Source organism: Nesoenas mayeri (genome assembly GCF_963082525.1).
Source record: "Nesoenas mayeri genome assembly, chromosome: 7".
Taxonomy (NCBI): domain Eukaryota; kingdom Metazoa; phylum Chordata; class Aves; order Columbiformes; family Columbidae; genus Nesoenas; species Nesoenas mayeri.
In genome coordinates this window covers 36,894,006-37,015,901 of record NC_137551.1, presented here as the reverse complement: position 1 = coordinate 37,015,901, position 121,896 = coordinate 36,894,006, and the positions used below count along the sequence as shown (strand labels likewise).

Below are 121,896 nucleotides of genomic sequence, written 5' to 3'. Positions count from 1 at the left end.
GTGCAGCACTCCAAGGGAAGAAGAAAGAGATCCTGCTAAACAGCAGAGCCAAAGTCAAGAACAACTGCAGCGGTACCACAGGAGACACTATCAATAGATGGGTCAAAAGGTGGAGTAACAGCAACCAGGACAGACTAACACCAATGAGGTCAAAATCAAGCACTAAAAGATGCAAAGAAGATAAACCAGTACTCCAGAAGAAAATGGCAGAGCCATAGCAATGAGGCCCATGGAGTAGCAAAGAGCTTAATTTGCAAAGGCAACGTTCACTCCGCTCAAAGCGCTCGGGTACCGGGCTGAAGATCAGGATAAAGCTTTGACACAGCCTGTTTTAGCAAAGATAAATAATGTAAAGTAGTTAACAACCCGTCCTGGTAAAACATCCATTATCAGGAAAGGAATACTAGCTTAATAACATTTGGTTTTCAAATAGTAAATGTTCTTCTTGATTTGATAACTTATTTAAATTTGCTTTCTTCCATTATAGGCACCCAAAGGAAAAACAAAGAAATTGCTGCAGTATGACCATTCGAATTTGTTCAATCAACCAGAAAATACTGCTGTCCAGTTCTTATGTTTTGAAGAAACAAGCCTACACTGCAACTGAGGAAAGCAGAGAGCACGTACTGCGGGTGCTGCTAAGCACGTGAAAAACAAACAAAATGCAGCATAGCAGCAATTCACCTGTTTGTTTCACGTCATTTTAAGCTGGATTTCACAAAAACCAATGTCTGTAGGATAGCGCTGTCAGTCCTCTCATATGCTTGAGTGACTTCAACCACATCCGAGAGAGGCAGGGATTCCAATAGCAGTGAGTTTGCAACAATAAATACGAACGATGCAACAGAAAATTAGATAAAACAGTAGACACCAAGGGATCCACTAAGGTCACAGGAAAATCGACTTTCAAGTTCAGCTGAATGTGACATAATTCAGTGTCATCTTCACAGAAGTCATGACATGTCACCCTATCATCTTCATAGATATCAAGTACATCTCACTCACGGTTAGTCCAAAGCCTATTTTGCAGTACTGTAACACCAGAGAGCAGACAGATAAACAGATAAACCCTTTTGCCTTTCAGAGATGCTCTTCCAGAAGATCATATTTGGTTTTGGCCCTCAATGCGGGCAGTTTGTCGGTCTTTGCTGCCAGCCGCTCTAAGTGCCGATAATCAGCCTGTTCTGTGAGCAGCGTCTAATTAGACCGATCTCATTTGGACTGAGATATTCAGACTGCTGAACAAAAGATTTTCTCCTGCTTCTCCTTGCTGGTTTTCTATGCTGCTGTCATCAGAGAATGCATTAATCACATTGTAACCAATAGCTATGAGACGAGGAAAATTTGTAAGAAAAAGCAATAACTTATTATATTAGTACAGAAAAAGCTTAATACAGAAAAGGCACACAAGCATTGTGCTCATAGTTTGTTCATCAAGGCATTATCAGTACTATTGTTCAACAGAAGACTTGCCTCTGGAACTACAACAAAAAAATGTTACCTAATATTTATGTTTCAGCACAGATCAGACAAGATTAGGAGACTATTTTGCTACTTTTGAGTCCTAAGACTTGGAGTTACTTTACGTCAGTAATTTGTTCTTCCCTCATGTTTCAAGGCCACTTCTGTTGCCCTTGAAGGATCAGAAATGGCATCTGCTCTTTTTAATATATTCAGGATATTTTAGGTTGTTAATTGCAGCAAAAGCCATTAAAACCATTAATACACAGAGTAGGTAAAAAGGCACTTTACTGCCTTGACTTTCTAAAGCATGACAAAGAACGCACAATAAAAACACTGGCCCTTCCCATCTGACACTTTGGGGCAGCAGTTCCCCCCGTTAACCACTCGCCCGCAGCCCCCGCGCTGGTTTTACTGCACCTAGGGGCCGAGCCCGTTGTGTCGGGATTAGCAGCCTCATGACCGTCCCTGCAATCACAGCAACCGCCCCGTCGCTCCTATTCACAGCCGCCGGAGCCAGAAAGCTCAGGCTCAGCGTGTTCTTTCCCAATTATCCTCCAGCCCAGCCGAGCAGCAGCAAAGAGCCCGAGCAAACACACCGGCTGGTGCCCACGGTCTGACTTTAACACGCGACTAAAACCTAAAAGCTACTCAGCTTCTGTTTAACATCTTGTGCTTCAATCGCTGCTATTTTGAAGTGTTTGGATCATTTTTTAGACATCTTTTCTCACGGCTCACACTTGAAGTGTGGCAAAGAGACCACAAAGAAGGCAGCTGGAGCCCAGGACTGAACTTCTAAACCAAACTGCTGGGAAATACTAATCCTGACGCAAGCAGAAATGGATTTCCCCAGGTTCAGGGGGCCTGAGTGATTGATCAGTACCAAGAACTCCTTCCATTACTCATGTGCTTTTGCTGGGAATAATATATGTAAGAAAAATGGAATTTCTAACCTCTTCTCCAGAGATCCACCACTTCTCAGAATTACTTGACTGCAGCGATGGTGACGAAGAGGAAATATTAATATGTGGAGATTTAGAGCTTAATCCTTTTGATGGCTTGCCTTACTCTTCTCGTTATTATAAACTTATGAAAGAAAGAGAAGAACTTCCAGTATGGAACGAGAAATGCACTTTTATGGAAAGTCTCCTTCATAACCAAATTGTGATTTTGTCAGGAGATGCAAAGACTGGCAAGAGCTCCCAGGTCAGTGCAACATAGTTGGTTGGGGGTTTTTATTATTTTTAGAACATTTAATATTGTACACTTTTCAGAGTTATTATTACTATTTTACTAAACTTTTTGCCATCGATTTACTATTCACTGCTCTTGCCCCTTATTTATATTAAGCACATCAATTTCCAAATGTAGATTATACTTGTAGCTGACTGCAGTTACCAGTGGGCTGTTTCTATGCTGAGTGCTGTATAGTATTGCAATAACATAACTGCAGTTCAGAGCTGCGGTGAGTTTAGCAGTTCTCATTGCAGAAACAGATGTGCAGCATCTGTTGCAATCTGAGTTATTAGAGAGGGAAAGTGACATAAAAAATATTAATGCAGTCAAATATAGATTTAAAATATATAAGTATGCATTGAAATACCTTTCTTCAAATATTCACAAATACTTGATGCTTACTTTACATTTGTCCATGACAAGCCATTTTTATGTAGTTGATGATGCCTTTTGGGTTTCAGGGTAAACTGAGTACTGGAGAATAACGCTCAGAATGCGACTGTCTGACACAGTGTCATAAACAACTAATAAAAACCTCAAACTACAACTTTTTACATATTAAAGGCTAATTTTAAAAATATCAGGCCCTTTCTGAAGACTGAATGAAGAGGATATGCATTAACTACAGCAGTTTAAAATTCAGAAACAAAACCACATATAACCTTAGAAAAATTCAGTATAAAATACTCTTCTATCTATCAGTATAACTGTATTTTTTTCCTTGTATACCAAAACATCACACTTCAACCTGAAAACCTGTCAACCATATACTTTCAAATCTATTCAGCAGACTATTTCAGCTAAAATCCTTCCCTACTGAAATTACAGGTGTATTTCCACTGTCTTCAGAGAGGTCAGCCCTTAGTAAAATACTTATTTCAAGGACTTATTTCAAGTCGATTTAGTATTTTATCAATAATTATTCCATCTGCATTTGGCTGGTCACTATTTTATTCCTATTGAGAATTTTATTGCCTCCTTCCCAATATTAACAGAGCTTGTCATTTTATCCTCTTTCTGTCCGTCACCACATGGAACACCCAGCGGAAATGGTAAACTCCGCAATGCCTATGTTGGATTGAATGCATATTCTTTCTTGGAAAGTGTATTTCAGTTCTTATTAGTGCTATATTGGGAAAGAAATACAGTGGGTTTGCAGGCAGGTCATAAGAGAAGGTGGAAAAAGTTCTCAGGGAATGCGGGATTGAAATCAGGAGTGCTGTGTCTCAGGGAGAAGTAATGGTCCTTCTTTCCCTTCAGCCAAAAATACACCATTACTTTACAGAGCTCATGTTAAAAGACTTCACTGAAGCCAACATCTCAGTTGATTCTAAATACATAAACACCCTCCAGGACTACCAAATTCTGTCGTAATAATATATAACAACCTAAGTCTGTTACCACAGGAAGCAGAGAAGGATTTTCCAGCCGAAACACAATTGTTTATGACAGATCAGGAGAAAACTTTCCTGCAGGTAAAGCTGTAGGATAATTACTGTTGCACGGCATCTCGTACCTGCCAGAGACTTTATGCTGGACACTGCTAGAGATCATATGTTGAACTAGAGACATCATATTTCTAACTGAAAATTCCTGTGTTCCTATAAATGGATACACACTCACCTGGTGCCTGGAATATATTTTTGGAGTGCAAAGTCTTCACCTGTTTTTATGACTGTAATTTATACAAAACAAATTTGGTATAATAATAAACTACTTGCTAAGAAATGTTAGCTTTTTGAATTGTTCTCAAACAAGTTTAATAAGATGTAACACACTCCTGGCTGTTTTTCAAACATGTTTAGAAACATAAGTAAATGTACAGAAATAATGACATGTGGCTGATGCACCTTGTTTGTAAATGTTGATTAAGAATCTGATACCTAATACTTTCAGTAAAATAATATTTATAATGTAATTTTACTTTCTAAGTACAGTAACACATTATTTTCTAGTGTTGATTTTCTAGTGTAAAAGTATAAATTAGAGAGCTACTGCACAAGTTTCTGGAGCAGTTCATTTTCACTTCGCTTTGTTTAGAGTAATTAATTTGAAAATTACATCTATTTAACTCTGGCATTTGTCAGTTTGAAATTCTCTTCTTCCTAGGACATGTTTCTCATGTCAAGCACTTGAATGTGATATAGCACGGGCAGCTTTACCCCTGAGTCAGCTGAGGAGCCCCTGCCAAAAACTGCACTAACATTGCTGGATCAATCAGCAGGTGCTTAAAAATGATTCTGTCAGTGTCACCTGCTCCCCAGAGGCCAATTCTGTCCCTTCTGCAATATATTTAGACTAATCTGAGTCCAGTTGAGAAGTTGCCAGGTAAACCTTCTAGCCTGTGTCACTCCAGCTCCTGACTGTTTGAGAGATTCAGGGTTTTGACATTTATTGAGGCAGATAATGTCTGTGTCAGGTGCAGCTCATCCAGCAGAAGCCAAGCAAACAGTGAGCAATAGTGCTCAGGCTGATTTAGCTCTTCCCCACCGCCTACTTCTTTGCATTACAGCCTCTGCTAAATGTGTTAAATACCAAAGATATCCGCTATGTTATTTACTTACAGATTCCTCAGTGGTGTGCGGAGTATTGCCTTGCTGACCACTATCGACACGGCGTAGTCGTCTGCACGCAGGTACACAAGCAGACAGCGGTGTGGCTGGCGTTGCGCGTCGCTGATGAAATGGATGTCAACATCGGCCACGAAGTGGGGTATTTTGTCCCATTTGAAAGCTGCTGTACAACAGAAACCATCCTGAGGTTTGTGTGCTTGGGTTTTAATGCCTTCAAACTAAGATGTAGCTTAAAGTTCTTCGCAACTGCAAAAGTTTAACACTCCAGTCCTCAGGCTCTTCATTGCACCGCTCCAGGACGGATAACCTGACAACTGTGGGGGAACAGTGCTATAGTTGCAAAAGATTTTTGCATACAGTGGCAGGAACAAACTATAAAATCCAGAGCATAAGCCCCTTCCCAGCCATGTGGGGTCCCACTGACTCCCAGTAGAGAAGAGAACACTCACCACTTCTGAAAACCATGTTCAACTGCTCTTCCTTGTGCATGTGCTTTCTCTTCCATGGAGAACTACATAACACTCATCCTGCAGCACATCTTCCTGCAGCTGCTCCTGACGTGAAAGGGACATTAATCCTATCTCATCACACATCAAAACCCGGTTCAAGAGGATTCAAAGTCCTGCTGAGCAACACAGAAAAAAATAATATCCTTTTAAAAACCCTTCAGTAGCAGGAATAATATGGATAAAAGTGAGGAGGGTGTTACAATATGAATTAATATCTCATTTTGGCTCTGGCACTGCCTCAAGTGTGTGTGTGTACCTTCTTTTCCTCATCTGAAAGCATTAGTTCCTCAAGACTTGGTTATGGCATGCAATATGCTTAGATAGTTTGGAAGATGAAAAGCAATCAATATAAGTTATGATTTGAGGGCAGAACTATTTCTTTTTTGCCTAGAGTATCCTTTCAACCATAGTGCCATTTAGTGTCACTGAATTACATTGAGTTTCTAGCTACTTAAAGATTTAAATACGTAGCTGAGACTGTGATACCGTCTACAAAATAGACTCTCTGTTCTTATCCAGTCTTTCTTGTTAGAACAGAAAGATCCAAGCTGTCCCCAAGACCCTGAATTAATTTCTTACGATCAAATCCGAATATTCCAAGAACATTCTGATTGTATTTTGCAGATACTGCACAGATGATATGCTCCAAAGGGAAATGATGTCTGCTCCTCTTCTGAACTCTTACGGCGTTATCATCTTGGATGATGTGCATGAAAGAACGGTTGCAACAGATGCGTTACTTGGCCTTCTTAAAAACGTCTTGGTATCAAGACCAGAACTGAGGCTGGTCATACTCACTGCGCCTCACATGTCCAGCAAACTGCAGAATTACTACGGCAGCGTCCCCCTCCTCAGGGTGGAAAACAAACACCGCACAGAGGTCGTGTACTCTTGTGGCATTCACAAAGACCACTTTTCGTCTGCACTGAGACTGCTCTTTGAGATCCACCACACTAAAGAGAAAGGTGACATTGTGATCTTTCTGGCATGTGAACAAGTAAGTTATTAACCGATTCCAGTATTTCTGATTTTAATCAGGAAACAATTTGCATCTGTGTTTTCATATGGCCTATAAATATCTTGTTGCCTGTATCAAAGACACTGGACATTGCCAACAGGTTTTATCAATTCAGGCTTTTCCTACAAATAAGTTATGGTATACACAATGCTGCATTGTGTATATATTGCATAAACTAACACAAGGAACTATCAGATTTTGTGTATGCTTAAAGAGAAGCACCAGGTAGACCACACTTTGTGTTATGCCTGTGTTGCAGGAATGGACATGTCCAGTTTGTACAGATGTTCAACTTCACCTGAATGTTTCTATCTTAAGCCTGCTTACAAGGTTTTTCCACTTGCATTCTCCTTTGTGGCTGCAAACTCCCCAACCATTTGTGCACACAACAGCAGGAGGCGAATATCACTCTGGAGATGCTGCAGAGAATCCAGGAATCTATATGGGCTTGGCTGTTGGAAATAGAGGCACTTTTGAACTCCCAAAGACAGCAGAGATGCCCTAAATTCACTGCTGCCAGGACTGCACCATCATGTACTTCTCAGAAAAAAAATGACAGTACTTTATAGCTGCCAAAGCAGTCTCCCATAAAATAAACATTTTAAGACTTCAATGTTTTATAAATCATTATTATTATTATTAATTTCCTGAGAGTGATCTTCAACCATCCACTTTGTATCATTAAATCTGCTTTAGAACAATAAACTCACCTTCATAGCTCCAGGAGATAAAGACTTTTCACATGCAAAGATAAATCACCATAAAGCACCCACGTACTAATGCTTTTCACTGTAAAGATGATTAAGAAACACTTCATAATGCTAATAATGTGTTGTAAACTTTATAGACACAGAATTTTTTTTAATTGGCGAGTCCTACACAATACTAAAATAATAATTTCTTTCTTGCCGAGAAGATAGTACTTAGTTCTCTCCCTGATGATGAACAAAACACTCATTACGAACTGTTACCACATAGTTCCCATCCCATGCACTCTTGTTTAAAGTTTCCTGTTACTAACTCAATGTTCCCCAACGCCCAACTGTCTTTTAAACTGAAGTATGAATAAACTAAGGACATTAAGATGTATGTGTTGTCTTGGCGCCAGCCTTGCTATTAGATGCCACTGTCATATCTTTATAAGAATTTTTACTGAATACATTCAACCTAGCAGCACTAGGAATGTAGTGGCACTCTCCAATAGAAACTCAATCCAGTTTTTCAATTTTGAAAAATGTCTGCGAATAAAAACACTTTAAAACCCCAACAAAATCCCTTTCAAACTGAACAAGTCTACAGCTGATTTTGGTATACCTTTAAATCAATTGTTCACAACATAAACGATTTTATATGTTTAAAAAAGACTAAAACAACAACAACAAATACCTTTTATAATTTATAGTTGACCTCTGAATTTCTGGGCTGTTTTCAAGGTGATATTCCATTAGCACAGCTTAGGAACATTTCTTGGACTTTATGACTTTATTAAGTCTTTGCAGAGTTTATTAATCACTAGGAAAAAAAACACAAAGAAACAAACACCCAAACCTTTATAATATTTATATCTTCTTAAACATAATAATTAAGGTAAAGTAGGGAACGTCACTCGGGCACCCCACGTGAATAACTTTGAATCCAGCAGAGGAGAAACCACTCTGGGCACACCAGTGGGGTACCCGAGTAGCCACTACAGCATCGTCAGCCCTACACACACCGTAAATTTGCACCAAACTCTTGAGCACTAAATCACTGATATAGATGCATCCTACATGTCCTATATTTATAAAGTTTAGTAACCTCTTCCTCATTTCTCAGCCTTGCTATTCCTACACTATATTTTTGCACATCTGTCTTCCCCTGGAGGCTGGTTTGGATATGATTAAAGTCAGAGAAGATTATTTTGAAAACTGCAGAAGAGAAAAAGATATTTCAAAAAACAGCTCGGTGTTCCCCTGGTCTATATTTTGCGGATGCATTCAGTAAATTCTCACACATAGTTCCGTTTCCTTTTTTCCCATTTAATTATTAATCACGTAAAATTTAAATGTTGTTATAGTTTGATACATAGTTAACATTAATTTTAGAATTTAAAACTTGTTTTAAAATTAAATATTGATACTTGTGTTTCATACTCATGAGGAAAAAACCCCAATCTTTCTTCTGATTACAGGAAATTGAACAAGCTTACCAAATGATCAGACAGGAACAGTCTAACTTAAATCCTGACCTTGGAGAACTCATCCCTGTTCCTTTATACCCCACAAAACAAGACCTAATTCCTAAGCCAAACCAAGACAAACAGAAATGCTGCAAAAAATACAGAAGAAAAGTGCTACTCACCACAAGCTTTGGAGAACCTTTGATTTGGATTAAAAACGTAACCTTTGTCATTGATGGTGGTGTTGAAAGCAGAAAGGTTAGTGAAGTTAACCACAATCAGAATGCCAAAATGAATTATGCATAAGTCTTTTTTACAGGGTGGGGGAAAGGGAAATGTACAGCTAATAGACTGATGAAAATGGTTTCTAGAGGATCAAATACTTTTCTGTTCTTTCATCAGCCAGACTCTAAATAACTTTCATGGATATCTCATGTAAAAACCAAGCAAAAATCCCACAATTGCTTCTTAAATTCAGTCCGAAAACATATTTAAAGTTTCTAAAGCCAGATTAATACTCCAGCTGAAACCACCTTTCATTTGGGCACCAAACTAATGACATTTAATTTTAAACTATAACCCACCTTAGTTTTGGCCTATTAGTCGTAATTATGTCTTAAGTATCTTGTAGACAGTGCAAAACACAGTCAGTTCTTGGCTACCTCTTGGCAGACAAATTGGTTTAGTAGATTAATCTCATCCCTTGTTTAATAATTAAGTAATAAGCGTAGTGCCACAGATCATACAACGGCCAGAGACGCTCACACTGGGAAGCACCTCAAAATGCTGCCATTTATCAAATTAACCTTTGAACTTCTACGGTTCATTCGATGTATGGCCTCAAGTCTTGTTTTCTACACCATTCTGGGAAGGACTAGTGCAGCTGCAAAAAATACCTCCTCTTTCTTTCATTTATACAAAATAGATGTCCTACAGAGTCACTGACTATGTAGGAACAAGACATAACATGAATTGGAAAGCTGCACTACTACAGGCTTTGTAACTGTCCTGTGTGTTTGACTACTCAAAATAAATATTCCAGTAGTAGGCAAAAGAAACAATATAATTGAGTTTCTTTATATAATCCAGAATGGAATCAGCAAAATTGAAGTGTTCCTAAAAGTCTGAATTGGGGAACATTAATCCTTGGGAGCTACTACCTCTCATTTTCATTGCAAAAAACTGTCTAACACTGTCATTTTTAAAGGTTCTAAAGGTTTTAAAGGTTTCTAAAAGGTTTTAAAGGTTTTACTGGTCAAGAAAAAAAAAATGCACTTTTGTGTGAAACAAACAAAAGCCTAAAAGCAGTTTTCAATTAGACCATGTGTCATTTATTTCTGAAACTCCAGTTATCCTGTGTGATGGAAATGAATCTCACTTCCACTTAATCTGAAGCCCAAAGTAAAATTCAGCACTTCCAGACCTCTGTGAATCAGAAAGATGAAGCAATGGGCACAAACCAGTTTCAGCCAACCACCAAGTCACCTCTATTGGTTATATAAATTTTACCCTTTAATTCAATTATTTTTTCCTAACAGCTGAAGTTTAATCCTCTAATATTAATTTCTCAGCAGTCCAAAATCACCTTCCATCCCTATGGCTGAAAGTCAGCTGAGCATACAGGGAAGAGGCAAAGTTTTGTGCAAGAACAAAATCCTGTGCAACTTTTGTAGTTGGGATATATCATAAAGTTACCCAGGGAAAAATAAATTTGTCCCCTGCACTGAAGCACATTTTATCTTTTTTTATTAAAACCCTGCATAAAGTAGACAAAATCGATGCAGATGACATGACCAGAAAGTTGCCTTACCCAGATATTATATCTCTTGCCATATATTTTACTACAGAAGCTTATGGACGTCATCTGGTAGTCAGAACAGTGAATGAATCAGCTCCTCAGTTCCATCAAAAAAGTACAATTAAGAAAAAAGAAAGCAAGGTGTGTTCCATCTTTGATATAGTCCTTGTCTCCTGTACTGAACTGACAGATTTCAGTATTATGACAAAAATCTGGAGTTATGGAAAAAAAAGTTATTAGACAATGTTGGTATTCTGCCATTGCAAGAGAGAAATAATCTTTTTGATGCTTTTCTTGATGATACCATAGACATACATTTTGTGCTTTAGTGAGGTACATTTCTTCAGAAAAAGACACTTATCTTAGAGTATACTTACAGAGTTATTGCAAAACCTGTCTGTCAATTTATCAAAGTGCTGACTGCTCTCATTTCCAAGCCGGTGAAATATGTGGTATAAAAAGAAATGAAACTGCTACTGTACTTTCTGCAAAATGACCTAGACAAGAATTGAATACAGATCATTAATATTTTTGTAGTCTTCACTTATCTGATGCTTAATATCTCTTTCATTTAAAGGTGTACAATCCTAGAATCAGAGCAGACTCTGTTATAACGCAGCCTATCAGCCAAAGTCAAGCAGAGATGCATAAACAAATTCTGGGCATGTCTTCAACAGGTAGAATTATTAGCTCAAAATTTAAATCCATTAGCACAAATTATTAATAGAATCAATGTGGCAATGCAAACAAAAACAAAGAAAAAGGTGAAAGAAAAAAAGTAATTTTCTTGAAATCTCTTGCAGGAAAACTTTTCTGCTTGTATCCTGAAGAATTTACACAGAAAGAAATGAAACCACATCTACCAGCCAAAATACAGGAATCAAACCTCACCAGCACGGTTCTGTTCCTCAAGAGGATGGATATAGCAGGCTTAGGACACTGTGACTTCATAAGCACGCCAGGTAATGATGACGCACCAATTTCCCATATTGTTATTATTATTTTGGCAGTTATTTAAAGATTAATTTTGACCTGTTATTCACAGCACCATTTTTTATTGAAGTACTTGTAAGAGTATTGCTGCTGCTTTTACCACTTGCCTGCAAGGAAATTTCACAATGCAACAGTTGCGCTTAGAAAAATGGTACCACGTATGAACTGTTTGCTTTGAAAGGGGCCATAGAGTATCTGAATGGAATTGGAATGAAAAAAAGTAAAAAGAATACTAATAATAATAATAAAAAAATCAATATTCCAAATATCTTCTCATCTAGGTTCCATATTATTTTCCCAGAACCCACAAAGAAAATTTGTGCCCCTTTGTACAAAGCATTGTGCTGATATCTAACAAAATACATTCCTTTAATCAAAAGTTTACAACCCAAATAAACTACTGCTGTTACCTAGGCAATATATTTGGAGGAAATCAGCTTTCTTCATATCCTCCAGCATCTCCCACTTCAAATTTACAATAAGCTGTTTCTTAAGAACAATATTGTTTATGAAATAAACAAGAATAAACTTTCATTACTCACAGGGAATACTCTGAATTTGGAGGTAAGAGTGTGAAGACAGTGGCTGCTGGGTTTTTTTAACCATTTCTCTGACTCCTTATTTTAGGGCTTTTTCTAAAGAATGATTTTCTCCTGTGTATTGAGCTGCCACAAACCCCAAATACCACTGCAAATTCTGCTGTTGACTTGGTGCCAGTTAAAGTGAGGGAAATAGCACTGATTTCACTGGTTCGGCTATCATGTGAACTATCATTAGTTTCATTTGTGATAATTTTCCGGTGCAAATAGGAATAATTCTTATATCATCCTCCTTTTCCCCATGCACCAACACAAAATCAGAACAATTGCTTGTCTTCTATGTGTTGCGCACCATAATTGATTAGTAACAAAGAGTTTAATTCCCACTGTTGGATGTTGTGATAGATTGTAAGTGGAATTTTAAGCTGTAGGTGGAAATTTTACGTAGAATTTATTCTGCTTTTCCCTTGTCCGCCGGTTCAGCAGAAACATGACTGAAGAAATCTGAAAAACCTTCACTAGTCTGAATGTAACTAATTCAAGAGTGATAAGAATCGGAGTATTTTGGCCTTGTGAGTGTTACTCCTGTGTTGCATCTAAGAAGCCTTCATGGAAAATGGATATGGGAACCAGTTGGCTTCCACTTAGATTTATAAAGTATTTAAAAAAAAAAAGAATTAGTCTGTAATGTCTTAGTGCTTTTATGGGATATGAAGCAAGTTGCTCTTGAATTGTAGAATGAATTAGTAAAGTTACATTCGGAAAAGCATTCAGTATTTTTGGATTTAAAGGCACAATGGAGACATTTGGTATTCAGAGAGAATTAAATGCTAGAGGCACTTAAGGATTTCACAGATGTAAGAATTCTAAGATTTGTCTGGATTTTTGAGATAATGCAGCTGAAAAGAGCATCTGGTTCATGTGTACAAAATTGTAAAGGCATTTGATGAATGCATCAGCCCTGCTTGGACGGGCATCAAATATGAAAAAGTTTTTCCTAAAGAGATCAAAAGTCCGAGGTCTGTGTATTGAAAGGTTTGAGGAATTACTGAAACAGTGTGAGGAATGTTAGACAAACTGTTTGAACAACACAAAAAATCCCACTAACACTGTAGGGGGTCCACTGAAAGGAGATGAGAAAGTCTGCACCATTTCCTGGTCTCCTTCCCATATTAAGGCCCCACGTAATTAAACATTTGAAATATTGCTTTAATTGTCTAGTAAAACTCCTCCTTTATCCTCAGATAGATCACACGTCAGCTTTCTTTGCCTTGGGGCTTCCGTTTTGCCACTTCTGAGCAGGCAACAAACCTCTCTCCTACTAAAATGTCATCTCCCTACCGCAGTTCTCCAGAGACGACTATGAAGCTCACACAGACAATACAGAGAGTGTGAAATACCTGGTGTGAAATACATTTGCCTGAAAGACACAGGACTACTGAAGTCAGCAAATGTGGAAGAGGAGTGAGTTATTCTATTAGACCAACTGACAGAACTCAAAACAGATGTCAAGCTTTCAAGCACATAAAACTTCTGGGCCTTTCATCCTCCTGAGATCTTTGGGTCAATGATTTTGGCCTGTGAAAGCCCAAGTTTTCTCATTCTGTGCACGCTCTTAATATCTTGAATTAATCTGTATTTGGCAAGCATATAGAATCGTAGAATCACACTCTGCTGCAGAGCTCTCCAGCTGCATGACATCTTCCAGCAGCAGCAGAGAAGCCCTTGGAGTCCTTGATGGAAGGTACCCAGATAAAGGGGGGCCCTGAAGCTTTTGACTACTGGTTGTAAGACCAAATAGATGTTACACCTTTCTGGATGACGGACTGCAGAGCAGCACTGCGAAGGAGGCAAAGAGAAGAGCCATCAGAGATGGAAAACATCCTCTCTTAAGCAAGAGATTTTAGCTTTCCAAAAGGGCTTCACTGTCTCTGCTGCAGTCATTCAGCTGCATAAATCTTCTGTAACCTGAAATGATGAAGGTGGCTGAGGAAGAGGAGGAGGGGTCTCTGAGATGAGATTCACAACCCAAGTGATAAAGATGAGCAACAAAACTCACAAAACAAGCAGTGTGGCTTTTCGAACCCTAAGGAAACTCCTGGGCATAACGGAATCATAGAATCATTTAGGTTGGAAGAGACCTTGAAGATCACAGGGTCCAACTGTTACCCACCCCTGGCACTAACCCATGTGCCTGAGATCCTCATCTCCACGTCTGTTAAGCCCTCCCAGGGATGGTGATTATTCTCATCTACTAACAACGTACACAAAACAATTTGCCCACCCTCAACCAAACGTGGCAAAATATCAGCTGGATCCCAAAACACCCACAAAGGAGCAAACAGAAAGACACAGCAGTAATTCCACATGCTCCATGTGACCTGGCCAAATGAAGTGCTGTTCAGAGCACACAGACAATAAACCCCAAAGAGCCTTTCTGTTTCTGCCCAGCACAGGTTGGCCTGGATTTGGCTGTTCTGTGTCTCTTCATCTCCTTGGACTCATTTTCCCTTTGATTAAGGGGAATAAACACACGGCAGCATCTCCCACGTGTCACATGTGCCACAGGCTTTCCTACGTGCCCTTCCTGTTCAGCTCACATTTGCAAGTTTTCTTTGCAATTGAAACAGATGGAGGCTTTGGGTTTTGTGTTTTTTTCAACCCAAGGCAAATTTCTCCTCAACAAAATAATGAGAGATGACAGAGCAATGTATGGACATGAACTGGTGAACAAACAGATCAAAAGCCCACTGAAATTCATAGCAAGAATTCACAGACAAGTACTTCACAGTCTGTTCCCTGTACATATAGTAGAGAACTTAGAGCAGATAAGTAAAAAAAACAAAAATTACGTCAGTAAAACATTTTATTTCTGCTCAACAATGTGCACAAGTTGTTGGGTTTTTTTCTGCTGCTCTTTGAGGAAACATAAAAACGTGGATTAACTCTGACTCATTACTGCATTATGAAAGCAACAAACATGTCAGGCTTACAGCTGCTGCATTTAATTCACGCGATAATCAAGATGAGCAAACGCAGCAGACTTGTTAGCCTTTTTAGAATTCACGACCCATATGAAAATGTATTTGGCACTGCAGTTCTGAAGTGCATGATTTGAAATCCTGTGCCACTATAGTAGGGATGTCTTTACATTTTTATCAGCTAATCAGCTAGATCTTTACTGTGTTACATAATTGAACAAAAGAACTTCTTTCCCTTGGACTGCAGCAACAGTATGTATTTTTGTCAATCACTGGAAAATCCTTATTTAAACTATGTAAATCAGTATAAAGATGAAGCCATGTGAATTTTCTGTAAGAAATCAAGGTGGAAGCAGTTTATAGGTTCTGCATTCACACAGAATTACCGTAAACAATTTTCAGATTAAAATATTTGTTGATGGTCATTAGTACCATGACATTGGAGAGCTACGGCATTATAACCCCACTGACAATATATTGCCACAATATCCATAATAACAAGAGGTGTTTCAGAAAGAAAATCTGTGCATTTTTTCATTACAGACTGTCAAAGACAGAAACCCAATGTGCCACATAGAACAGGGTATCACAAAGAGCATCCTAACAACGGGAAGGCGTAGCCCTGTACTGTGAAAACTGAATTACTCTCATTTCACTAACTAAAGAATAACAAAGGAAACCAAAGTGATTAAAATCACCAAAGTGATTTTGCCAACACAAAACCACAGTCTGGTCCATTACCAGCCAGCCTGGGGGGGTGAGGAAGCCGCATAAGGGGAAATGGAAGGACTGCAAAGTATGAGTTTGGAGAAATAATTTTAAATGATCAATTATAACTATCGTTTCAGAATAATAGTTATAGAATTGGTAGCGTTGGAGCATGGCAAACTCAAAAAAAAATCAGAAACTATAGGGGAAAAAATGAGAATCCAGATAAAACCTGCCCACAGAAGCTTGCAGAAGGAAAATCTTTGTGTAATTGGCACTAGATTTCTCGTTATATTCAGTTTGCTATTCATGGAAAAACCTTAAAAAACAATAACAGAAAACTCCGTTCCCCAGAACTGTTCTCCCCGCAGTAATGACTTCGGCAGTTCTTCATGCCGTTCATCCTAACAGAAGCTGGCAAAACTTGTGATTTGCCAGGCAGTGCATCAGCTCCTTAAAGACAACGTGCCTTCCCCGACATTCATTTCAGCTCTAACTTTATGACAGTTATTCCTATGGAATGAAAAGTTCTGTCAAAAAGCAGGTATTTTACCTAGTCAAAATTTTCATTCACAGAGCGGGAGACCAGAACACAAGCCTTGTGATAAGCACGATATGGCAGTTAAATGGATGATTTAATAATAATGAAATTTACGTTTCGTTCCTAATATTCACTTATCACAAAACTTTTGGCAAATCGCTAAATCGTTTGCTTCCTTATGCAACAAGAACAATACTTTTGCATTTATTTTGCATAATTTACTCTGTTCGCCTCAGTCACAAAAAGCAAATAATTTAATCTTAAATCAACTTGAAACCCTCGGATAAATCATTTCAGTGCTACCAGTAACATTTAGCTATATATTTGCTTTAATAAGCCTAAGAATGATCAAGAGTGGGGTCTTATTTATATAAAACTGGTCAGACAAGTCCAGAGCAACCCAGTCTTAAGCAGCCAAAGAACAGGCAAGAGAAAGAAGATATCACATAAGGAAATACCTTTTGAACTTCCAGGGATGTGACATTTTCTTGTTGAAAGCGCAGGACACATCTTGAGAGCTTCTTTTTAACTTTGCTCCTGTGCAAGCAGCAGCTGAGTCACAAAGCCTTGCGGTTTGCCTCGATGACACCAGTCAGCAGGGTTGCCAAGCAGCCCTAAAAATAATGATGCTTGCTTGAAATCATTATAAGACAATGGAGATTTCCGTTCTTTAAAGAAAATATCTAAACATTTACACTACTTTTGTTTTACCATAGTTTTTATTTAAATCTGAACCATACCATGAAGAACTCTCAAGTGAGCATTTGATGTTTTTTATTGATTTTGTACCTCAAAATGCAAACCTATATCTGAAAGCCCTTTTATTTTTTTTACTGTTCCTTCACATGCTTAATCTACATTTACTGTCTTGTCCTTTCTAACACAATAAAACTCCAGAAGTCTTTCTTCTTTTTTTTTTTTTTTTCAGGCTCATAGCAAAATAGAGAAGTAATTTGTGCTTATAAATCTCAAGGCAACTAACTCTAGGGCATAAAAATGCAGATTACTGATGCTACCAGGGGATTGAAATTGGCTGCCGTATAACCATAAATTTTCTAAGTTCTAGCACAAACTACTTTGTTGATTTCTGGAAATTAGCTTTCCATGATATCCTAGTAAGTACTATATGTCTGAAAGAGCACTTTACTCTCCCAGTATTTTCAATCACTGATACTTATTTCCTGTCACTGACTCTTATTCTTCATCCGCTGTTACTTTTAATTCTTTAAACATCCTAAGTATTTTCTTCTCAGACACTTCAGCTTTTGTAAAAGCTCATCTTTTACCCCATTAAACCTCCTATATCTGACAATGAATGTTCTCTCGAGACAGAAAGCATTCACGTTGTACAGGCAAAGATATGAACTACTACTGAAATGAAACAAGTCCACAGTTTTGACTGGAATTCATAGGCGCCTGAGAGAATTTCTCTGAAAACCAATAGCGTTTTGAAATTAAGGGGAAGCACAACACTACCAGATTTACATGGTGGAGAAGTTCTGTAAAAGCTCATGTAAAGGGAATTAATAAACTATTTTTCCCTTCAGACATTAGTAACAGAAAATGAGTTAAAAACAAGTGTTTGGTTGCTTCCCATTTTACTTTATTCTTTACTTCATTATAACTAGTTAATTACAGAGTGATGCTAATAAAGTAACAGTTCACTGCCAATGAAGTAAAAACCCAAACTCTTGCAGGAAGGCAGGGCGCCTCAAGTGGGGTGTTATGGCTAAACGTGACATACCAGTTCCTTCAGGCTTTCCTGGCTTTTAGTCTTCATGATGCAGAAGTAGCCTGTCAAAGATAAGTTTCTGTTCATAATGAATTCAAGAAACTAATTATTTCTAGTCATTTAATAATTAAGATACAAGAACATATACATACCCTGCCTGTGTAGGTAGCTGTGATTGTATTTGTTGGTGGTTTTGTTTGGTGGTGGGTGTGTTTGTTTGATGTTTGTTTTTTTAAAATTTAGAGATTTATTTCAACATTAATCTGCAAACTGACAGCAGCCTGCAGAAGTCTGGAAAACTGAGAGTGCGGTCATCAGTTTCGCACTGCTGGGTGTGCTTGGCTGGAGAAGAGGCCAAGTCCTGCTGTAGTGGAATTTTTGCCACCAACTTCAATGGGACCAGAATTGAAGTGGTTATCCATAAAACAGAGAGAAAATATCAAGCAGTTCATTAAAGTGGAATAAGGAGAAAGTTGCTGCAATGATAGGAGAGCAGTTATGAATTTAAATTATCTGTCACTCATAAAAGATATTGACCGTTACAATAAGATCTGGACTAGAACTTTATGTTTGAAAAGAGCTGTGAGGAAAGAGCCTTCACAGTTCAAGAGTTCCCCAATTTCCACCAATGTCTTTCATGCTCTAGCAACTACTCTTTGGAGTGTAGGCTTGACAAGTTGTACTCAGCTCTCAGGTTCACTCTCTCTGGCCCCAGAACTGTAGTCACCATGGTTGCACATAAAGCTCTTCTATGTCTATTTTGCCAAAGGGAGCCACTTTCATCAACAGCAGATTTCCTACAGACCTTCTCAAGTTCTCATTTGAAGAACTGATTTGCTTAATCCTGGCCTTTCAGACATATTATATATAATCCTCTTTCCTAGAGCTGTTGTGTATCTCCCAACACCCCTCAAAGGTGAACACCTTGCTTTAAAAAGAACAAACACGAACACAAAAATCACCTGAGGACTGCCAACAGCACAAGTTTTTGCTGTAGCCTGGCTGCATTACACTATTCAGCACCCACTGTGTCTTGACTTTTGACAAAAACTGCTCTGAGAGAAAAAAAGATCAGTTATTTGCAGCCCTATAATTGTTACCTCTTATTTTCTTCCTTCAGAATGCTCTCAGCCTTCCATTCATCTCATTTATTACTTATTCTTCTTACCAGTTGTCAAATGATAGAAAATGACTTTATCATTTTCACATAGGAGATCTACAACTGAAATATTATAATGAGAATTCAGGCATTCATTTATATGTAGCCACTCTCAAGAATTTGAATTATCTTTCCTTTTTTTTAGCTCCTGAAAGCCTGATGCAGGCTTTGGAAGATCTCGATTATCTAGCAGCCCTGGATAATGATGGAAACCTTTCTGAATTTGGAATTATTATGTCAGAATTTCCCCTGGATCCACAACTGTCAAAGTCAATTCTGGCTTCATGCGAATTTGAGTGCGTGGATGAAATGCTCACCATTGCGGCCATGGTAACAGGTACTCAGAAATAATGTCTTACTGCACGGCTCGTGCCACCTGCCAAATCCATCTAGACACTTTCAAAGTCTATTCACAAGGGCAACCCAAAGGCAAACTTTTGTTATTCGCATCCTGCTTTTTTCAAGTAAATTAATATCCTTGGCTGTTTAAGTCTTTACTTTAAGCAGGCAATGACACACAAGTAATGAATTCATAAGGAGCACTCCAATTCCATGCTTCAGATGCACCATTAACTTCCAGCCTTTTGTCAGCAAGCGTACACAGAACATCCCTTCCAAATGAACCTTCTTGTCTCATATTCATATAGATTTGTTACAGAACCATGCAGCAAATTAGGGGAAGTTCTAATTACTAACAATATTGAACTGTTGACCTACAAATAATTGCTTTGTGCTCATTTTTCTCCACTTCAAATATTTCATAACGCTAACATAACCTTAAGTCTCCATACCATTCTGTCCTGATGGATCCCTCTGCTGCTACACAGCACTGAGACAAACAGCTAGCACCAAACACTGGACATGTCACATTTGAAACAGGAACATTTATATTAGAAGGTTACTGTAATAACTATAGAACTTCTTTCATTTGATGTGACAGAGCTTTCAAACCAAAGCATAAACCCCGGATATTTAAAAGGTATTGATTCCGTGCAAGCTGCTATTGAAATATAAATATATCAAAGATGCACAGAATCAAAGATTTTAGGATAACTGAGAGGAGGGTGACTCCAGAAGAAGTTCAGATAGCAAATAATGACAATAACTTCTCAGTATCTCACCACAGAGTGCAGCACAGGGCTGGATTTGTTCAGGTCTCAGTGTTAGACAGTGATGCTGGCTCCAGCAACATTCAGCTGTCTCACTTCTCTCCACAGTAGCCTCCTAACCATACAGCACAATGCTGCTTGTTTATATGGCATAATTCTAGTATAGGAGCAAATTAAGGCATTACATCCATAGATTTCTTTCTACATTAAAGAAACCATATGCTGGGATTCTGGATAAATTGGATCATGCCATTATGAAGCATTTTTGGCAAGTGTAAGAGAAAGCTGCTCACCTTCTTTTGTGTTTACTGCACAAATGAACTAAACGAGACTGAAAGAACATGCATATAGATAAAACCTTAGTCAATGCAATATACTCAGTTCTCCAACAGCAATCCAACACTGAAGGTTAAAGGGAACTGAGAAAGGAAAAAAAAAACCAAAAATATCAGCAGAGTTACTATTTCTGCATGTACTCACGTCTCTTATTAACTGCTGACTTATTTTTTTCTAAGCTCCTAATTGCTTCTTACACACACCTCCTGGAACAGAAGAGATTGCTCTTACTCGCTGGCGAAAATTCTCACACCCGGCAGGAGACCACTTGACTCTTATCAATGTCTTCAACGCCTTCAAGGAAGCCAGTGCAAAGCCCCCAAGCCAATGTGAGTGTACCCATACCAGACCAAATGAAGCACGTTGTAACCAATTCGGAAAAAAAAAACAAAATAAATGAACATTGTTGGCATTTAGTTCATAAACCTTTTCTGAAAGTTTCTTTCTGAAATTCGCAGAGAGAATAGAAACCCAAGATAATAGCTATTACAAATACTGGTTTATTAACTAATTGAAAGTGACCTAGGACAGCGTACCTCATCCAACAAGGATACCAGCACTATTACGATTGTCATTTGAAATGATGTTGTACAAAACTAGAAAGATGGTTCCTCCTGTAAGAGCACATAATCTGGGTTTAAGATGTGAAATGACATAAACACAGTTGAGGAGGGACTTGATTCCCCCCAGCAGCCTAACAATTCTGGTGGTTTTGTGATAGCTGTCAACTAAAAGGCAAGTTGAAGGGAAAAAATTGAAGGTAGTAAGGTTCACATTTACAAGAAACTAAATAAAAGCAGGGGATTGCACACCAGACAGCAGCTCTTCGCATCACTCTCCTAGGCTCAAACTCTGGTTCGTTTAGCCTGGGTTCAGTACTGAGACACTGAAGTGACAGATTTGCATGTACCAAGTAAAACCTGAGGCCAGGAGAGTAAGATTGTTTCACATTTGGTCATGCTGAATGCTGGAGGGGTCCAGGAGAACCTGTTCTTTACCAGCGTGAAGGATCATCACCGGCATTACAAATGTGATTTCAGTTTCATATCCTGGCCTGAATCCAGAAAGCCTGAAAAAACAGTTGCTACTCATTGTATATGAAGCTATGACTTTTTTTTTTACAGACCAATTAGGGAATTTGGAAGATTTTTATTCAGCAAAATATAATTAAAATACCATTAAATTAAGTAAGGATATCAATTATTGCACACTCACTTTACAAGAAAGATCAATGAGCCTAAGTTGTCCAAATAGCTCTGTTAACAGAATTTTGGGCCGCTTTGACACAGCTACTCAGTCCAAAGTGGTTTTTTATCTATTGCACGAGTCAAAGAGCATTTTACAGAGCAGAACCTGTGGACAGTACCTATCAGTAAGACTTTGCTTTAACTCCAAATATGTTTTTTTCCTCCACAGACTACAGTAATGAGAAATGGTGTCGTGATTATTTTCTAAGCTGTTCTGCACTGAGGATGGCAGAAGTTATCAGAGCCGAACTAGTAGAGATTATGAAGCGTATTGAACTTCCCATTTCAGAACCAGACTTTGGATCAAAAGAAAATATACAAAGCATTAAGAAATCTCTCTTATCTGGTTACTTTATGCACGTAAGGAAAAATATTGTGGTTTCGTCTTACTGTATTGTTAACTTACATAAAATGCTTCCAGAGAACTTAAGTTTGATAGTGAAATCTTTTGATCGTCAGAAGGGATAAAAGCCATTTTTCCACAGTGCATCAAACACTTCTGCCAATTCCCATCTTCTCTCTGGGGTTCAGCTATCACAGCACCAAGTCCACACATTTCACTAGGAGAGGAAAATTGTCAATATGCCTTTCACTCTAAGAACTCTTTTACCTCAAAAATTCTTTAACTTGTAATATTCTCTCAGGCATTATTTCCTTTTTGAAGATGTTTTTGTGAAAATACCCTGGTAACAGAGAATTGACTTGTTAGGTATATTTAGGTATACATGGCACACAGCTTTCTTCACCTCAGCCAAATGAGGCACTTTAACTGTAACTGTAAACTTAAACAAGAAAGATTAATTTATCCCCATTTGAAAACATGTTTTCCTTCACATCACTATGCTCCAACTAAATACAAGAACGACCCCTCTAAACTACACTACTCCAAGTGCCCGGCCACACATTGCGTTTTAAAGTCTCAGAATTCTTTAAGAGTACATCTGTTCTCACACAGACCCTCCAAAGCCAAGCTCAGATACTCACTATATCAGCCTGCCCTCATTTGCTGCAGACAGTTTCCTTTCAAATATGCAGATGGACATTTTCTTTAATTCTAAGCCTCATTTCATAGCATCCAGTCCCTAACTTTCCTGTGGAAATTTGGGAAAAGGTTTAAGCTCTCCCATTGAAAGTATCTGAATACAAGTTTCATTCCCGGTTTTAACAGAATAGGCAAACACTGATCTATGCATCTTGTATTACACATTCAATTAAGTAATGCATAACCCTTTGCATTTTTTTTAGATTGCTCGTGATGTAGACGGCTCAGGTAACTATTTAATGTTAACACACAGACAAGTGGCCCAGCTTCATCCCTTCTCATCATATTCTAACACCAGAAGGATTCCTGAGTGGGTTTTATTCCACGAGTTTAGCGTATCGGAAGACAATTCCATCAGAGTCGTTTCTGAGATATCACCCGAGCTGTAAGTTAACAATGATGAAACTGCTTCTTACTCATAGCTCTACCACAAAAATGTAACCCTAAGCCAGAGGCAGGGTAGGAGGTGTGTGTACACTGAGAGCAATGCTTGGAGAACTCAACCATAGTCATCTTCTCATTTCCTTCATCTCTGTCATAAAAATAGCTATCTTCTGGTTCTGCTGAGCAAATATTCTAAGTATAACTGATTCACTCTAGGTAAGGATATTGGTTTACAAAAAAAAAAATTTAAAAAATCAGTAAAATAGGTGTTAAAAAGACAGTCTTCATACCTAGTCAAACAAGAGGAGCTGGCATCACTGGAAGGGTGAAGAAATTGTTGGTTTTCACACTTTTTATATTCACGAGTGAACATACGTGGAACAGATTTTATTTCTTTGTTGCCATTTTGTTGTGTCACTGCGTGTAGCTTTGCTTGGTATCTTCATTTTCATTCCGGACACTCACTGAATTAGAGCTCAGAACTATTAAAAAAGGGAAGAACTGTGATCTCACACCCTTACTACTCTTTTCATGCAAAACTAAACATCATTTAAGTCAGCCTTTTGTTTTTCTTAACACGTTCAGGTACTGAAGTAAGTCTCAACGTCTGCCACTGTAATCGTGATCAATTAATCCATTGAAAAAACACCCTACAAGTAGCAAAAGTTCTTCTAAGGTGAAATATACACGAAAAAAAAAAAAGGAAGAGTTAACACAGCACTGTGCTCATAGACTAATCCAGCTGGAAATTTGTTTGTTCCCTGAAAAGCTATTTTCCAGCAAATTTTTTTCTTGACATGTTTTATGTACCCAGCAGCTAAAATCACCCCATAAACTGTTTATAGATTCGAGAAAAGAGAACAGACTTTCTTCTGCAAAAATCTCTTTACACCAAGAGTATCCATTTCACTGTCCTATCTTTTCTATTTTCAATGTTTATAAGAGAGTTCTTTCATATTTTTATTGAACCAAAAATATGTTCTAATCCAGAAAAAAGTACTATTTAATGCAATTGGCAGCACTGAGAACTGAATGCCAATCACCTCAAGTGTAGACTGAGCACGTTAAGTGCAAGGGTAATGAAAGCACAAACTGCTACTACATCTTGCAGAGATTTCTGGGTTTGAGTTGAAATACAACTTTGTAGCTGTATGTATCAGCATTTGCTGGTGTCTTTTGCACAAGCCTGGAAACAGCTATTCAAACATTGCAGAATTCAATTTAAAAAATAATGCTGTTTTGTCTTATTTCCTCACCAGGTTCGTGGAGCTGGTACCTCAGTATTATTTTAGCAATCTTCCTCCTAGTGAAAGTAAGGATATTCTGCAGGAAGTGATCAATCACTTGTCACCTGTTTCAACCATCAAGGAAGAAGAGAAAACTAACCATGACAGCAAAGAAAATGAAAAACTTCCCCAAACTCCCACTGAACAAAGATGTGTTGTTCAGTGATTTTAGACTGAACTATCATATATTGGACAAATATAAATAAAACCAGTCTATATCGTATACATCTTCATCTTAACTCATGTAATTATTTTGCATTTTTGACGTACATATATTTAACAGAAGAAACATATAGAAAAAGCACTCTTCTTAAGAAAAGGAGTTGCATGCATTCTTTTGTAACAAAAATATATTATTTAGGTTTGGTTGTAAACACATTGACCAGATCTTCACGTTTCCTTGTAACATTGGATTTTTATTGACTGCTTAATGATGATACCAAAATATAATAACATACGGTATTTAAAAATATTACTTTGATGGATATTTTCCGTTGTACCACCTACTTGTCTTCTAAGTGTACAGAGGAAGCATTTGAGCAGCACAATTCCATTAACTCAACTGCAGTCTTCTGAAAATACTGTGAAGTCACGGTTCTGCATGGCCGCCTTATAAAAAACGGTGTCTCCAGGAAAGTTCAGAGTGAGAGGTAGTCTCTGAGTTTCTCCATGATTACATCCATTCCATCAGCTGCAACTATCATAACAGTCCGCCAAGGCTTCATTGGGACATCATCAAAGGACCATCTGCCACCCAAACAGGTGTCACTTTCCTCTTGCACAGAGTAGCTGAACTTCAGAAGGGCTTTCTAAACAACAGAAATAAATGCACTAGGATTAAAATGTTTCATCAGCATTAAGATAACACACCATCTAAACAAGTAAAAATAATGAACTTGTTATGCAGATGCTCATTAAGAAGCTGTTTTCTTCCCTCTCAAAAGGCCCACCAAAAAAACATACAAGAGGATCCACTACCAGGTGCTTTAAACTATTTGCTTTTCATGGAATTTATATAATGCATATTAATTTCTAAAATGTTTGCTATCATTATGGTTCAATATCAGAAAAAAGACCTTACGGGGGAAAAAATAATCAATGCCCCCTTTATGTGGTTACTGTGCGTCATTTTAGATCGTTTCAAAACAGACTCTCATTTCATGTTATCAAATTAAGAAATGTCAATCCTTAGAAGCTGTTGTGCCAACTAGCAGGGATCCTTGAATACTAACAGGAATATCAGGCTCTTACTAGACATGTAACCTGGAACAAGAGCAAACCACTAGCTGTGTAATTTTCAGAACAGGCAGATCAGGCAAAACCCAGACAAAACGAACAGCGAGAGAACGCAGGTAGCACAGAGCTTGCATTGAAGATGACACCTTGGTGTGGAAAACACGTAGAAAGCCTGTAGCAATGAACACGCTCTGCTCTTTTCATGGCCTACTCTAAAACTGCTCAGAGTCTTAAAACTTAACGTACCTGTAAGTATATGTGCTACAATAATACCCTCCTTTACACTGCCAGTAGAAAGGCTATATTAAGGGGATGGGCACTAATAGGAATCCTGAGCAGAACTTCAAAAAGCTCTTGGAAAGCCATTAGATGGCTGTAGCCACTGAAAGACAGATTTATAAAGGTTGCTTCTTCAAATAGGTAGGTTGTCCTTAATGTACGTTATTTCTTTTCAGTGATATATACCGAGAACAGTTCCTTTTGACTAGCTTTCCAAGACAAAACGTCTGATGCATAAGAACTTTCCTAACAAAGGTTTCTAGTTCTCGCACGAGTCAGATTAAGAAGCATGAACAGAACTCCTAAGTAGAAAATCTTATCTAACCTCTTCCCTTTACAAGGAAAGTAAAGATCTAGCCTCCCCTTAGGATTGCTATTTACTATCTCAAGGTTGTAAATTTACTTTTGGAAGAACCATCAAATTAAATGAGTGGTTTTGCTCAACAACAAACAATTTGAGCAATGAAGGCCCTAAACCTTTAATCAATTTCAAGTCTGGTTGTAACAGAACTTCTCTTCTGCTCCCTCACTAACATTTTAAGTAACAATAAAACACAGGCAACTGACAAGTACAAAAAGGCTTCTCTCTGGTTTATATGGCTCTAAGTGCCTGCCTCACTGCATTTAATACTATTTCATGGCAACCTAATTAATGTTGTGTGTGACCAGGGAGGATATGCACTCCAACACTAATTTAACACATATACATTATTAAATACAGAGACACACTTAATCTAATATCCTCCATAATCTTTAAAATAAATTGGTTAAAAACACTAGAAAGATTGTTAGAAAAAAAAGTTCGGTTTGAGTCTGAAAATTATTGCAATTTAGATAAAAGCACACAACTAATCTTTAGAATGCCACCCAAAATAACAAAAGAGAGATTAATACAAAATAGGCCTTCCAGAACATAACACCCGTGGACACACGGGCATCACAGGCTTCTCCCCTTCACTGCTTCAATAACACGTTTACATAGAGTTCAAGTTCAGTTGGTAAAGCTGCTGTGGCACGAACACAAAAGAAAATCCCAAACTTGTTACCAAGTAAAGGCTGCAACAGCATTCCCTACAGCTCCCGATGAATGCAACCACTTATATTTTTCTTCTTCCCAAGAAATAAAATCACAGCCATATCATAGCCTCCAACAGAGAATGTCATGAATGATTACACACAGAAACCTTCGCCGTTAACCATACGATACACATGCAAGTGCTCTAGCCTGTAGGCACTGCCAGAAACGAAAAATAATGGGCTCTTAACAAAGCAATAATATTGTAGAATAATATTTTTAAGGCTTTTAAAAAAATAAAGAACAATGAAAAAGTATTTGCATTTCAAAGTACATTTTTAATTTAATTTCCCGCATCTTCCTCTCTCCTGATTTGGCTTGCGAACAGCACAACTGTGTAGATGGGCTGCCTCACAAAATAGGAAGTAATATATTCATCTCAGTATTTAGGCACTTTTATTAATGTACTTGTCCTGAGTAGAACAGAGACAAAAGGGGAGTAATAGCTACTTGGCTGGATCTTCAAAAGCAGTTTATTCCGAGCATTTTCTAAAGTAACAGGTATCCAAAAGCAAACAGATAAATCAACTTTCCACATAATACAACAACAACATCACAAATGCAGAGCTTTACATCTGTTAAGTTTCATGGGAAATGAAAGAAATGAGAGAAATGCATTGAAACTGCATCACCAAACATAAATAAAGCCTCAAGAGCAGTTTGCTTTCTTCTGACACAGGACTAACTACATAGGGGCATTTGATCATGCTAAAGATCTGGGCACCTCATTGACTGTATTTCAAGTCTGCCAATTACATTCAGTTCAATCTCTTCAGCATTGCTATGAGGAAAGAGATAAAGCTTGTTAATTCTTTGAGGCCAAGACACTGGCCTCAAAACAAAGTAACACCTGATCTTTCTCCTGAAATCTCTGCTTATTTCAGGTATTCCTTGAATTTTTCTTTAATCCTCACAGCACTGGAGACCCTATCAGGTAGTAACGCTGCTACAGGTGGAACCTACACCAAACCAGCTTACAGTCAGGTTAATTGGGACCTGATACAAGTAACATATTAGTAAATTCATACCAACACAGAGGATTAATTTAATAATTTGGACTTATGGATGCCAAACGTCTCTGTGATTCTCTAAATACAAAAGGTGTTGTGTTCAATATACAAAACCAGGTTGCTTACTCATCTCTCAACACTATTCTAACAACCCCTAAATTTAATATAAAAGATACATGATCTTATATTTTTAAAAGCCGCCTTGAATTTAAGGTGAAACACCTTTTTTGCTAATATGTAAATAAAAATAAACATTTTAACTTAAAAAAATCACGTTACCTCATAAAAGAATTCTTCCTCTGCATTTGCAAACATTAACTCCTCCTTTTGCTGACTTCTCCCTTCCTTCCTCTTAGAATTGTTCTTCGTGGCTTCTGTAAAGGTCTTGCTAATAAGGAGATAGTAGTGGCACTTCCCACAAGGTTCGTTTGTTTTCTGTGCCTCAGTCAACTCTTTCCTGAAGATAAATACATGTTTACACATACAATTTAAAAATACATGTTTACATAGACAATTTAAACCCCCAACAAGTGTATAAGTAAACTTTATAATGTACTAGTATAGAAAGGATATTCATATTGCAGCCTACTCTTTCACGAGTGCCACAGAACATAGATTTTGCACAGGCATTCGTAGTACTTAAACATACTATTTGCCTTTAAAACAATAAAAATATGGATGTCTTTCCACACCTCACAACATAACCCTTTTTTCCCCAAATCCTGTTCATGGTAGAGAGCCTGAAAATGATTCTAAGTGCCTCATTTCTTTCTTTAAAAACCTTCCTGACCAACCCTATCTACATGTTTTCTATATTAAAGTAGTAATTCCTAAAGGTCTATTTTATTTTTTTCAATGAGCCATGACAACAGTGAACTTACTCTGATTTCTAATCTTACCTCCACGAGCGAAAATAAGAAAAAAATCTTCATTTAATTACTGGAGTCCCTTATCTAACACAATTTCCTGGTTCTCAACATGGCACTAAAACAATGTAATGCTGCATGTCAGTGGATTTATTTACTTACTGTCACCCAGTGTATGATATAAATCTATGAACGAGTAGAGATCAAGCAGCACTTAACCTCCTTCACTCATTTACTTGACACTAATCAAAAGACTGCATATGGTTTTCATGGGCCCAAACTCCTGTCCCTAAATCCAAATCTTCCATTCCAGAGCCAGACGTTAACACATAAGCAGAAACATCCAAGTTGCTTGTTATCAGCATGCTACAAAAGGCTCTCATTTTAAAATTTACTAGATCAACATGAAAATAACCTGCAGCACAAACTACAATATACACACAACTATTTCTGCAGTAGTACAGCACACATTCTTAAATTATTCCCTCTGTCTGGAAGTTTAGAGAGTTAATAAACTGAGGATCTTATATGAAATGAAAATATTTTTTTCTGTTCATGTCTTATATATATAGTATCACCTGTCTTAACATAGCTCCATACAAATAAGATTTCTGAAAAAATTTACTGTTAAACATCGTGTCCAAAACCCCAAACTTACTGAAGCTGCTGATGCATGGGCAGAGCAATCTGTGGTGGGACGTTAATGAATCTTTCACTTAGTAGAAGACCCACAGGCTTAGTACTGTCATTTAGGATCTTATTCAGTTGTTCAACTACATGTTGCTCACAGCTCTTCTCACACCGACTTAGAATCAGCTCTTTGATTTGTTCAGCACACTGTGTACCCTAGAATCAAAAGGTATATTTTCATTAGATTACAGAACAACTATTTACACAAGAAAACCTTGACCGTGAACTTCAGGTGAATATTCTACAAGCCTATTGGCAATTTCCTTAAGCAGTCTCTAAAGCGCTGTACGATTTATCTGAATTTATTTACCAATCCTGAAGCTGAGGGCAAACAAATGTTCCTAACTGACAGGAATGCAGTGAGGAGCTGCAACATCAGTACATTCAACAGCAGAACTCAAAAGCTGTGAAAGATGAAAGTGAAGAAATACAAGAGGCTGACAGCTCAGTTACCCTGGGACTACTTATTAGAACCAGTTTTAACTCTCTGTTCTACTCTTCGCTTTATGTTTGACCTTCACCAAGTTATACAAGACTAGATTCAAAAGAAAGGTGGGTGATGTGCAGCTTTAAGACCGTAGTCCTCTATGGAGGAATTCAAAATCCTGATCCAGCTGTCTAGGCTTGTTACAGAAGGCAAAAAAACAGGATGCAGACTCACTTATTACTGTCTAGGTGTTAATGAGGAGTACCAACCTTCCTTTCCATTAAGTTTAAGCAGCTTATAAAACCAAAGACTTCATCATCATCATCTTCATCGTCACTACTGTCTTCTTGGACTTCTGCTTGCTAGTTAAATGAAAGAAAAAGCAACAACTCACATTGGCATTCTATTTCCACTCTCTGCAGCAAGAAATGTTTTTCTTTCCAGAGGATGCTCGGCAGATGACAACCATCTAGGTAATCTGTACAAACAGGCAACCTACAAATTCTGGTTACGGTTATGAAAGTGCCGCATCATTGATTGTCTGCATACTCAGAGCCAGCTATGCCGAGAGCCAGGTCATGTATCTTCTACAGCAGGATCTTTCAGAGACACTAAAATTTGATAGCTCAAATATAATGAGCAGTATCGCAGTATAACGGATGGCAGTATCTTAAGCAAAACCAATTTTCTTCAGTTTCTAATGTAGGGAAATAAACCTGCAAAGTCTTAAAATCCATAGGGCAAGAGAGCTTTGATAGAGAGTGAAACGAAAACCTCAACAAAATCCTGCAATTAAAATTTTGGGGAAAGAACTGGCGTCATGTAGTTGTAGTATAAGGATCATATTAGACTTGAGTGGAAAAACTGTTGGCAAGTGGAAAAACTGTATAGGAACTATGCCATGCAACATGGTACAACAGCACAACTGCAATGTGGGGGCAGCTTTTTTGGGTTTGAAGGCAGCATAGCCATGGCATCTTGAGCACTCTAGAGCACTGAACAGCTTCCCTGGCCAGGAGTCACTCTGGAGCCTTGGCAGAGTGCTCCAGTGCCACAGCAGAAGTTGCTCAGAATTCATTCTGGGATCCTTACCTATGCCCAAAGAACTCTGCACAAAAGGAAACTGCATGCAGGACATTTTTGATCTATATCTCTCCACATAGAGGGAAATCACAAGGTCCTACTTCTTATGGAGATGGTAACAAACTTTTCTACAGCATTTACAGATTACTCTACTACACCATAGTTCAAAAAGAAAAGTGAAATGCCTTCCACATGTAAAATAATCAAATTCCTTGTTTGGTTGAAAGCAGGCACGAAAAATTTCAGCTCCCGTAGAAGAATTATTCTCAAAGCCAAAAAGCAAGAAAGCATTTAAATAACAAAGACAGGAAGAACCCCAGGTTCCAGTATAGGTTGGGACATTACATATTAGAGAGCAGTGTAGGGGAAAGGGACCTGGGGGTCCTGGTGGACAGCAGGGTGACCATGAGCCAGCACTGGGCCCTTGTGGCCAGGAAGGCCAATGGCATCCTGGGGTGTATTACAAGGGGGTGGTCAGTAGATTGAGAGAGGTTTTTCTGCCCCTCTACTCCGCCCTGGTGAGACCACATCTGGAATATTGTGTCCAGTTCTGGTCCCCTCAGTTCCAGAAGGACAGGGAACTGCTGGAGAGGGTCCAGCGTAGGGCAACAAAGATGATTAAGGGAGTGGAGCATCTCCCTTATGAAGAAAGGCTGAGGGAGCTGGGGCTCTTTAGTTTGGAGGAGACTGAGGGGTGACCTTATTAATGTTTATAAATATATAAAGGGTGAGTGTCAGGAGGACGGAGCCAGGCTCTTCTCGGTGGCCAACAATGATAGGACAAGGGGTAATGGGATCAAGCTGGAACACAAGAGGTTCCACTTAAATTTGAGAAGAAACTTCTTCTTAGTGAGGGTGGCAGAGCCTGGCCCAGGCTGCCCAGGGAGGTTGTGGAGTCTCCTTTCCTGGAGGCATTCAAACCCGCCTGGACATGTTCCTGTGCGACCTCACCTGGGCGTTCCTGCTCCAGCAGGGGGATTGGACTAGATGATCTTTTCAGGTCCCTTCCAATCCCAAACATATTGTGAACCCCTTCTGAAAGTCTGTTATGTCATTTCAACAAAAAGCTATTGTACTTCATTTAGAAAAGTAAATTCTGTCTTACCTTGATAATACTTCCAATATGATTCTGTTGTATTAATATATCAGTTAATTCAGCCGTGTTAACAGGAGCTTTTAGAAACAACTGGAAAATAAGAAACAAGTATGAAGAAGTTTTAGACCTGATGATGTATCACAAGCCACTTAGAGAAATTACTGTCTTTATTTTTTACTAAGTTGTGATGCAACTCTCTGTTCCATTTTTAATATGCATGTAGCGAGTTTGTTTATTTAACTTCCTTCAATATAATACTGTAAAGACTAAAAATCAGCTCCTTGAAGTGCTTGCTCCTGTACCCTTCACAAGCTGGCATTTGGCAGAGCTGGTATCCTTTTGAGTTTGGTATGATGTGAGTGCTTGCTGAGCACAGGTTTACAACAGAAACAGCCAAAAGAACAGACACATTACTTGTCTGTCTGTTTTTTAAGAGCTGTAATTTACCAAAACCCTCCAGGAAACTGACTAACATTGAACAAAGTTTTCTGGGCACCAACTGACACAAAGAAGATGGGAAAATTATGCCCACTGTGGAACAACAGCCCTACAGTTCATTGGGTAACGTTCCTGAAACCCTGGTGAAGGTGACACGTTCACTGTGGCTGTAATTGTTTAATCTTCATGAGCTGAAGTGCAGTAAAGTATGAATCAATACAGATAATGTGAACTGATGATTCTGTGTAACTCTTCAAAGGTTATTTATTAATGGACATATCAGCCAAGCTAACAAGAAGTCAAAGTACCTGTTGCAGTAATTTCTTTATCCCATTGTAGTCACTGTCTGACATGGAATGTGCTTCAAATTCAATATTCACTTCCTATGAAGAAGTAAAACAGAGAAAATCAAACGTGCTTTGCAAGGAGCTATATCAAAACAAAGCTAAACTATAGGAAATTTGAAGATAAGTAACGGTCAACATCAGAAATTGAACTTATTTCCATATTTCAGTAATGTAAGCAATTGTTACAGTAATAATTTCTTCTGGAATCTTTAGAGAGCACTTGTGAAAATAACTTTTAAAAACTAACTTACAAATTGTGCTGTGAACAAACCTTTAATGCTTTATTCCTGCAATCTGGTTCATGCAATTATGTTTACTGTAGCCAAATAGTTTTTTACTGTAGAGAGGCTTGATCCAGGCAGTTAAACTCTTAAAACTGCAGGACTGGAATGTAATGCCTTGGCTAAAGATGAAGATTGCTGCGGACATTTAAATAATTACATCCAAACCCATACTTCTGCTATTTCCTCAAATCCTAATGGTATCATTAACCCCACTCTGGAAGTCTGCTCAGTAGGCACAGGATGAGATTCAGTCACAGCAAAGCCAGAATGTGAACTCCTGCTTCTCCTTCCAGAACAAACGCTGTGTGCCTACCAAACAGTTTTACTGGTATTCTGTGTTAATAGCACCACCTGCCAAGGTTGCCTTGCCTACCTGTTCTGTGAGCCACTGTTTGAGATCATCCAAATTTACTTTGTCTTTTAATTGTCAGTTTGGATTCCAGTTTCTGAACAATCTAAATAACTGAGCCTTACTTTTGTCACCAATTAAGACCATAACTCCCTCCAAGCCCACATCGAGGTCATGGTCTTTATTGTTCACTGGGAGAACAGTGTTAAAGGCTCATTTGCAACATAGAAAACAGGTATACAGTCACTTTGAGGGGGTAATAAAAATCACGAGACTTATTTGGATATTCTTCTATGGTCTAGTAAAGCATGGAAGCTCTATAGAGGTAATCAAGAACACATTATTTACTTGAGAAGCTACCTATATAAGAAAACAGACTGTATCTTTGGTGCACACAGCATCCATTCCTGGCGTCCAGGAACCTTTTAAATGCTTTAAAATTCAAGGCTCCCACTGAATGATTAAGCCAGTAAATTCTGAACAAAACACAGTTTATAGTGGTTCTGAATGCTGTGCAAATCACAGCCATAAAATTGATATAAACCACAGAACCACTAGATGTTCTAACACTGGTTTTGCTTCACGGCTTTTCCACTACCCAAAATAACACCCTGGTATGAGAGTTCACAAACCTTCCATCTTTCATCTATTAAAAAAACCAAGCAAATCAAGACTCATCATATATTTTGGTGTGTCCTGTCCTGTTACTGTGCAACAATACTCTGCTATGTACAATGGTACAATGATACAGCAGTGAGCAAAGCTCCTTCACAGAAACCAGGCCCCATTTGGTGATCATATTGTTGTTCTCAGATTGACAGAACTAACACATGGTCATTATTATAAAGAAAACATCTGCATAAATGAAGAGATTGTCTTTTTACCACCTGAAGTGGAAAGAGATGAAGGGAAAGGTTAATACAGCAAAAATTAAAATGCTGAGAATTACAGAGAAACGTATACCCTTTAAGTACATGACTGCACAAATTTCTAAGTTTGTACAGTTATAGATGTTCAGCACATTTCTTTACTATTAGCAACGCGCACCTTGGTGTCTTATACAAGGACTGAGGGAAACTCGATATATCTTTATATCAAGACTTCCAAACTGAAACAGATGTAATAATGATATATCATCTTCAAAAGCTGGACCACTAAATTAAAATAATTTATATTGCAAGTTTTATCTGGTACATACACAATTGCAAATAAAACATAGCAGTGCACACCAGTATAGGATACACAGAAACCATCCTCAAACCGAAGAAACTTCATCCACAAACACTACAATATATATAAATACTACATATATATAATATGCAGGAATGCTGAGCACTTTAAAAAAGGTATTATTGCCATTAGCCTTATCTTTAGTGCCTAGACACTAGTGCAACATGTTGTATCAGTTTACAAACACCGAACAGAACACAAAGTACTAACAGTGCTAGTCAAGAACTTCATAAACATATGTCAGCTCAAACTAAGTATCCATGTAACATGGTATACATCTCTAGCAAACTGGAACTGCTTTTCCATCACCTTAGTATGACTGATAACACAATTAAACCCCGAGTTCTTATCACGACACAGTTTTTTTAAAAGGTTTGTTCGGTTTTATTTGCTAACATAAGCTAACCAAGGCCTCATCTAAGAAAAAGGAAGATAATTAACTCAAAGTGAAATGGTAGCTAAGTCAATTAAGTTAGCAAAATACTTAATTTGAAATGTACCAAGTTGAACCCCACACATACTTCTGTTCTTTGACCCCTTTAAACCCTGTGAAAATGACATATCACCTTATCTTCTGGGGATTTTAATAAGAGTTCAAAGTCAGGGCATATCTCTTCCTTTCCTAGAAAGGCGACTCCTCCCTCAGTGTTGTGTTTCACAACTACATAATCCATTTACACACAGGTCCTGGTGCAGATACACAGAGTGCTCAGAAATTAAGTTTCATTTCCTTGAGATCTAGCGTTTTTTCTTTTTTTTTTTTCTTTTTAAATTTTCCCTCCACCCATTATTCTAGGAAAAGGAGATAAAACCAAATTTTCTGCATCGAAAGCATTATTTTCTAGCGGCTGCCTCCAGTCCCACACAAGAATGGATGTGGACAGAACACACCCGAGGGCCAAGAGTGTTCAAGTGATTGTGGCCTCGAGGATTTCAACATTCAAAAAAGAAAAAAATTAAGGCTCTCCAACAATTAACCGAGTACATTTTACCTCAGCAATTAACGGCATACACTTCACCACAGGAACGACCCCCCCGGCCGCACGCTGGGCCCGACCCACCAGGGGGTTCAAAGGGACACCCCCGCGCCCCAACCGCTCCGGTCACGGCCTCCTCAGCCCGGCTCCTTACTTGTAGCGTTCTCCAGCTGATTTTAGTCACAGTGTGTCAGGGGATGACCCTGAGAGGGGACACCCGGGGCCCGCGAGGGGAGGCCGGGCGCAGGCTCTGCGCGCCGCCCGAAGGCCGCGCTCCCCCGCTCACCTCATCGATCCTCTCCTCCTCCTCAGAGTCCGACTCAGAGTCCGACTCCGACTCCGGCTCCGACCCCGACTCCGAGCCGCTCTCCCCGGCCTGGGGCTGGGGCTGTGCCCGCCGCTTGGCCGGCGTGGCCATGCTGGGCTGGCGCGCAGGCGCTCGGCAGCCGGAAGGCCGCGGCGGCGGGAGCGGCGGCGGGCAGGCGCGGTGCCTGCTCGGGGCGGCCCGTCGCGGGCCCTGCGCGCAGGTGGGAGCCGGGGCGGGCGGAGCGCGGTTCGCAGCGCGGCGCTCCGCTGTGTGGTACCGCAGAGCTCCCCAGGCGGGAATCGGGGTATGTGGTGCAGGGAAGGGTTGAGCTGCGGAGCGGTGAGGGAGCTGGGGAGGAAACCCAGAGCTCCCCAGGCGGGAATCGGGGTATGTGGTGCAGGGAAGGGTTGAGCTGCGGAGCGGTGAGGGAGCTGGGGAGGAAACCCGGGGTGTGTGGAGAGCGGCGGGGGAGACACCTTCCTAAACAAACGGGACTCCCCGCTTTGTGCTGCTGATGCCAGTTGCTTTAAAACAGAGAAGAAATTTCTTCCCGGTGAGGGTGTCAGAGCCTGGCCCAGGCTGCCCAGGGGGTTGTGGAGTCTCCTTCTCTGCAGACATTCCAACCCGCCTGGACACCTTCCTGTGTAACCTCATCTGGGTGTTCCTGCTCCATAGGGGGATTGCACTGGATGAGCTTTCCAGGGCCCTTCAACCCCTGACACTCTGGGGTTCTGTGAGAATATTCTGGGAGAGTCATCTGGACTCTGCCGGGACTCAGAATTGTAGGAAACAATTACCTTGCCAATATAATAGGCCCAGGCAGATCTCTCAGCAAAGCATATTTTATTAACAATTAACCAGGTGTTCTACCTAATGGCAGGCACACGGAATAGGGCAGAAAGCCCCTGCTTGTATCACCCTAATCCCCTCCCCAGTTTCCCCCTGGTTGGCACTGCAGGGTTTACAGACCACCCAACCCTGCATCAGTTTACCTGTCTTGTTCATCTAATTCTAACAACCCCTTATTGATTTATTTAAAATACGGATTCCTGCTCTCTGGCCATCCTTCCCCCTAGCTTAACTTTTAAAACTTTTAAATACAGTCATCAGTTTGCGCTCTGGGATTAGTTCGAAGAGACTTCGTTTTACATTAAGGATCCATAGTCTGATGTCTCTCAGTCCTTCCCTCCTCTGGGGTCGGGTGTCAGATCAGTTCTAAAAACAACATTCCTCCTTCAATGGCTCCTTACAAAATATACTTGAAAATGATATGTGGCAGTGTATATCCATGTTAATTCTTGCAGCTCCCTGCCATGCTGAAGCATCCTGTGTTTAAAAGAAGAAGAAGAATTGTTGTGTGCAACAGGTGTCTTCGCATTTCTTCTGCCCCCACGCCGCTGTTCTTGGCCTGTTTCTGCTGAACCGGTGAGTTGCACTGTTGTAAAGAAAAGGGAGCTAAGCAGAGGCTGAAATACGGTGCTGGGGCCTGTGAGTCTGTCCTGAGCATCTCTGACACTAATTACTGAAAGCTAAATTAAAAAGGAACCAAGTGCTTCCTGCTTACTTAACAAAATAATTCTCCAACTAGTTATAGAGAATTCCAGAACAGAAACCAACAGAAAAGGCAGTGAGGTAGAATGCAGGAAACACAGTGTAAATGTGGCCTTTACAAAAAAGTACAGAGCAAGAAAATGTAGTGAAAAATCCTAAGCACTAAAAGTATAGAAGTGATGTTTGAGCCTCATTCATGTGGACCATGTTCTAGTTAAGTCTTCATGTCTAGTTAATGAAGAAATGTAGCTGTTAATGAGGTCTTTGAAGAAGACTGGGTGTTCACTGTTGCCAGCCAGAAGAAATGCAAGGCACAGGTTGTAATTTCAGCTTTATATATACAATCCAAATAGGTTAGAATTTGCATGTCCCTTTAAAGTGTAGAACACGTCTGTGTTTATTTTTTTGAGAGCTGTGTCTGTTCTAAGAGCCTCATTGCCAGTATAGGGTACACAGGGAAAGAATTCAGTGTGGAAAAGGATATATTGGCAAAGCCCTTTACTGCTGCAGTAAAACTGCCTCTATAGGGGTGCAATCTGTGCCTATATACAGTTTTACATTTTATTTTTGGAACTATATCGGTTGAGAATGAGATTAATTACTAACATTGCTTTTGGTAAAAATCCATGATGTAGTGGAAGGGTCTAAGTCCTTTTATTCTTCTCTGGATTGCCATGCCAAAGAACCAGTTCTTTTGTTTTGTGACATAGACACCCAAATAGTAGGAATTATTCGCAGATCTTTCGTTGTTGTTACTTGATGATACATGTATTACATCATCTCTGAGTGGGGTGGATTTCTGAACCATACTTCATGGCAGCCTTACAGGTTTGTTTTCTTCTCCGGTTATTAAACCCATCTAATCATAATAGAAGAATATTGGTAAGAAATGCACAGCATCAAAAATCCTAGCCCAGGGATTTTTACAGTTTTTTAAAAAAATCATATCTCAATTGTGTCTTATAACTCACCTCCATTTACATTTATGATGAAACACCTTTTGCACTTGGCAATCAAACCTTATTTTCTGACCCATACAGTTGATTATAATATGAATAGTATTAGAGAAGTTTAATGTATTTTGCAGCTCTTGGTGTCACTTCGCAGCAAGAAACAAAAGGACCCTTTTATTCCTTTTTCCAAGCTGTCTTCAATGTTAAAGATAGTTCGCAATTAGTTTGGGGACAGCTTTTGAAATGGAAGTTAAGTGACCCACAGAGATGTTCTTTCTGTACAATGCTCTATACAAAAAAATCTGCAAAGGTTCTTATTTTTTGAATATGAGAGACTATTGCTCATCTTTACTAATATCAGGTGTAGCCATTGTAATCAGCTTTAGATTTTAATTACCAGCAGAGGGATGTTGAATTTTACTGTGTGCTGCTGTGAATGGGAAGCATTTCAATTATGTCTGTAAGCAGAATATTCTGAATATGCAATGTGACCTAAAATTACCCTTCCCCTGAATTAAGTAAGTTTTGTGGACTCAGAAAAATGGCACCAAGCTGGTTTTAGCCATGATGTAATGCCTCTTATAGTTTGTTATCAGAGCTAACTGGATGGTTCCCAAACCTCCGACTAATATAAGTTATTTTTCATCTTTGTGACCGTGTGCTCAAGACAGAAAAATCTGTTGTCCTCTTAATAGCGGTTTGCAAACCTAATGGGTTTTAAATGGTATTTTTCTAAACATCTGAAGAGACATTTTTGCAGGGTTGTTATTGGCACTCAGGCAAACAAAGTGCTGGTTTACTGAGCCAAAAGTGGGTGGCCGGCATCAACCTGTAAGCAAAGACTTGGCAGTGTAAAACTTATTAAGGTTATTCATACACATTCGCTTTTCCAGATATAGATTGAGCACTACTGGACTCTGCTAAATCCATTCATTGTTCTAAATAGAACCTTTTTACGGTTGTTTAGAATTTTGTGCCTGCCTCTCTTGATGAAATATTTAGATATAATTTCTAAATAAAAAATATAAGATATCTAACATATATCTTTGTCTTGTAAGTACGTCCCTCAGAATACATCAAAAATTACGAAAAATGCGGCTTGTCTTATTTATGTGCTTTTTCTTAATGCTGTTTGATTCAATAGGAATGTTTGTCAGGGTTCTTGACTCTACGTGTATTCAGGAGAAAACTCGCTGGACAATTAGATTTCAGTTATTTGTAGGGCACTCCTTAGGAACATCTCCAGGACACAAGCAAACCAGTAAAAACGCTGCATTTCTCTTACCATTCCCAGTGCAGCGGGACCCCGGCGTCATTGCAGCAGGTCACAAAAACTTCCCTGTGTGTTTTGACCCCACAAGAAGAATCCAGCATGAAGTTTTAACTTCTTTGTATGTACAGTGGTAAGTTTTTGGTTTGAAAATGTGCTAGTGCGTTCTTGTCCCTCTTTGGCTTCTCGTCTGCCTTTTGTTGCAGTTTACAGCGATGTGTCTGAAATGGGTATATTCCAACAGTTTTTGTTCGGTCACACCTGTCACCAAACCCACATGAACCTCCCTGAACTATGGTGGCAGAAGGAACAGAACGGTCCGGGAGGTTTATGGCTGCGGAAAAAGAGACTAATTTTTTCAGCAGTAAAACCAGAGGGTAGTTGGAGATCAAAACACACGTTATTCGTAAGTGCACAAACCTACAGATTCCATAGGTTAAATTTGTCTCCTGGTGGACACTTGCAGCCCCTTTTTGCAGCGGATTAATGAGCTGCCTTCTGGTGGAATTGAAAATAAGCCAGTGGCTACTATGAGCAGTGGGGCTGTGCAGTCTTGCTCTTTATAATAATGAGCCAGATGGCTGAACCCAAAGTACAGTTTGTATCATTGCTTTGTACAGGAGACAGCGAGGTAGTTGCATCTTGTGGTAGTTCATTATATTTTATGACTTTGTGATTATTCTTTGGTTTCAGTATATATTTTGTATGCAGGATCTCAACAAAATAATTACTTTGATTATTGTAAGTCACCTTGTTAAGCGTGGATGTTTACCCATTTCTTATTGTTATTCATTACTTGACACAATACCGAGGCATAGGATGGGAAACTGATGGGTTTCTAATTACCTAAAGTAATTAATTAGAAGTCTGCTTTCCCCAGGTGTACCTGAATTAACTCTCATATTATCTAGGGGATTCGTTACAATACTTTTGGAAATTGCTTTATCCAAAAAGCATTATTATAGAATCATTTCAGTTGGAAGAGACTCTCAAGATCATTGAGTCCAACCATATCTTGTATTACACAGTTCGGAAGGACTTTTTTTTCCTGTATGTTTACTTTTTCATTACTTCCTAATGTTATTAAACATGATATATTTTGGAAATAGGGAGGTGTGATAGGTTAGAGATAACATCATTTTTCTTGGTGCTGTTTGACTTTAAGAGTACTAGTACGTGTATCAGACTTAGAGCATAAGCACCAAAGGTGGAGTTATAATAAACATAGCAACTTCAGTATCAGAACAACAATCTGTACTACAAAGAAAACTAGATTTTCACAAGAATCTTGGATTTTTAGAGACTGTTACAGTGTTAAAGTGACTGAGAAGCCCCTGAGCCCTACCTCCTTCAAGCTACTAGCAACTAGATATTCCAGAGTATTTGGGAGTCTGACTCCTGAAAGCCGTGGATGGGATCTACTTTGGTGTTTGCTCTAGTTTAAAATGATCGAGAATTATGTTTTTTGAGAACACAGCCCTTGACAAAGTCCTCGTTTCTTCTTCTTCATGTGTTTTCAGAGCTGCGAAGCCCTGCCGGTTCCTGCGCTGTGATACTGCGTGCTGAGCAGTCTGTGAGCCCTTCCCTGTCTGCTGGTAAGATGGTCAGAATCCAACACCTAAATCATGACATAACATGTTAAAACCTAGGTTGAAAAATGAAGTTTAAAAGCCACAAAATTAAGGTAGTATCAGAGTGAGATAATGAGTTCCTGGCGTGGTGCTTTGGGTGCCCTTTTCTACCTGCATTTCACAGTGTTTCTGGTGAATGTGTGACCCTGAGATCTGCTGGCTTGTACCCCATGCTGGTTTGTCCACTGTTGCCTGAAGCCGCCGCCTTTTCCCTTTGCATTTTTGTTTGAATGGGGTTTTTTTGTCTTTGATGAAGTTTTGAGGATGAACAAAATTTAAGGTGTTCTCATTTTAAGGAGAATTTGCTAGTGTGTGATCAGGAAATACCACAGCTCGTTAAGGCTCTGTGCAGTTGGAGAATGGCTTTCTGTTTGTAGTATTGCATTTGTTTGCTTTGATCCTTGGTATATTTGCTTACGTATTATAACAGGCTTTGAATTCAGCACCAAAGTCAACTTTTAAGGAACTGAGAACTATCATCTTCCATTTTAATGGCTGAATGCATTTTTTCAGTCTTACCTTGTTTACTATAGATATATCAAAGAAGGCATATGAATATTACATATATTACATTCAGATATATGTTTGTATTTTTAAAAAACATTTTGAAACGCTGCCTACGCATGTTTTCCCCCATGAAAAGGGTTAGACCCCAAATGCATCAAATTAAATCGCTTGGTACATAAGCCCTTGCGTATTCATTACGGTGAGCACAGTGTGGAACTGAAAATAATAGAATGTTTTTATAGGTAGGAGCTTATTATGTTGTTGAACGTGACTGCATTGTAAGGGTTATTTCTTTTACAAAATATTCTCCTTTACAATATGTTCTCCTTGACGACTTCCATTATAGTTTCTCCCTTAAGCAGCATTATCTGAAGACACCACGTTATTTGTTGCTCTTATCAGGGTGGATATTCATGCCCAGAGAATGTACGTTAACTGCTTACTCATTGTGTAGAGAGCAGCACAACTGTTAGCAACCCGGTTTCTTTGAAACTGAGCTATTAAAGTCACTGTTCAGTAGCAAGTCCTCTAGATCTAATTTAGATAAATTCCGTTATTTTATTGCAGAGTTCTTCTGCAGTTATTTAGTAAACGATGAAGGTTCTGTTGCTGAAGGATCCCAAAGACAAAGATTCTGGACCAGATCCGTATATTAAAGTGAGTGAACTTTTAAAAATGTAGACAATGTGTCACTTCATGATGAAATAATAGTATAATGCATTAAGCAACATAGTTGAATTTAACTGTGAAAGTGAAAAATGTGCCCTATCAAAGTGAGACTGCATGTCTGAAATTATGCGAAGAAAAAATATACCAGAAAATTTGCGGTTACTGAAAAAAATATTTTAGTTATGGGGCATTGGTACAGAATTCACTGTTGAAGCTCTCAGCAAAGTACTGATATGAAGACAATTTCATTTTAATTAGTTAATATTGATTATGTTCATGCGGATAGGATTAATATTGCAAAACATATGAGTAGCCTTACTGGAAATGCACTGTGGAAAAGAGGTCGCCTGTTGCTGTGGTCCTTTCTGCCACTGCCTTTGCTTGTGTGAGCGGGTCTTACTCGTTAGAGCACTTCTACTGACTTGAAAGAATTATAGAGATGTACAAGAATATTTGCGAGATTAGGTGGTCGTTTGTCACTTAGGCACTTCAGAGGGACGTGCTGCTGTGTCCTGTAACTATTCAGTAGCTATGTGAGAACCCTCAGTCCCACAGCTGTTTAGTATTATGTTGTAGTACTAAATAACTAACAAAACCAAACTAGATCCACTAGCCAAAGCAAATAAGATGCCTTTGTGTTTTACTTGAGTAAAAAGAAATATTTGTGCTGACTGAGTCAATTATTTGAAAGTGAAGAAAATACCGTTTGTAATCTATTTCAAGAGCTGTGGTTTTTTTTATAGGAATTAGGATTATACGGATTTGAAGCAACTTTGATTCCAGTTTTGTCATTTGAATTCGTATCTCTTGAAAGCTTATTTGAAAAGGTAAGTCTTGAATTATTTCAGTTGTCTTATTTTCAATAGAATTTAGACCATAGTTGCCAGGATGCCGTGTCTGATCTTGATTTAATGATGCCCTTTGTGGCACCTCCTTTTGTGTTTCCACACAATGGTACAATATTGTATAGAACACAATACAGTGTTGTATACAGTGTCAAGTTCCTTGCTTATACTTGTTAAAGAATTAAGTTGGTCAGATAGAATTCACATTTAGGTTTGTTCTGAATTGGAGATTTGTTACACATTTCTCTCCTAAATACACTGGCCACTGATAGTAGTGACGTATCTGCCCATTTCAGACATTTATTGAAGCTGGTTTGTTCTTCGCAAGATTATAAAGAATTGATCAATGTAATTTTTTAACTTACTTACTTTAATTTTCTCCTTAATTTTACTGTTTATAAATAGCTCTCTCATCCAGAATGTTACAGAGGCCTCATTTTTACCAGTCCGAGAGCATTAGAAGCCATCAAGATATGTTTAAAAGAGAGCAGTAAAAACGAAGGTAAGCGCATATTTATATTCTTCGGCCTTTCTGGTTCAGTAATTTGTGAAGTTTGTAATTTTATTTCACCCACCAGTGGGTGTTTGGAGTATGCCTTTTTTAAAAATAGCTTTATCTCTCAGTTTTTTTGGCATCATAAAGGGGTCGTGCTAAATTGAGCTTTTAAGGGTTGGGTTTTCCGCACTTAACTTTATTGTTAAAAATGAAAGGAAAGAGCTTTTGGTGCAAATTACTAATTAGTGTGAGCTTTTTCAGTTGTGGTTAACTCGTGCATAAGGAATATTTTGCTGCAGTGCTTAGTTTTGCTCACTAATTCCTTTCCTGCCTTGTAGAGAGGAGCGTGTTACAGAAACTGGCCAGTGCTACATATGTGCCTGTTTAATTCATACAAAATCTTACAGAACAAGACATTTCTCCGTCTTTAATATAAAATTTCTCAAGTGAATTAAGCATTAGCTAAAACAAAGTGAAGAAATGGTAGTACATAAAAGCCAACAGATGAGTTGTGAGGATCCTGCGGCGTGCTAAATAGAAATTACTGTACCGAGGATCTATAAAATCCGTGTAAACTCTTCTAAATTCTTAAGCTATAATGTCTGGCTTGGAGTTTATTGCTTTATCTGCTGCATATTGGGAACAGTCACACCGCTCCCTGTGCACTGAATAAGGTCACACTCTGAGAAAGCAGTAAATACACTAAGATTATTCGCTTATTTTAGCAAGAGCAGAGGACTATATTTTAGGATCTTTGGTCAAACATAATCTCTTAGCTAGAGTTCATCCCTAATCTTGCTTAAGAGTTTTGGGAGCTGCCAAAATATGTATTTTAATCAATAAAATGAGCCTTTAGCTCCCACTTGGGTTCCCCTCAAAGGTAACAATTCTCTTTTTCCTTCATTAGAATAGTTTCCTCGGATAATTTTTCTTTGTTTCTGTTGTAGTTTCTAACGTGTTTCCCCCAAGAATAGTAGAACGGAGCTCCACGGCCTCGACTGTTTTCAGACAAGAGAATAAAAGACTTAGTGTCTCTATTTTGAGTCATTAGGGTTTCAGGCACAGGGCTGAGGTTGCTGGAACCAAGAGGTGTCATTTAGAACCCACTTACCACCTGCAGGAGGAAAACCATTTCCTACTAGTTATCTTTTGATGTTTAATATATAATCCATTTCTATAGAATGTATAAAATGGAGTTGTGTTACAGAGAACCGTAATGCTTGGGAATAGGTTTTTTCTACCCTTTTATTTGTTGTCATAGATTATATATGTTTTTGCCTAAGCCTTGAGTTTGAAACCAGCACTTTGTACATCTGAATCTGCCTTTGTCCTATGAGCTTGTTTTTCCCCATGAGTTTTGATGCTTTTTTAAAGTTCTTAATGCCAAAATGTAAATGATCTGGCATAGGGCAAGTGTGCATTAAAAAAGCTACTTAACAGAAGTGGCTAAGAACTGTTTACCCAAATTAGGCTTTAAAAACATGTTGTAGACTGCTGTTTACACAATGAAAAAATACATTAAAAATTCATTGTGTACATCCGGATTTGCCGAAATTGTAGCCGAGTATTAGTTGTTATTATTTTGCTGTATTTTTAGGTTAAACAGAAGTCCAAATACTCATTTAACATTCACATTTTGTTGCCGCATGCTTAATGTTTTTCAGCCTGGTCAAAATCTCTTAAACAAAGGTGGAATTCCAAGCCAGTCTATGTGGTTGGAAAAGCTACAGCTTCTCTAGGTAAGCTGGGGTTTAAAAGAAGAAATCTTAGATAAATCTGTCATGTAAGTACAATTTTGGGAGTATTAGCTGCTATTCAAGGGCACTTAGAAGAAAATATAGGTGAGATTTATAAATGGAAATGTTTGAAAAGAGGTAATGATATACACATTAGAACTATACGTGCTTCACCTAAGGATCTAGCTTCTGGGTTTTCATGACTTTTATTGTAATGCGATGGCAACTGCTTTAAGAATTTGGTCAGAAAAGAATGAAAACTGGAATTGCAGCCCGTTCAGCACAGACGGTGCTTTTTGTTTCACCACTGCAGGTACTAGAGCTTAAAAATAGCTGCAAACCAGCTTAGCTGTCCCCAGTGTTTGTACTTGTTTCATGTGTATCTTTCTAGAGCTAAAATGGAATTTCCATAGCATGTTACTGCTTCAAGCGCTCTCATTCTTTTGCTGTTTGAAGAAGTTTTTGTGTGCGTGGATCAGGTTGGGTCTCCCTTTTGAACCCTTGTTCCTGTGACAGTAAATCTGAATTGTTCTCAATGATGCCAATGCTTTTCTTACCTGCTTTTGGTTATAGTGGAAGAAATTGGCCTTACTCCGCAAGGAGAACAGTCTGGAAATGCTGAAAAATTAGCTGAATATATTTGCTCAAGTGAGTATCTAAAATCTCCTGTTTAAATTAAGCTAATGTACTTTCCATTGTTTCAGAATTTCCTATAAATAATATCAATTGTACGCTGAAGCAGAGAAGTACATACTGCATATATCTCTCGTATGCAGAACCTGTGAATTTAACTTTGGGAATATGATTTATATTTCTAAAAAATGATAAAATACTTTGAAATACATATATAAAATACTAATCTACATGAAATCTTAGACTCTGTAATTGATTAAAATACCACGTGACCCAGTAGGTGAAGTGTGTTTTACTCAAAGATCAGAGCTGTAGAGGCTGGAAATTGCTGCCTAATGGTAAGATTGCAATGATTGTGAGCTGGTTGTGTGACTTTCCTCGCTTCATGCCAGTTGGCGCTGGGGATTTGTCACTGTTCCGTAGTTCAGGGTGGCTGAGGGGAGCTCCTGTCCCCACAACGACCCCCTGCTTGCCGAGGAATCTCATTTTCGGCACCAGGAGAGGGTGGTTCTGAAGAAGTTGCAGAGCGGTGTCCCGTCCCAACACATGGGATGGGGGATGAGTTAACTCTGAAGGCAACACGTGCCCTGACTCAACAGATGAGATCAGGTGTGAGTTAACTCTGGGTTAATTCCGCACGGTTATGTGAAGTGAATGACAGTCACTCCCGGGGTCCAAGTCAGTGATGAGTTTTACTAAAAGTACGTGTTGGAATATTAGTCACAGCGAATAGTGGCTTGGCAAAAGTATTTTATGATTTCACAGAACTTATCAATACATTAACTGCAGAAGTCCTACTACGAGTGATGTGTAGGCAACCATTAATAGCTATAATACAAAACTTAATAAGAATCCAACAGCAGAGCTTAAGATTACTCAAGATTACTTAAGATTACTCAGCCTGGGCTGTGGCTCCTTAGCCTGTCCTTGATACGTAAATCACAGTTCCCCTATACTGAATGTGTCCTCTCCTGTGGCTGGATGAACTAGTTTCGCCACAATGTTTTCAGGCATGATCCTTATCAATACACAACAAGAGGGTTAGTTAAAATTATGTTTTGATAAGCCATTTTGTTATGGTTAAAGCTGTAATTCCGATCTGTTTGCTGCTCTTAAATGCATTATCATTATTGTTGGGTGATTTTAGAAGTCTGGTTTGTCTGCTTCCTTATTTTTTTTACTGTAATTAGTTAAAATTTCCAATAGTAAGAAACATCTTTAGGCTTAGGGGCTGATGAGTTTTGCGTGGCTGTGAAGAAAGAGGCTGAGCGTGACCCAGGAGCTTCTGACGGACGTGCCGGTGCCACAGCGGATCCAGGACTGCGGCCCCTGCTGCCTGCAGAGCGTCCGGCTGAGAAACACATCAAAGCCAGGCAGCAGCGTTAGTCCCCACGCTCCCTGAAACTCACTGGAATAATCTTTGTTCCAGGAGAAAATCACCCCTAAGGTTCAATATCTCAGCAGCAACCTGTTTGGTGGGAGATCCTTTATAGACCTGGGTACGTCCCCGCTCATCTGAGAGCACAGGGAGCCGTATAGTGAAAAGCCACTTTATTCAGCCAGTCAAGGTAAACACTCTGCCTTTGGTTAATGCTGGGCAGAGAAACAAATGACAATTATGCAGTTATTCTAGATGTTGGATGAATTATTGAGTTATTGTATCTGCTGGTCAAAGCGCCGCTAAACTTGCTGAGTAAGGTGCTGGTGCTTCAGTAATGGCTGTGATGTCAAGAACCCCGACACGCTGGTTTGGGCTGGTGGGCATAACAAGACAGGAAAGAGTGTTGATTAGCAAAGTCTGCGGAGTAGCGGAGATTTATAGGTAAAAGAAAAATTGATTGGAGCTGGCAAGTATTGTTTCTAATGGGCAGAGCGCTCTGCAACTCATTGGCAAATATTTTAGCGATATGTAATATTTAATGATAAAATCATAGCTGTCTACACAAGATTAAATAATAAATCCTGCAAATTAAAAATGAAATTTTCAGCGCAAGAATGCCGTAAGTGACGAATAACCCACGTCTGCTCTTTGACAGATACTTTAAAGCAAAGGTTTTTAGCTGATTTTTAGTGCTAGGAGCTCTAGTTTCAGTGGTGAATTAATGTTGGCCAGTTTGCAGATGGTTGTGTGAATGAGAGAGAGACTAGGATCGGGTGTAAAGAAAACAGCGGGTGTGATACCAGGGGTGGAAAAACCCCTCTTCTTGGTTGTTTTCTCAGCCCAATTGAGGAACATCCTGGCTCTTTGGTGACAACCAATGACAGAACAAGGGGTAATGGGTACAAACTGGAACAGAAAAGGTTCCACTTAAATTTGAGAAGAAACTTGTTCCTGGTGAGGGTGTCAGAGCCTGGCCCAGGCTGCCCAGGGGGTTGTGGAGTCTCCTTCTCTGCAGACATTCCAACCCGCCTGGACACCTTCCTGTGTAACCTCATCTGGGTGTTCCTGCTCCATGGGGGGATTGCGCTGGATGAGCTTTCCAGGGCCCTTCAACCCCTGACATTCTGGAATTCTGTGATTTTGTGATTCTTTCTTTCATTATTCACCTTCTGTGCTTTCAGCACAAGTGATTGGGAAAATAAAGGGATTTAGTCCTTAACTAGCTCAGCAGCTTGAGTCTCTTTTCAAGGCAAATATTTGTTAGTTTTATTCCAGTGTTGGTTCCAGGAGCAGGGAGACCATGAGGACAATGCTGCCTGTATTCTTCAGACCTCCTGAGGATTTCTCTGTGCTCTGTAAACCCAAGTCAGAAGGGATTAGTGTTCTGTACAGACATCACACTGACATCTCCATTCACTGACAGCAGGATTGATGCTGAAATATTTAGGTTACCTTATTATTTTAAGATCTTTTGCATTCTGTCCCAAGTTCATTCTCCCTCCCTGTAATTCATTACGAATATATCTGTGGCTTCTAATAAAACCTCAGTGTGCCATGAGGACAGTCAAATAAATCCGTGGTGACTCCTACCAGGGTCTTTCCATTTGATTTTTACTATTGCTGTTCTTTGTTATTTTCTTTCCCTGAGGCATCTCTGACACTTACTGTTACAAACCAGGAATCTACTTGCAGCACTCACAAAAGCATTTCTGTTGCTGGTAGTTGCCTCTTAAATGTATGTTTGAATTAGTAATTAAATAGTGTTTGGGAGAACTCCCATTTCTTTTGGCAGGTGAATGCAAAGCTGTGTAGAATTTAATCTTGAATTTTTCTGTGTGTTATAGAAAAGGCGAACTGTGCAAAAAACCCTCTGCTTTGAAATTCTTATCCAAAAATCAACTTCTTCAATGAAAATGCTCTTGTTGTCTGTCTTGTCTTGTTTCCTGTCTCCAGCATGTGGGCACAGGGAATGGAGGAGGCGAAACCCAAGAGGTGGCAACAGGAATTCATACCTGGTGGTATTTTTTTGAAGCAGAATTTGTTTTACGCCTCTGATAACGTATTAGAAACATGAAAAACCTGTGGAAGCTGCATCCCGGGTGTATCATGTCCTGTTACAAACAGCCAGGTATCAAAGGTCCTTCCAGTGTAACAATAATGAAAGTTGGAGATGCTTCCATTTGCCAGGAGAGGAGCGAGGGAGGATCTGCACACCCACTCTGGCCATGGGAGGAGAATCAGTTTTCCTTGGGGAAGTAAGAAAATAGAGCTTCGGACAGATGGAAGCTTTCCAGCCTGGGGTTTCATCCTGTTGTTAGTGTGTGGAGCATCTTCCATAGCGAGAGAGCTGGCGCGGTGAGCGCCACTCCGCTTTCAGTCTCAGATGGAGGAAGGTTGTGTTTCCGAGGAGGAGGAGATGACTTGCACAGCGCTCGTGTTGCTCTGCAGAATGCCGAGGGGGATGGAAAGACAGTTTCTCTTTTGTGAGATCTTTTTAGCCAATGTATTCATATTATGGAATACTTTTTAATTTACATGCTAAGTAGCCTCTGTCGTCTGAATTGCGGGTGCAGTTGCACTGCAGCTGTTGGCAGTGATCTTAGGGCTGTGTCTGTGCTGAAGCATGTGGCATTTACTGCAGCGCTCAACCTTTAAGATGTATTAAATGTATCATGTTTACTCTTTATTAAAGACATAAGTTAATTAAAGTTCTTGTTTGTGTGCTTACAGGAGAGAAACCTAATTCATCAGCTCTTCTTTTTCCTTGCGGAGCCCTGAAGAGAGAAGTCCTGCCCGCAGTACTGAGAGAAAAAGGTTGAGCTTCCCTTGGAGCCTCATTTTAATAAGTCAGTTAGGAGAAAAGTTGTATCTGAAGCTTGGGAACCCAATTGGAATAAGTAAAAATGGAATTTGCTGTTTTCTTGGCTGGAAGTTTAAAGGATGGGAGTAAAAACTGCAAGATTGACCAGTTTTCCCGTGTGCTCGCAGATGCTTTAGCACATTTTGCAGCTCCAGAAATACCTACAAATCCTTCCCAGATTTTCTTCTGTAACTTTTTAGCCTCAATGAGTACACCTAAGTGCAATTAGTATGTTGAGAGTGCTTTATTGAAATGCTAGAAATGAAAGCAACCCTGTTGAATTAATGTATATCCCGATTGCAGGTGTGCCTCTGGAAAGCGTTACTGTTTATCAAACAGCCCAACACAAGGACCTGCAGGGATCTTTGAGCAGATACTTCTCACAACAGGTATTGGACGCTGATGTAGTTTGAGATTCCTGAGGTACATGATAATACTCAGCAATATGCTCCTTTTTTTCACCTGTCTGTAAATGCTGCTTGTGATCCATGAATATCTTGGTTGGGTTTACTGTTGATTATCAAGAGAGTCCTTTAGCAGAAGTTTCAGGCAGGGAGTGAGTCCCTCAGCAACTTATGGCAATTACTTGCAAAATTCCTGTATGTTTCAGAATTACTGGGCAATAACTGCAGGTATTAATTCTATTTTCAGTTCATTCCCTTGAGCTGGACAAGATTGCTTTTTAAGTAATACCGTGTCAGAAATTACAGCTAGTGAAGGTATTTATTAAACAGCTTTATTAGTAGTTTTTATTAGTGTAATTGAAATATCACCGGACATCTTTGCTCTCTGTTACCAATCAGAATCCACTAGGACCCTGCCCTACATGTTCTGTCTTCCATTATCCAGCCTGTGAATATTGAAGCTCTCATTTGAAGTGATGTGCTGTTGATGAGCAGATTTAGATACACCGTGTGTTTCAAAAAGATGGACCCAGTTGCAGAGATGCAGTGATTTCAGATTGGGTCCGTGTTTTAGAAACACCCTGTGTTTGCTACATTTTTTCTCCTTTTAAAACCATCTTGTAAATGTCATCAAGCAAGGATCAGTACATAGTGAAAGATGAGAACACACTAATAATGTCTTTTTCTGGATTTTCCATTTGTGGGAGCTTATATGATATCCAGGATTAATTTGATTCAAAATGCAGACTTTGCTTCTTACAGAAACTTGGCCTCTTTAAATTCTGGGCATTAACATCCTGTTAAATTACATATGGATTTTAAAGTCCTATTTCAAGAGGTCCTAAAAGGTCCTGGGATGGTCAGTCTAACGGATAAATTGTATCCTGGTGTTCTCTGGGTGGGTATTGCAATTCTGAACCCCATGATATTTAATTTATAGAAGATATAAAAGTGAGTAATTAGTACATATGGACTTTGTAACATTCTGAACTCTCTTAGGAACTCCCTGCTCTCTGCAATTAGATGTTTGTTTCAGCATGAAGCTGTTAAAATGTGTTCTTACGTCCTTTTAGTTCTTAACTGATGATACTGTGGTTATATATTTAGCACATGGAGAGCTGCCATAGGTGACAAGTGTTAGAGCCTTGTGAGGCTGAACAGCACTGTGTTAAACTGCCATTCCGGCCTGCCTGAGCCAGGCCTAGCTTCCAAGTCACGCGCTATAAGATAACAACATGTGGTTTGAGTGGAACCAGCATATCTTTTTGGTCAGACAGAAGATGGTGCTAAAGGAGGCGTGTGCTTTGGGTCTGCCGCTCCACACAGAACTTTGCAGGGATCCTTTGGCTATGGAAGGTTTCTGCTGCTTTTTTAAAGCGGGCTTGTTCTGAGACACAAAAAGCCCTTCCAGGGGGTTGGAGGCATCACCTCATCTTTGCCAGAGCATCTCAGGGTGAGCAAGCTTGGGGTAAACCACCAGCAGGGAAACAACCTGTGCAGAATGGACAGAGATGGGAATGGATTGAAGGAGATAATTTGCCAAATTTTCTTGCTAATCAGTACAGCCTAAGAACACTTTCAGTACATTTATCACCACGCACTTGCGTGACAAAGTATTAGGTTCAAGTCCCAGCTGAAGTGCAGCATTCTGTGGTGGAAAGGGGGTCTGCACCCCAGGAAACGCTTTCTGTGCCTGAAATGCTGCTTCTCATCAATAAAAACACTTGAGGCCCAGAGAGAGCCAGTTGAATGGATTCCCGTGACAGCGACGCTGCTGCAAACAGTGACTAATCTGGGGTTGCTTTTACTCAGGGAGTTCCCGCAAGTATCGTCTTCTTCAGCCCGTCTGGTGTCAAATTCTGCCTCCAGCACATTCAGAAGCTTTCGGGGGATTTTATCCACCATATCAAGGTACGTTCTCTTTAAAAGTGGCAAAGTACGATAGGGAGTTAGTTTGGGATGGTGAAGGAGAGATGGGAAGGCTGCTAACGCTCATTACAAACCTTCATTTTCTCTTTTGTTTGTGTTTATTTTTTCTGAAAAAAACAAGCTATAGCAAATAGATAGCAAATACAAATGTTATTCTATAGCTGAGAGTCTTTATTTAAAAAAAGGTAATTGTTTTCATGTTTGGTTTTTTTTTGTAATTAACCTACCCAGTCTCCACTGGGAATGCGCTTTATTTTCTCTTAGTGATACGAAGGTGTGAGCAGTTCCTGCTTGAATCCACAATTACAGGCTGAGGCACATTAAAATTCCTCTCACTCTTCCTGTTTTGTGGGACTAAGAGCTTTATATCTTTGTAATGGTGAGATAAACAATAATCTTTCCTAAGTAATGTCTAAGTAGCTCAGTTGATGGGTGGTTAATATTAAAGTCTTCGACCTGAAAGGGTTAGTACAGTTTTGTAAGCTCAGCTGTGCAAGTTGACGCATTGACAATGTTAGTGAGGAAGGGAGGGTATGAAGGAAGGAGTTCGGAGCTGGTCCCGCACCCGAGCACGCTGTTGTAACTAAACGTTGTCACCGCAGTTTGCTGCCATCGGGCCAACGACTGCGGAGGCTTTGGAAGCCGCGGGAGCCCCGGTGAGCTGCACCGCACAGAGCCCGACGGCCCCGCATCTCGCCGCTGCCGTCCACAAAGCACTCGGCTCGCACAACTGCTCCTTGTCCAAGTAACGCTTGGCGCGCTTCCGAAGGCCAATCTGGTGCTGTAGGAGGGTTTTCCAGTTTGCAGACCTGTTGTCCTGCGGGAAGGGATTTTTCAGGAATGCACAATATCCCCGTCAAGGCCTGGTGGGAGAAACTTGCATCTAAGAAATGTGGAACTGGGCCAGTATGTTTTCCAGCATCTCACTGTTCCCCTTTTTCTCATGTGTGCAGTGTAAATATTTTATGTGGATGTTCCTTGAAGAGTAGTTGTGAGAGGCTGATCTGCACCAGAGCAGGATGGTGGAATTGCTGTATCACCTCAGGTACCTCTGGCACACAGGGCAAGGTTTGCATTTCTCTCTACACTCAGTTCTACATGCACTTATTTTTCTTTTGTAGAAGGAAAACATTCTTATAATGAAGTATTTTCTATTGTAATTCTTAGTCATTCATTGTTCTGCTTTTCAAATATTCATATTTAAATAACGATTGTAGATTCTCCGGGGAATGGGACAATTCTTGCAGTGGAGCTGCAGTGTGTGGAGCTAATGGCAGCTCAGCTGTGCCCACTAATTATCTCTACAGTTTCTGGCTGCTGCTCCTGTAAAGGCATATTTATAAACAGAGAAATAAACTGGCTTATCATTGTTAATAATGGTGTTGGAGTTGTCTGGTTTATGCTTTTATTGTTGATCTGTGAAAGGAGAGGAAGTAGTCCTATTTTGTACTAATGCTACCTTGGCAAATGCACAGAAGATTTAAATCATAATGTACTCAGTTATAATCCTCCTGAAAGTCATTCATGTTGTTAGTATGAGAAATCCTCATTTGCTGTAAGATTCTTTATATTGAGTATATGACCTGAATTTCCAATTAAGGAAGATGCTTCATACGTAGAATAAGAGTCAATCTGAACCCAATTACGTTAATACAAACTGAAGTAGTTTCACATTGTCCGTGTGGATTCATCAGCTGGGCTGGGCACAAGATGACCACTTTGCTTTATAAAGCACTTCAGTTTCTTGAGATGAAATAGAATCTTACACGTACACTAATTACAGAAGAAGAACACTTCATCACAGGGGAAGAGCATCCTGTAGGACAGCAGGCTCACCATGGTAACCAGCTGGAGCTGCAGCCATGGCCGAGGAGAGGAGGACAACGATGACACAGCAGTTGGTGATTTCTGTGCCTTTTAAGTTGTTGAACATTCAGATTCAGTGTCATCGTAACAGAGCGTGTGGTACCATTCATATTCTCATTCAAAAATAAAATCCGTATCAGATTTAGGATTTGGAATTCTGCTCCTGTCCCCTGCAGCGCTGCTTACAGCTGAAATGGGAGATGTGGGAGCTGGGGCCCTGGGGAGGAGGAGGAAGAGCAGATGGGCTGCAGGGGAGAAGCACAAACTGGAACCAGGAGCCCACTGAGGGCTTGTGCTCCCTTGCACTACACCAGCACTTTGCTATAAAAGTTACATCAAGTTGTTTGTCTCAGGCAGCAGCTCAGACCAATTTCTCCATCTTCGCAGCAGGAACTAGCAGTAGCCATCATTGCCAAGTACCATGTACTTACAATTAATATAACAATATAAAAATGAGTGTGCAAGGGGCAGTGGCAGGAGATGAGTTTGCCAAGCATTTGCTGCCACAGGAGCTGTGGCAAAATGTAGAGACCTCGGCAGACTTGATGTGCAGAAGTGGTTTAACTGAGCGAGAACAGCTGCTGTGTTTGCTGGGGTAGGTGGAGGCCACACAAACAGTTGCTGTGACTCAACTGCTGGTATGTCCAAACCTGCAATGAAAAACACCAGCCTCAAAAATACCAGCTCTGTACCTTGGTTCACAGTAGTATTTAGTAATACATTTCAATACAAAGAGAAAAGGGAGTAAAATTGCAGTAATTGAATAGCTTCTTATCCCTTTGCAGCCAGATCAGCTGCTGGACAGGCCTGGCTTGGCTTTACCCAAGCACCCTTCCCACAGCTGCAGCCACCCCTCCCTGATCCTGTTGCCACCGAGCTCCCCCAGGCTGAGAAATGCATCTTTTTAGCAGATCCATACAATATGCTATAGGATTGGCTCTTGGTTATTTTACCTGCTACCACCCTGCCTTAGAGCACTGCAGGAGCCTGTTCCCTGTGCATAAACGCTTCTCTATAGCACTTTTGGTTTTTTAATTGTAGAAAAACCTCCCTCCTGTTGTTTCCTACTCCTACCACCTCTCTGTCCCTTCCTCTTCCTCCCTAAACCGCACCTGGTACCTCAGGTTTCCCCTGGCCAAGCAGTGCCAGTGAAATGCACTCACGCAGGCAAAAATATCTTCTAAAATAGCCCATTTAGGCACCCATGAGGACCAGAGATTATGCTCTAGTGCCACTTTTCTTTGGGACAGGCCTTCTAGACCGTCCCTCTTGCACAAAGCAAAGGCTGCAGGAGTGCAGGCACTGACCTCTTGCATGAAACAGCTCAATCAGATCCAAACAACGGGTTTTGGCTGGAAATGTCCCCTTTCCAGCAGGAATCTGCCAGCAGTGCTTGGATCTCTCAAGCGTTCTCTATTCTCAGCACCTGAGCCGCTGTTACTGATCCCAGCAGACGTGCTTGGTCACCTTCGCCTCTGAAGAAAAGATTAGTCAAGAGCGTATTTCTCGTACCCCTCACCATCACCAGGCTTCCTGCTAATAACTATTTCAAGCACAGCATTCAGCATCTTGCGTCAGAAAGCGGCTGCTCCATTTTCTACAGCTTTGGCCTCACGAGAAGGGGACAACTTTAAGCCTCCAAACTCCTTTTTCTCCCAGTCATTCCAAATCAGCAGCAACAGAACAGACACGGACGCCGCCTCTCGTCTTTCATCCTTTCACAAGGCGCTCGTGCTGCTTTCGGGTGCGCCCATGTTCTCTGTTCCATCAGAAAGATCCCGCTTCTTCTGAAGGCAGATCTAAGGCTGCACTTGTAAAACCAGGTTTAAATTGTCAGGATAGACATTTCTACAAACCGGGGTTTTCTAGGTGAAAACATGCACCATACAAATGAGCATCGTTCTGTATCTCACCATGAGACTAAGAATCGTCTCCTCAAAACAAGCAGCTTAAATAGGTAATTCACTACTTATGTCTAAATATAGAAAGATTTTTAAAAATATGCATATAAACACATGTAAAAACTTACTACCTTTAAATAAGTGGTGTTTAGTACAATAATGAACCACATTCATTTACAGAAAAACATTAAGATATCAGATATTATATTTTTGCTGTCTTTCAAATAGTTGAATTCCATTGAGCACTTTGCTTCTCTGCTGAGCATCGTAACACTCATAACTAATGACAACAAGGCAGACCACTTCCTGAGTTTATATTTAATAAATAAATCTTTATTTAAAAATATGCTCTCATTTATTCACAGTTTCAAGTCTGAAAAAGATAATAATACTATTCTTGATCAATCCAAAACAGCGAAAACCATTCCCTTTCTGGGAAAACGAAATCCCAGTGATGGCTACTGTTTGCAAGAGTCTTGTGTCAAAGTTAGAAAGGCACAAGGTTTTGTGCAGGACAGTAACTCTACTGCAAGTAGTGTGTCTGTGTGGCCACGTATTCAACACAGAGTTCCTTGTACAACTTGGGTTGACGTTACCGGGTCAAGTGTTCCAAGGAAGCCTCACTTACAAAGTACATTTCATTAAATAGCAAACCAGAGCAACTGTGAGATTACATTTGAATGCAAAACATTTATATCACTGCAAAGCCTGGAAGAGAAAACAACGTTAATTTCTCCAATATTAAGAAAAATCTGTTAAGTTTATATCCAGAAGCCCCATTTGGCATTTCAAACAAAGAAACGCTACCAACTGAGCCATTCTCACGGGATACAAAGGAATTCCTGTTCTTTCCCAGATGAACAGTGGAACAATGTAGGTGATATTATCACCTTCAATAAATACAAATATCACATGGGAAAAAATCCCAGGGATCCCATGCACAGCAAGGCACTGATTCTGCTGTTCTGCAGCATTTCGGTCACTGAGTTCCTCCATTGTTACCTTCGTTATTTCGAGTCAGCTGTTCCAGCAAATTTAAGATGACTTCTATTCGTTGGAGCAGAGTCAGACTTTTGTTAGCAGTTGCACGCAACAGCAGGGAGTAAACTTGCTTGTTCGTTTTAAGAACAGCATCTTCTTCATTAATGCCCCTGAAAAGAAAACAGGTAATACAGATTATTAACCTGACCACAAGATTTTATTCTGCAGATTATCAAAACCATTATTAGATAGAATAATGTCAAATCACACGGCTGGTGTTGTGCTTTGAGTCTCTTATTTCCTTCGCTCCTTTTTCCTACCGTTTCCCAGCAGACAGAGCCTCCGCTCACCCTGCAGGAGGGAAAGGTGTTCCAAGCTTGGTTCACCTCCAGTCTGGCCAATTACATTATAATCCCAAATCACATCATAAAGCCTCTGAATCCGGGTCTCTGTGCCAAAACTCCATACTTTTCTCTAAGTTAGTGCCCAGTCTGATGGTGCCAAATGCAAACAGACACCGAGAGACGCGGTTGTTTTGCTCCCCTGCCATTACCTCTCCCCTCTAGAACACTTTTGGGCATCAGCTTTCCATCCAAGCCTGAAGCCCAAGATCCTTCGCTCAGTTCCATACATCTGCGATATTTCCCTCCAGATAGGGACTGTTCCACGCTCAAGATCTCTGCACACAAGAGCTTTTCCCCTTTGCCAGTCTGCAGTCTGAGCTCCCACTGATATGATCCGCTTGACAAGTATTGTAAATCACTTATTGCACACATGCTGGTCTTCTGCTTCAGCGCTGTCCCCCTCCTTCCCACCCTGCTCTGCTACCTTTGAGGAGCAAGACTAACAAATAAATGACCCGAACTAGAAAAATGAAGAATAAAAAATGCTGCCGTTAACATTATAACTAAATTAAGCATGTATGTGTGCAAGGAGCAGTCACTTTAGTTGCAAATGCTTTGGGAATTACCAAGAAGTGGTGAAGCAAATTAAATTCATAACACTTGGCAGAAATCAGACAGGTTCATTTATTAAATAGAACAGATTGTCAATAAAAAGCCACTGAAATGCAAAGTATGTCCAGGATAAGTTACAAGAATTCCCAGAACAAAGCATTACTTTCAATTACTTCTTTCCTCTGATTTCCATAGCCAAGTTCAGTTACGCTTCTGCCTTCCACTTTTAGAGGGTAAAACTGATTTCATCCAGTTTTATTGCCAGTCTGCGAGTTTCACTATCAAATGTGAATTTTACCACATGTTCTCCTGCTCTCTGCCAAAGTGCAGCTGAGACCCCAAAACAGCACTTGTGAGCCCCAATTTCCTCCTTTTCAGCCTATTATTAAACCAGAAGGCAGACGTTCTCCTCCTACCCAGCAGAAATATCCTCAAGGAGCACACAAAGGTAGGGGAGAGGTTAAGTGAAAGGTAATTCTAAGCGTAGCCTCAGTCCACCATTGTTTGAAAGTTTAACATGCTACAGCTACTCTCCCATTTGACAGTATTCAAATTAAAACTGTAACACGTGCCCTATATGGAACCATCAGTACAAAACCCCGTTTGAGAGAGACAAGGGTGAGAAAGTAAATGGAAAAGCCACAAAGCAAAAAATAAGAGGTTTTTTTTGCTTTACAACACTTACGCACATAATGGGATAACAGAACTAAACCAACTGACTGTTACTTGGGACCATCTCCTTGGTTACACATCAATTACACTTTAATCCTCTGCATCCGCATATCCAGATTGCCACCTTGTGGAAGCTCATTTGTAAAGCGTGAAAGCATGGAACAGCGCACCTAACGCACTGTTGACAACACACGTTCCCCTTGTCTCATATTTTGTTCACCCACCTCCTGCTGTCAGCAGACAAGTTACTGCGCAGAATGAATTCATTTCATGGTTTAGTTTTAGCAAAATCGCACTTGCATCAGTGGTGCTTCGATCTGAAAACTATTAACACAACTTCGCACAACAGAAGAATTCTCTAGAAGTATATACTAGAATTAGTGCCACACTTTGCTAAATTAACTCCACATGGCATGAGAACCAGCAAGGTTGCTGCTGGTGCTGCTGCAACCAAACACGTTTGCTGCTGAGGCAATAAAAGGTATGTTTTAGATGCCAAAAGCAACGCTACACACGTTGAAATGCAAACAGCAGAGGTGATAGTGGTGTAAGGGGTTACACCGCCACACCTAATGCCAACAACACTAAAAGGAGAAGGCACATTTCTTCTGAATCCCAAAAGCAAGACAGCAGATGATCGCTTCACTGCACTCCATGAGGGGTTACAAATTGCTCTAACACCAACGAGCATCTTCCCCACACACCCCTCTCTATTTACAGCGTTACTAACATACCTGTGTTTATTCTCAAGTGTTTTGCTTGCTCAACTCTGCTGTCACTGGTATATTTTATCAGAGGTATATCAAAAGATCAGCAGTACACTGCAGTTTCTCCCCAAATAACTTTGGTCTGCAGCTGTGACAGCACTGGAATGTCAGTAAGACAAAGGACACACACACACACCTCATTCCCTGAACTAAGGGTTTGATTAAAAAGGTAAATGAAGACAATGAGACGTACGTCAGCAAAATCACAGCAGTGCAAGCAAAACTGCTTTGTGTGTGGATTTATACCTAGGAAGGACAGTGGATTTATATCCTCTAAAGAAAAAGTCATATTACAGAGCATGATAAAGCATCAGTGATTCATAACTGTATCCTGTGTTTCAGGCAACCATTATAAACTATTCTTTTCCTACTTGAATAGAGCCATTCAGCCAAAATGGTTTGTCCTGAACTCAGTCCTGAACCGTGATCAGGAAAGCTGAGAGAAAAACGCTGCCCACACACTATCAATGAAGAAGTTTCTTGGTCACTCCCTTAATTACACACAAAAATCATAGAAGCTGTTCAAAATTTAGATGATTAAGGCATTATCTCAGCTCCTTCTCCACACAGAAGAGTCACCTCCATAAACAAATATCACACGTTCATGCATGCTCAAGAGTACACACTTGGCATGGATTTGTGGATGAGAATCACATCTACACATGCATATTAACGATCAACTTACCCAATTTTTTTCTTTGTTGAAGTTAACAATTTAATGGATTGGAGGAGAAGGAACGACATTCTGGACTCAAAAATACCAAGCAGTTTCAATACTTCTTCTTTGTTAAGGCCAGTAGAGGAATCATTAGGTGACACACTCTCAGCGTTACCTTTATCCTTGCTTATCTGCAAGGAGATGAAAAGAAAACCTATTTCACTCAACTCCACTATTAAAACACACCTCAGCTAGGTCAGACAACCACACCTGTGGGTTAAGCTCAGCATTTACAGGCACAGCACTAACATCACAATTGCTATGACACCCTGTTTATGAGGCTTTGGTAATTAGCTCACATCAACACTGCACACAAGTTATGCCAACTGCCTATGTTATATATATATAGTAATATTTACTTAAAGACATCAGGAAACTATGGACTTTAATACTCAATCTGTTGCTCAAATTGTCAGTAAGTGATGAAGACATCATGAAATACAGCAACTTGTTATTGATTTAGGCATTGGGAACCTATTAACACTAGCTACAAATACCTTCCACGCATTAGTATTTCTATATTAAATGTACTACATGGACAGAATTCATATTTATGCTGTACATACATTCTTAAGTTCCTAAGGATAACTTTTAAGGGATAACACAGAGTTGCACAGAGCACCATTCACTCAGAATGAGTCAAGATGTGTCCATACACAAACACGTTTTAATTCATCTCCACAGAACAATTCAGAATCACAGAATCGACTGGGTTGGAAAAGACCTCAGAGATCATCGAGTCCAACCCTTGGTCCAACTCTAGTGCCATGATCTAGTAAATGGACTAAGTGCCATGTCCAATCTCAGTTTAAAAACCTCCAGGGACGGCGAGAATGTCAAACTATTTCTGAAAAATTGTGTCAACTTCAGTGGTGTTATACAAAACACTTCACTGAAGTTACAGGGTGGGAGGAGATGTAAAGAAGTGGGGGAGTATTGGAGAAACTTATAGTTAAAAAAAATCCATAGCCAATTACAACAGTGCTGCACGGAGGAGGTGGAACTTTGACACCACTTAGACAAATGTAGTCTCAAAATTAGTGGGTTTTTTTTAATCCACTTCCACCTAAAGACTAGAAGTGAACTGCAACAGGTTCAAACCCTGTCCACACCATTTAAGCAACTAGCTCCGCTGAAAAGCAACCAACACCCTAATTGCCAGCTTTCTGTGAATGCAAATATGCAATGGAGCAGATAATCCCACCACTTGACTTCGGTTTACCTGTTCGCTTTCTGCCACAAGCTCCTTTCTGATGAGCTGGAATGCACCTGTGGTTTTCACCATTATATCTAGGGCCCCAAACAAAGTCTTTAATTTCCCAGCACTGCTGTTCTGACCTAAAAAAAAAGAAAAGAAGAAGTAGTAACAATCAGGAACACAAATGGTTTATGTTACAGATTACACTTTTTCTTCCACCCATAGATTTCAAGAGTTCTCACGAGAAAAGAGCATACTGTCCTAGTCAACTAAAAACCAGTAAGATACAAATATCTCTTCTCTCTAAGATAGTTCTGTTCTGAGAAGCACATTACTGCTGCTCTCATACATAAAGTTATCTACAAATGAAACTGAATAGCTAAAGGTAGTTTGGAAGGCTGTTGTAGTAAGACAAGAGCTCGACTTACTCGTCATCTGGAACTCTGCGAATGCCACTCTTTCCAGCTGCACACGAAGGAACTCGCAGGGCGCATCCTTCAGGAGCTGGAAGAGCCGCACTGCTTTGCTGTAATGAAGATCCGCAAGGACACGGTGTTGTTTCCTCAAATGTTCGTCGCCAACCTGCGCTCAAAGTAGGGCACAGGGTAAATCCCAGACCATTTGTATGGTCATGAGGTAACTACTAGAAAAAAATGCTATGGACTACACAATTGTACACCAGCTCATTTCATAGTGGCTCATCTAAATGTCTGTATGTTTCCAGAATACATCACCAGCCTGCTGCCTTTGAAGCTTTTGTAATTTCATAGCTAATGCTAACAAATTCACACCATAAAGAATAGTAATTTGGAAAAAAAAATATCAGAAGATGACATGTAGGTCCGCACTAAGGCTTTAATAAGCCATATGCTCATGTTCTAGAAGAAGGCTGCCTGCTTACTGTCAGAAGAGTGGCCCGGACACACCACCAAACCCAAGGAAATATTTGTTATCATTGACTTCTGTTATGAGAGCATGGAAACACTAAGAGGAGACAGAACCATAAAGCTCAATACACTCTATAAAGGACAGACTACTCTTAAAAGTAACATATTTCACAATGATTTGCAAATAAACCACCTCATGTTTCTTTGGTAAAATCTTTTAAATAACTTCATGTCAACTATAGGTAGAAGGATAAATATCAATCGCCACACACATTGGGCATGGTAAGTATGGAACCCATACAGAAAAGCAGACCAATTTGGACAAATACCTGGTTTCTCAGGCAGCTGTGGTACATGGAAGCCAGCCGGTGGTGGATGGTTGCAGCTCGATACTGGCAGAGAGGCTGTCGGGCAGACACGGTATCAACATCACAGTATTTCAAGGACTTCATCATGGCTTCACTGACTTCCTTCTCTATCTACAAGGCAAAACAAAAAGATGTAGCGTGATTGCTTTGAAACTAGAACACCACTATGTGCAAGTGTAGGGGTTAAGTCTCTATTTGTGGCACTACCTTTTCATTAAGCACAACCTTAATACAAATGACTAAAGGTTTTACAGTTTGCAAGAACCCCTTTCACAGAATTTCTTCAAGCTATTAAAGGTTTGTGAGTTTTTCCAATATCAATTTTACTCACTGTTTAGTTTTTCAGGAAGACAGTAACTCATTTTACCAGATGTTGCCACAAAAGCTCTTCCTTACCTGCTCCTGAGCCTTCCGAGACAGCGGAGCGTAATCCTGCTGGAGAGTCGCCATGGTGAAATAGGTAGTAGACAGCTCCCAGTTCACAGAATCCCAGACAGCTGGATGCACGTCTCTCTGACCGAGCGATCGTAATGCCTTCAGGTAGTAGTCAATAGCCTACAGATCATAAAATAATACATGTACATGGTTATGCTGAAACTTATAGCAACTAGAAATTAATTTTCCTTTACTCATTCTCAAGGAAGAATTCCAGAATAATGTTTGGGTCGCCTTCAGTATTTTCCTTGCACACGTTTTGGTCATAACTTTAATCCTGACAGTGCATCTGTCTCCCTTGTGTGCGGTATTGCAGTCAAACATAAACCTGAACGTCACAGAACTTCGCGTATCAGAGCAACAGAATCAAACCTCAACAATACCGAAGCCTGTATAGCGAGGATCAGGATAATATGAAAGCAGGAGAGGTATCCCAAGTTATTACATCAAGACTTCCAGATTTTTACCAAGATATTTACAAGTATTCTACAGCAAAAGGCATATTAGGGTCTGGGCCATTCTAAAAGTAGCATGATGTTACCTTATTATAATAAAGGGCCTCTTCTGGGGAAAACTCTCTTTTGAAGTCTCCCTCAGTTGCACAGTGTGCTTGAGCACAAATTCGCATCAGTCGGCCCGTGTTGCAGAGCAGGAGAGCGGCGTTGGTTGCGTCGTCAATTGACTCAAAATTCTGAATTCCTTCTTCAAAGCAAGAGAAGCTTTTCTTCCAGAGCTGCTGCTCTGTCGTCGATACGGTTTTACTCACTAGGGGTAAGAGACAAGGCTCATTCAAATTCTTGAAAGATACTGAACAAATACTTCCATTGTTATTTGTCTCATCAACCACTTTTTAGAATTTAAGGGTGGTAAATTATTCTGAATACCCAATTTGTGGAAAATACTCCTAAGAAAACCTCAAATGTGAAAACCTTCATACGTGAAGTGCACTCTTACATCTACTACACTTTCAAAAGGATTGTGATAACATGACACAGAAAAAAAACATCAGAAATTAACATAAAACACAGATTATTTTTTTCCCCACAGTAACATTCAGGGTACTGCAGTTACTTCTATAAACTTACTGTATGAAACAAGTAAAAAGTGCATTTTACAGACAAGTGAAATGCAGTGTTTGAGCTTCACTTCAGCTAAGTAGCAGTTCTGCGAAAACATGATCATGAAAAATTACGAAATTACAAGTTCAACCCAAAATCCTTCAAATATGAATTGGACAAAGGTCACAGGAAATTGCCAGTGTAAACTGGAGCTGTTAACACTCAACCACCAGCATCTAAGTTGTTCTAGTTTATGTAACTTTTACTTGTAGATAAGGCATTACCAAACACCTTATGCTACAAGGCAGCTTAGGCAACCTCCACTTCCAAAAAAACACAAAAAACCAAACCAATCCCTCAAAAAACACCAAAACCAAACCAGAAGCAAAGCCTCCAAGCATTTACTTACCAGAACATTCACAGACTGACTTCACTGAAACTATTCTTACATTTAAATTAACCTTATGCTTGTTCATGCTGGGCTAAACATCAAGAACGTAACATGCCCTCCCTTTTATAACAGAGTTGGTCTAAAAGTTTCCATCATGTTTTTTGAGGGCATTCTACATACTTTTAAATAATTTGTCCAAAACTGCAGATTTCATTACTCAGTTTAGGCTCAATTAAGTACAGTGTACAAGCCACAGTGATCTCTTGCGGACGGATATTTACAATGGACATTCAAGTTATGTAACATCAAATACAGATAAGTATTTATACTACGTTATTTAAATGTCTTCTCAGAAATACTCAAGATTTCTCACACTGAGTGAACATGATCATAGTTGAAATAGTAAGTAGTAAAAAGAACACTTGCCCACTCTCTCAGTCTGCACTGCAGCAGCCTGGTTCATGTAAAACACTCCGATCTCGTTCCTGATATTGCCCATCCTCTTCAGCACCTGTATATGCTGCTCTGGGTTTTGGTTTTTTAAGTTACTAAAAAGTAAAATTTCATAAGCTGCTTCGTAACATTTACAGCTGACGGAAAGCTGGCATTCCAAGTCTGTAGACAAGTCGGTAGCCCAGGCAAACACTGGAAAACAAAATGCAAAGCCTGCACATCAAACAGTATTGCCACTTGATGGCCTTGTTTTGGGCGTTCTCCTCTAGACCAACACCCATGTTCGAATGATCCCACAATTTCTACAGATATGCACAATTTACCCATTAATTACTGTCTTTAGTTATTTACAGCTTCAGGCGTGTCATACAGTATCTTGACAACCTCCTTACATATGACAGGCACAGTGAGCTTTCCCTAAAGAAAACAGACCTGAAGTGTAATAAACCCTTCTCCAGAAATTATACCAGTGCACAGTTTTGAGAAGCACAACAACATTACTCATGTCTGTCACATAACTGAATTATGGCAGTTATATCAGTATCATACCTTGGCACCTGGATTCTCTGTGAAGACTGTGTAGTATTTCCTGATCTTCTTTTGTCTGGTAATTATATTCTTCAAGATACGCTGCTCTGTTGTTGGCATTTTGAGCAAGCATTAATTGGATATCGCCACAAAGGGTTAAACACTGACAAAGGAATACTAATACTTCTGGAAGCATGCTGGTGCAGAGACAACAGTAGGTATCTATTAAGGAAAATAAATAAAATAAATCACATGGATGAGATAAGAGGAAGGAAAAGAATTAAACTCATAAGGTTTGACACATACTGACAATATAATTGGTTTTTATGTTACCTGTCACACTTATTCTCCTTATGTAGACAACACGTTATTTTAAGTCCGAACCTATTTTGAAGTCATAGTTGCTCTACAGAGCTGACAGGTTCAAAAGAGCAACTATGTTGTCCAAGATGAGCAGCAAATCTGGTAATTACAAATGCTAATCTCAGATATGACTAAAGAAAAAACAACTTTCGACAAATTAACTCAAGTTGAGATATCACCTGAAAAATTAATTTACAGGAGGTAGAGTTTAAACTTGATTCTCAAATCTTTAAGAGACTGAAAATCGAAGTAGGCTTTGAGCTATTGATGCTTTGTGGTAAGATCAAGTGTTTTTGCTTTAAAAGCTTCTTCCTGCCCCAAGCCCTACAAATATTGAAGAAAACAGCGGTACTACAGTAGCAAGCTAATGGCATTTTCCAAAGAGCTATTATCATTATTGTAGTAATACTCTAAGCAGCCTGATTTTACTTCCTTCATTTTCCTCAGTAATACTTAAAGACGCATTTCATTTTAGAGGAGTATCCAATTCAGCTGATTAACAAGTTTGGTATTTCTGAGAACAATAAATCTATTGCAATGAAGTGGGAACTACCAGGTATTTCCAAGGAAAAAAAACCATCTGCTTGCAGTGACAGCACTTAGGCCACAGAATTCTGTGTCTTGGCACCAGGACCAACTCTCCCAACTTTGAGTGCTCTGAAGCTCCAAACCCACGCTCTAAGCTTCCCAGTCTATCAAAACGGGAGCATCTTTCTAACAAAGACACGAGTTATTCTTACGACAGAATTCCCTCCTGAATAATGAGCCAGACACTCAGTTTAACTAAATGCATGGTTGTCAGACATGTCACCACATGCCACTAGGATAAATCATGCACAAGAGAAGTATTTGATATTGTGAAAGGTATACGCAGGCGCTGCCATGGATGACAAATACATTCCAGCAACTTACCATGGCACTGTAAAGCCAGTTTGATGTATCGCAATGCTCTCCCGTATTTCTGTAGAATCATAGCAGCATCAGACAGGACGTAATAAGCCTTTGATGATTTCAGAATGAGCTGGAGTTTCATTTTATATTGCCACGATCCAGGAATCATTCCTGACTGGCTGGAATGCTTCCCCTTCTGAAACGAGCCCACTGTAATAGAACAGAACCTCGTCAGTAAATCTCATCTGCATAACATATGCCAGAGGTTGGACACAACTTCATCAGCACACAGGCAGAATGTAAATCGCCTTATTACAGCTCTGCGCAAGGGGAGTTATGCCAACTTGTCTGCCACTACATTTTTCATCTGCAAAATGGACCCAATATTTGGAACTTTTCCACGTACTCCACGTCACAGTGGGATGCTCCAATACAGTGAGCACAGTGACAACGCAGTTAACTTCTCAAACTCGGAACGGCTTTTGAAATCCAGGTGCAGCGGCCAAGACTATTCTGTTCGGTAGCAGTAGAAAAGAACACAAAAACCACAGGCATAATTTTTCCCATTCTCCACCAAATCCCTATGATATATGCTCTGTTTCTGTATGAACAATTTCTAAGTGAGAAAGCCTCCATTTGGGGGTTTAGCCTCCAGCACAGAAAGAACTGGATAACCTGGTCCTTTCCGCAAGGAAAACCAATGTCCTCCTCACACCAGTTTCAAGACATCCTCAGCGTAAGATTATGAAGGTTCCTCCTTCAATGCTACAGTGGTTGTGGAACAAGAAAGAACACACTTTAGCCATACCAAAGGACAGAATTTTGTCCTGACAACATCTGCACACAGAAACAAGTCTCTTGCTTACAAGTGGACCTACAAGGCCCACCTTACAAGCCTGCTATCCTTATTGCGTTCTAGAAGAACTACAGGTTTTCATTAGGACAGAGACAAATCTAATACAGTAACATCTCACACAGTTATAGACAGAGTGCACGTATACTGTAGCTATATACTACTCAGAGGAAGTTCTCTCTTCAGGTTGGAAATTCAAGAAGTAAGAGCACTTATCCTTTCTGTATGTAAACATACACATTTACAGATACACTACAGAACATGTATCACAGAAAATATACCCACATAATGGAAAAGCAAAAAGTTTCTCCACTATGTTTGAACTATTTTCTTGAAGTTGAATTCAACCCTTAGGAGCTAAACAAGTAGCAGCACTGCTACTGCAGGGGAGAACTCCAGCACAGCTCCAGAAACCAACTACAATATTTTTTTCTGCTCTGTGCAATATTTCTCTCCCACATTCCCCAGGAAACACTTGTTTCTAAACAGAAAAAGTTAACATGTGGACACTGTCCTTGCCAGCTGGCAAGCGGCTGCAACGTGGCATCGGTTCCAAATTGTGGAGGCTGAAGACAGAGCCTGGCTGCAGGAGAGCTGAAATCAGCACAGTGATCTTGCTGAGCTGACCTAGGCAAAATTTCTCAGGAGATCTTGGTAAAAATCAGCCTCACAGTCCATATTAACAGCACCGTGCAGAACTGATGCAAGCTCAACACACTAACTTTCTGACAGAGGTGATAAATTCTGTGGTCACATATCTGAGAGAAAGTAAGAAAGGATACATCCATCACCAGGTCCTTGACATTCACGAGACAATCATAAAATTGGAAAAGAAACACGAGAACACTTAAATGAATAACTCAAAACTGAACTCATTATTTAGAGATTTTTTCAAAGGGGGAAAGGAGGAGAAAGGAAAGAATAAAGAACTGTAAAAATAGTCAAAGCTTAAGTTTCTTCCTGGGTTATGCTTATAGGGCCCCTTGCCCTGCAGAGAACTCAACTATTTTCAGAATAGTCTTTCCTATATGCTTTTATGCCACTCCAGAGAAAAATAGAATAGACTATAGTCTGAAATTTCTAGAGTGTGAATATTTAAGCAAATAAAATATCCTTTATTTGCTGCTTCCATCCACAATTGTAGGGGTACGAGAACGAAAACAAAATCCTAGTTAACGTTTTATATGCAATTCAGCAGCAAGCATAATGTAAGATAGAAACCTGCCAGAAGTGGGAAGTTCTTCCACAAAACTCGCAAGTCACAAAAGAAGAATGAAGGCTGTTTTAAAAGCAATCCACACACCTTACTGTGCTCCACATACCAAACCCCAAAATACTCAGCCCTTATGGAAGTCATCTGTAAGCCACACGTAAATGGGGTGCAGTAAAGTTATGTTTACTAATAAAAGATGCTTTGATATGCAAAATATCACAAATGACCTATAATTACTTAAAAAGGAACAGACTGTTCTCCCATTTCTAGTATACTACTATTGCTTATGCAATAGTGTAATTAGTGACCTATAAGTGCACTGTTATGACAACCAAAATAAAGCAGTTTAGAAAAAGTCTTATTTCCATAACAATACATCTTACTTTTGTCTAAAAATAAGGCCATCTGTTTTTCCAGACACTCGGGACCACCACTGGTAGATTCATCTTCATATTTCAATGGGATTGGTGTGCTGGGGTCAGCTGCAGGAAGGTCACCCTCTTTTTTAACACTGCTGTCAACAGACTTCAAGCCCTGCAAAAGGAATAAATAATTTAATTCAACTTGAAAGCAATGTTTAGCAAATACAGAAGACACCAAGAACTGGGTACAAGGTGAAACATGATTAGAAAATGGTTAGTAGACTTACCTCCAGGACGTAATTGAGCACCAGCCTGCAGCGCTCCTCAGTGCCATGGCAGACGGGAAATGCACAACTGGGCTTCATTGGGAGAGAGGAATAGGAAGAGAATAAATGTTCGGCATAGAAAATGTCAAAACTAGAGGATGCGAATAGAACATCTGAGCTCTGCACTAAGAGGTGTGACGGTATTTCTTTATCTCAGTGAGCAATTCATATACCTGGTTATCTACGTGTGGTCTCTCCTGGCAACTCCAAAGACAATGCAAAGAGAAGAGAAGAGATGACTGTTCCGTGACAGTCTGCAATGCACACCCAGGAAGATAAGGAGACTCAATACTATACAGAATTCTTTTCCTTCAGCCTTTCTATCAAAGCTGCACTTCCATCACCTTTGAACAACTCAGAGCTTTCAAGTTTGAATTTTTGTTTTCTTCTGAGCCAGAGTAGAAGGGGAAATAAGAGTGGAAATGTAGTGTTTCTGCACTCGTGCAAGCTGTGGTTTTAGCTGGTGGACCGTGAAGTCTTAGAAGTTAATAGAGCAATAAGGGTTACAAAATATTTTAGGACATCTTGTACTTTGCTGCTCAGCACAGACATTAGAAAAATAGGTTTAGATTTTGACCAACGACTGTCATTTCATAATCACATCCCTGTACAGGCAAGACAAGTAAAACATCAGCAGAAACAATTTCTTTGCTGATCTTCACAGTTTCTTGTGTTGCTCTATTTTGTTACAATAATAAGGCACAGAAAGTACAATGAAGGTAGCAGTGTTACATTTCTGTGGATTCCTTTATGCAGCACATGTACGTCAATGCAGTTTCAGGAGTACTGTGGTTACGCACCCAGTTGTCCCCTCAGACACAATACGTGCAGAGCAAAACTTCATCTCTTTTTGAAAATCGACTACAGCCACAATTCTGCTGTATCCTGACCAGTTACCTTGGAAAGCCAAATCAAAGAGGGAAACCAAAGACTAACGCTGTGGATCTGATGCAGCTGATGCTCCCAGGGGGAAAAAAAAAAAACAACCAAACCAAACAACACAAACAAAAAACCAAAACACATAACAAAAAACCACAACCAAAATTAAAACAACACGATACCCAAACAAACCAACCAACCAGAAAAAAGTACTACGACAGCTTGGGTATCCCCACAAACTTGTGGTCACCTACACTCTTACACATGGCCACAGCTGACAATATTTTCTCCGCTGCTGTGACAGGAGTAATTCTCTGTAGCCTGCTATGCGGAATCACGCCATCAAGGAAAACCGCAAGATGATTAAACTATACTTTAAACCTGCTATCCTGTGAAACTTAAAGACCTCAGATTTTATAAGCAGCTCATGCTTCAGTTAGCCTGAAACAAACACATGGTGGTAGCTTAAGACAAAACTAAGAGGTAACTGAATTTCAGTAACTTCGCTACATCAACTGAAAAACCCTAAAAACCCTTAAAAAAATTCCACAGCCTCACTTACACGTATTCGATGAACAGACTTGTATTTTTCTGGTACTGATAACTCTCCAACAGATTTGATTATTGCCACTGCTTTGTTGTCATCTGGTGGATCAGAACTGTTACTGTAAGAACCATTTTCATCACTGTCTGGCATTTCTTCCTCTTCCTCGCTATAACTTTCATCAGAATTTCCATTTATAGGGAAGTCTGTACTGTCTTCTTTTTTGGGTTCATCCAACTGAAAAAGTTCTGATAACATGTAGTTTGCTGAAGCAATAATCTTTTCAAATAAGAGAAAAAACATTAGTGATTTGTTTTCAAGTTCATTTTTTTCTTTTGAGAAGCAACATCAATATAATTTGCCTTAGAATAAGGAATAACTAGTACATGCAAGTAGGTATTTGATAACCTGTAAATACAGCCTGTACACATACACACTGTATAACCACATTTTCAAGCTCTGAATTTTATTAAGCCCCTGCAATCAAGTTTGCCCACGTTTGGTTTTGCCCCCACCCCATCTTACAAGGTCTTCAGCTCTTGTTTTGTGAGAGCAAGAGAGCAAACGTAATGACCAGCTCCTTTTAGAGCAGGACAGAAGACCCATGCAGCAACGAGGGGCAGGGAAGGCTTTCTTTAAACATCATAACATATCAATTTCTAAGATTATAAATAACTTAAATTCTCTCCCTTGCAGAAGGACACAGAAGTACCACACAAAATATAGCCACGTGCATTAGGACGACAGCATTTCCATTATATTTACACAAAGCTACAAGAAAACTTAATTCTTACTTGAGGATGTCTGCCATTGTCCAGTAACTTCAGACAATTAAGGAGCAACGTTCTGATAGTGCCATAGTGTTTCTTGTTCTGGTTTTTCTTCAGCATCATATTGCAAGCAACTCTAAAAGAAAGTTAAACAAAATAGGAAATCCCTGGATAATTTTTTATGCTAGAAATAAAAAAAGAGCTTTAAACAATACTTCTGCAAGCATAGAGGTCCCAAACTTTAAGATGGGTCTGCAAGATTTACTCAACAACAATGTAGTTTACATAGAGAGAGAGTGAAAATATGAAAGTCTCTTTTGATTTAGTAGGACTAAGGCTTACCAAGCTTATGTGTAAAAGAAGATATTTCATTTAATCCGTCTTCATGCCCTTGTAACTTTTAGTCTGTATTCTTAATAAATACAACTGCACCAGGAACCAAGTACTGCAACAAAAACGATAAAAACTCACTTGTATAGAAGAATTGCCACTGGCATCGTAAAAGGATTTTGGTATTTGTCTTCCGTCTCTTCACAAAGGGTGGTCAGGTCGTAGAGCTTTACTATATCACTCCCACTTGCTGAAAGATAACACCTTTCATTAATCAACACGACATTTAGATCCATTTGCAAAGATCTATGTTAATCTACTTACCCTTAAATAACCAATAAGTATGTCCTTCTTTGGTGCAATTTGATTTCAGAAACGATAAGATGTTTTGAGCAATATCTTTTATCACTTTGGTAGAAAAATTCGAGTTTTCCAAATTGGGAATATCTTCAGTCTTAATCATTTCATATTTCTGCAAGGAATATATGTTAAAACTCAAGGTTAGGAGGGTTTTCTGCCAACTACCCCCAAAAAAGAATCTAAAGATCAGTGTCTCTATCAACTGCTAAAAGAAACAAAGGCTGCTATTACAACAGAGTGTCATGATAAACGTAGTTAATTTCCAGAATTTATTTTAAAAGCCAGCAGATCTCAATTACAAGTTTTAAAGACGACTCACTCCTATGACAAACATGGTAAAAGGAGAAAAGAGTTGAAAACACACATCTGCAACATGTATTTATTACTTCAGTGAAACCCTGTCAGCCTTGTAAGCAACCATATGCTACCAGTTCCAACAGGAACTCAGCTGGTATGTGTGGTCTATCATAGAATAATAAATACAAATAAAGGTTTAAAAGGCATCTGTCTTGGCACGTGAACACTGCAGATTTTAAGATGCAAGAAACTGATGTATTTCAAGAAACTGATGTATTTCTGCTCCTACATTTTTCTATTTTTGCCTTCATTCATCCATTGCGGGAAGCAGTAATTTTGCATGCATGGAAAGGAGAAAAAAAAGAACACATCATTTTTGGCTGACTCTTGCTAGCTGTGTATATGTTTCTCATTCTGCAATAAAGGATTTTTGTCATCGTTTTGTCAGAACAATAAGATTACAAAGACATCTGTTACAACTGGACCAATTTCAGAAGCTGAAGAACAGATGAACCGGGCATGACGCAAAGCGCCAGGCTTACCTGAACAATTCCATTAACGTGAAAACACATCACAAGCTCTGGTACGTTGCATATTAAGTTGTCCAACCAATAGTCAATTCCTGTTAGCACGTTTATTGGCTTGTTGTTATCCCTGAAAACAAACGTTTCTAGTGTTATTTAAATCTTTATTTACTCTTCAGAAAAATATTAGGGATGTTTACTAATGGGATTTAGATCTAATTCACCTGAGAGTGGATGGAGACTAAAACAATTATTTGTGAACTGTTCTGTTTTAGAGAGGCAAACGAGGAATCATATCAAAACAGATGTTTTGATCTCTCCAAATACACTCACATGCCCTGGGCAGTTTTGAATTTTTGCCCACACATACTGAAACTTTAACAAGCTTCAGATGTCTCACTATCACTGAGAAAACAAGTACTTAAGTTCTAAAGTAATAGCAGTATTAGCTGCAACTGATTACATCTCAAGCCTCTTCCCAGACCTTCCAAAATCCCTTGCAAAGCAAGGTACTGTTGGTTCCTACATGTGTCTTAAAAAGATGACGAATACATCAAGTGATTTTCAAGTTTTTGTTCGCTCTTTGCCTACATGTAGGCAGGAACAGAAGAGACAGTAATCAAGTGAGCAAGTATTGGTGAAAAGTAGGACAGTCAGAACTTAGAACTACTATAGTCATGAGTTTTAAGTACTTATGAAGTGCTCAACTAGCAGTTATTGAAATTCAAAAATCCCAGTAAGAGAAATACTATAAAAAGTCAGTCAAAGGCTGGCATATAAATCTCATTAACTTCAAAACTCACCTGAGACGCAAGCTCACAGCAGGGTATCTCCCACCTCCAAATATCGGCATATTTGATCCTACTAACATGTGGATATCTTCAAAGGTCCACAAGATATTACGAACAAAGTCATTTTTAAGTCCCTTCATCGAGAGAAAAAAATTGGTCTATAAATCCCTGTTCTGAAACACGTTCTCTATGACATTCTGCGGAATTATGAGAAAGCAACAAGCAAAAGCAGCAAATAAAAGACGGCACATAAGGAACTACGCTACGCGTTCACATTAACTTAAAAGACTGAGATCACAGATGCCACAAAAGCTACTTCTACAGTGGGCTTAAGTTTTTCTCTTGGTTCCAATTTAGACCAAATTTTCAACCGTTTGATTAAATTGGGGGTTCAGTGTTTGAGCTCAAATTTCACATATAGCATACCTGACTGTTTTCCCCGTCATTGAACAAAGTAGTCAGGTTTTGTTCTTTGGGGGCTGAGGCCACATGCCCCACTATATATGAGGGTTCAAGAGGCACATTTCCCTGTGAAAAGCACAAGGATAAGGAGTGATTCTCCTGCTGAGGTAAAATTAGGCCATTTAAAGAAATCTGAACAACAAAAGCATATAAGGGAAAAACCTTTACCTCTAACATCTTTTAGTAAGTATGTATTAAACTACAAAAAGCCTCTAGAATACTTATTTTTTTATAGCTAGTACCAAATTTTTGTACTTCATATTCTCAGAGGCTTTCAAAAGAAATCAGGAAGTTTTTATAAAGGCTCTTTATAACCCCAGGGTCAGCACCAGATTATCAGTCTCCAGAAGAAAAACCTCTGTCCTGATGTCTTTATAAGTTAAAGAAAAGGACACTACAAATGTACAACAGTTCCTTTATGATAAAAGGTCTGCTGTATTGGGCAATATTTCCTCAAGAAGGTAAACGACAGAAGTAGCCTTTTTTCTAAAAATCTTTCAAGTATGGAAACATTTTTCTACTTTAGAATATTACGAACACCACAACACATGCAGATACAATTTTAAGGATGACGTAGCTTAGAGCCTTCACAAGGTAGCTGAGCAGGTCATTTGGCATACCAGTGGGTAATACTGCCTCAGCATAACTACAGCATCATCATTATATTAATGTAGATGGAACACAACAGATCTTTCAACCACTCAAAAAATCTAAGCGAGTTCTGTATTGCATTACTCAAAACCCACAGGAATTAACAGTTTTCAGAAACAAGCTTAGCCACAGACTGAAACCCTGGATTAGGGCCTAATACTAATTATAGCTTGTTGCATAATTGCTATAAACATCTTCCACTTGTGTAATCTCGTAGCAAGTATTATATCTATAAATGTTGCTTAACTGTTTTGCAAATATTTTATAGATCTTAATTTTCCTCTTCACCTAATAAATTCACGGTCACAACAGGTTCATTTTTATGACAGACTTAAAAAGAAAGGCCAAAACCTTAAGCTTCCATACACATCTTCTGAATACCAGATTTTCCTACTTTTAGGTAAAGTCATTGATGACTACTCCTAGCCAAATGTTCTGTTTCTCAAAAATACATAGATAAAGTGACAAAAACAAAAAAAACCTGAAATTTGGAGCTCTGAAACACTGGCACAAGCTAAATCACACACACTGCCAAGTTCTTCCAATGCCTGATTTAATTTCTTTCAGCAAAAAGTACTGCAGCAGCACCTTTGAAAACCCTTGAATATATATGCCCCTACAAAAACTAAGGTGCCACTGAAACCGCTATATACACCAACCTGGTTCGAGGCACCTGGATCTTCAGATAACGAAGACGGCATTTCAAAAGGAGCTGGCCAGGAGGCCCTTCCTGCTTCATCACTCTCACCTGAAACAGGACCCTCCTGGTGCTGTTTTGAAGTGGAAGGAACAGGCTGAGCAGCTCCATCGCCATTAATGCTGACAAAGCAACATTAACAAGTTCAGTTGACACTATGCAAACAGAATCACTTTTAGAATTGTTGTATCTGATGCGCTGTTCTCAAAGAATGACTTTGCTAATATGCTAAAAGATTGCTATACTGACAAGTTGTTCATTACTCAAACTTTTACAAAATTACAGCAGTTGTCACAATTTACCATGAGCATTTCAAGTTGTTCTTCCCTCATACTTAGAAATATTGAGATATGGGGTTTATTTTATTCTTTAAATCTTTAATTTTACTTTAAAATATTTTGATTTCTGCTAAAACATTTACATGTTATTACCTAATTCATCCCTCAATTTCCTTTGTATAAGGATAAACCAGTAAATAATACAGATCATAATGGAATTTTAACATTTATTTCAAGATAAGAAACCATGCAAAAGTAAGTGGTGCAGAATTAAAGATTCATGCAGACATAAGGTTACCTGTAATACAAAAACTTAGAAAGTATAGCCTTCTGGTACCAATGTTCTTTACTCTTCTTTTTCCGTTGCCACTTCTGATCAATCAGCCTTTGATAAAACTCTTTCAGCCATGTCCAGTCCCCTGTCTAGGCAATATCATAAATATGAAATTAATATCAAGAAGCATCTGCAAAGTAAATCAAACGTCTTTTTAACTTACAAATACTCATCCACAACGATAAAAGAAACACAGAAAATAACTTCATAGCTACAGTCTTGAATTGGTCACTAATTGAAAAAGTATCTTCTAATAAAAGTTATGTTCTTACTGAAAAGTTGACTTCATTGGAAAATCAGATACATGCTTAGGAGGTTACACAGTAACAAATACTTATTAATAAATTAATAAAATAGTATAGCAATACTGAAGTAGTTAAAGGAAAGTAGGACATGGAATTTTAATCCTACATTACCACAAATATAGGACATCAGATGCAGTCCACGGGTAAAATAATCGCTGCAGAACAGAGCACCTTTTGTACTCGCATACGATACTCAGGAATTTTGATACATACATGCTTTCTTGCTGGCTACACTCTTCTCAAAATAAAGCACTTTGATCATAGGAAATACTTAAAAAACAAATGGTTAACCTGGGATGATCTCATGAAGAGTTCCTGAATATCCAGCTCATCCAACAAAAGCGTCCTCCCAATGCGATGTACTGCCATGCTCACGTGGGACTTGCTGTAAGGTATCTTCAGAAGTTTTTTAATATTCTTGCAGGGTAAAAAAGAACAGAGATAAAATTCAATACAGTTATACTGCATTGTAAGATAATCCTTAGGAAACTGCAAGCAAAGAATACGCTATTAACATTGGACAGGCATGGGCGGGCAAACAAAACCTCATAGTGCCAGTGATTTTAAGAGGGCCGTTCCACAAGAAACTGTATTTGCTGAGGCCAGAGAACATGAATGACCATGATAGAGACCAAGCACTCAGTATAAACCATGTGCATGGTTTAACCATGATCTCTCTTTATATCACCACAACCAGCTACCATCAAAAGTGACAAAAATGCAAGTGGCTAGTTTGGAATTTAAAAGCCTGATCATATTCACCATGGGAATACTGACACCTTGTCAGATATCCAGAGGAATCTGGACAGAGATCTAAGTCTGAATAAAAATCTGTCAAACATTAACATTGAGATAATAAATGTGTATTTATGTTTTCCTCTTCCAAACAGTCTCATCTGCAGACATTACCAGCACCAAAAAAGCTGATAAAAAAACAGAGGAAAATAAAATAACTACATTGCAAGACAGGTGTGCTGAATTAACTAAACAACATATTTTAGTTTAAGATTATTTGTAGAAATCCACAGGAAACATTATTTTCTCTTTACATTTCTTATTCAGTGATCACCCTTAAATGACCGTCAAAAGTTAAGTGATCCATTTGGGTTTCATTAGGGGATCTTTAGTTTTCATCAAAGGACACAAAGATGACAGAAGCCATGACAATGTCTTAAAATAAGGTTTATAAAACAGAAGAGCTTGAATGATGGAACTTTAAAAGTTATACATACCTCTGAATCAGACACAACATCCACATCATTTCCAACCGAGTCAATGAAGTCATACGCCATCCCAAAGCTATTTAGAAAATATTACAAGTTAAGACAAATACATTAAATAGAGACCTGTTTTTTCTCCAAAGGTTTTTCTTCATCAAAACATCAAGTCCAGCTAAATATTATCAGGTGTAATGAAATCTAGAGTTAATTAACAAAATTATTTTGACATTCTACAAGTTTTCCAAAGGTATCACAGGAAGTGCTTAGATGCAATTTCAAGACATTCTAAAAGGTAGTTTAAGTTTTGTTGAAACCAGGAAAATCAGAGATATTTAAAGCGTTTTTAAGACAGCTATGGGAAATTAGAGAAACTGAAGTTTTGAGTGTTTTGTTCTGTTTTTTTACTAAAAAGGAAGGTTAATTTTCAAAGACTATCTTTAAGGCATTAAATATGTTAAATGATTTAATTTTAACAGCCATCATTTAGTTTAACTTCTTACTTATGTTTTCTGAATTGGCTTACATGTTTCAACAAGCGCATCCTTGCAGCTTTACCCACTCTCATTAAGGCCTCTCTAAATTACAGGTATTTAAACTAGAATATTTTGATGTACAAATCATTCTTTCAAACTAAACCACATATGAGTACAACCCAACCAAATACATGATATGTAAGCATCCAAAATTATATATTCACTATTAGTTTTTTAACACTGACACAAGAGACAGAAAGATAAAACTGCCAGCCCCTATTTGATGAACAAACACAATATTTAAAATAAACAGGAAAAGTTCATAATGCCCTGTTAACCTGCTCAAATATTTACTTCTCCTAAAACAGATGATGAAGACTTAGACCCTCCACAAACTTAAATTTCACTAACTAGTTGACTTAGTGTGAATTTGCTTGTTAAGCACAGGATTTAAGTCTCCTATTCATAGACAATCTGAACTCAACTCATCCAACTATTTAACAAACATCCACACTGAAAGGCAACACTGCTTTTTGGTTTTGCCCCTTATTTCACCTTCTGTGTTCACGCTCGACTATGAAATTTCTTTTGCCATCAGTTAGCAGGGTCCAGTCTCTAAAGATCCAGCTGAGCTATAAATTGGCTCCATAACTTTCAAGGGGAACCATATTTGTTCCCTTTTCCACTGTTATCAAAAGCAGAAGGGCTGGCTGAACCAGTCTCGCTTCATTTTGGCCAATCAACAATAGCCAACCAGGGAAGAATATGAAATCAGTTTGACTGTCTCAGGCAAGGTGTCAACATGCACTTAAAAATAATAATAATCAGCAGCATTACCAGCATCATTAATCATTTATAAGGGTGACAAGATTATAGCACACAGGCAAGAACTACGGATGAAAAAGCAGTGGGAAAATGGTTAAGAAAAAGAGCTAGCAAGTTGCCATGGTAAAGTCTGTACTTTATATTATAAATTACATAGGCTCCAAGTTCACTGCTAGAATTATTCTCAAAAATACAGCCTGCTGTTATTTACCTTGAAAAGGGTTTACTTTTTTTGTTGTTGCCAAGAATGGTTGTACCTGCTGGTCCCAGCTTAGCGCTCTCCCGTAACCAGTTGGCAGGTGGGAGTTTCAAGTCCGTTTTCTCCTGAAGCCGGGCAAACGCCGCTTGCGGTGGGGCAGATGAGTATTTCACCACAGCGCTGCTTTTCACTTCATTGCCCCCAAGAAACAAAACCGATCCCTGGTTTTCAAAGAGAAATCAGTCTTTCATTTATAAAACAATAGCAATTAAAACTATCAGACTTGCTCTATGATTTTAATGTTAAGTGGCTGAAGTCCTGCATTTGCTTATATGTTTCTCCTGCCTGTGTTCACGGGTATTTAAATTACCTCGATTCCAACACTGGCATCAAGTGTATGCTGCACTTTTTAAGGCTCAAGTGTTATTAAGGGCAACGCCTCGTAGAATGTAAAGTTACTTAGAAAGGCCAAAACTAAAATAAAACTCACATTAATGCTGCAAAAGTTTGTGAAAGGAAGCGTTCGCCAGCAAACACCTTTATTAAAGCTAAACACGTCTCTGCATTAATAAATAAGCCTCAGGAATGCATATTTTTTTTCAAATAGAGCAAACCACACAGCTGTCACACTCAAGAGCTTTGAACCGATACACGTCAAGGGAAAAACAGAACCACAGGACACTACTTATGTAAATACAACGCGGCACACGGCACTTAAGCATAACAACAAAAACACTTCTAACAATTAGAACTTAATCATAATTACTACGCTCCCTACTGCACCGACAGCAGCGCTGCCTCACTGGCCGAACGGGAAAGCGGCTGCAGCGCTATGAGGTAACTTAAAACATGACTGTGGGCTGTGCTTACAGCCCCGCGCCCGCCCGGGTCCCCCCGCCCGCCAACCGCCGCACACGGGCCGGGTTGGGGAGGGGGAAGCGCCAGGGGCGCCGCGGGACCCCCTCCAGCCGCGGTTAACCACGGGGAAAGTCGCGACCCCCCCTCACCGCCGTCACCTGCTTGGGCTCCTCCGCGTCGCCCCTCAGAGGGGCGGCAGCTCCCGCACCGCACAGCTCATCCATGTTCCGCCCGCCCTCCGTGCCGGCCCGGGCGGGTCGGCCCCGGCGCTCCCTCAGGCAGGGGCCGGGGGGCACCAGGCCGCTGTCAGCGCCCACTGCCGGCCGGGGGTGCGTCAGGCCGCGAGCAGCCAACTCTCGCGAGATTTCCCGAGAAGTCCCAGGAGGCGAAGGCGGGCTCTGGCCAATAGGAGAGCGCGGGCGGGGCTGGCGGGCGGGGCGGGGCCGAGGCGTGAGGAGACAGGCGGCAGTGCCGCCATGGCGCGTGTTGGGGCTGGGCCTGGTGTTGATTTGACTTTATTGAGGGGCTTTCAGCTCCCCACAGGTGCTGGGCCGAAGCGAGTGGTAGCGGTGGAGCTTCACCACCACCATCACCACCAGCAGCTGGTCCTGCCACGCTGCTCTGTACCGCAGCAGCAGAGTGAAGTGCTACCTCATGGCGCATTCCTGTGTGGCGGGGGCTGCTGAGCAGGCCCGGTGCTCTGGATCCCGGCTGACTGCGTTGTCCCAACCCTGTCCTGAGGAAGGACTGGCAACAAAGATGATGTGCAGAGCGACTAAGATGGTTAAGGGAGTGGAGCATCTCCCGTGTGAGGAAAGGCTGAGGGAGCTGGGGCTCTGGAGCTGGATAAGAGGAGGCTGAGGGATGACTCATTCAGGTTTACAGATATATAAAGGGTGAGTGTCAGGGGGATGGAGCCAGGCTCTTCTTGGTGACAACCAGTGATAGGACAAGGGGTAACGGGTTCAAACTAGAACACAAAAGGTTCCATTTAAACTTGAGAAGAAACTTCTCAGGGTGGCAGAGCCTGGCCCAGGCTGCCCAGGGGGTTGTGGAGTCTCCTTCTGTGCAGACATTCCAACCCGCCTGGACACCTTCCTGTGTAACCTCATCTGGGTGTTCCTGCTCCATGGGGGGATTGCACTGGATGAGCTTTCCAGGTCCTTTCTAATCCCTAACATCCTGTGTGATTGTGTGGTCGTCCTGTTAGGTAGCTTAGGTAAGGGAATGAGCTATTACGGCTTATTGATGGCTTCTACAGATACGCATAATGACTGTGACCTCCATGAAACCTGTGACCATTTGGTGATGGTGTGACTCAGAGTGTGGGGTGATCACGAATTGTAGTGTGCTGGCCTATACTTGTGCAGCTAATTTGGCAAAGGCTTACCTGTGATGAGCTAAGCAAGCAAATGGTGCCTGAATAGTGCCCCCAAAATAATAATGTTTGTTTTTTTCTTCTTAGATGATGATCGTTATGCCACAAAAGACAGTACAGTTTGTGACAGGTCAGGCTGTACAAATGCTGACTGCCTGTCATCCTCCTCCTAGATATTATATATATACATATAGCAACTGAGCTAGTCACTGCCTTTCCTTACTGAGACACTTATCTCTCTTGCCATTGGTCTTTATGGAGCTTAAATGATCCAAGTTATCTTAGAAATTCTTTGTTTTGCTCTAAGTTGATTGAAAATGGCCTGAAGATTTGGAAATTATGAGATCTTGGGGACAGAAAGTGTAGTTGCTTAAGCCTAGTTTGCTTTGTAAAACAAACTAAAATTCTTTTGCATATTTTTACTAACAGGGCATGTTTTTTAGCAGTAGCCACAATATTATAAATACAAGAATACACTTTAGTATGAAAATATACTCACTGTATTTAAGGAGTATAATTAAGATGATGTTTTAAAGCAGCTTTAGGCAAAATTTTATTATATTGCACCTGTGCCTACTGATGTTGCAGACTGGCACAACTCTTCCTTAATTTATTTATTCCTTATGTTAATTTAGAATCCCTTTATGTTGTTAGGAAGGGAGCTTTTTAGGTTTCATCCTTAAACTCTTTTCAGCTTTACCCATATCTCACTGCAAAACAGCAGCAAACAGAAAACGGTTGCAGCCCTTAAGAAAAAAAGAGACTCTAGTGGAGTAATACTTTAAAAGACAAAATGCTGTTTGAGTTTGCAATAATGGGCCCCGTTATTGAATCTGAAAATGAGTAGAATGGATTGAAAACAAATTGTAGGTTCCTCTGCCTGTTGTGCTTTTTATTCATCCTTAGTTGTTTCTATTACTGAGTTAGTCTGAAAAAGAGCATGAGTTATCTCAGAGCCTTCTGATCTGATCCTGGCACATCAGGCCTTGGTACAGCTCATTAAAGTCGAGGATGGGATGCCAATGCAATCATGAAGGTGTCCGAAACACATTGCTCTTAGAGCTTGTTTGCAATTGTTGGTTTATTTTTTTCTTTAACCAAAATTGCATTATCTTGAACAGCTATATTTCATAAGCGAAGTTTCCATTAGCCCTGGAAATCATGATAAAAGTCATTTACTTTTGTATTTAACTTGTAGCATGGCGTTATTAATAATAACATCCAAATAATCGCTCTTACCTGTGTTATCAAAATTTCAACAGATACTTAGAAAAACAAAGTAGGTCGTTTAGAAGAAAGCCTTGAAAAGCTCTGTCATGGTAGCTGGTATGCATAATACTACCAGTGTCTGACAGTAAGATGGAAACCTAGACTTTCCCGCAGGAACTTTGCAATTGCCTTTAAAATAAATGATTGTGGCTGCCTGAATCATTCACATTTGACTAACACAAGTGCCATATTTTGTCTTGTTCCATTTGGCTGCCATGGTATCCGATTCCCACCTAAGTGAGCCTTGAGTATCAGTATACTGGAAAAGAGGCCAGTTGCCATGTGAGTGTCATGTTCTTTACAGTCTGTCAAGGCCTAGGAGGGAAAGTCTTGGTTTGTGCTTGATTTAGTGAGGAGTTCTGCCTTGTCTGCAGCTCACCCTTGGGTTCATTTCATGATAAGCAAGGACTTTGCGCCTCCGTTTTGATTTCTGTTAAATAAGCTTTATGTTCTGGTTAGTTCTCCACTTTCCCATCCAGAAAAACATGTTAAAAATGTTATACATGGAAAAAAAAAGCCTGCTAAATCCATCTTTGGGACTATGTCTGTGGTGCGAATGAACGGACTTGAGACTTTGCTGGCCAGCAAGGCAAGTGACATGGTGACAGTGACGTCCCTACTCCAGCTATCCCCAAAGTCCCCAATGGTCACAATCCCCATCTGCTTCCCTGAACCCCAGCCCAGGCAGGGCTGCCAGTTAAATAGCGTGGATGGTGACAAGTCAGTGAGCAAAGGCAAAATATCCTTAAGGTGCTGTCAGGTTTGTTTGGTTGGTTTTGATGTTGGCTTTGGGTTCTTGTGGTTTGTTATTGTTTGTTTGTTTCATTTTGTGTTTGTTTTTTTTGTTGTTGCTGGTTGGTTTGGGGATTTTTTGGTGGTGTTTTGTTTGTTCTGTGTTGGGGTTTTGTTTTGGTTTGATTTTTGTTGTTTTTGTTTTGACAAATATTGTTTGTGTGTAAGATGTGGGTATGTGTGAAGTGACTTTAAGAAGAGTGTGAAGTGGCATCTCAATAGATCCAGTGTCTTTGGTATTTTCTTCAAAAATGACCCTACTTCCTTCAGATATTGCCATTCAGATTGTAAAGTGTCATCATTGAAGTAATTGTGCAGAACTGATTAATTTTCAAACAGAACTCCACTTCTCCCTTGTTTTCAGACCGCGTTCAGTACTTTTACCAAATTGTTGGTGTGGTGGTGAGTTTTGGTTTGGGGGCAGCAGGAGGGGTTGTTGGGGCTTTTTGTGGGTTTGTTTGGTGTGTATGTGTGTGTTTTGTTTGTTTAGGTTTTTATTTGTTTTGGTTTTCCCTCCTGTGGTCTGTTGGCAAAGCAGCGTTGCCTTCGCTCTTCTGCATGTCCCTGCACCACCAGATTCCCTTGGTGACACATGAGGGAGGGTGTGATGTCACCCTCTGTGACCAGGACAAGAGGGTTCTGGGGGGGGTCAGTCAGAGCGGCGGGGCCAGCGGCGCAGAGCAGAGCGATGCCCCGGGGCAGGTGTGCCCAGCCCAGTGACCAGCGCCCTGGCGCTTGGGTGAGGGACCGGCTGGGGCTTTTTATCCTTAAACTCTTGGAAAAATATGCTGGGCTAAGGGTCTGTTAGCAGGAAACTTGGTTTCCTCTTCCTGATGTTTATGAGGAAAAGCGCCCTAGGTATTCAGAGGAAGTGTGCTAAAGCAAACTCTGCCAGGATTTGTCTTCTGTCCTTCCAGCAGTGCTGAATGTCACTTATTTTTATATTTAACTAGCTGATTATCTTCTAGAAAATGCCAGCAGATATTTGCCTCGGTTCTGGCCCTCAGGAGAAATGCCACGGCGCTCCTCAGAGGTCTTGGGCTGGAACATCTGGGCATCCCAGGGCACAGCAACACACGCCTAGCACAGGCTGGGCTTCAGTGTCTGAGCCTGACCTTGGGCTGAGCTGTTCCCCAAAACTTTGGGCTTTCAAACCTGTGGTTGTACAACAGTGGGGGGGAATAGATGTATTATGGCATAAGTGGTTTTGTTAGATGGATTATTGCTATATAAACAAGTTTTGGAAAGTTCCTGGAAGATACAATTTTCTTGGCTGTTTTACTATCTACATCATGTTTTTATGGTAGCGGTTGTGTTGTGTGGGGAAGCTTCCTGATCTTTCCAGAGGCCACTAGGTGATGCTGCAATCCAAATAATAAAAACTACATGGGAAAATATGATTTTGCCTGCATTCTTGATCTGATTTGTTGTTGTTGGCTTATTTTTTTTAAATAGATCACAATTTTAATTATTTTGCAGTTCGCTCATGTTGGAGTATGCCAGAGTCAACCTGAGTCAATTACAAGCTCTGCACAAAAACAGGTCCAGGACTCAGGAGAAGCTCAGCGTATAGAGGAGAGTTTGCCGCTAGCATACAAAACTCGGGAGCAGGTGGGTTACTGTGGCAATACAGACCATTTACAGAGCTCCTTTTTGCACGGTATCACTTGCTGAGTTGTAAGTAAGAATAGCACTTGCCATAGTTAGCAAGGCAGTCAGAGCGGACTGGCAGACTTTGTGCCTCAGGGAGTAAAATGATTGCTGGCTGTGCTAAGGGAGAAACATATTTTGCTGTTACTCAGTTCTAATTTTGAATACTCAAAGTCCTGCTGTAGTTATTGCTCGTTTCCAGCATCAGTTACTTTTCCCCTTTATTAGCTGTTACAGCTGTTTGAGACACAGTTATGTGCCAGAATATATTATGGTCAATCTGAGTCCAAAACCTGCATGTAAAGCCCTATAAGAACGTTTAATTGAAATCCAATGATCTGTTTTGGATTGAATGTCAAATTTCTCCATATTTAGGCAAAGGATTATTTTTTTGATCCCTAGAAAGTTAGAAGCTTCCCATTTGAAACATTTTTAAGGATTGCTTAAAAATGAGGAGATTTGGGGCAATTTGGGAAACAAACAAAATACTGGTTTCAAGAGTAACGCATACTTAAGATGTTACAATTTTATAAGCACGTTTTTATGTCCTTATTTTATCACTGCAGTGAGCTTTTCTTTACCCACCCACTTTGTGCACAGAACATTTTCTATTTCCATATTCTGTAAGCATAGCAATTATATTGAGTTCATTTCACAGATTTTGCTGTAATGAAGAGTAGAAATGGGATAGGAAGGAATATTCAAAAGGGAAGTTTGGGGCTAGTGAAAAAAAAAAGAAGATTAGATTGTAACATGAGTGGACATTATGCTGATATTAATGATACCTTTCTGTGGAGCATCTGGCCTTAGCCGCTGTCTGAAAAGGAGAACCAGGTTCGATGGACCTTTTCTCACCAGTAGTATGACTGTTTAAAATGAGTTAGTGGAATTCCTAGCTGTCATAAATCAAGAATTAAAATGAGGTCAGTGATGAGAGTAGGAAAATGAATTAAAAGCTAAAATGTGGTGTTACTGGAACAATCCGAGGAAGTTTGTTTATGTGACATTTTTAAAAAGTGCTGATAGAATGCTGGAAGCTCGCTGCATGGGAAGCTGGATGTCTCTGCATGAGGGAACGCACTGGCTGTGAGTTAATTAATTTTCTCAGAAATGCAGTACCGTTTAAGCTTATATTACCTCTTATTTCTTCCTACATGATAGTCATATAATGATTCTGTAATAGATTTTTTTTTTTAACCATTAGTTAATAGGGGGAATCCTTCCCGGAGATGATATTCAATATTTACCATTTTGGTTTTGAATTCTCCTGCAGCATATAGGCACTAGTAAAAAATCACCATTCCTAAAATGTTGAGATTGATGTGTCATTTCAGTAGGATATTATAGCAAGTCTTACATTTTACTGACTTAGAAAGTATTTATTTTTGAACACATATGTGAGAATGCATTTGTTGAATTTACTTATCCATTGAACTACCATCTGGTTGAATCTGTATGAGAGAACAAATGAACTGGTGGCATCATACCTAAAAAACGTGGATAACCTGTCTGGTATACCAAATACCCTAAGATACCATCATGCAGCTGACTCTGTGCAGGCAAATGTTGTGTTTAGTGATTCTTCTTGCTGGACCAGGCCCTCAGTTACATTTATCTTTAGAACTGATTTGGATTCACTCACTCTTGAAATAAGTTTTAAGAATCGTTTTGCATTAAAACTCACTCTCCTGTTTGGAGGTGAATATCATAGTTGGAAGATGAAAAATGTATTCCACAATGTTAAAAATAAAAATTGCTAGAGCATTTACAGGAAAAACATGAAGTTCCCAACATGAAGCAGGAAAATAAAGCTTGGGGAAGAACAAAGGCAATCTGAGTCCAGAAGAGTTTTTGTTGTTTCAGTTTTTAGCTACTCTCATAATATTGCCATGATATTTAATAAACAAACTTAAAAACATTAATGTTAAATTACTTTTTAAATATTTCTTTTGCAGTTGTCCTTTTTTTCTTCTAAAACTCTAGTTTCGTTTTAGAGACTGCAAGAACATTATGTTAAAGAATCAGATTATAAATTAGTTATGCAATTAATACATCCTCCACTTCCCCTGCAACAAGCAGTGTACATGACATCCAGTACGTAAATCATAGATTAATTCAGTTTTGAGGTTCCTTTTGTAGTTCATTTTAATTAGCTTTAGGCTTACTAGAGAATCAAACAAGGCAATCTTGACATGTATCTAGTGTTTTGCGGCTTGCAGCCAGAACGTATCATTTCTTATTTGAAAATTCACACTTTTATGTTAGTCATGTATATATTCAGCAAGTCAAGGGCATGCAGAGAGTCCACATTACCCTTATAAAACTGTGTGCAGTTGAAGATTTAATATATGAATACAACTTCTGTGTTAGAGCGTTGGCAGCTGTAACTTCAACATAAGAATATAAGAACTAAGACAGACTCCGAACTATGTGAAAATTCATATTTTTTTCTATGATTTCTTTTTTCCAGAAAGCAGTGAACAACAATTTCCCATTTTCTTCTCATGACAACAGGCACTGTCTACAGAATGTTGGAGAGTACTTTGATTCCGTGAGTACCCAGCAAGTTCATATCTCTCAGTCTGCCAGAGTTTAACCCCAGTATCCTTTATCTCCCCTGCAAAAAATATAGATGCTAAAAAGTATGTGAAGAGAAAAATGAAACCAGTAAAGGAAAACACAGTTTTTTTAGTATAGGGATGGGACTCCTGTGCGTCTGGCATGTGTGTACAGCAGCACACATGGTCATTGGGAGTGGCAGAATTCAAAGGAACGAAAACCCCGTCATTTGGGTCTCTGACAGGCATTTTCTAGTGGACCTGTTTTTATGTCTCAACATGGTTTTGTACCCAGTTTTATGTCCTTTTAGTTTGCTAAAAGTGCTCGGCTGTGTAATGAACTTTGTAAGAGTCTCAGCCACCCATAGTTCACAGTTCCACATACTTGGTTCAGACTCATCATAAGTTTAACCAAAATCCATAGGACAGCCACAATATATCTCCAGAATGTATTTTTTTCCAATACACATCTCTTTATAATATACCTGTTTAAATATATGTTGTAGAAGTCACAACTTTGAGTAGAATTTAAATTGTTTTGGGCTTTTCTGTATGTGCAACTGTTTCAAGTTTTTCTGCTTGTCTTAGATTGTTGTCATCTGTCTTGGCAGCAAAGGAAATGGTGCAGTTCACAAGATAATGAGTAGAGGAGGAAGCAGCGGATTGTGATATTGGAAGTTTGCCTGACCTTGGGCTCTCATAGAACTAGATTTTTTTTGGTATTCATTATTCACTGAGTAACCTCTGTTTCTGTGCACTTTGTGCAATGTCTCATAGTTTTAGAGATACCGATCAACCATAATCCAAATAAATTTCCTGCAAGCTACGGAGTGTGAAAACCAGGCTCTGTCTCTGTGTTTGGACACACAAGGGATAGCTTTGAAGATTCAGATTTCACGGTCTGTCTCCGTATCTTTATTGCAGTCCAAGCATAAAATTATTAACCTATTTCTTTGGGTTACTCTGAAGATTAATTTAGCTGAGTATGGCTAAATAGCCTTGAGTATATACTGTGCTACAGAAATGCAAAGTCTTAAGTGGCTTATTAGTAATAAGAGATGGAAGGTCAACAGATTTCCCACTCTGTATGCAACTAGAAATGTTCATGCAGGCAAGTCTGTCAATATTATTTTTAACTTGCTAAAGATCAACCGTGAATTCTTGAAATTGCTGTGGTAACAGCTTTGTTAACTTCCTAGTGGGCTAGTGACTGTTACAAGATTGATTTGTGAAACTGTGATTGTCAGTCATATGTTTACTTGAGGTTTTCTTTCAATTTTTTTTCCTAGGGTATGGGCAGAAAGAAACCGCCACCAGAGAGACGGCAGCAGAACTCGCATAACTTCTTCCTATGGGCTCATGAATCAGTTCCCAGCAGGGAGGATGGCTTAACCATTTATCAGACGTCATTTGTGAAAGGACAAAGTATTGAGCAGCCATTTGGTAGGCGGTATCCAAAACACCACTCAGAAAAATGGTGCACTGGCAAACCTGTTCCTGGGAACGAAGAAAACCTGCAGCCAAAGAAGTCGTCTTAATCATAGAAACACCTTTATAGCACTGACTTATATCATCAGAGCCTTTTCTCAAGATCAGAACTACTTGTTACTCAAATGGATGGTGAAATAAACACTTGTGTAAAGTGAATGTGGTGGTGCAGTCGGGAGTTCATTGAAATCAGCAATCGTATGTTCTGAAGACATATATTACTTTAAAAATTTTAATGAAGAGGAGTATTATAAGGAAAAGCATGATTCTGTGTACTTTTAGAAATACATCCGTTAGGAGGACAGAGGTAGAGATCATACTCGTGTTGTTCAGTACTGGTTGACCCTCATCTTGGTACAGAAGCTCCTTCACCTCCAGAATGAGCAGTGTGGCTGTACCTCCCGCAGCCAACAGCGTCTGCATTGACAGGAGTACTTAATGGAGCTGGATCCTTGGGGGTTTCCCACAACAGGGAGCCACAACCGTGGGCTCAGGTAAGAGAGAGAGTTTTCTGAAAGGCTTCACGGCTATGAAGGCAGGTTACTAGATATGAGAGAAACTAATTTAAAAAGGAGCTATTAGATTGCTGTGCAAAACAACTGTGGTGATTGGTTACAACACAGCAGTTGGAAAGAAAGGAAGGATGTTGGAAAACAGTGTTTGCCTGCCTGTGTGTGCCCTCACAAAATGTGAGTGTACATATGGATGTGTCATTCATGGCAATAAGGGGAAAAAATGCCAAAGTGGAAAGCTGCATGAGGGTTTGAGCTGGAAAGAGCTCATGATTTTAGAGTTGCACGTACCTAGGGAAGTGAATTCAGAACCAATTGTCCAAGCCCTCTGCTCGCAGAATACATACTGGCTTTAGGATAGGGAAGGCATTAGAGTCAGACCTTCAAATAATGTGTTTTCCTCTTGTGCATAATTTCCATTAGTATCAATAAAATAATAAACCAAACTGTATGTCTTTAAATAGTCAAGAAATAAGCTTGTTGCTATGCAAAATAACATTGACTAAAAAAATTTAAGCATAAGTTTATGGGATAATTTCCTTTGTGTACAAGGTAAATGGAAAAATAAACCCTCAACCCTTAGAATCCTCTGCATTGTAAGAGGTGGCTTGAAAATGAGAAAATAAGAAATTTCTGCCTTTCAGTGAATATATCTTTTTGTATCAGCATGCAATGGCTGACCTTTTTTGTATGCCACCAAAATAGCTTGTATTGGAATATCTCCCCAAACATGTAGCAATTTTATTACCGCATGCTGAAATAATAAACAACGTTTTATTTTTTAATGAAGTTCCCCCTACTAAAGTTCTTGGGGTGCTGCACAATGCGCAGAAATGCAAAACATTAGCAAACAATGTAAAAACAGATAAAATGCCAAGTAATATAGTGTTATTAAAAAGGGTTATTTTTTTCTCAAAGTAAAGACAGCCTGCCTGACAACTCTGGAGTCAGAATTTCCAGAGCTTTAGCCAACAATTTCATCTCCAAACTGATTCAAAACTAAAGCGTGTGCCAATCAGATGGTAAATGAAGTACCCCATGCTGTTTGGCATACTCAAGAGGGCAATATTGGACCTCCATCCGAAGGAAGAAACACATTCTTGCTGCATGAGTAATGTTTATCTGTGGTTTAGCATTACAACTGGATATGGTGAAATAAATTGCTGTGTTTTGTTATGCCTTTAAACACTGATAGAAAGATTCCAGATCTCCCCCCCCATTTTTTTTCATGTTTTTATGCAAAAATTGATTTTTTAAAAAAAAAAGTAACTGTGGATTAATAGATGTTCTTAACAATAATACAGACTGAAATACACTGTGCTGGGTTGAACAAAACAGGTGATTCCCACATATGTTCTCGTGCTCTGGCTGAATTTCTTGGGCAAATAATGTGAGATACAATACAGTGAATTTCAAAATAAAAGACAAATTGCTCAGATAAATTCCAGAAAGTCATAGCCTTGTGTACTTTGGATAGAAACCATCAGTTTTGTTTAATCTTGTGATAATAATGTCTCTGAGAGGAAGGCCCTATCGAGTTAAAATATTTTTGCAATATGGGTTTTTTCCCATCTCAGGGGATGGAAGAGAAGGGAGGAGGGTTGGTACCTCCCATGGAGGTTTCCTGGGAGCGCTTGGAAGTGCTCCCAGCTGGTGGTTAATGAGGATCAGGTGTGTGTAGGTGGGCTCAGCAGAAGGAGCAGACTATGGGTTAACTCAGGTGGTGCTGATAAAGATGGACTTTTTTTGAGCCTTTTGTTATTAAAAAACAAAACCCCCCACAAACAAAAAAACCCACCCCCACAAAACAAACAATCAGAACAACAACAAACACAAATAAAAACTCCAAGTAAGTTTGTTGCAAAATTTGCTTTAATAATATTGTCAACAATTTGAGCACAGCTAAAACCTCTTTAGAGAAACAACCAGCTTCATACTATCATCCTTTCGAATGAGCAGCTATTGTTGCCCTTTGTTTTTTCTCCTGAGCCTAAATCAATTTAGGGACTGTCTATACAGCTTTCTTAAGAAGTCTCTTTCCTGTTAATTGAAAAGAGCTTTCAGTATAAATTCACGGAACTCAAGCGAAACTAAAATATTAAGCCAGGGATCTGGGCAGACAGATCCAAGTCTCTTTGGTTTAATGAGCTGCTACTCATCAGCTGAACCCCATAAGGTTGGTGCTGAATAGGCCTGAGCTGAAGAGTCAACTTGGTCACTTGGTGCTCTGGTTAAAGACAAATTGCTTCTTGAGTTGCTTGTGTCTGCATGCTTATGTCTATTTGTTTAAAGTGGTTTTTTTCTTTGTTTTTAATTTTATTCTTTCTGTCCTGGTTTCTGATAACTAGACCTGAGAAGAGTATCACACTCCAAGCTGCTGTCTCTTGGACCTTGTGGCCTCCTGGTAAGCTAAATGTCAGCTTTTATAGCTGTTTTGTTTGAAATGTTGTGAGCTATGAAATGCTTTTAATAGGTGTTTTGACTCTGATAGGGAAACTATGGATGTTGTATGGTAGCAGACTGGTCTGGGTACAGTAGGAGGCAAAATTTAAATCCTGCCTTTTGTTTGTTTGGTGTTTAAAGAAGCCTAAAGAGATGTTTAAAGCCTGAGCTGCCTGGCTCAGGGGAGGGCTGGGTGGAACGGGGAATGTTGCTGCTCGTGGAGCTTGGAATTCAATGGGGATGCAGCAGCTTGACTTCCAAGTCATCTGCTGCTAATCTAATCACTCTGTGTTCATAATTGAATCAATCCATGTACCTGAAATGCTATTTCTCAGCATGTGCTCTCAAGGTTAGTCTGAGTGAAGTAACTTGATATGTGTTGTACTGAAGATGAGCCCTTCTCTGGGCTACGCGGTTACACAGTAGCAATGCTGTTGGAGATCTGTCTAAACCTAAAACTGGTACTGATTTATTTACAGTGGTGTAGTTCAAGTGTGGTTAATACTAAAATCCTATCAATGTTCTTATACTAGTTTAACTTAACTAGCTGAGCAAAATATTGGTATAACTGTGATGGTGCTGATGTTGAACTGAAAGTATAGGCCTGTATTGAATAGAAATGTTCGTGTTGCTACAGTGGCCATGTTTGTTGACAAGAAATGAAATTTCTGAAATGTAGTAGAAACTTTGCATTAGGCATCTCTATTTTTAAATCAGAGTCTGCGAACTTTTAAAAACTAGCGTTGTTATTCCTTAAGCTCTCCCTGCTGCGTTATCTCATGAACAGTAAGTAGATGGCAAGTACAGAGATCTGTTCCACTCTAGAGTGGGAAAGGACTGTATAGAGCTGCCTCATCCCAAATTTCTTGGTTTATGCCTGTCTGCCCAACAAAGTAATAAAATAATGAGCTGTTAAAACATTATCTCTGGAATATCTAATTAAAGAGAAGTCTATTCAACAGGGCAGTAATCCTGACTGACCTTAATTTGGCCATAGTGGGTGTGAGTGAACCATTAAAGCGATCAATTTATGATTCGGGCAGGCAGCTGTGTAGCGTTTATGAAAAGCAGGTTATCAGCTTGCTCTCTGTCTGATCATGGTTTGTTATACTTCCGTATGTTCACCTGGAAGTGAAATATCTCAAATGATCATTTCTTAAATGTGGTGTGTGGAAAGAAACGTACTTTGAAATAGGCAAGTTCCAGCCTGATAGAATCAAAGAGGTGCTGGTCATAGGGGACCTCTGGGACGTGTCTAGTGCAGCTTCCTGCTTAGGCCAGACCCTTGTCAGCACAGGATTGGCTCAGCCATGGCTTTGTTGATCTGAGTCTAGAAAGCCTCCAAAGACGGAGCTTGCACCAGCTCTCCAGGTGACCTGTTCCAGCACTGCTCATGGGAAGTGCTTCTCAAAACCTTAATCTCTCCTGAAGCCAGTGGGTTGAAACTGTCTGTTTGAACAGTCTGTAAAACAGGTGTGGTGTATTGTTGTTGGTTTGTGGTTTTTTGTTTGGTTTTTTAAAGAGCTGGCTGAGCTTGCATTTTCTGAGGATATCTGATTCTGTTTATAGCAAAAGTGGAAACTGTAGAATTTGCAGAGGCTGTATATATTGGAACTCCTGTTAATCTGGTGGAAGATGCTGGAGACACTCAGGTCCCAGAAGTCTTCCATGAGTGCCTAAAATGCTACTTCTAGACAAGTCTAAAGTACTTTAGTCTTGACAGCACCAAGCTGAAGCCTGTATTGGGGAGAAGATCCCCAAATTAATTACTCTCATGTCATCACGGTGCTTTAAATTGGAAAAAAGCTCAAACACATCAGGTTCTTCAGAGGGTACATGAAGAGCAGCTATTATCATGTCTGTGTAAGAGCTTAATTACTACAACACTCATTTGAAATAGGTTCTATTCTTTCCTCTGTTCTTGCATTACTTCAGGAAAAGGGTTATGGCTTATTACACAGTGGTGCAAGTTTTCTTTACTTTCCTCTCCCTGAAACCATCTCATACGCATGGAACGTTTAGATGTTCATTAAATCAGCAAGAGAAAGTTCACGTGTGTACACGAGAGAGCGTGATGATGATGGAGCCCAGGGTTTGGATGCCACCAGGGAGAGGGGGTTGTGTGGGTCAGGGTCCTTGTATGGCTTTTAAATTAGAAGTAAACATTAATTGAAGCAAGGACTGGAACTCAGGTCTGCCTTCTCGCAGGTGAGTGCCAGAGAAAACCCTACGCTTGCTTTCAAGCCCAATATTTAACTATTTCATCCAAAATGTGGCAGCTCTGGCAGGAGGGGTGCAGAGTGGGCTTTTCTCCATAATACCTGAACCAGCTCAGCAAATTAGAAGAATTTTAGGAATTCTGTGCCTAGATTTGCTACAGAGTATTTAGAGTTTTACTGGAGACCTCGTTGCTTGCCAGTGTATTATTTTAAGAAACTAATGGCTCTGTATATGTTTTTATGATCCCTTTCAATATTCTGTGGAATGAGAGACAAATTTTGTAATTTGAAGCATGCTGTTTCTGAAAGAAGTGGGTTTTTTTTAAAATTTAAGATGAACATCCACTCTCCCTTTGTCTGCCGCTCCCAAAAATAAAGATCATGTTTAGGTTGTCTAGCATATTCTAATACCTACAAATGGCAGGGCCTGCAATGCAAACAATCAACAGAAGTATCAAGTACTGGGCTTGGATGTAAATCCTGGTGAGATCAGGCTCTATAATACTAACCAGACATTCATGTCTCAAATGGCATTTTAGGCATACATTAATGACCCTAAGCGACAGACCTTCTCGTCTTATTGCTTAATTAATCAATGGCCCAGTGGCACATTGGCAGTGCTGTTTTTCAAGCTGTGCCTCCCCTCAGATGGTAATCAGATGGTATATGGCTGTATCTACTTATGGGAAAGTCAAAACCCAATATATAAAGTTTAATTTCCTGATTCCCTTGGGATATAGTGATTCTTTTTAACAATGCTTCTTCAGTTGAGTTGAAATTAAAAAACAGCATGATCAACATATTGTGCAATATTTCATGGATGGAGTTAAGTACCAAGTTTAAAGATTTAAAGGAAAGAAGAGAACTGGGGGGGGAGGGAAGACTGATACAGAAGGAGAATATTTTCCATCAAAAATGCCTAATCTTATTTTGTTAGTGGTGTTAAACCCTTGAAGACAACTTTTAAGCATTACTGTGAAAGTTTTCTGTGCATGTGTGGCATTAATTTTCATTCAGAATTAAGCCTGATATTGTTTGGAGCAGAATTAATGTTTAATCTGAAAAATATTTTGCAACTTGCAATACAGCTGAGTGCCGTAGGAGGGCAGATGTGTTGGATGGCTTTATTCTGAGTTATGTTAGTGTGAGATCTACTATCGTGAGTTGAATTATTGGATTTTTACTGGTATTGGTGATCTCTCAGTCATGTCAGAGGAATACAACAACTTGATTCAGACACAAACGGAAATATGTAAGTCTTGTGGGTTTTGTGGATTTAAATATCTTTTTCCAGTTGTTCATTTTTGCTGCTTACAAAGTTCAAAGACTTTTTTTAAGCCACAGCTATTTTGTTTTGCCTTTGAGAGCCTGTAATCTGACTACAGTTGCTTATTTAATCACTGACCATATGCAGCAAATTAACAAAATTTGTTCTTTAGTTTACTACTTAAAAGGAGCTTATTTTTTTTTTTTTAGCATCAAGTTTTCAATATGTGTTAATTTATGCTACAAGTTAAATTCAGGCTTAAATTTAAAAGAGCTTTAGCCTCTGGGTTAAATAATACCTTATGAACTTTGAAATTCCATTCAATCCATATTTGCCTTTTCAAGCGAGTGGAAAAATGAATGATATTTGTTTTGCTAGAGGAAGAAATGTGTGTGTTGGTGCTTTCATGGCTGGGAAGGTCCCTTCTGGCTGAGTAATTGGGAGGAACCCGCTCCAGTGGTGGGTTCCTACACACTGAGTTTGTACCAAGGTCCCCACCAACAGACTGTTGAGATTCCAAAACACCTTCTCAGAAAATAGTTGTGATCTCCCCAGCCTGACTGTCTGGTTCTGTTGTTCCTGACCCCCGAGCATCACAAACAGGAGCTCCGTGCTGAGTTACGGAGCAGAGGCTGTCCTGCAGCCTGGCCGGCCTGCTTTCCCACCGTTATTGTAGCACAGAAGCTTGCAATGGGCAATACTATTTCTTCTGAAAATAGAGAAAAATTTTCAGCATCTTGAGCTGAAAGAGTGAGATGAAGGTTTCATCTATCTCCTCTAACGAAGTCCCTGAAGTAGAAGAGGCCTTGTTAAGCAGTGAAGACATTAAGAGGCACAATTTCTAAGACAAATCCAGTCTTTCCCATGCAGGGCTGACCGTGTGGCAGCCTGACCCTTTCTTGCCGTTCAGCTGACCCCACTTCTTCCCTGGGAGACTGGCCGGGTCTCTCTCCAAACGCAGGACAGCGCTTGTGGAAGGGATTCAGCCACATTCCCTGGAGCAGGACACAGCTCTGAACTGCGGAGGGAGCAAATAGGCTGTGGGGGATGATGTGGAAGAGCCCTCTTCTGCTGTCCCCAGCCCTGGCAGCCCGCAGAAAGCAAACCCTCCTGCGCTCTGCAAGAGGAGTTGTCACAGAGTCTCTTAGCACATGGGCCAGCCCTGCCTCATAGGAGTGGACGCTTCGGTTCCGTATCCTTCTACAACACGGCTTCAGACTATGGAATTGTCCCAAAGCATGGGTTTGGGACTATACATTAAGGAGGAAGCTCCTCCTGGCCTCCGTCCTGTCCCGTATTCTCTGGTTGCTCTTATATTTAAACTATCTAGATTTGGATCTTGCTGCCAAAGCGGATATCAAAAGCCAATCTGGCAGCTGTCTGTAAGAACAATTCATGTGTCAGAACACAGGCCATCTGATAATCTTATTTATCTTGATGTGCAGGTGTCTTGTTGGATAAATTCAGAATAATCTCGCTCTGCTGCCCAGTGTGCAGACTAAATGTTGGTACCTAAGATGTGAATATAAGCTGTCACAACTGTCTGTGTCCTTAGTACACTACACACAGGAAACCTGCCTTTGCATTCTCTTTGCGCTCTTAATAACAAGTATCTACAGCTTTCTTTGTATAATAAAAACCTCTCTCCCATTTTCCCGAGTGGCATGGCTGTAGGCTGACGTGCCAACATTGCCCTTTTACAAAGATGCAACAACTTTTTATAGCCAGCTACATTTTGTTGTTTCTTCCCTACTTCTTCCCACTTTGCTTTAACTCCCCCCAGTAGGTTTTTTGCAATATGTTCCTAGAAATATTATATGCACTCTGACACAAAACAATATCTTCAGCAGTAATAATAAATTAGACGCAATGGGAATTTAAGCTTGTTCTTTTGTCCAAGGTGATATAATGGAAGTCATTCATAATGAAGAAAAAAGTAATTGTTATGCAGTGGTTTTGTATTAAACATGCCTCCCCAAATTATCCAGAGTATAAAAGAGAATGTTTTTAGAGCTTTGTTACAACCGTGGTTGAGCAAAATGCATGTAAATGTCCTCGTATTTGCATAAATAGGATTTCTTAAAATACAAACCATTCGTATTGTGTTAAGCTCCCTCAAGCCTCGCTACCTCACAAGACGTATCATAGTTTTATCATTAATCAAAACAAAGCCAAAATCAATAAACATGCATAATCAGGAGTCTCTGATTCCACTATGCAAATACACTACATATTGATGAAATGTTGCCGAATCTAAAATAGTTTTAGTCTTTCCCCCCCCTCCCCAGAAGTCCCTGAACCTTTTAATTTTAATATTTTATGTATTACAATGCAAACAATATGAGTTCATGTATCAGCGATAACAAGTTAAAAGAGAAATGTTGGATGAATCTCCCAGTAGTTTGTGTTTAGTTTGTGACTTTAAAGGCAGTTTATGCTTCTGAAAATCTGGTAATTACTTGACCTTCAACGGCCTGATCCTGCCCTTGGCAGAAGCAGCTGCTCTGCCCTGCGCTTCCCAGCCGGGCCTTGTGCCAGGGCCGTTTGTTAATTAGCGAAAATCAGTTGTTCCTTATGTGTAGGGTGATCAAAGTGTGACATTGTATGGGGACAGAAACAGTGTTCGGTCAGGATGGGCTCGTGTCCTTGGTGTGTGACCAGGATCCCGGTCAGTACTGCAGCTCCAGGGATCAGGGACAGTGTCCTGCGGGGACACAGGCTCTGCTTCTGGCGCTGGTGGAAGCTCAGCTCTTCTCACACCATGGTAGATCATGTACATTTTGATACAAGGAACATTATCATCTGAAAATGCACCCAAGATTAACGTTTCAACATGAGACTCAAGAATTTCATCGATATCAGTGGGGCTGTGCTACTACAGAACCTCTGCCGGTGCACGGCTCAAATTAATGCTGCAGATTCCTTTAATCTGAATCACAAATTTCTAACAAGTGAGCTGTGATGGGGTAAATCATCTCAGCAACTACTGCTCACCTCGTTCTGAAGCTGCGCACATCCACAGCAAGTACAAAACACACGGCACGTCAACAACCAAAGAATTAAAATGAAAGAGTTCTATGAAGGCCGAAGTTAAAGGAAAAGAGGGATGAAAAAGATCAGCAGTAGAAAGGCTGGGCTGCAATTAAGTTGAAAAAGTTCCTTGTTTGCTAGTCAAATAATAAGCCATGTCAGAGCGGTGGAATTGGCTATTCTAACGTAATTGCATCTCTGGTGTATCTGTGGGACTCTGCCAACCACAGGCACGGTCCTCTCGTGAGAGCTGATTTATTAGCAACGGAAAAGCTTAAAGGTCTGATGTCTATTTTACATCGTAATAAAATAAGTGTGGCAGTGATCATAGATTAGGAAGCACAACTATGAGAGTCTTCTGAGTTTATTAATTTGCCACGGATGGGTTTAACAATGCATATGTCTATTTGCTAAGTCATGCTTATTTATATATGCTCAATGCCTTCAGTGGGAGTAGGCGCTCACCTGAAGAGAAGCGGGTAGATCCCATGCGTAGCTGCACTCCTCCTTTATGGAATTAGCCTTGTCAAAGTCTATAGCATCTTGTGTGTGTATATCTATATTAATATATAGATCTATGAAGTGTGGGTTGCACTGAACTCAGAGTCAGTTACTTCTTGACTTTTGTTTGCTACAAGGGCGGTTTATGGGAACCTTTGCAGTTATGCTTTTTTAACTGATTCTTCAGTAAACCAATACGAAACTTTTCTTTTAAAAATAGGATTGAGTTTTAATTTTTATGACAAAAGCCTGTACCAAGCAGTATATTTGGCAAAGGGAAGAATAAAGCTTACTGCAGCCATGGGTGGATGATCAAGAGGAACTGACATTTCAAGCCACATCATCTCTTGATGTTCTTCTTCACTTAAACTGCTTTCCTGCTGCTGCATAGCGGTCGGTGTGTGTTTGCCCGCCTGTCTGTGCCTCAAGCATGCTGCTTTTCAGAGGATGGTGTGGAACTTTGTGTGCTAGCAAGAGATTCCTCAGCATCTCTCTCACTACTCAGTTTCCTGAGCCAGCAAGAGGAGTGAGAACTGTTTATCTTTGTTTCAGCCTTTGCTTATAACAGTCTGGGCTAGAACTTAACCTCTAACCTTTTCTTTCCTGATTTTGGTAATTGTAGCACATAGCTGCTGGACTATAACAAGCTTACAGTGGCTGTGGCTGCTTTGTCCACCGTCACATTGCATGCATAAGATATAATGTTGAATCTTCTACCTATGCTTGTTATTTTAACTGTAATTTGTCATTTCGGTAGGTCTAAGGCTAATGAGTAATTGTTATGACCTGATATATGCAAGTTCTACGTTACATCTATTTGTACTCAGTTATTTTCAAAAAGGAAAAAGAAAAATCCATCCGGCAAACCAGGAGAAACAAAATATAAAGCCTGTCGGGTTTTGGCAAGGATGGTAGAGGAAAATACAACCGAGGACATTTCTTTATTGTTTGTGGAAGGTATTCAAGTAAATAAGAAACTAGATAGAATGAGAGTACTGATGAGAGTGATTAATATTTTTAAAGCACTTGGATTTCTTTGGCTCAGACTTTCTGGAAAAAAGGGTGGAGTATCAACATTAATCACAAGCAAGGACCTTCAGTCTCCAGAGCTGTCGGCCTGGCTCCTCCTTTCATTGCTGCATTTAAAAAGAAGGGAATAAAAAAAATGACATGCAGGAACATTGCAGAGGGTAACAACCTGGGGGTAAAGGAAAGTGTGGTCTTCTCATCCAGGTCTGAGAGGTGAGAGTTTCAGCATCAACGTGCACTGCAGCTCAAAGGAATGGTACTCACTGGGTTTGTCAGTCTCTGGCTACATGGGCTGCCGCTTCCATTTAGACTCATACACTGTTTTCTGTTTTGAAAATATTTGTCACGTGAGACTTCTGCAGCGCATTGAAGAGAATAAATGGACCTCTCTCCACCCTGGAGAGGTGTAATTAACTACTTGGCAAAGGTAGGACTAGAACCAAGGAAGCCCCTCACCTTTATCTCCTGGCCTTGCTCTAAACATTTTCATGACCTTTTTTGGGAAAGTTTTGCGAAAGTAATATCAGAGGACTTTTTTCCCCGTGTCCTCCTCTGTTTTGTTGCACAGTGTAGTCTGGTTTAAATAAGCACTACAGTGCCATCATTTAAGGAAATGAAGATATTTCATAGCACGCTCAGCATTTGCATTTGAATGTAGGCCACCCTGCTGTTTGATTAAACTGGAGTTTAAGACAACTATAAGAACTGAGGTTCATACACAGTGCAGTATTTCACACTCAGATTGCAAAGGTTGTTGAAGGAAAGAAAAAATGATAATATCCTTGGAAGTACATGACTAATGAGAATATATATAGCACTTCTGAGACAGCTCAAATATATAATTATTGTCAGGATTTCACAGACACATAAATATAATGATCTTCAGCTAAGTAAATTGCTACCTACCAATGAAATAAATATGGTCCCTTCAGAATTTGAAATAATTCAGTACTGTAGGTGGTGGGGAAATGATTCACCTTAGCTGTTATCTCTGGAACAGTAATATAGAAATATATCTGCCAGTACTGTTACATTTACATTGTTCTTCATATCCTGTGGAGTTAGTCAGAAGATCTGTGGTCCCCGCCGATTTCCACCCCCTTATTTTGATAAGACTCCTCATAGCACGGCTCAGCAATGAGATGGAGCAGCTAATATTGTTTACCACAGTAGGCATCTCAGCCATAATATTTTTCCAAGAAACACTGATGTGTTTAAAGGTCAGGCTGATACTGATTTGACTGCTAAACATGAATTCATTTTTCTGGGAGTAGAAGCGTCTACATGCCTTGGGATAAAGGTTAAACTGTTGTTTATGCACTCAATAGGTGGAAAACACAAGGCTTTAATACACAAATCATAATAGCCTATTCCGGTCAGTCAGAGAAATGTGATGCTTCATGGTTAAATGGAAGCTGTGAATCCACAGGCATTTTCTGACTGTCACTACAGAAGAAAACTCACTGGAACTTCAGCACGTGCCTGGACTATCTAGACTTTGCAACCAGTTTAAAATGTTCCCTGGGTACCACAGTCCAGAACTCATGCAGGTTTTTCAGCAGCTCCTGGAGAACTGAATTTTGCTGATGAGATGCCAGAGACTGGCCCGTCCTGCTGTGGTAAGGGGAGTGAGGAGGAAGGGACAGATGGACAGCTCTACATTGGCCGTTCTTGCCATCTTCGGTGGACTGGGAGTGATGTGATGGTGTCTGCTTTTGCCAAAAGGAAGGTCACCTCCCTGCTTGTAGCCACCACCTCTCCTGTGTCCGTGCCTCTTCCCCTGGCAACGAAATCGTGGTCAGGAGGGCTGGTTTAGCCACAGGGATTTTTAACAGGTAGCTGCATTAGACACCTGGATTTGAAGGAAGGTGTGATGTGTTCCCATAGCTTCAGCTTGGCTGGCTGGGCTCCCCAGGAAGGCAAAACTAAGCCAGGACATGCTCAGTTCCTAATTTCTTAGAGGTGACACACCAGATGCAAGCGTGAGCACGCAGTGCTGAGCTGTGCTCTGTCTGCAGCACCGTCTGTGCTCCATCCCTGGTCTTCTCCAGGCCAGGAGAAGATGGTAGCACACCCCAGAGCTGAGAAGGAGCCTCTACAACACGGGTACAAACAGAGAGCAAGGATACCCGAGCGCATCAGTGTAGGTGTCCATCTCATTGTTCTTTTCTGGCTTCCATTTTCCAGGTACTTGCTCTTATTTAAGTATCATTTCCTCCAGCCTCTGAGAAATGATGCAGCTCTCGAGAGATTTGAACAAAATCCCATGCTTCGTTCTGTGGCAAGTGGTTTTTTCCTTCCATCAAAGGGTGTTCTTTGCCAACAGTCTCCTTTCTTTCTTGCATTGTGTCCACATCAGTCACCTCCTCCTTTACCATTCCTCTCATTTGCTCTTACTGCAGCCTCTCAAGCTCGGAGTCACCTCATTGACCCATCTTACCCATCTTATTTGCCTCTCTCCTTCCAGCTTGGTTCTTTCTGGAATGAGAAAATCTTTAATGTCAGGTTAGAAAGAGGCAACTGTAGCCATGTGGAAGGCTAACATATTTTCAAAGAAATAACCAGTGCTCTCTGATCACATTATGGATTTCCTTGACCACACTTTTTGGCACTTTGGGATGGAGTTTTTGGGGCTGTGTCACAGGTGCTCACCTGGTGCTGTTTTCAATACAGTATTCAGCTTCTTTCTCTTCTGAGGCAGCAAGATACCTCTGCAGTACAACATCATCAGCTTTAAAGGTTTATTTTAAGGGAGTTTGGTTAAAATCTCTCTTGAGAGCAGCATAATTTCCCTGTTTGTTTTAACTTTCATTGATTCCGTTGCGTTGTAAACTCTGCTTGAAAGCCTCTGAGTCCATCCAGGATTTTTCCTATTGAATATAAATGTTTTCTAGGTTTGTTGTCATATTTTATTTCAACACATTTTGTCTCTGCAAAGACTCCCGTCCTGGCACAGCAGCTCAGGTCACTTCTTTGATCTGGTTTTCAATGGGATGTTCTGACACCTTGACCATCTTGGCATTTGCTTTGAGAACAGATGGAGCAAACAGTCCATAATGCGCCTGTTGGCCTAAGAGCAGAGAGTCTAGTAGTGCCACGAGTGGCTTGCTGGCTGACATCAATAGCACAGGATGCTGTGTTTGATTAGCTTTGCTTTCACAAGAAAGACCCACTGTATTGTTTAGAAGAATGTGTTTGGTTGTTTCAGCAAACTTAAAAATCCCCTGTGGCTACAGAAATAGAACATTCAAGTAAAAAGGCTGCCGTGCCAGGGATAAAAAACCTTGCAAAACGTTCTGTCTCCTGCTCACACTCAATCCTGAAGCTGCATCAGTTCAGAAAAAACTTCTGGATTTCGTTTTTTCTTTCATCTTCTGAAAACAGATAAATCTAAAAAGCTGCAGGAGGATTTGTGACTTAGCAAATGGAGCTTGACTGCATTTTGGGTTGGTATTTTAGCTCAACATTACTTGTGTCAAAGATCTTGGCTTGAATCCTGGAATTATTTCAAATGCGATGGTGTGATAATAAGAAAAAAATCCTCCCTAGGCTTTCATGCCTGCCTCTTATTTCTGCCAGGTTGCCATTCCTCCCTTACTGAAGAGGAAAAGCAGAAAAGCTAATGTTGTTTGTATGAGGTTTCTTACGGGAGGATGATTTCCATGGATGTTGTGTAAGGAAACTCCTTGATTGTTTTCAAAAGGAAAACACGGCACAGAAGCAACAAGAAAAGGTCCACTTGAGGAAAAGCAGCACTGGACTGGGAATGAGAACTTTAATTTTCCTTCTGCAGAATGTTTTTGTTCTTCCACCTCTGCTCCTCATGCCAAGGCAACGGCCCATGACCCCTGTTCCCATCCTCGGCATTCATTATCCCCCGGCACTGATATCTTCCAATTGCGTTCTTAGGAAAACAACTCTCTGATTCCTCATCCCTTAAACGTTGATCAGTAGTGACAGCCACTTGTAAGATTAATTCCAGATGTGTATTTTACAGGACTAAGTCCGTATTTCTTAAACATTTTAGTAAGTGTTCTAAAGTACTGCATGTAATACCTACTCTTGTTGGTCTGCTTTTAAGGAAATCAAGTGAGTGTTTACACTTGGTTGTTATTTTAGAAATATAATCCTACAGATTTTTCTAGACATCAGTTGAAAAATATCAGATAAATATCATTCCATGTTATGTTTGTTTCAAACCAGAAAGAAGAAAAACTTAATCTGTTAGAGAGATGCCAGGTTTCTTTTCCTTTTCAATAGTAACAGCTATTTAGCACAAAGTATTAGTTTAAAATATTAATTGTATAATACAAGATAGAGGATACAATTTGATTTTCAGTTTATTGGTGAATTTTATATCATTCTCTTTACCACAGTGTCTGGTTTTGAGTCACCTTTTAAGTGATGGAACTGATGTGTCTTAGTTTTCGTGTCTCTTTGCATGCAGAATTGTGTATTCACATCACACTTTGGGTTGGTACGTCTTGATTAGGTACTTCCATTCCCCCGGAAATGCCTTTGCCAGGCAAATAAACCACATACCAAGTACTGAAAGTAGATCATGATATGTAGGATGAATTTTTGCATCCTGAATTGCTGATCAGAATAGCAGGTCAAGCGATGCCTTGAGTCTGAACACTTTCTGGCTTTGTGTCTGTTTCTCACGAGAGTGTTTATCATTGCAAGATAAGCTCTCTCTTTAATGGAAACGGAGCAAGCATAATGGGTAAGAAAGACATAAAAATACAATATTATGCCTGGTTGTACAGGTCGAGACATTGTATTGCACAACCAGATTGAAAGTTCCTTGAAAGGAACTAAATAACCCAGTGCTTTCTCAATAATAGCACAGTACAAACCTTTAACTACAAGGTGTTGCCTGGGCAAGTTTAGGGCCTATTTCACAGCAGAAGGAAAACAAACATCTCCAAAACAAAAAAAAAAGTGAAAAGAATGTGGCTCTCGTTAATAGTATAAGGCAAGGGTTGTAGACACCTTCAGATTAAAAAAGGCAATTAATATTTATTTCGTATAAAAGTGGATTGCTAATTAGGGCTGTGCTCTTCCCATCCCCCGGGGAAATAATCATCCGAGTGAATCTCATCTGGAAGGTTCACGTATGGCAATGAGAAGCTCATCATGAAGATAAAACCAGCAAAGAACCTGGGCGACCTGATGAGACGTTCGCGCTGTCTCATAGACTTGGTTGTCTCGTGGGGTTTAAAAGACCTGGTATTAGTGAATATATTTTACTGGTTTTCTGGTGAAACTTTCTAAAAGGCCATGATTATATATAGCTCAGTCACTTGTCATTGTCCTTTCATTAACATGCCTAAAGAATCTTAATTGCTCAATCAGAATAGCAGATTTTTCCTCTGCTGGTAAAGATTAAGAGGTTATTCAAGCCAAACAGAGAAAATGGAAATGCTGCCCAAATGGATTGAATAGAAAGAACAAACTATTACAGGAAAAAGTCAAGCAAGACTAAGAAGGAAATTGAAAAGCAAATATCTCTAGATAAACAAGACATTATTTCAAATACACCAAAAGCAAGGATGGCAGGGAGTAATGGACAGTGCTGGATATTGATATATCAAATATTACAGAGCTAAAAAAAACCCCAGAAAAACAACAGATAAGCTAAACTAGATGGGCTTCAACATCTAAATCTTTGAACTGTTAAATAAAATACCCAGGCTTTTCTACCTGCTGAGTGCAATATGTATTATGGGCATTCCATAAAGATTGTGTGTACCTCTAAGTAAACACCCGAGTGTTTAAGTGAGCCCATCGTTCCTATCGGGATATCACTGGAAATGATGGGTAGGAATGCTGTAAAATTTTCTATTAATGAAGAATCACCTCCATTTCTTATTTTGCCAAAGTCTTGTCTATGTCTGTGCAGAAGCAGTTTGTTTTCCATTGGGAAAATTCAGTTCTTGTCAGCAGGGTCCTGTCCATTGAAAACGGAATGTTTGGGGATGAAAAGTTCATCTTTCTGTCTTTAAATTCTTGGGGGAAGATTCCTGTTCCCGAGCAGATGTAATCACAACTGTGACTGGAAGACATTTGGGAAGAATGTCTCTGCTGTGAAAATCGTGCCTTTCTGTTCTAGTAGAACGTTTTTGTTATGAAGAGAATAAATTTGGACTTTCAAAAGCCTGTGATAATCTGAGCAAATATTTATCCCAAGGATTCATATCATATCTCATTCAATCTCGTAACATTCAGGATACAGTGTGAACAAAAAGATGTTAAAATTTACAGATGAAATAAATGAGCTATTTACTGAGAGGCTGGTGAAACTTTGGCGGAATCAATATGTATTGGTGTTTGAATATCATAAAATAAATCAAATTAGGTGTTAAAGTTGCATTAAAGCATATTCAGAAGAATAACTGACCACTTGGATACCACACTCCAGACCCTCAGGAAAAGGATGCAGATGCCCCTGTAAGAAGATGAATGGAAAACCTTTCCGATGGATAACTTTCTGTAGTTAAATATAAGGCTGTTTTCAGAAATGCACAAAACTGAAGTTTTATATGTCTTCCATCGATTCTATGCACAGCATTACCCGAATTGCTTTCCTTGGTTCTGATCAACCTCTATTAGAGAAGATTGAGTTGAAATAGAAGAGCTAACATTACAGCTCTGGGAAAAAACTTCCTTGAAGAACTTGAATAATGAGTAATAAAGCCAAGTAAACAAAAGGGCTTCAAAATAATTGAAATAAAAAGTGGTAAATTTAGTAAAAGAACCATGCAATTTTCGTGACGTATCCCTGTGTGGGTGTGCACTATTTAAACTTCTTCAAATCGATTCTTTGATGTTCTGTAGATCGCATTATGTGCTTTGAGGTATTTGTGTGAGGAAAGGTGAATAGCTGTGATTTTTTTCTTTCCTTTCTTTAAATGCCCTGTTTGCCATTTCAGCTTTAACTGAAACCTAGCGATTGTCTCCTAGAAGTTTAATGTTATTAAGCCAGCAGCAAGTTGTCTGACATGGTTTGCCATTGTTCTTAAAAAATAATTAGACAGTGTAGTGGAGTCAAGCCCAGTGAAATGCAGGTATATCTGCTTTATAACCTCTAAGGCCTGACTCTTAATGACACCATGGCAGGAGTCACTTTAGCACTTCAGTCCATTTTGCTGGATGTTGACATTACTAAATTATCTCATGTTCTAAATGCAAAGTAGCTGATTTTTTCTTAAATGCATTTCTTGGCAACCAAGAGATAAATTGGTCTGGTTCCGTTTTTAAGAAGGGCTTTGCCCTTTAATGGTCCTTAAATTAATCCTGATAATTCCACCTGAGAGGATGGTACTTCTAGAAGGTATGGAACAGAATCGTGCATTGTATTGCATGTGCATGTTTACAAATGTTCTGTAGTCAGCTCCTATTCACACAGAAAGGAGATTTCCACAGTTATTGAAGAACCGAGATACAAATAGATGAATGTTATTAAAGAGCAGCCTTTCTGCCTTTGGATTTAATGGTAGAGCTTTAGCTGAAGTGGAGGACGGTTTGTCCTAGATGATTGCAAGTTCATTTTCAGCAGAACTAGATCCCTTAAATGAGTTGATAGTGCCACATTCGTAGGTATACATCAGAAAAGTTTTAATACATCACCGCACATTCCTTAGTCCATCTTAATTCTTGGAGTGACCCTTTGGAATCAGAGACTGTTAGTAACCTGTTTTGTCTAGTGAACTGATAAGCATCAATATTTGGGGATCTACATCTTGCTCATTTATATAAGGCAGTGTTTTAGGTACGGAATTTCAGTGAGTGTTCTGAGATCAAATGCATTTAGGGGAACCAGAGCAGAACCCAAGTCTCACTTGTTCCCAAGGTCTCTCCACCAAGTTTGTGTTGTTTTTTTTTTTCAATCTTTGATTTCATAGTGTTTCACAAGTATTCCTTTGGATAGAAGTGGGCGCTGTGTTTGTTTAATGAAAGGGAAGCCAAACTGTTGTCCCAACTTTTCCTTTCTTTGCTTTTCTGATCCATAGAAGGAGCACACGGGGGGTTCTCCGGTAGATGGTGCTGCTGTAAACTTTTCCATAACTCAGCACCCAACTCACCCCTCAGGTCCAGAGAGGACAGTTTGCATCTGTCCATGCAGGGTCTTCGGGCATGGGTGTTCATCACAAATTTCCCAAGGAGACGTTTCCAGCTGAAAAGACTCCAGAAAAAATAACTGCTTTTACTTAACATAGCATAATGTGTTTTGAGCACCATAGTTAGTAGCTGTGTATGCCAATTAATAAGTAAAGCAATGTAGAAAGTTACTCAGTAATATACCAGCTCCATCATTTTAGGTCGGAAAGACATCAGTCTTGGTGCCTCCGAAGAAAGGCTTCCTTTACTGGCCACAAAAAGGAGCTAAGTCAATATAAACAAATTATTAATAGATTATTAATAAATCAGAAAAAAAGAAGGAACTGTGTATGCTCCCTTTCACTTTGTGATGATGTCAGAAAATCTTTATAGTGTGGTGTACAAAAATAAATCCGGTGTCTGATTTCTAATTATTTACAATTCTGTTGCTCCAGATGAAGACAAATAGGTGGGTTCAGTGATAGTAGTTCAGGCTCTCTTCCTGAATGGTATTTCTCAGCAAATTTTAATAGCAAATTTCCATCTTGGCCACCCAGGTAATGAGGAAGGAAAGAGCTCTTAAAAGAGGTAAACTTCCAGTTCGGTGTCTGAGCCTTTATCTTAAAGGAGCGGATGGAGAGGTGCTAACACTGTCTTCAGTCAGCAGGATCCTGTTCCATCTAGAGGTCTCAGTGAATTTGGATTTGAAACAAGAAGATTATTAGTAAATTAAAGCGTTGCCTGCATCAGGCTGTCACAGTTATTGTAGACAAAGTTAGTATGATACGCTGCTTTTAAATGAATAAGCTGAGGTCCCATTGTTCCTCACTTTGAACAAACCTCCTGTCAGAAACTGAGCTGGACTTTCACCTCTCTGCTGAAATGCCCATTGCAATGAGGGCAATTCAGTAAAAAGCAAATGCCAGAATATTATTTTCACCTCCATCTTCCTGATTTAGAGTTCTGCATTCATTCCTCTGGGGGTGGAAGAGTTTGTATGGAACAGCACCCAGACCTGGGAGCAGAGACCTGCCCATGCGGAATGTCCCATAGAGACAGAGCCAGAGCACCCATGAGGGACTTTGTGTGTTTGTCTGCCTGGTTATCTTTGGTGGGATCAGGGCAAGAATGTATTTCACAGCAGAGTTAAAGTGGTTTAAGTCCCTGATGCTGCCCAAAGGAGCGGTCTGGGCTCTCTCCTGGTTCTCCTGGCCTGTCCAACACGGACAGCAGTGTTCGAGCTCAGACACTCATTTCAATAAGCCGACATTGCTGCAAACACGCTCATCTGAGAAGGGAAAAGGCAAGTTTAGTTTCTTGTGGGGGCTGCTGGAGCTGAGGCAGAAGCAGCCCTGGAGATGTGCGCTCAGCATGGATGGAAGGTCAGGATCAGCTCTTTCAGAGCTAACCTAGTTTTAAGTGTCCTTCAGCTGGCTGCCACGCTGTACCCATAGGCACTGAAATATGAAATAGAGTTTATTGGCTCACTCTAAAATGGAGCTCCCAAATACTTCAACTTCCTGGCTGTGTAGACATGGAGATGCCCAAGTCTTTAAATGCTTCTGTTCCTTACCCGTGTTTGCTCACTGCCCAAGAATCCTCCTTGGTCTGAGCATCAGCTTTGACAAGACCAAGTGAAGAGCTTCAAGCGTAACTCAGATCTGCCTCCTAAAAGGATTTGGATCTGTCACTGGGTGGAAGGACAGGAGAAGGGGAGTGATCTCAACACCAAAATGTCTTGCAAATAGCTGTGATCAGAGCACTTCTACAGCTAAACGTGATGTGTCCCATAGAACTGGATGTTCGGTTTCCTCCTTTGAATAGGGAAATTCAAATCTTATCTCTCAAATGATTTGTTTGAGTTATAGATGGATGGGACAGGAGCATTACTAGTTTTCCCTGTTCAAGATTCATTATTCCGATAAACACCATTAGGAACAGGAGTCCACAACCCAGTACAAAGGGCACTTGGTTTGAAAGGGAAAGGGCTGAATGGGGTCTGTCTTAAATCTGATGACTGCTTGGCTTGATGTACAGAGGAGGGATGCTCTGAAGGCAGTCTAAAACCTGTTGTATATTGAATCGCTGTGTCTCTGGGAAGTTATCAAATCTTATTCATCCTAAAATCAGACCTTAACGTGATTTATTGAGGGATCACAACTTGTGCATTTATCTGCTTGTCATACTATTTGCAATATAGACCTCTGTCTTTTTCTGACCCTCTGTGGTGGTATCATCTGACCAAGAATATAGCAAACTCTAGGACAGAATGAATGCTGGAAGTTAATTTTCTGCCTTTGTGTGTGTGAGTGTTGACACTGTAGCTGAATTAGCCACCTACCAGGACAGCAGACAGCTGGAAATCTCAAATTTCAGGCAGTCCTGCATGAGAAGTGCATGTACAGAAATGGTTTGGGTTGATTTTACTGGAAGATTATTTGGTTCAAATCCAAACAGTAATTTCTTTCTTTTTTTTTTTAAGACCAAATGTGCTTTGGGAGCATTGCTTGAGAGACTGAGGGTAGAGGGTTGGTTGGTTTTATTTATGTGGGATAAAGACAGAGGAGATTCTAGAAGAAATGGCAGTATACGCATGGTGATATTGATTTTTCTTACAAACTGAACTCTGCATCTACTTCCAGAAGATAACAAAAATTGAGACTCTTTTTTTTCCCCTAAATTGTAGTTAAATAACTGCCCTGTGGCTGCATTTCTGGTGTCAAAATTAAATAAATACATTTAGCTTTGCTTTTATTGCAACTGCCAAGTGAGCAAGTCGCTAATGGTAACGGAGCCGTTGTGTAATCAAAGCTAATCCTTACTCGTGGTAAGAATCAGAGTCAAAAGCCCGTGATTGTACTGTAGGCTACATTCCTCTGGAGGCTTCCTCTTAATATCTCTTCTTTTTTGCTCCTTCTGAACAATTTTCTGTATTTTTAGAATAAATTATTGACTTGAAATTTGTATTGTTATTTAATATATAGATATATATATTTTTATGTATTTTTTTCCCCTAAGGAATGCATTGTTTGCCTCTCCATCGTGTAGCCGCCTGCCTTCATGTCTTCAGAGACAGTCCCAGTACTGGCAGCCCTCACATGTTTCATTGCAAGCCTTGCTCTATTTGCCACATAGCTCACATTCCAGATTTTAGATTCCTGCTTTATTTCTGAGAGTCTCAGCTTTTATTTAATAAAGAGAAAATAAAGTCTTTGTGGCAGTGGAGAAAGGTCTGCCATGAAGGCCTATGAAAGAGAGAAAAAGAAAAGACCTTCAAATTCAGCCCAGTGTTTTTGCAGACCTGATTCAGAAGTTTTGAATAGTTCCAGCTCAGTATCTTAACATTTGGTTTACAATGCGTTGTGGTTAAAGGGGACATTGTGCACATGCACACGTAGGTGTTTGCAAAGGCTTTTCCCCTTTTCCCATTGCTGAACAAGCGCAGCACAGTTCTCTGCACTGAGCTGTTCATCAGTTTGTGCTCCTGCTAACAGTTGCTGGAGATTAATTATAACTCTTTAGCGCCTGTATGTGCTGGTTTCCTGATGTACTGAGTTTATCAAATCAGTAATTAAAAACTAACAGCTGTTCTGTGGCTTCTTGCACAGGGTTATTTTTTTGGAATGACTCACATCAGTTGTGATGCCCAACTTCAATGTGTAGCTTTGGTGCCTATACTGGAACAGACTGTAGGTCCATCCAGTTTGGTACCAGCCTGCAACACCTCAAACTGGGGAAAACACACTGCAGGCAAACCATGGCACTCCCAGGCTCTGCTCTGAGACCTGTCACCATCATCTTACAGCCTGGAACCTGAGACAATACTTGTTATGGTCTTGATCTCCATCTGTGCATCTCTGACTGATCCAGGTAATATGAGACTTGTTATGGTCTTGATCTCCATCTGTGCATCTCTGACTGATCCAGGTAATATGAGAAATCCATCTCTGAAGTGATGGCCATTTAACCAGTGCTGCTTCATGCTGGGGAGGCAATCCCTGGACAGGACCTGTGTCCCCTGGGCTGCCTTTCCTCTTATCCTTCGTATATTTGGGCTTGGTGTGATTTGTTGTTCTGTGGAACTTTGCATAGTGGGTTACTGGCAGGGTCAGCCCTGTGGTGCTGGAAATTGTCAGGTGAACTTGACAAGGACAGATGGACCACAGCTCTAAACAACACTTAAGCCCTAGATCAGACCTTCTGAAATCACCAGAAGTCAATTTATTGGTTTTTCTCTCCTTTTTACCTTTCTTCTCTGTTTTTTTTTTTCCCATAAACTACTCAGAGTTGCTCATTTTCTGGTATTTTTCCTTTCTGAAGCTTCATATAATTATTGCAGATATAATCCTGGGTATTGAAGGACACTAAAAGGAATCACAAATCACTTTGTAGCCAAAGAATCGGCAGCATGTGAAACAAAGCAGCTTTAAAATCTTATTTTCTGCCTACAATTTAAACATGGTAAAACTGCGGGGAGACGACACTGTTGATCAGTGGTGAACTGAATGAGGATGTTTGTAGATGGACATGCAGTGGTGATTAATTTGATCAGAAACCGAGATTTATCACCAGTCTGCAGTGTACTCATACTGGCTTAAACAGTACTGAAATGATTTAATTTTGTATTAAAGTTATGTAATGCTGGTGGAACTGAGATCAGGATCTGTTTTGAGCTGCTTGTTTTTCTTCCAGTTGTTGGAAGTGGAAAAGAATATAAATAAGTTTATTTATGCAGTTTTGAGCTTGTTAGAGCTTCAAGTACCAAACTCCCTTTTGGATACAGTGCCCTGCTCGTTCTTTCACCTGCAACAATCAACACTTCATTATCACTTCCCTGATAATCTGGGAACTTAATTACTACCATTAATTACTACCACTGAGCAACAATTTCCCACAATTTATCCTTCCCTAACACATGTGCTGAACTCCATGCTCAATGGAGAAATTACGTAGAAGACTTTCCATGGAGTTTCAGTCAGGTATTCTGGATCTGTCTGGTCATTAGAAATATCCTGTAATAATACAAATTGTTATATGCTGCCTCTTATTTCCAAATAAACTATGGTAGTGAAGTGTGAAACCAAAACCACTTGATACACTGTGTCTTGAAGTCACAGGGAATTAAAAGAAAAAGCTTTATTGTCTAACAAAGAATACTTGTTGCTTGTCATCAGCAACAATACATTTTTTTCCTTGCTCTTAGAGTTTGCAAATCTCTGCCAGTAGACAACCATGAATGAAGAGTTTTTATACAGACCAGATTAAGCATTGTTGTTGTTGTTTTAAATTAGGGATGTTGTCTGGTTTGGAATGCAGGACTTCACTTGAAGCTTTATTTTAAAGCGTTTTAATTGTAGAGGGGCTCTACAGAATGAGTGGTACACAAGGCATTGGAGTAGATCTTTTAGAGGTTGTGGTGTCTCCATCTGTGGAAGCTGGCCTGAGAAGTTAACAGGTATCACAAGCCTTTTTGTGGCTTGGGATGCACTGAATGATCTCAAAAAGCCCCTCAAAATTCTATTATTTTGTGATTAAGCAGTAACTTGCCAAAGTTAGCTCTCATATATATCTCATATAAACCCAGGCTCATGCTACTTAAGTGAGATGAGGCTTTATACCAGAATGTCTTATCAACCTAAGTAGGCTCAGCAGCAATATTTAATAATCACTGATCCTACGGAAACACAATTAGAGGGAAGAGAATTTCTTTTGAAAGCAGAGACTGTGTGTGCCAGACGGGTTCTTTGTGGGTCAGGAAGGTGTCCCAGGTGAGAAGGGGGGTGGTCAGTTCTCCTGCCCCTCTACTCTGCCCTGGGGAGACCACACCTGGAATCTTGTGTCCAGTTGTGGCCCCTCAGTTCCAGCAGGACAGGGAACTGCTGCAGAGAGTCCAGCGCAGACACCAAGATGCTGGAGGTAGTGGAGCATCTCCCGTGTGAGGAAAGGCTGAGGGAGCTGGGGCTCTGGAGCTGGACAAGAGGACACTGAGGGGGGACTCATTCATGGGGATCAATATGGAAAGGGGGAGTGTCAGGGGGATGGAGCCAGGCTCTTCTGGTGACAACCAGTGATAGGACAAGGGTAATGGGTACAAACTGAAACACAAGAGGTTCCACTTAAATTTGAGAAGGAACTTCTTCTCAGTAAGGATAACAGAACACTGGCCCAGGCTGCCCAGGGAGGTTGTGGAGTCTCCTTCTGTGCAGACATTCCAACCCGCCTGGACACCTTCCTGTGTAACCTCAGCTGGGTGTTCCTGCTCTATGGGGGGATTGCACTGGATGAGCTTTCCAGGGCCCTTCCAACTCCTGACATTCTGGGATTCTGTGAGGTGAGGCAAAGTGCTATTGCCACCAGTTACAGGAACTGGTTGATAAGTTCTTGCAAATTCACATAAATTGTATTATGTGGAATTATACCTATTAAGGAATTTGGGGTTTTTAGTTACAAAGTCAATAGGATCCAAAAGCAAATTAGTAAATCCTGAAAAAATCCAATGGCAGTTTTCTCTTCTAGCACCATGTTTGATTTTTGACTCCACAGTCTTAAGAGGCAATGAAAAGAAATAGAAGATGCAGAACCATAAATACAAAGTCATCAGAGGGAAGACGCAATGGATGGGTGGAACGAATGGCAAAAGATGACTTAACAGGGAGGAACTGTCAGCATATATTATACATAGGAGACAAATAGCTTTTGAAAATCAACAGTTTATTTTGCTGAACTTTGTTCATTGCAGACACGTAAGCTAAAGGGTCAATAAGAGTTAGAACGCATTTTATCTCTGTTAGCATCTGATAATAAAGATTGAATTGGTTAATATTATGCTGAGTTTCCACCAGTTCAATTTGTTACCTCTTCTGTCACATATGTTTTCTAAACCGTAGAAATTAACGTTTGTGATTCTGAACAACCCCCTTAATGTGAAGGGTTGTGGTTTTTTTAGGATTAATCTGAGTTGCGTATATAATACATCTTTTTTTTGCAAGCGGAGGTGCTTTGAATAGTGATAAACATCCTCTTCCTGCTGTCAGGAGTTTGGCCCTGCGCTGTGTCTTCAGCTTGTCACTATCTGGCTCTTGTGTGACGGGGACAGAACTGGGATTTACTCGCTCTCCGGACAAAGTGAAACGCTGGGATCCCGCACAAAACAACAAAAGTTCCACCATAGCCTTTGCAGCATTTTGCACAGATTCCAGCTCTCAAGAACTGACTGAAGAGTTGTTTTGTGTTTAAACTAAGCAGACATTTTAAACTGGCTAAACCACTTTATCTGTCAACATTTGTGCCTCCCATCAATGGCTAAACCTTGCCCTCCACTGTAAGCCGCAATTTCCTTTGAACTATTGCGCATTGGCAGAAAGTAGATGGCGCATATGCTGCTTCTGGCAAATCTGTTACTTCATTTAAGCCAGAAAGGGTCATTAGATCTAGTTTAGTCTTGCATGTAACGTGTACTCCAGGATTTCACCTGGCTATCTTATTTTTGCCTACAATCATTGAGGAGGAAGAGTCCGAGTTCCATTTATTAAAAGAGTCTTTGTTCTTATGTAGGAGGTGAATATAGTCAGAGATTATCTCTCGGTTTCTTGATATTCCAGAAAAGCGGGTTTGCAAACGGGGTGGAAAAATCAGGATTTTTCCTCATGAAGTTTCATTTTTAATTTTTAGGTGATTGGGAAATATGAACAAAAATAACTGGAGGGGGTCATGCATTTGTGATCGCTGCAAACTTTAAATAAATTACAGATGGCTTGTATATTAACAAAATGTTCAAAATGCCTCAATTGACAAATATATTTAGCCAGAGCGTATGATAAAGTGATGAACAACTCAACAAAACCAACCAAAAACAAGAGATTGTTCTCTTTGTAAAGGATGCACACAAATCGCAACAGGTGATAGAGCAGCACAGTCATCAGAACCAGCAGATTAATCTGCACATAACGAGGCCGAGGCTCAAAGCAGGAGGAAGAGTTTCAATAACAATGGGAGCATTGTTGGGGGAGAACCACAGCAAACCCATCTGCTGAAGACGTGTGAGTGAGCTGGTGAGGGGAACGCAGAGAACTGAGCATCCCGGAGCAATGGGGCTGAGCCGGGAGCAGAGCCCAGCAGAGTCTGGACCTGCCTCTGAACACCTTCCTCATGGTGGGGGAAGCCAAAGCTAAATAGGAATTTCAGATAACAAAGTCCCCACTTGTTCAGTTGATGGAGTGACCTTTCCAGAAATTTTTACAAATTTCCAACCTCTGAGTCTTCGGTTTGAAATATTAATTTAAAAGGGGGAGAGGTAGAATGGGAGTGTGTCATTTCTTCTGGTATTTTGTTTCCAGCCCTATCCTTTGATCTCTGCAGCAGTGTAGTTCAGACAATCTGTAGAAATATTGCAAAACCAAGTTACTTTGTTATATTTTACTTCAGCCATTTGTCAGCATATGCCATAAAAATTTTAATTTTCTCTCTTGATCTTTATCAGAGATTGCTGTTTCTCTTTGATGTCTCCTTCCTTATTTGACATTTGGGTCTGGTTTCCCATTTAATTATCTAACTCTCTATTGCTATTTTAGTTTAAAAGTTCACTGCAGTATTTTACCCCTCCTGTTTCTCAGTCCATTCCTCTGTGCTCCAGCGGGGGCACAAGGAAATGATGAGGGTTGTCACTGTGTCATGAGTGTTGTGCCTGAGCCCTCCTGTGAGCAGAGCCCAGCGGCCGGTGAGTGAGCTCAAATGCTGCGTCTCCTAAATCAAAGTTTCCAAGGGCTGTTCTTTAATTAAATCGTAAAGTTGGACCGTTTCATGGAGGTTTGAAAGTCTGAAATGTAAACAGTAATGCAGTCAAAATAGCTCTAAAATATGGCATTTAATACAGTCACAGTTGCTACAAACCACCTTGTGAAAATATGGTCCTCACTGGTGAGCTGTGTTGGAAAGCAGAAGGAATTCCTCCGTTTTGGAGCCTGACCAAGGAGATTTGCCCTCGAGAGAGACAAGCTGAAGCAGGGTGGACATTTCACCTGCCCTCCGAATTTCCAGCTGTGGACTGAACCGGCGAGGAGCCTGAGACTCTGTGTGACAGTTCAGCAGACGCGAGGTGTCCGTTCCATGCAGAACAATGTCTCGTCATCCTTAGCTCTTCAGGACAGCTGCTTCTTGGGGCTCTTCTGCAACCCATAGGCCATCGAACCTAGTGGGGATGATCAAAGAACGAACGATGACTCCATCGACTCGATTTATTGCTGCACAGTGTGACCATGCGAATGCGATAGATGGAGTGTCTGTCTTCTGGCATGAGTGGAGAAGTGCACGTAAACCAGTGAGGTAACCGTGAAGTCCTGGTGAGCTCCTACGGGGTCAGCAAGTGGAACACAGAGGTTTCAGCTTCATGCGGAACATGACAGGTCAGGGGAAGGGAAGCCTGGGCGCTATTTCTTGCTCTGTGGTATGGGGCAGCTTAGAAGAACCTCTCTCTGGGTGCTCTGAGATAAAGGGTGAAGCTGTTTCCATTGATGATTATTAAGAGCAGAATGGAGGCCATGTACAGCTACAGGGTATGTCCTGGCACATGGGCCGACGGTTTTCGGTGGCGAGTGTGGAGCTCCATGTGTCACATCCACCGGGAGCCCGCAGCGGAGCCGCTCTGCACACCCAACATATTGTGCCTCTAGCTGGGCGACCTCCTCTCCCCCCTCCAAATTTGGCAGCCGGACTAAAACCGTGGAGGGAAGTACTAGGTTTGATCAAACCGTTCTTTGTTTTTGGCTTTCCCCGCTACCCCAACCTTTTCAAATGAAATCTTGGAAAGCAAAGAAGAATCTAGGGAAGTGATGGTCCCAACCTGCTTATGTTCAAGAGTCAAAGTGTTTGTCCAGAATAAAGCAGACCAGGGTTCAACCTCATCTTTTGCCTGAGAGACTGGAGTTTGTATTTCCCACCATTAAGGGAAATAACTCAAATACTGATATATTTGGAGGTGTATTTGGATATATGGAGATATTTCCATGTATTTGCTGTGCATATTTCCTGTTAAGCCAGTTCTTCTTCGTAGGAAGTACTCAAATATTGATGGAGCAGAAGAGAAAGACTGAGATTGACTCCCCAGCATAACATTTCAAGACAGAAAGTGTTTTCTGCTCCTTGCGCTGCAATAGCTTATTTTATTTTTTGCCAGATAAGGCACCTCCCAGCAGATGGTGCTTGGAAATATACTCCTTGGACACAGGCAGAGAATATTCTCTCTCCTCTGGATTCCTTGGACATGTCCCTATGTACCACATCTGAACAGGGTTGCGATTTGCTTTGCTGGCTGCGTGGAGATGGGGCTCTACATTTGTCTCCCTCATCCTGATTTACCTTCTCTCCCAAGATGAATCGAGATTTAACAGTGAAACAAAATGTTTGAAACTCCAGCTAGATGTTTGGTAACAAAATGCAAGTAAAATACATAATTATATGGTCCTGCTCTGTATTTGAGAGGGAGCTGTTCCCTACCTCTTCCCTCTTTCTCATCTAGATTGTGGTTTTGGGGATATTTCAAATGGATAGATCTCCTTGAGTAGTACAAGGAACTTGATTCCAAGCCATTCGATGTAACAGAATGTTCTCTTGTCATCCCATCAAGTTTTATTCTGACCAAAGTTACTCACCATTTCTTGGGGAGTTAAGGTTATTCTTTAGTTCGTTGTTCAGGGCTTGGGGAACAGAGTTGACTGTGTTAATTAGGAAGAGCGCATGATTTTATGAAGCATTTTTTTTCAAGTATAGGGAGGAGTTTGAATGCTGGGAGAGATTTTCTATCAGTTATGGGTAATAATCTGGAATGGCCTTCCAAGAGAAGAGAGGGAAACTTCGCTGACATCAAGCCACTCAACATTAGACTGCAAAAGGCTGTATTAAAACCTCCTCTACCTTCACAGAGGTGGTTTTCAGTAATAGTTTCTTTTCCTTGGTGTAATTCTCTTCAAGTCCACTTTCTGCATGTACAAAATGCCTCATTTCTAATGGGCGGTGACAATAACACACCAGTGACACAGAGAAACACCTTTTCCACTTAGCACCTCAAAATGCAGGAAATCTAAATCTCGAAGATCTCAGACTAATGAATTGTCCCACTTTAGGGTCAAGTTTCATCTCATCCCTCCCAATACACCAAGAAACCTTTTCCTTCTCTTGCACACAGATCTTTAATAAGTGGAATTTCGTGTGAGGACCTGCTGGGGGGCAGGAGGCAAATTTGGGATGGGGGATCACTGGTTGATCCCCATGGGGGCGAACAGAGAGGAGCCCCATGGGTGGCCCAGGGGTGACAGATGGCTCCCCAGTTCTGCATTTTGACAGATCTCTCTACTTGCTCTACCAACGGGCTTTGTATCCTCTGCATGGAAAGGATAACTCAGCTTCAGGTGCCTGCAGGCTTGTATTTACTTCTGTGGCATCTTGTGTGTCACCATGGAGGAGTTTGTATTTGCTTTTAAAAAGTCCGCGAATATCTAAGTTAACTTTCAAAGTTATCACAGGGAAAAAATAGACCTAAGGCATTAATGACTTTACAAGCTTAGAAGGACAGCAGCAGAAAAACAAAGAAACTTAATCTGGGCTCTACAAAGAAGCATGTGGGGAGGGGCATGATGTAGCGATAATGAGAAACAGCAAGATTGACACGAAAAGGATGGGACAGGCAGCAGAGTATAAATAGTAGCTGCAGTTTATTTGTAACTTTGATTTTTTGAGGTGGGGATGATTGGCACATGGATGGGCTGGATGAAGGTAACCTCCCTGATCTTTCACTCGCAGGTCACATGGAGAAAACTTTGAGAAAATACTCCAACATGTAGATGTCAAATTGAGTGACAGCCGCGTGTGAGGTGAATTGCATTTACTGGCTTTTTTACATGCATCACTTCACAGAAATGATGGCTGCCATTTGAACAAAAAGACATCCTTCCCGACCGGGGTCAGCGAACTGACAGTGCCCACCCATTAATAGAAAACACTGTCATTTAAAATAAAATGCGATGGAGAAAACTTCAAAAAATCTATTAGCCAACACAGCGGATAGTATCAGTTTCCACACATGAATTACTGTATACCATTCCAGTGTTAATGTACAGCACAATGTGCGGTACAATTTTCATCTGTAACAATATATATAGAATGCCATATGGCTGACAGCATGTACTACACATGTCAGGCTCTTCTGTTTTCTAGCTCTTTACATCTTATTTGCTTCTGTCTAATTATCCTGTTCTGTTGAGGGGAGGGAAAGAAAATAATAAAAACCAATGAGAATTCAAAAATCAAGGGCA

At 39.9% G+C, this 121,896-nt stretch overlaps 5 protein-coding genes and 1 long non-coding RNA gene across 14 annotated transcripts; 3 read left to right on the top strand and 3 right to left on the bottom strand.

The window, feature by feature from the left end:
* Nucleotides 1-2,400: 2,400 nt before the first annotated feature.
* DHX32 (DEAH-box helicase 32 (putative)) lies at nt 2,401-24,976 on the top strand (the record flags this gene model as incomplete). The annotated part of the gene is made up of 11 exons (XM_080347529.1): nt 2,401-2,667; nt 5,264-5,457; nt 6,404-6,776; nt 8,968-9,213; nt 11,331-11,430; nt 11,557-11,715; nt 19,552-19,743; nt 21,031-21,180; nt 22,268-22,458; nt 23,344-23,525; nt 24,784-24,976. 11 exons carry the CDS (start codon nt 2,401-2,403, stop codon nt 24,974-24,976), a joined length of 2,247 nt encoding a protein of 748 aa, XP_080203655.1.
* LOC308042261 lies at nt 11,194-18,287 on the bottom strand. The gene is made up of 3 exons (XR_013922338.1): nt 18,260-18,287; nt 16,974-17,129; nt 11,194-11,250 (listed from the first exon to the last, which is right to left on the bottom strand). It is a non-coding gene; the product is annotated as an uncharacterized lncRNA (long non-coding RNA).
* A 145-nt stretch (nt 24,977-25,121) lies between the features above and the next one.
* Nucleotides 25,122-36,679, bottom strand: BCCIP (BRCA2 and CDKN1A interacting protein). 2 transcript variants are annotated; one of them, XM_080348132.1, is made up of 7 exons: nt 36,484-36,679; nt 33,319-33,393; nt 32,582-32,662; nt 30,663-30,755; nt 29,935-30,122; nt 28,690-28,867; nt 25,122-25,619 (listed from the first exon to the last, which is right to left on the bottom strand). In XM_080348132.1, exons 1-7 carry the CDS (start codon nt 36,613-36,615, stop codon nt 25,449-25,451), a joined length of 918 nt encoding a protein of 305 aa, XP_080204258.1. In that variant the 5' UTR covers nt 36,616-36,679; the 3' UTR covers nt 25,122-25,448. The 2 variants fall into 2 exon arrangements, with proteins under 2 accessions (XP_080204258.1, XP_080204259.1); XM_080348133.1 differs by lacking the exon at nt 36,484-36,679 and adding an exon at nt 36,352-36,463 and having other exon boundaries at nt 25,123-25,619.
* On the top strand, nt 36,666-54,869 carry UROS (uroporphyrinogen III synthase). 5 transcript variants are annotated; one of them, XM_080348136.1, is made up of 13 exons: nt 36,666-36,724; nt 37,809-37,929; nt 40,303-40,411; nt 41,799-41,873; nt 42,984-43,073; nt 43,829-43,912; nt 44,336-44,432; nt 46,091-46,165; nt 46,736-46,810; nt 50,907-50,990; nt 51,340-51,425; nt 53,253-53,351; nt 53,972-54,869. In XM_080348136.1, exons 5-13 carry the CDS (start codon nt 43,011-43,013, stop codon nt 54,116-54,118), a joined length of 810 nt encoding a protein of 269 aa, XP_080204262.1. In that variant the 5' UTR covers nt 36,666-36,724; nt 37,809-37,929; nt 40,303-40,411; nt 41,799-41,873; nt 42,984-43,010; the 3' UTR covers nt 54,119-54,869. The 5 variants fall into 5 exon arrangements, with proteins under 5 accessions (XP_080204262.1, XP_080204260.1, XP_080204263.1 ...); XM_080348134.1 differs by having other exon boundaries at nt 36,671-36,808; XM_080348135.1 differs by lacking the exon at nt 36,666-36,724 and adding an exon at nt 36,846-36,891.
* Nucleotides 54,870-57,453: 2,584 nt separating this feature from the next.
* Nucleotides 57,454-81,689, bottom strand: EDRF1 (erythroid differentiation regulatory factor 1). Of its 4 annotated transcripts, XM_080348095.1 has the most exons (25): nt 81,512-81,689; nt 80,508-80,716; nt 79,011-79,077; nt 78,070-78,195; nt 77,438-77,562; nt 76,824-76,983; nt 75,478-75,579; nt 75,064-75,185; nt 74,279-74,390; nt 73,404-73,551; nt 73,221-73,329; nt 72,774-72,885; nt 71,998-72,258; nt 70,518-70,589; nt 70,252-70,402; nt 67,824-68,012; nt 66,570-66,770; nt 65,990-66,212; nt 64,660-64,879; nt 64,080-64,238; nt 63,645-63,794; nt 62,857-63,010; nt 62,453-62,568; nt 61,198-61,361; nt 57,454-58,287 (listed from the first exon to the last, which is right to left on the bottom strand). In XM_080348095.1, the coding sequence occupies exons 1-25, from the start codon at nt 81,575-81,577 to the stop codon at nt 58,116-58,118; spliced, it is 3,690 nt and encodes a 1,229-aa protein (XP_080204221.1). In that variant the 5' UTR covers nt 81,578-81,689; the 3' UTR covers nt 57,454-58,115. The 4 variants fall into 4 exon arrangements, with proteins under 4 accessions (XP_080204221.1, XP_080204222.1, XP_080204223.1 ...); XM_080348096.1 differs by lacking the exon at nt 75,478-75,579; XM_080348097.1 differs by lacking the exon at nt 81,512-81,689 and having other exon boundaries at nt 80,554-80,654.
* A 2,852-nt stretch (nt 81,690-84,541) lies between these two features.
* Nucleotides 84,542-90,538, top strand: TEX36 (testis expressed 36; the record flags this gene model as incomplete). The annotated part of the gene is made up of 4 exons (XM_080348277.1): nt 84,542-84,589; nt 86,272-86,403; nt 88,913-88,993; nt 90,290-90,538. 4 exons carry the CDS (start codon nt 84,542-84,544, stop codon nt 90,536-90,538), a joined length of 510 nt encoding a protein of 169 aa, XP_080204403.1.
* Nucleotides 90,539-121,896: the final 31,358 nt, after the last annotated feature.

Bases quoted from the DNA above. Each gene is read 5' to 3' on its own strand.
- BCCIP (XM_080348132.1), bottom strand. From the start codon at position 36,615: ATGGCCACGCCGGCCAAGCGGCGGGCACAGCCCCAGCCCCAGGCCGGG. The intron at 30,123-30,662 runs GTTGGTACTCCT...TTTTGATTCTAG, and splicing joins TAAACTTAATGGAAAGGAAG to GGTACACAGTGTGCTGAACA. The intron at 25,620-28,689 runs GTAACGTGATTT...TCTGTTGTTTAG, and splicing joins AGGAAGAATTCTTTTATGAG to AAAGCCCTTCTGAAGTTCAG.
- UROS (XM_080348136.1), top strand. From the start codon at position 43,011: ATGAAGGTTCTGTTGCTGAAGGATCCCAAAGACAAAGATTCTGGACCA. The intron at 43,913-44,335 runs GTAAGTCTTGAA...GTTTATAAATAG, and splicing joins TTGAAAGCTTATTTGAAAAG to CTCTCTCATCCAGAATGTTA. The intron at 46,166-46,735 runs GTAAGCTGGGGT...TTTTGGTTATAG, and splicing joins AAAAGCTACAGCTTCTCTAG to TGGAAGAAATTGGCCTTACT.
- EDRF1 (XM_080348095.1), bottom strand. From the start codon at position 81,577: ATGGATGAGCTGTGCGGTGCGGGAGCTGCCGCCCCTCTGAGGGGCGAC. The intron at 76,984-77,437 runs GTAACCTTATGT...TTGCTTTGTCAG, and splicing joins TCTAAGTTTTTGTATTACAG to CATTAATGGCGATGGAGCTG. The intron at 63,011-63,644 runs GTATTTGTCCAA...CTTTGAGCGCAG, and splicing joins ACAGCTGCCTGAGAAACCAG to GTTGGCGACGAACATTTGAG.